This window comes from Lissotriton helveticus, chromosome 1_1 (assembly GCF_964261635.1).
Source record: "Lissotriton helveticus chromosome 1_1, aLisHel1.1, whole genome shotgun sequence".
Classification (NCBI taxonomy): Eukaryota; Metazoa; Chordata; class Amphibia; order Caudata; family Salamandridae; genus Lissotriton; species Lissotriton helveticus.
The window spans coordinates 1128969551-1129113729 of NC_136057.1; positions in this window are offsets into that span (position 1 = coordinate 1128969551).

Consider the following 144179-nt stretch of genomic DNA (forward strand, 5'->3'; position numbering starts at 1 on the left):
AACAAACGCCATTAAGGCTGCGTTGCCTGGACATCTGTGACCGGGTCTGGGAGCGAATTCCCTCTAGGGGTCATTCCGGAGTGAAGGCGCTTAGTTTGTTTCTGCACTCAGCGTCCGACCTCGCGCTGCAGGCCTCAGCTTGGCCGCTGCTGACAAAGCCAAGAAGATGTGAAACCCACCCACACCTTCCAGGTCAGGGTAGCCCAGCTCCGCGGTAGCTACGCATGGTGGAGTCCTGTGTGGTAATAGTGTGGGGCAGCAGAAATAACCCCTGGACGGGTAATTGTGAACAGAGATTCTGAAGGGTCTCTTGCAGCCCCCTAATTATACTACCCTGCATTACTGCACAAGTTATGAAAGGACAATAAAGGCATCCGACCTCGCGCTGCGGGCCTCAGCTCGGCCGCTGCTGACAAAGCCAAGATGTGAAACCCACCCACACCTTCATTCACGGCATTGACGCAGCAGTCAGTCACAGTCAGTGACACTGCTGCAGAATCAGAATCGACTACATTCAGATCTGCCCCCCACGCGCCAGGTGCGTTATACTATTACTTCACTTAGTTTACCTTATTCTGAGCTCAGCTTTAGGACCACCACCAGTGGCACCACCACACCACATAAATGGCTGCACTGCAGAGACTAGAGATAGAGACTCACATACGCCAAGGCACCACAACGCACGGGAAGCACTAGAGGTTAGGTTGAGTCTGTGCACTCTGCGCGCTGCCGCACAGATCACTCTATCCTTGGCTTCCGGCGCGTCTGTGCATGATTGAAACACCCCGGCGCCCCTGCTGCCGCCAATCAGGAACGGGGAACAGAGGTCGGTGCGGGGCCACTGCCAGAGGCCAGCAGGGAAGTGAAAAGGTGGAGGAGGGGAGTGGGGGGGGGTGACTCAGGCTTTGGTTGGAAGTTACTGGAATGGAAGTTAGTAAAAAGCCGGGGTCGGAGGCCGCCAAATCCTGCCAGGGGCCGCCAGTGCCACGAATATTGTATGATTGGTATCCGATGGATCCGATCCTCGTCGTCGTGGCGGCCCCTGGGGTTTGGCGGCCCTGTGCAGGTGCACACTTTGCACATGCATAAAGCCGGCCCTAGGAAGGAAATACACGTTGGGAACCCAAATGAATGAATGTATAAAAAACTGTTAAACATAATATTGCTAGGGGTTGTGAACGTCTTTAGGCACCATTAGTTTCTGGGTGCTAGTAAAAGCATTTTGTAATGGCAACACCAGGGATGGAACAAACCATTGGTGTGACAGCATGTGTCTCATTTCTATCCTCAGCAGCATGGGTTTCATCCCAACCCCACAGGAGCACTTGAACTGTTTTCACTGCTGCTCAAGGGATACACTGATGCAATTGAGGTGGAAAGACCACTAATTTGTAGGAAGCTGGCTCTGTATACACTATACCAAAGTGAGGTATAGTGTGCACAGAGTCCTGTGGAACCCCAAAGGTAGGCAGAAGTAACGTTAGATAGCACCTCACTCTCTATTTGTGGAACTGTGGTCGAGCAGTAAGGCAGTGTCAGAGGACAGTGTTAAGCATTTGTTGTACACACTCAGTCAGCGAATGAATTCACACACTCAAAGACTGAACTTCAGACCAATTGTTTTCGAATAAAAATATACCTTTAGTTGTTTTATTTTCTAGAACCAAGCAAGCCTGGCACAGGTAAGCAATAAGTACTTTACAGTAGTAAGGCAATTGAAATACAGTTTTTTTTTTTAAAAGACCTTTATTGTACACTTCCAGCATGACACAGCGTAAGGCCTACAACCCGTTCGGGCCGGCCGCAGCAGAAATAGAGGTCAGGCATTGTCAATAGGATAACACAGCCGCATGGCCGACAACCCAGGGGTCCGGCGGCAAATAGAAACTAGGTGTATCATGTATCGAGTATTTCAGGCATACGATATGGCTTAGGTCTATGATTTTACAATAACCAAATAACAAAACTTTTCCGTGAAACGTAAAGGCACGCGCAGCACAATCAATCCTTTGAAGATGAGAGAACAGACAGTCACACATTGCAGTATATTGTTAACCAGCCGTGTGGCCACCAACCCATCCCCACATCTCAATATCCATCCAGCAAAGGGCGGAAAGCAGCACACTAGGTGACACAACCACCAGTACATAAAGACCAGGCTCAATCCTCAATCTGAAGGGTCATCATCCAGGTCAACTCGCGGTGGCTCACATATATCCCCCCTAAATGCATTCCATGCCCCCCAGATCTGCCCCCATTTTGCCGGGCAACCTCGATGAACAAACACCGCCTTTTCGGCCACCATGGCGTCATCCATATCTTTGCACCAGTCTCTCAGCGTGGGCAGGACGTTGGAACCCCACAGTTTGGCTATATTGCGCTTCGCCACCATCATACCCAGCACAGCCCAGTCCAGCTGATGATGGGTTAGATCTTCTGCCTCCCAAATGTTTAGCAGACAGCGACGTGGGTTGGGCAGGAGGGAAACCTTTGTGGTTTGGGAAATGGTCCGCATAACCGCCGCCCAGTACGTGGCTACACATCTACAGTCCCAGATCGTGTGGTAAAATGTCCCCCTCTCCCCGCATCCATGGAGGCAAAATTCGTGAGAGGTTCTTCCTATTTTGTGAAGAACCGTTCTGGTATAGTATGTGCGGTGAACGATTTTCAACTGGACCAGTTTAAGTCTGGACGGAATCGCCGATTCCTTTGTCGAGGAGAGTGCCTCCTGCCATTCTGAGTCATCAAGGTCACCAATATCTCCCACCCAACAAAGGCGCAACTTGGATAGCATGTCAGGGAGGTTGTTGACCAGCTTCCGATATGTGAGGGATGTCGCTTTGTGGGGCATATGTTCCGTAAGCAGTCTGTCCTCTAGAGGGGTGGAGTCCTGTAATGTTGTTCCGGTCGGGATGGTTGAGAGAAGCGCGTGTCTTATTTGCATATATCTGTAATATTCTGATTGGGCCATATCATGTTTGGTTTGTAGAAAAGCGAAGTCTACTATGGTACGTTTTCTCCAGAGATCACCCACCACGGATATATTGTATTTTTTTTTTTATTGCTTATTGAGCGCATCTGTCACCCAAAGGGTATCCTGGCGCTGAGACCTAACCATGCATCTAATAAAAACTACATTACTCTGGGAAACAAGTAAGTTTTAAGATCCTTTTTAAAAGTAAGCAGATCAGGGCAACTCCTTAATGCTAGGGGGAGAGTATTCCACAGCGTGGCAGCCGTAAAACTGAAAGCGCGACCGCCCATTCTCATTCTATTGATTTTAGGGACTTTTACCAGGAACGCCGAAGATGATCTTAGAGGTCTAGCTGCCTGATACCAGAGAAAAAGAGTCTGAAGAGGTATTGGTCCCAGTCCATGCAGGGCCCTAAAAACAAGACAGAGAGCTTTAAACGCAATTCTCTGCTGGACTGGGAGCCAATGCAAATCGGCCAAAGCTGCCGATGAAGAGGCGGATCGGGGACGAGACAAGGCCAGTTTAGCGGCCATATTCTGTATCCTTTGGAGCTTTAGGACCAGAATCTTCGGGGCACCCAGAAGTAGTGCGTTGCAGTAGTCAATCCTACTGAGAATGGAACTACGCACTACCTCAACTCTGGAGCCCCGTGGGAGGAAGTGGCAAAATTTTCCGTAGAGCACGGAGCAAACCCATACACGTTGCTGCTGTTTTGTTTACGGAGGCATCAAGCTGCAAATTGGGTTCGAATAGAACTCCCAGGTTGCGAGCTAACTCTGCCGCTTCCACCGAGCCCGGGATGGACACTGGCCAGAAATCGGCCGGTAGTGTACGGGGAGTTCGGTCCAAGGAGCAGTGGAGTACCTCTGTTTTTGACCCATTGAATTGCAACGCATTGGCTCGCAACCATGCTGCTGTGGCTGCCATACAACGGTGAAAGGCATCCCTTGAGATGGACTCTGAACCCTCAAATGAAAAAATCAACTGAGTGTCATCGGCATAGTTGACAACAGATATGCCGAATGACTTTATCAGTGCTATCAAGGGACGGAGATATATATTAAATAGGATCGGACTAATTGCCGATCCTTGAGGGACTCCCTGTTTCACCTGCCTAGTGGCTGATCGAAATGGTGGTAACGCCACGGCTTGTTGTCGGTTATCCAAATAGGAAGTGAGCCAATCTAGGGCCAGACCGCTCACTCCTGCACTCCGAAGACGGCCAAGTAGTACTTCATGGTCCACCGTGTCGAACGCGGCCGACATGTCAAGTAGCACCAAGAATGCAGACTTGCCCTTGTCGACTCGCGTTCTCAGATCATCCAACACGGTGACCAAGGCCGTCTCGGTGCCGTGCGCTGGCCTGAAGCCGAATTGTGCAACATCCAGACAGAGATTTGTTTCCAGGAAGTTGGATAAGGCTCTTGTGACCCATCTCTCCAGAATTTTTATCGCAAATGGTAATAGCGAAATTGGCCTGTAGTTAGCCGAACAGAGAGGGTCCAGAGAAGCCTTTTTCAACAAAGGTGTTACAATAGCCAACTTCCAGCTGTCTGGGACTAACGCTGTGGTCAATGATTGACAGCAGATGGAATGCAGCGGAGGGAAAAGCTCATCTTGAAAGGCCTTCCAGATCTTATGAGGCATTGGATCCAGCGGTGACCCTGATGATACACTGCTTGCCAAGATAACAAATTCCTCTAACGAGGGAACGGGAAAGCTGGACAGCTGAGGCATATCTTCCTTGTCAGGTGCCCAATTGGAACCCAAGTTGTCAAGAGGGTCCAAAAAAGAGACTGCAGATGTTACAGATTGTTCAGTATTTTTTAGTCCAGTCAGGATGATCCTGATTTTCTCCTCAAATGCAAGGGCCAGCGAGTCGCACAATGCCTGCGAGGCCGGGATAGTAGATGCCATGCAAGGCGGGTCAGACAAAGTCTTAACCAGTCTGAACAGGGTCTGAGATTTGTTAGAGGCCTTCGCCAGAGTGTCTTCCAGAAACTTAGCTTTTGCGATTCTTAGCTGGGCCTTGTATTCGTGCAGGGCTGCTTTATAAGCCGCCTTATCCCGCTCCCTATATCCTCTCCTCCATGTGCGCTCCGCCTGTTTACAGCGAAGTTTGAAGTGCCCCAGCTCTTCACTGAACCAGGCATTTAGGCCTCTGGGCCTGTCTCTCACCTTACGCAAAGGGGCCAGGTCATCAAGAGATGATACAATATGCCGGCAGAGGGAAGCATAGCTCTTATCCACATTCTCCTCCATCTGAAAGGTTCCCGGTAGCAGTGTGGGTCGAATCGGCTCCCTAAGGAGACGACTCCATTGTCGATTCAACTTCCTGCCAGTCGGTTTATTGGGTCTCCATGGGACAGGCATAAGGAGGGACAAAACAATCAGGGAATGATCGGTCCAACCCTGGGCCTCGACCCTATCTACCACAACCAAGTTCTTATCAGCAAATACCAAGTCTAGTATGTGTCCCCTGTCATGGGTGGGTACCTGGATCAGTTGAGCAAGTTGGATATTGCTACATGCTTGGCACAGTTCTCGAAAGGCCGAGTCATGGGGGCCAGAGGGCCACAGGTTGAGATCACCCAGTACTAGAAAATTGGTATGCGAGTTGGAAAGGTCGTAGATCAGATCAATCAGAGATTGAAGGGCTGTCGTGGGCAGAGAGGGCGGTCTGTAGCATAAAAGACCTGCTACTAAAGTACCTCCTTGAGCCACGATGGAAAAGCCCTTAAGCTCAAACCCTGCTACCTCCGTAATCACCAATTCGGTCAAGGAGATAGAATCTCTAAAAATGTAGCCTACCCCACCACCCCTACCTGAGGTACGAGGAGTGTGCCTATGGAGTCCCATGCCTGGAACCCCTTACTATTACCCATGAACCCTAATCTGTGTGAGTCCCACAGGGGTGTCATTAGTGTAGTGTAATTACGTGTGCGCATTGAAGGTGTCTATGTGCCCTGTACCAGAGCTGGATTGTGTGACGGGTCGGGCCTATCAGATCAGATGGGACTCTACGACTATACAGGTTTCTCAGCAGTCCCCTGGGTTCAATACCATGCCTATCCGCCAAAAAGGCGGGTTCCGCTTGCGGGGCGTGGAGCCAGTAATTAATTTGCTTAAGGTGGGCAGCCCAGTAGTACAATTCAATATTGGGGAGCGCTATACCCCCATCGTACCAGTCCTTTACCAGCTTGCATTGCGCGATCCGGGCCGGTTTCCCGTCCCATAGTAAAGTAGATACAGCTGCCGCGATATTCTTAAAGTAGGAGGGGGAGACCAGGAACGGTGTGTTCTCGAGGAGGTACAGAAAGCGGGGCAACATCATCATTTTGAACAATGCGGCTTTGCCCAGAAGAGTGAGAGGGAGGGAACGCCACACCTTCACGTCCCTCTTGAACCGCTCCAGAGGGGGTCCCAGATTGAGGGCGTGAAATTCGTCCGGGTCGGAAGAAACTTGGATTCCCAGATACCTGAAGGGGCCGTCAGTATAGCGTAATGGACAGTCCGCCGGAAGCGGGAGTGGGGTTCCAGCAAGAACGTATAAGACTGATTTAGTCCAATTAATTGTATATCCTGAGACCCTTCCAAATTTCTCGCAGACGTTCAGTAGTTCTAGAATAGATTTTTTGGGGGAGCTGAGATACAAAAGGATATCGTCCGCGTAGAGAGATATCCGATCCTCCCATGTCGGCGACCATCTGATGCCTTTGATGGATGGCTCCCACCTGACCCAGATCGCCAGCGGCTCAAGAACTAGCGTAAACAGTAAGGGGGATAAAGGGCAACCCTGCCTCGTCCCACGACCAAGCGGGAAATCTCTGGAGATGTGACCATTCGCTGCTATCTGGGCTAGTGGCTTATTGAAATACAGTTTGAATGATAATTGTATATGTACTTTGGTTTGATTTACAGTATTGAAGCAGGGAAATGCAATACTTAGTAAATGCAGAACATAGACTGAATAGGCTTTTTAGTAAAATAGCAGGTAAGTAACTTTTGAGATTATGAGGCTAACACAGAGTAGTATACCTAGATACTATGCTGGGACATTTCCTGAAAACAGGTAAGTAAAATCGTTTTTGTTAGACTATGCAATTTTAAAGAATTACTTTAGTTTCTCAAACTCCACACTTAGAAACTTTTCACAGAAAATCAGTCAATGTTTTCCTATGGAGGAAAACAGTACTATCAGTTTTGATGTAAGTTTTTGGTAATGGGAGGTGAGGTTCTGGGGGTAGACTCAGGGTCCCCCAGGGTCAATGATGCACTCTAGTTACACCCTCAGCGGCACTAGGGCAACAGGGTGCAGAGTGCTGAGGCCCAATGTTCTCTAATGATGATAGGGGGCTTCCGGTTGGTGGCTGCTGACTAGCAGGCCACTTGGTTGTGGGAGCAAAGCTCCTGGACTTTAGCTCAGGGAAAATGGGGAAACAAAGTAGCACCAAAGGTGCACCCTGAGTGGCATTAGGGCGGCCAGGTGCAGAGTGCTGTTTCAACACCAGGCGGCCTGTTGTTTTCAATAGGGAACCTTCGGTTTGCAAAGGCATTGCAGGCTTGAGGACGAAGGTCTTCTGGGTGTGACCACCACTTCAAGAGGTAAGTTGGGAAGTTAGGGGTTGGTTAGGCACCATCGGTTTGGGCACACAGGGCTGTGGGGCGTTGGATGCAGGTGTGCCTTTTGGGGTCGGATCTTCTTACCAGCTCCTGGTCGCGGGTGGGGGGGGGCTTCTGGATTTAGACTGCAGGCATCGGCTGGAGGCCGGTTAGGGGTTGCCGGATCTCGGGTCAGGATTGCCAGGGTTACCTCCTCGTGGTGTTTGCCCACTCGAGCTCGGGCCGTAGACGGCGGGTGCAGAGTGCTGCGGATTCACGGTTTCCGGCCATGGTCGCATATAAACAAGTCCAGTTTTCACTGGAGTCAAAGTCTTTGTGGTTGAAGGCAGGCAGGTCCTCTGGGGTTTTCGAGGTTGCTGACTGCAGGACAAACCAGGATTCCACAGGAGCAGGTTCGAAGGGGGGACAGGCCGGTAGGGCTGGGGCCAAGTCAGTGGGTGTCTTCTTCTTGTTAGCTGCTGCACGGCTGTTCAGTCCTTCTTCTTGTAGTTTTTTCTTGTCTGAGGAAGCAAGGTAAACTTTCGACTCATTACAGATTTTCATCTTGTAGTAGTATAGCATGTAGTATGACTTGCCCCACAGGTCAGTAAATGTAAGACCCTTAAAGCTTCTAGAGGAACACTGTTTTAAGTCCCTTAATGGTAACTAATGTATCCATGATTATTAGTAATAAAGCATTTGCAATGTCTTGTATTTGACACTATTACTATGATGCTGATTATTTCTGAAATGTATGCTGTGGAATTAGTCATCTATAAATGTTAATGATGAAGCTGTGCATGAATCAGGAGAATATACAACATGGACTATTCTGTAAATAGGTATAAATACTGCAATGACTTGGACTTTAATATTACAATTATGATGTTGACTGTTTGTTAACCATACACTGTGAAAAATAGGGAGAGGTGTAGCGCCGCAGCCAGGGCGACTGCCGCTGGAATCTGGGGATCACGGTTCGATCGCTTGCTTAAACTTCCTGACGGCCCCCAGCGCCTAGAGACTCTTACGGGTGATTGTTCACGCTTTACAAATGTGGATTATTATTATAGTCATTTACAACTGTTTATGAGATAGAAGAATGTAAAATAATTTTAAGATGGATATTGTATAATTTTTTGATCCTGTGGGAATACATCTTTCTTTATCTTTAATTTATTTATAAGAAACTTTCTTCCTCCAGTGAGGCTGAAATTGTTAAGGCATAAGGGGAAATAGATCTAAATTCAGATGCCTCGGTCGACACCTTACAGGAGTTACAGAACAAATTAATGCGAGTAAAGGGGCAGTTGCATTCAGTGTTGAAAATACTTGTTTTACAAAGGTGGGAAGCGAGTAAATTCGCTCATTTTCAATATGGAGAGGCAGCAGGTAGACTTTTATCTTGGAAATCCAAGACAGACCAGGTACGAAATAATATTGGTTCAATTACCCAGGATAATTTGGTATATACATCGTAGGAAGATATTCAGAGGATTTTTCGGCTGTTTATTCAAGACATCTATAAGGAGGATAAATGTATTGAGGCGGATAGTATTGCAGATTGGTTGAAGGAGATACCATTGCCTTCGCTGACCTTGGAACAACGTGCCTGTCTAGATCGGGTGATTACGCAGGATGAGGTCAAAGCGGCTATTGTGAGTAGTAAAAAGGGAAAGGCGGCAGGCCCGGATGGCCTTCCCGCTGAGATCTATAGGGTTTTGGAGCCGGCAATTGTTCATTCCTTAACTACCCTATTCAACCAGATCCTCCAGGAAGGGGTGTCACCCCCAGCCTTGTTGGATAATGTATCCATAACCCTGATCTTAAAACCTGGTAAACCGGCATCAAACTGTGGGTCTTATAGACTGATTTCCATTCTCAATGTTGATTATAAAATTTATGACTCTATTATGGCCAATAGATTGGGGTCGGTTGCAGGAGACATTTTGCACCAAGACCAGAGGGGCTTTGTTAAGGGTCGACAACTTTTTTAACTGACCCATGACCTGATAAGGCTGTTGATATTGAATCCAGTGATTCTCTTCCTTTGGCTGTTCTTATGCTCAACGCCACTAAGGCCTTCGACAGGATGAATTGGTCATACCTGGCGGGGGTCTTAGGTAAGTTTAACATTGGAGACAAATTTCGTCGAGCGGTGAGATTGCTATATCAGAATCCTTCAGCCTGCCTTTTGGTGAATGGAGCATTGTCTGACCCTTTTAACATCATAAGGGGAACACAGCAGGGCTGCCCACTCTCTTCTCTCCTGTTTGACCTATATATTGAACCCTTCACCCAACGGCTGAGGGATGACCTTAACATCAAGTTTTTTAGGTACAGGGAGTGGGAGAAGAAGGTGTCCCTGTAGGCGGATGACATCTTGTTCTTTTCTTCAGAACTGTGTACAGCCCTTCCGTCGGTGATTAAATTAGCTCAGGATTTTGGTGAAATCTCCGGTTATGAGATTAATGCCTCTAAAACAGAGATCATGGTCTGGAACAACGAGGAGTCAGTGGTAGGGGTGCAGCCCAGTTTAATTTTGAGGTATCTCAGTATTAATATTGTCCAGGATGTCAATAAACTAGCTGATACTAATTTTTCCGTAGTAGCGAAAGACTCTCGGAAACTCATGAGATCATGGTCTTCACTATCTTTGTCCATTTTGGGAAGGGTAAATCTTATAAAAATGCCCATTTTACCCCAAATCACTTTTCTGTTTAATACGATTCCTCTTCATTTGAACCTTCTTCTTTATCTAAGTTGCAGAGAGGTATTAATTCATTTATTGGGCTCACCAAATACCCAGGATTGCCAGCAAAAATGTTTATCGCCGAAGAGAAAAGGGAGGACTAGCAGCTCCGGATCTTCAATTATATGCATGGGCATTCCAACTTACCCACTTCCGCATGCTATTGAAAATGCCTAATAACATCGGGATTGGCTGTATGTTCAGGGCTATGCTCAGTGGGTCAAGCCTATCACAGGAGGGGTTTCTGTTCAAATTTGGGGATCCCAAATAAAAAAATAAAAAAATAAAGGTTTTACAGGGCATGGCTAGAACGTGGGACAAATTGCGTAGCTCTGTAATGCTAGGGTATTTCTCTAGTAAGGCACCTCTGTGGGATTCACCTGGGGGCCCGGGTTGGCTTAAGGCCAGTCTTGTTTTGCCCTTGAGAGAGGCAGGTCTGGAGGTTTGGGGCGATTTGCTTGTAGAGGGGGTTCTTGTATCATGGGAATCCCTCAGAGATAGACTCGGTTTGAACCTTTCTAGGTTTAAATACCTACAGATAGCTAGCTGGGCTCAGTCACAGTCTGCCACTAAGGGTAGATTCCCAGCAGGGAGAGGTAACCATCTTGAGTTCCAACTTCTTAATAAAATCCCGGGTAAAAAGGAAATCTCTTTTTGGTACCATGCAATCCTAGAGGAGATTGACGGTGAATTTCAACTGGCCGATAAGCTTTAGAGGAGCTCCTTCTTGGACCAGGATGTGGGAAGCCTCTGGCTAAATTCCTTTAAGCTACTGTGGGATATTGTCAAACCAGCATGGCTCTGAAGGGATCACCTCTTCACCCTGCATAGGGCCTATTACTCACCACAGAGGCTCTCAAAAATCACAAAGACTCACTAGTATCTTGTATGAGGTGTGGGGCAATAGCTGCCTCGGACTTACACATGTTTTTTGATTGCCCATCTTTGTCTCCCTTTTGGGACTCCATAAGTAGTCTACTGTCAACTTCTCTTGGCCGCCCCATCACAATAAATCTCGTACTTGCAATATTTGGTGTGATGGATGGTGTCATGGGTCCTTCCAAACATCTTCTTTTCTATACCATCCTACTGGCCAGGAGAGAAATCTGCAAAAAGTGGAAAGACTCTATACCACCCTCCTTTCCTGATTGGCGGGCATCAGTATTGCAGGTTTTTAGGCTTGCCTAATGAGATTGGGCAACCAAAATAAAAGAGCCTTTTGGTACCTTTTGAAGTGGGATCAACAGTGAGATTTTGGATGTTGTTTTTCCCCTGTCCAATGATTATGCTGCCCTTGCTTCCTCTTCCTTTTCAGGCATATCCAGACATATCAGGTAGTGCCCTGATTGCTGGGACACATGCCCAGCAATGTGGCTCCTCTATGGTCTCTGTATGAAGGTCTTGGAGGCTTTGACATCACTGATTGGCGAAGGTTACCTGATCAATAGCCTTGCTATCCAGTCTACTGAGGCAGTGTGTCACTCTCTTCAGACTTTAACGGAAAGACCAGGGTGAAAAATAAGGACAAAAAAAAAACAAAGAAAGAAACTTTCTTTGAAATTTCAGGTGATGGGGGTCTTTCCTTTCCTTTGTTCTGAAATCGCTACCATTTCAAAATGGCCACCGTGATCTCCCTGATAGTTTCTTTGGCTTGAGCGATTGCAAATACTTTAAATGAATTTTTTATTGTCCCAGTAAGTATAGAACGGAACTTTTTGACATTGAGAAGAATAAATGTCCAAGATTGCCTGATTAGTTATCGTCTTTGAAGTTCAGAAGGTCGGATTTATTGTATCAGACATGTCCGATTTCTAGCTTTTTCAACGGCACACTATAAGATCAGCGTGCCGTCGCTTTTCTCTTCCGACTTCTGGCGTGATTTTCTTCTGAGCCGCTATGCCGCTGAGACGAGGCGCATTCAAGATTTTGAGTTAAAGTGAGTTGGACTTCATAATTGCTGTTATTTTGTAAATGCCTCTTCCACATGCCTAAGCGCTATCTAGAGTTAAGCGTCAGGCAACTAACTATGGATACAATGTGTAATTGATCCCTTCATATAGATGTTTTGAAATACGGCACTGTGCCGGGGGCCGATAGTAACACGCATATTTCTCTTTTACTCCACTGTTGCTGATTAACTTTTACAATAGCGACTAGGGAGCAATATGGATATGCCATTTTGCTAATGACATATTCAGAAGTTCGGTAGGGGTATATATGACTAATTCCCCCCCTCCCACCTGTCTATTATGAATCTTATTTGTGTTACTGACCGATGGTGATATAGAATAGTTTTTTTTGCACCTACCTATAAGCGAATGTTTAGCGCTTTGAGGTTTTTCTTTACTGCGGATATACTGCCGGGCTAATGTTATGTTTGGTAATTTATTTTGCCTGTTTTTATTTTTAACAGCATAAATGCTGGTATCGACCTTGGTCCCCTGAATTAATTGCCGCATGGGACTTGCAACAGTTGGTTACTGATTTGGGTATGACAGCCATCTTTGGTATATATCCTCACAAATTTTAAATTAAGGATACCCTTGTGAATATTCATTTCAGATATACCGACAGGTATGTGTCTGTGATGAATCTCTTCTATATATTAAGGGCGAGATAAATGAGTGTAGTTGTTTATTGTTGGTTTAATTACTTACATTTTTTTCGACATATTTTATCTCAAAATTCAAGTGCCTGATGCACAGCTTATGTTGAATTATTGTTCGTGCTCATTGAGGTGATTATCATTTACATTATTGATTCATTTAATCTTTCCCTTTGCCTTCTTTTTCCAATTTTTACTTTGGGCATTTTTTTAAATATCCCTATTTAGCTGGGATCTCTGTTTGTTTGGGTCACTGTCTTCCTACTCTTTCACATCTTCGCTGTCAAACAAAAATTCTAGATTTTTTTCGGAACCTATGTACATATATTTTATTCACAAAGTGGAGGCTCCCTGATATGATGTTTTTGTCCTGATGTTGACCCTTAAAGTACCCTTGAGTCGAAACGCAGTCGACCCCAGTAGTGTGGCCTAAATGAAAGAGGACACAATTGTTGTATTGTGTATTTTTGTTTTTTCTTGAAACCTGTTGTTTGTGTTTTTCCTCAGCCACTACCCACTTGTTTACACTTGTTATAATTATAACACTGTCTGTGTAACTGTATGAGCGCCACTATTAATGTATGTAATATGTGTTTTTTGTTTAAATAATATTAAATATGAGTTTTTTAAATATAATTATTAGTATATGAGTCATGTGGAATAAAGTTAGCTTTTGTTCCTGTCAGGCTCCGTCTTCTCTACTTCTTCGGGGCTGTGCTGAATGACCTATAACCTCCCCTACACAACTCCCCCAGAGCCTGAAGTATAAACACAGGCGACTAGGACAGTCCTGCAGGGGAGGGAAAGGAAGGGGACAGCGGGGAGGGAGATCTGAAACGAGAACGACAGACAGTTAGAAGGTACCCTCCCGCACCCCTAGAAACATTCCTAATCTCTTCCTTTTCCTTCTGTACACAGTATGGTGTCACCCCTACCTGTAAAGGAAAATAGGTTAGACCTAAATGCTAGGAGAAGAGACTCGGGCGTTGTTAGAGTGTTGTCACCAACGTCTAAGGAATACACAATATCAAACATATAATTCACATTCCCCAATGGGTGAAAGATGTATACACACAGTACTCATGCATACCCAACACTGTTTGGTTTCAATCCTGTTGATACAACACTCGCCCAGGCTTGAGCCCCCCTGTCTCGTTTCTCCTGTGTAGGGAAGAAAATAAGGTATGCACAAAATGGAAGACTTCACATCAGTCTCTGGGTTCACAAGGAATATAGACACAATGGAACCGATAGATCCCTCGGTCCACAAACGGCTAATACCTCCTAGGCGTTCCTGTCATTGTCATTGCAATTTACCATAGTGAAAATGTTCAGAGGCCCGACTTCATGGTTAAAGAAGTTTGACACCCGTTAGTGAATCCGCTCAGGTACCTCCCTGCAATGAGACGTTCGTAATGCGTCTCCTCCAACAGGGAGCATACAATGCCGTAGCCGTAGCGCAAAAAAATGCCCCAAGACTCGTTACCGCTGAAACTCAGCTCAGCATAAGTGCGGAAAGTGTCCAACCCAGAACGAGACACTAGGATTCCAAATACTTATAGGAACGTAGCAGAAGCTTACCAGACCGGCTCAATACCAACCGTCTTCGTCTTCTCTCTGGAATAATCGGCGATGTCGACGTCTTTGGTATGCCCTTTACTACCGCGTCTTGCGTGACGTATGCCATACGCACAACGTGATCCCGGGCATGCCGGGAAATGTACTTTTCAGCACCGTTGTTGTTGTTTTCGGGACGTGCAGAGCCTGCTGAAAGCCGCTGACACAGGAAGAGCCGCGGACACAGAAAACATGACAGTTCCTTTCCTTTCTTTAGGTTCTTTCCTAAATTTTAATATAACAAACTTTATTTTTAAGTTTGGTTCATGAACCATTGTTTTGATTATACAGGTAGGTAAAAGGCAGGGACCAGTGGGTCACTTCCCTGGAGTGGGTACACTCTCTATTATGCCACCCTCCAGTGGAAGGGCCTCTACGGGTGGCTCAATAAGTTCTGCATCCCTTAGAGGTCTTCCCTGGTCACAGTGCACTGGGTAAGAGTGGTACCATTTACCAGGGGTTGACCTGTGGCCAGAGATGCCAACTGGGTTTGGGAAAAGAACACAGGCCTTGGGCACCTGATTAGCTTGGACCCAGGGCACATCAAGTCAAGAGTGCATCAGAAGTCTGGCAAAAAGGGTGGGGGTTACTGCAACAAAAACCCAGCTTCTCACAGTAGCTTCTTCATGGGTGAATGTGGGGTGTTGGGGGGAAGTTCTGTGAAACATTTTGATGTTTCTTTATCACTTTCTACCCAATGGTGGCACATAGTCCAGAACCTTGATGCTTACTGTTTGATTGTGGGTACTGAAATGGAATGGTGATGTACTAAATAGCAAGATCAAGTGTGGTTCAAAGTTCCATTTCTTAGGCAAATATGGCAATTCAAAAGTCCTCAGGTAGACTTAACATAGTGCTGGAATGGGTGGCTATTCTCAAGAAAGCATTCCCCTTTTTAGTCAACAAATCTCTTCTTGACAGTCAGGTATGGGATATTGTTGTTTTAAAAACCTTTTAGTGACTCCCATTGACACTGATTAATATTTACACTCAGCACACCTGGTAAACATGGTAAACATGAACCTGCATTTACTGTCAGGGCTGATGGCCCAGGTCTCCTTGGCTGCCATGATGTGGGCTGGTTGAGTGACATTAATACAACAAGCTCCTTTACTTAGCTGGCTTACTTTTTTCCTCAATGATTGATTTGCAAGATGTGTCAAGAGTGCAGATTCTATCCTGTGGTGTAAAAAATCCTTCTTTCCAGCATGGTCACTGACTGACACCCCTCCTGTTTGCTGATTTTTTTTATTTGTTGGCTTTAGGACTCTGTGCACTTGCCAGAGCTACTGTGCTTGTGCTCTCTCCCTAAAATATGGTAAATATGGCCAAGACCAAATAGGCACATTTAATATACATGTAAGTCCTTAGTAGATGGTAATACATGTGCCCAGGGCCTGTAAATTGAAAACCACTAGGGGCCTGAAGCAATCATCGTGCCACCCACTGAAGTAGCCCTTTAAAACATATCTCAAGCCTGCCACTGCAGCTTTTAGTGCACTTTCAAACTGCTATTTCGACCTGGCAAAATAAACCTTTTGCCAGGTTTAATCCTTCCTTTTTAATACTTATAAGTCACCCTTAAGGTAGACAATAAAGGCTACCAGTGCAGTTAATGTTATTTAAAAAGTACATTCTGTGGGGTTACACTATATATGTCGTAACACGAAAAACTCCTAATGCAAATTTTGACTGTTGTAGGGATATCTCTCCCTTAAATGTAATAAGCAAGCACTGAGTTACCTTATTACATTTAATAAAGTGCTAGTTTCATATTGAGAGCAGATAGCGAAATATTTCTTGGACTAATTTTTATTATAATCTAAGACCTGCTCTAATGGGAATATAGAATGTTACTAAGCATGCGATTTTATTGATGCGATGCCAATGAAGGAATGTGCTGTCATGATATTGCTGGTGCTACAAGGGCCACCAGAACAATCAGTATTAGAGGAGGATATGCGTCTGCACTCTGCAGCACATATTATTGTGCCCTGGGGGTGCACAAAGCATGCGTATATGCCTGGTGTGTTCCAGGGACACAATGTATAACATTTCACCATGTAAGGTGCCTGACAAATCTAAGTAGGAAATGTACAAAATTAAAGTTGGCTTGTTCTTGTAGTGTCTAGCCTCCAAAAGCTATTCTGACTGGCAGGGAGAGCAATTGTTTGAGAGCTGCTGTGCTGGCTGCTGGCGTGATCACTGCTCCTTTTGTGAAGAAGCGCTCCTGAACTAACTCTTGGCGTCGTCACTTGGCAAGCGCTATCTGGCAGCGCTGGTGACTTACTGCTCGCGTTTCCCGACTCGTTTTTGTGAGGCTGCAGGCGGCTGGGGCACAAGGAAAACAACACTGCCCACAAGCCATCGGGGTCAGGAACAACTCCCCGCCACGCCCCCCTCACCTGCCTTCATTACCGCTGGAAGACCGCGCATCGCGGGACGCGCGCGGGCGACGCCGGGCTAAGCCCGGGCAAAGGGCGGGCCCTCTGTGGCCCTCAGTGGCCGAGGTAGGCCGGGCTGGGCCCCGGTATTAACATTTCTCATCTTGTTTTAGCTTTTTATTGTCTATGTTTGTATGAAAACACGCAGATTGGTTTTCTGCTACGAAATACGTTATCTATATATACGAGCGTCACCCTCTCGCCCTGTGGATTCATATTTTACTAATTGTGTGTATATTTCCGGGACTGTGAATCCTGCTGTAGGGCTAGAGTTTTCTCAGGCATTATGACGGCAAACAAATTACGTTCTGGGAAAGTCTTAGGGGAGAAGTCATGTATAACACCAGGATCTATGCCCCTGAGAAAAAAGCATGAAAATAGCGTACAATTGAAAGGTCAGATGCAGTTGGTACAAATTTGGGAAAAAACTGGAAATAAATCCTTAGAAGTCCCAACAATAACTGATGTAGATACATTACCACAATCGCAACTGCAATCTAATGTGGAGAATGATCTCAATCTAGTCCCAACGACGGAAACAAATAAGCCTTTTCAGAGTCAGTCAAATGAAGTAATCCTCCCAATATATACATTAAATGAAGATGTTTCTGATCCCATGATAATAAATTCGCAAGTACTTCATCACAACACTCCTAAGGGAAGAGAAAACGTGGAGGAAGACATGGGTGATGCATCTATTTCTACCAGTATTGATCTTGAACTCTGTGGTCGCTATATGGACAAGAGATCCTTGACTCATCTTGCGGATAGTAAAACACCAATTAGAGCAACGCCATCAGGACTGCTGCTATATAGCAGCACTCCTTCCATCAAATCCAATGACAATCTTTCAATGCAGAGTGATTTGAAATCTCCACAATTTAATCTATCGGGGATTTGCTCTTTTACTCCATCTATCTACCCAAAAAATGAGAAAACAATTTCTGAGTCTCTTATAGCACTTGAGCAAATTCTGTCTTCTATATTACTCCTACTTGGTAAATTTGCTGTGAGTTCCGACTGTATTCTGACTTCAGTTACCGAGATTTTGAAGGCACTGTTGGCTAAAAATGTTGAGAATGTGATTACTCCTCCTACTGAACCTGTTGTTCAAAAAGTCGTAGATAACACTAATGTTCTGGGGGAAAATACACAGTTGGGAAGGTCTATAAAGGTTGATATTCATAAGCCCCTTGCGACCCCTACCCCATCTTCCTTTTTACAGAGAAAAGATTTAGAGCCCACTGTGAAGGAAGAAAGCCAGGTAGAGGTATTACAAATGGTTGGAAACGAACTCTTTCCTATCTTTATCCAGGAAAAAAAAAGAACCGGAAGGAACTTTGACGACTAATAAAACTACAAAAGTAAAATCTAAAGGGAAAAACAGGAAGTTGTTACGCAAATACAAAAAGAAAAGACCGAGGCAAATAATTTTCTAAAAACATATAATACCTGAATTGCCTGATGCTATAGAAAGTGGAGATAATTCACTATCGGATACTTCCGTTAAAGAGGTAGTGGAGTGTATCACTAACAATGTATTGGTGGGTACCCCGGCTGAAGCTACTATGAATGGGGTAGTTCCATGCTCTGTGGTAAATGCTCTTGAACCCCTAGCATTAATTGTTGAAGATATTGGAAACACGCCGATAGTAGCAACGGTACTTAATCCATCTGCACCCACTTTTCGGCCTCAACCTGATGTAGCTAGGAGCTCAATTACTCAGCCAGTAAAAAGTTCTATTGTAAGTGTGGATACTTTGTCATTGGATTTTCTCCCGCTATTTGATCTAGACCTAAAATTGAACAGATCTTGGTTGCTTAACTGCTTTAAAGAGATTGAAAGCTTAAAACTAATTTTATCAAATGATATTGATTTAGTTCTCCCAATAAGATCAGTAAATGGGCAACGAACAAGGGTAAAATTTTACTCTAAAATAATTGCTAATCTTGTTTTTCAACAAGCGGAAGTTTTTCAATGTAGAGGAATTGACGTGTTACCTTATGTTAATAGCGATCTGTGGATTCCCTCTAGAGAAAGAAATACAACGGTGGTTTCTAGGCAGGATGATTCCTCTACCTGCAATAAAGACCTAAAAATCTGGGTCTCTAGAGGCAAACGAATGGTCTCTCAGGTACTTCCATTACCTGACAACATAGATATTCCTCTAACAGAAGACAATCAGATGTGGAACTGGTTACCAGGAGTTTTATCAAATAACACATCGAATAACCCACGACTATTTCAACATCTTTAACACTCAATTAAAAATTGTCTCTTGGAATGCTGCTGGCCTATATAATTGCCCAGAGAAATTTGATTTTTTACTTTCTTTAAATGCAGATGTGCTATGTATCCAGGAAACATGGTGTAAAAATCTCCCATATGGAGGGAAAGATTATTTTGTCCTGGAGGCCCCTGCAACTCCTTCTAAAAAAGGCCACGCAAAAGGTGGAATTGCCTGTTTGTTATCTAACTCTTTACAATGGCAATTCTCCCACTATACGGACACCAGTAATCTTTTCCAATCTATAACTATTACTAATTTAGCCTCAGTGGGTAGACGGTCTTCGTTTATAATTTTAAATGCATATATTCCCCCCGAAGATATTTTTAATACAGTTCTAAAGCGAATGTTTTCCTATGTCAAACAATTACTAGAGGTTGATCACCCCCCCTATATATTATTGGTGGGTGACTTAAATAGCAAAGTGTCTAATTTAACTCTAGACATGTTTAGAAATAAACCTAAGGAAGAAGTATACAATATACCTCAAGCACTCTTGCCCACTAAAATAAAAACTAATAAAAGAGGTAAGATTCTCCTTGAGGAACTTAGTCACTTAGAGGGGCTTATCGTAAACGGTAGGATGCCCTTTGATACTCCCGCTAACTATACACATGGATCATTTAGGGGTGAATCTATTTTGGATTACGTAATTACGGACTACGATACTTTCTCTTTTATTAAAGATATGGTGATCTCTCACTCTTCCTTGAGTGACCATAAAATGATTAACATAACTGTCTCACTAATTCCCCCAGAAACTATTTCCTGGTCCTTAAAGAATAGAGGCCTTTCTATTAAGTGTAAGTCAGGTAGATGTTTTTGGGGATCTACCAATATGAAGGATGTACAAAATATTCTTGCCCAAACTTTATTAGAACTAGATCATTGGCAAGGTATGGAATTTCTACATCTCGAAAATTTTATCAAACAAGTCATCAAGATAGCTAAGAAAACGGGTAATCCTAAAAAGTTACATTTCTCTCCTAGCTCATTACTAATATTAAATAAGGAGATAAATAAACTCGTTAGAAAACAATACCTTAATAGATCTGGGGAAAATGAGCATCAGTTAGCCTTATTAAAAAGAAGGAGGGTTAGATTGAGATCTAAGCTAAAAAGAGAAAAAGAAGATTCTCTTTGGATCAAGTTAAGAGAGGCTTCAACCCACAATAAATCTAGAGACTTCTGGTCCATAATAAGGAAAGGATGTGGTTCAATAACAACTCCCACTCCAATCTCTATTGCGGAAGATGTCTGGACTCTATTTGTGACTACCTTATATGCACCCAACGGTGCAGTGGGGGATACATGGGATCCAGGCCCAAATAGAGAGTATAAAATAGAACTCCCTACCGAGAAATCCATAGCTACCATGATAAAGAGTATGCGCTCTTCCGGAGCTATGGGACCAGACGAACTGCCCATGTCAATAATTAAGTAAGATGTTACCACCTGGAGTAGGATTCTTCTTCCAGTATTTCAAGCATGTTTTAGATCAGGAACAGTCCCCGACTCTTGGAGGGGAAGTATACTAATCCCCATATTTAAAAAGGGTGATCGGGATAAGCCTTCTAACTATCGACTAATAGCTTTGTTGGACTCAATAGGAAAAATTTTCGCTAAATGTCTTTTAATGTTAATAACGGAATGGGCAGAATTAAATAGTATTTTACCCATGGAACAAACAGGATTTCGCAAAGAGCATGGAACTCTAGATAACTTGACATTATTACAGGTGATTATGGACAAATATGCACGTGTTCGAGGTGGTGGCATATACGCAGCATTTATAGATTTCTCCACGGCGTTTGACAAGGTGGACCGTCCAACGCTGTGGAGAAAGCTGGCTGTACTGGGTATGCCAGGACATTTACTCGAACTAGTCAGGTCTCTACACTCGAACACATGGTGTAAGGTGCTACAAGGTGGAGAAAGGGGTCTCTCTCAATCTATCCCCTCTCTGAATGGGCTAAAACAAGGGTGTATACTGGCGCCCATATTGTTTTCTTTATATACGGCCGACCTACCATCCTCCATTGCAGCTTGTGAGGGACTAGCTCCGACAATTGGAGGGTCAGCTATATCGATCCTTATGTATGCGGATGATATACTTGTTTTAGATTTGACCCCGAAGGGTTTATCTAATCGTCTACATGCATTGAACCAATTTGCTGAAGCACATTACATGAAAATTAATATATCGAAAAGTAAAATCATGTGCATTTTCGGTAAGAAAAAATGTAGGTCTGGAAGTTATAATTGGGCTATTGGCGGACAAAAACTCGAGGTGGTTAAAACCTATACCTTTTTAGGCAAAATAATATCAGCTAATCTTAGTGAGAATCCCCATATCGAACATAACTCACGTAAAGCGCTGGCCCATGGTACGGGGTTAAGTTCTTTGTACAACGCTACCGGGAAGAGACACTTCTCCCTCTTTCTGGATGTATTTAGAGCGAAAATACCTGCAACTCTACTATATGGAATTGAATTAGTGGAGTTGAAACAATGGGGATTCATGCAAAAAATGGAAGGAAAGGTATTAAGAAAAATCTCTTCTTTTAACACAGCATGCTCTATATCCTCATGCAGGCTGGAATTCGGACTCCGAAGTTGTTGGGCACAGGGGTTGGTTGCCCTCGTAAGATGGGTAGCCTGTTTGGCCAGAGGTAAACCGGGTACCTTAAGAGAAGCTATCAAAAAGGAACTCCTGGGCAATTTTAACGAGTTCTCGCTGTTAGTAAAAAACTTTAGAATAGCGGTATCTCTGCTAGAACTGGATGAAAGTACGTTATTCCTACTTTCACCCTCTGAGCTAAAGTTTAAACTAAAATGTACATCTTGGGAACTCTGCTATAAGTTGGATATACTTGCCCAACCTAGACAAAAAGAAAGGGAAGCCCTGGTAAAAACATATATCCCAAAGTTGGCCCAACAATACCTCATTTGGAATATTCCTCATAGAGTCCGTAGATTATGGTACCTTTTAAGACATGACTTGCTTCCACTCAATATTCTTTTAGCAAAATGGTATGGGGTATCTCCAATATGTAATTTCTGTAATGATGCTGTACAGGATCGTAATCACGTCTTGTTTATTTGTCCTGCATTGCGCCCATTGCGCCATAAATGGTTAAAACCAATTTGTTTACAATTGGGAATTGTAAATGTAAAAATGTTCTTCCATGCACTTTACTGCCCTCCAAATGAAATGTTTTGTTCCAGAATTTTTAAATTTTTTAAAGGGTTTTTAGATATTTATTAATGAAGTACAGGGCGATGTTGATGATTGCTTTACTCGCAGATAAGTCGTGTTTTCTTTTCGTTTTGTGTTGTTATTTGTACTATTCATATTGTATAATTGTGTGCTTATTTTTATGTGGCCCTCATTGAGAGCCAAAAACATAATAAACTTTTGACTTTGACTTTGGCAGGGCTGTAGCTGAGTCCTAGAAAATGTCAAATACAGATTATAAACTTACAACTGTAATTTTTTACAGGAAACAGCTACAAAAGTCCTTCATAGACTATTTTTAATATTAACAAACATTTAATTTAATGGTAATGTTCAATTTTTAGTAGGAAAATTAACTTTTAAAAGGTTACCCTATACATGCTCGAACCTCCAGTAATCTAATTAGCATTAGCTTACTTATAGCTGGTCACCCATTGCTTGACCTTAATAAGGTGTGAAAAATGCTTCCAGAACAGACAAAAGAGTCTAGGCAGTTGAGGGTTTTACCTTCTCCCTTGCAGGAAGAATAGTTAGGGTGGACCCAGGAACATAATTAACTTGTAAAGGTTCTGCCCTTTCAAAAGTGAATGTAAGGTGCCACCTGGAAAAGACAAACCTTTGTCCCCTAGCTGGGAGGGAGGCTACTCTCGGAACCAGTTTTGGGTTTTCCACAAAGGAGAGGGCTACTCATGTCCCTAGACACACTTCTGTGCAGGCACATAGACTCTGCACATGAGAGAAAGGCTTTTCCCATCTTGGATTCTAGGAGTAAAGTGCAGTATGGTATTTTTGCAGTACGAAAAATGGAAACTGCTGATAAAATAGTTAAAATTGCTCCTGGGAATTTTTATCTCTTTGGTGATGGCGGAACCTGGAGTCACTCCCACCCACAAGATGGTGCTAGCCATAAATAAGGCTCCACAAGGAACCCTCCTCAGAAGAATTCCTAGACTTGTGGAAGATCTGAAGAGTAGTGAACCATGGGCCACGTTATCAGGAAAGGGCAATTCATTATCACCGCTTTTATGGGCAGGAAACTGCCGCTAAAGCGGCAATAATGGGCTTGATAATATGCACTTGTGAATTCCTATAGCAGCCCAGGTTAACACCAGAACCTGGCCTGCTATGGGAATTCACAAGAGCATATTATCAAGCCCAGTTTCCTGCCGATAAAAGCGGCGATAATATATCGCCCTTTCTTGATAATATGGCCCCATGTTTGCTGTAACTTAGGAGGACCATTACACAATGGGGTAACCCAATGGCCAATGAACCTGGGTGTAGTTTAGAGAGGTCCTGGCGATAAAACAATCTCAGCTAGAAAAACTTAAGTGAAAAAACATGCAAGACATAAATCAACACAAAACAATTCCTGTGGAAAAAAGAAGAAAATGAAATACAACAGCAGAACAAAATGTGGAATATATTGTATATATGGAAGTACTTGTATAACACAAGGAATATTTAGATCATGATAGCAGGACTTAACATGGTGAAGAACCTTTTGTTCCTGTAAGACAAGTTGTTCATTCATAACTGGATCTGCACTGAGGTGGAATATACTTATCCTTGTGTGGCTAGGTCACCGACGATGAAGCACTCCACAATATGGGGATGAGGTGACCTATCCATTTCTGTTGGGTACCTGCAGCTGACTTAATTCTCTATTAAGTGTCCTTCTTGACCACCTTAGTACCTTTAGTGTGAATTATTCTTAGGTGACGGGCCGAGATACAAGGGGCTTATCACTATAAAGTTTTGGGACTCATAAAAATTCTGACTGGACATCGGACTAGGACTAACCAACGAAGCTGGTCCTGTGGCAGCGTGACCCAGCCTAGCTGCAGAAACAGGTTCTTCCCACTTGGAGCATCTCTGCAGTAGCAAATCCTTTTCTGTGGTCCAATAGACCCCAGGGAGTACTCTTCAGATGTAGCTTGCCGCCTTGCTCTGTTTGGGAAATCTGACCTCCGTTTTAGGATCCAAGTCCTAAGGTAGAAATGTTGATCTTGTAGAGGTGCTGAAAGTATCTGACTAACGCAACAATAGCCCTTGGCTCCAAATCTGACTTTTTCCATTCTGAGGTGTTTCACCGAAATCAACGGTTTCAGAAACCCTCGCTCAAAGCCCGCCCAATTTCAGAGAGAACTTCCCAGATATAGCCTGCTGCCTTGCCCCACTCAATCGGTCTCAAAGTGTGCCTAGGTTGCATTTTATTTTGATCACAGACCCTCGTTGGCACTTTGGCCATATTTATGACCCGGTGTGCATTGCTCTTGCACCCTGCAATGTGGTGCAAGAACGATGCAAGCCATAAGTCAGATTTTTGAAGCCATGCAAATCCACTTTGCATAGCTTTCAATGGCTTTAAAAATCTGAAGTACTGAAATGCAGCGAAAATTGCTGTGTTGCATTGCTCAGTGCAAGGGAGGCATTCCAAGGGCATTGCATGGGTGTTAACCCGCAAATCCCATGGGTTTTGAACAAACCTGGTAAATTTCAGAGTGCACCAAAAAGATACGCCTCTCCAGGAAAGGTGTACGAGGAGAAATATCTTTATTTCCTCTTGTTTTTCCTCTTTCTATGTGTGCCATATTCGTCAGCACACATAGAAAGAGGAAACAGGCTCGGAGGATTGTTTTTGTGCAGGAAGGTGCCCCTTCCTGCACAAAAACAATCCTGCCTGCCACAGAGTCACAATTGCACCATGGCATAAGGGTGGCTGCGTTGGTGCTAGGCTGCCAAAACTGCGCCAGTGCAAGGGAAAAGGAATGCACCATATTGGATAAATACGGCGCATTCTAGCCCTTTCCCTGTGATGCAGGGCAGCGCAGCAAGGTGTCTTGCTGCACGGCACTGCCCAGTTTTTCCTCGAACAATTGCTCAAGGCACTGGATGGTGCTAGGCAAAGAAACTGCCCTCGAAGAAGTTAAACATCTGATGAAAGTGATTGCTGATTTAAAGAAAGAGATCATAGATGACAAGGCGCTCATTAATTCCAAAGAGGCATTAGAACGTCTTGAAAGAACCCTTAAGGATTTCCATACTTTCACACAAACAACCAAACTTGACAAATTAGCTTGTGATATTCAGCTTTACGACAAAAAAGCAACATATCCTTACACACAGGAAGGTTATCACAAACCGGACTCACAAGGCAGATTCTCCAGTAGAGGGCGGGAAGGGTACGGTAGATACGCCACCTTCTCAGACTCCTCGATAAGCAACAACTTTGATTGTGATAACAAATGACACGTACAACCACCGCCAACCCAATGTTTTAGTGGAGGAACAATGGTCAGAGCACAGGGGGAGAGGACGTCCCCAGGGATGACCCCGGGGATTGAGAGAGCCAACCTGGAACAGAGGCAGGGGCAGGGCAAAGAAGCAGGTACATTCCCCCCCCAAAACACACAGCAACATTCAAACTCACTACCAACATTACCGTTGGTAAATAACCTTCCACTGATAAAGAAAACCCGGTGGTCAATCTATCAGGGCACACTCTGAGCTCTGATGAAGAAAAAGTATTTCAAAAGGGGTTATCTTTTGTCCTTACCAACCTACCTGACAATTTCAACCTGAAATTGGAACTACACCAATTCTTTAGGAAGGTGAGGCTGAATTACTAATTCAACAAAATCCCTTTCAACCGCGCTTTCACCAACACAGGCCTACAACCTCCCTCTACCTTTAATCCACCATCCCAAATGATGTCACACAAAATCTTGACCTTTAAGCAGGTAGTCATGAGGGACGTCATGCACTCTCTGAATCATAAAGAATATGTCAAATTTAACATCTCTAAGACGGAACATTTAGCCCTAGAACCACTCAAAAACAATCCTGACATTCTCATTAGGCCAGCAGACGAAGGTGGGGCTATAGTCATTCAAAACACCTCAGACTATAAACAAGAGATCCTAAACCAACCAAGGATACAGAATAACCACCAAAGATATAACTAAGGAGGGTTTCGAAGAAGGGTACCTGAGCAAACATTAACACGATTATCTGAATAACTCACAGCCTCGCATGCCTACAATATATACATTACCAAAAATTCACAAACACATGCCTGATCCACCAGGAAGGCCGAATATTTCACGAAGTGGCTCTATGTTGGAACCCTTGTGCAAGTATATTGACATCTTCTTGAAGCCCATTGCCACCAACAGTACCGCATATCTCAGAGATACTATGGAAACCATTAAACTAGTGGACGATCTCCCTTTTAACTACGGGGAAGAAATACTTGCCACCATGGACATAACCTCGTTATATACAAGTATCCCCGTGGGGGCAGCTTTAGATTTCATCAGAGCAGCCTTAGACAAAAGGCCCAGACCTACCCAGGTTCCCACTGAATTAATTCTTAGATTACTGGAAATAGCAATGACAAATAACTTTTTCATCTTCCAAAATGACTACTGCTTCCAAACAAAGGGAGTGGCTATGGGAACCATCTGCCAGAGAGGGCAGTTTTTATTCATTTGTTATAGTTTTTTGGTCCAGGCTAGATTTGTGGCTGCTGACAACGGATGTGGTCCCTTTGGGTGGGGCAGGTGAGCCATCTGGCTTCCATGCTTTCCAATAATGCACCAGGGAGTCTGATTCCCTTGGGTGCGGCCCCATTCAGCATCAAGTGGAGACAGGGAGTGGAGAAACTGAAGGATGAATCCTTTCATGAAGAACTGTGGTAAAAAATAATAGATTTTTGTCCCTCAGAAATATAGGGTCGGTGGGGAGAATTGGTATGGTTTGGGAGAGTTGTAAAGTGAAAGTGAGAGCCATTAGTATATATAGCCATACGCAGAGGTCTTCCCGAAAAATTATGGAACAGGTTGAGGTTTGTCAGAACCCCAGTGCCCCGGGGTATGAAATTATAGGGGCCTTTGAGTCAATCTGTGGGCAGGTATCGCAGGATCGCCTGGTTAAACCAAAGAAAGGGGCACCAAACAAGAAGCGTTGGTTTGACACCGCATGCTCAAATGCACACAGGTCTCTGATGGTAGCCCTGAAAAAAACACCTAGGGTAAGGGGTGAGATTGTTAGATTGAGGAAAATTTACAAGTCAGCTATAAAAACCAGACAAGAAAGTATTAAACGGGAAGCTTGGGAAAATCTCCTTTCCGTGGCTGTCCTGAAGGACAGTCACAAATTCTGGGAAATAATTAAACAGCCATTCTTCTCCGACCAAAATAATGAGGCCATGGACTGTGTCATCCCAGATGACAAGTGGTTAACTCACTTTAAAAATGTGTACGGGGATAATGATGTGGCAACTAAAGGCATGTCGTTGGCCACCTTAGACGCCACTCCAATACAGTTCTACAGTTCAGAAGTGGAGAAAGCTATTGTGGCCCAACTAAGCACAAGGCCCCGGGCCCCGATGGGGTGGCAGCCGATTTTTTCATACACTCCCCAAAGCTGTGGTCAAAGGTACTGGCTAATGTATTTACCGCTGTCAACAGCAACCCAACACCATCCTCCTGGGACATTTCTACCATCGTCCCCATTTTTAAAAAGGGCCAACGGAAGGACCCCGGGTGCTACAGGCCCATATCCCTTTTGGACTCGTCGGTGAAGATCTTAGGCAGAGTCCTTTTGTCCAGGTTGAGGGATAATGTTGAGAGCTGTGGAGGGTTGTCAGAGATTCAGTACGGGTTCAGAGAAAGGAAAGGCACAATCGAACAATGCTCTAACCTACACCTGCTCAAATACACGGTGGCCAAGGAGGGGTCCCTGTTTCTAGCATTCATGGACCTCTCCTCGGCCTTCGATTTGGTTAACATGGCTAAGTTATGGACGACTTTGTTGGAGATGGGAATTGATGAGGCACTAGTGAGATTCATGGCCTCCCTACACCAGGAGCTTTTTGCGGCCGTACGGGTCACAAACGAGGGTAGGTGTACGTCTCTTTTCAAATCCCTGAAGGGGATAAGGCAGGGCTGTATATTGGCACCACTGCTCTTCACCATTTATATTAACGGTTTGGGTGCACATTTGGAGGAGAAGGAAGTCGACATCCCGCGTGCAGGAGCAGTTAAGATCCCAGCGCTCCTGTACGCGGATGACGCTGTGCTAATTGCGCGTACGGGTTGTCGGCCTTAAACGCCTCTTAAATGCCTTTGGCATATTCATGGAACAGCTTGATTTAAAAATAAATGCCAGTAAGTCTCATACCATGGTGGTGGGCCGAGAAAGCTGCAAAAGGAGAACAAAAACCTTCATGTGTAGAGGGGATACGGTATCTAGGGTCTCCACTTTTCCCTACCTGGGGGTCCTATTTGATCAAAGAGGAACTTGGGGTCCTCAGGTGAGGGCGAAGAAGCTGGCGGTCACTAGATCATCGTCTGCCCTCATGGGCTTTGCGGGTAGGTTAGGTGCGAGGCCCATGAAAGCATTGTTAAAAATTTATAGGAGTAAATCTGTTGCTCTCGCGTCATATGGTGCACCACTTTGGGGCTATGTAAATGTGGAACCAATTCAGAGAGCGGAGAACAGATTCATAAGGACACTCCTCTCTGTGCCGCAGTCCACACCAACCTACTCTATACATATGGAGGTGGGCTTAGATTTCCTTACTGATGGGTTGAACATGGCTCCCCTGATCTTTTGGTTAAAGACGTGGCTCAATGAAGACCTCCCACTAAACCATAGGATCATGTCCGACGCTCTGTCCCTAGACCATTTTAAAAAGATCCCTTGGTTGGCTTATCTGTTGAAGGCATTTTCAGAACTGGGACGACCTGAGCTCTTTACTTCCCCTCAAGATATCAAGGTCCAAGACATCGATCTTGTAAAAAAGAATTTTATGGGGAGGGCAAGAGCATTCCGTGAGGAAAGGGAATTAATGAAACCATCAGTGAGGGGTCATTATTTACTTGGTAATTCATTTTCCTTAGCACCTTACCTTGGCTTTGTTACAATCCCGTTCCACAGGTTCCTTTTAACTAAATTTAGGTTTAATTTGTTACATTTTTATTTAGGCACTTTTAAAACATGGGAAAAACCGGAATTAGCCTTACCATGCAGCTGTGATCATTCTTCACCCCAAGATACTATGCATTTTGTTATGTTTTGCCGGTTTTATGTAGAGCCAAGGAAAAAATATCTGGTACCAGTTCTGAAGGAGGCTGGTATTACACAAGTGAGACCGGCTCTGCTTTTTTTACAATCATTGACCAACATACACACTACTTTTTGTATAGCGAATTTCTTGGTAGCAGCAGCTAGGATGAAAAAACATTCCCATTAGATCCATTGTTACTCCTTTTTTAACTTTTGTATGCCTAGATCTATTGGAATGTAAATGGTTTTTATCGTCATATGTTAATATGTATGAAATCTTTTAATTCCTTGTATGAAATGTTTTTTAAATTCTTTGTATGACTTGTAATTGAGTCGAATAAAGATATTCTGACTGACTGACTGACATAATGGTATCTTTAGAGCCCTTCAAGCACATTTCTGTGCTCTCAAGAGTGAAATTAGCACCCTTGAACATATGCTGATTTGGGGAAAGTCGGACATTAGTTTAGCACAAATCAGAAGTAAAATCATGGACTATGCAGAGGTGGCAGAGAGAAACAAAAGTTCCACGGAAAATATGCCAATGTGCAGACATTTGGGGTGGGTGCCTGACCAGGGAGATCTTTAGCCTCACAGATCAAACAACCCTGGACCACTAACAACATACTTATTACAGCAGGTGAAGCCAATTGTCATGTTATACTTCACCAACCCTTTGTTCCACTAAAACTACTAACTGGACACAAATGATTGCGGAATACTTAGAAGATACCGCCCTAATTTTGTTGGATGATGGACACCAATTTTTTCTCTCCCAGCCATTCACAATTATTGAGAGGTAATGAGTATATTCCCTACAAAAAATGCACCTGGCCTGCCATCAGAAAGGTATACATTTTAGAAATGTTATATAAATGTTATGTGGACATTCTTGCCTCGCACCTACTAGAGGTATATGAGGTGACCAGAGAGTATAAACCCCTTCGACAAGAGATGCACTTCTATTTGGTTCTCTTGAGACAGGGGAAGCAAGCATACAAATACTCGTCCTATAGGCCCCTTTCACTCATTCATTGTGATGTAAAGATCCTTGTGAAAGTACTCACTAATTAACTGTCCTTGCTGGTGCTACAGGTCAGATCAATCTGGTTTTGTTCTAGGCAGATCCACAGCACACAAAGTACGAACATCCTCTGCTATACTCCACAATATAAATCCTGCCCTAGGTGCCGCTGCATATTTTTAGATGACACAATGGCGTTGAACTCTATAGAATAATACTCCTTCTTAGCTTTATCAAAATACATGGCAGTATCTCAGGTATTTATCAACTGGATCAAACTTTTATATACCTCTCCTGTGGCCCAGTTGGGGATTAACGGGGTCAAATCACCGGGCATGCTTGTACACCGTGTTTTTGTACAGTGTTTGCACACATGAGTAACAGGCCTGGGCAAGTGCTGATTCTTGGAAGACCTTCAAAACAGCTTGTTCAAAGCAATTATTGTAAAGGGTAAACAAAAAGGGGCTAAGATACTCCCATGTCTTACCCTCCTCTACATGAAAAGATTTTGTGCAGTCTCCTCCTGTGGTAAATGTGACACTAGCCTTAGCATTGTGGTACAGATAATTAAAAAAGAAATATGATTTTAGCATTTGCTCCCAACAATCTCAAAATGTGCCATAATTTGTCATGATTGACACAGTTGAATGCACTACTAAGGTCCATAAAGCCAAGACAGAGGAAACCCTTCCTTGTCTTATTATATACAAGTGAGTGGACTCCTTGTACAGAACTAGGTTTGGTAAAAATTGGTACATCCATATTGATTCAACTTGTGAAGTGCAGGTTATCATAAGATGGCGAATTCGACATAGCTTGGCCCTTTCTTAGGAGTATATGCGTGTCTCCACAAAAAGACTATTAATATCTTGCACTCCTCAATTTTGTTTTGTGTACCTGTACAGTTCTTAAGATCGAGACACTTGACATTCGAATTAAGAATATTTAGAAGTGCTGTAAAGAATATGTAGGACATAGAATCCTAATAACCCTCTTGTTACTTTTTATGAAATGTAGATATCTCAACCCAGTCTACTTTCTCAATGGTTTTCCCTACAATCACCTGGGTCTTCCTCCTGTTCTCTACAAATATACTCCACACCTTTGTGATTACTAAACAATAATCTACCACACAGATGAGCAGGGGACTATCCATTCTGCCATTCTTACTTGATTCAATGCTGAGCATATTTAAAGTACTATAGCTATTACACATTTAAGTCTGTGTGGGTCATTTGCCAAGCTGTTTTCAAAATCTGTAACACAACAACAGGATTCTATTGCAATATGCTAATAAGTTAATTATTTGTAAACTGATATCATGAATAGATGCCTGTGCTACTTTTAGGTCTTGCACAAACTTAAATTTTCCTTTTCATAAAACCCTTTGTGAGAAATTGTGTTACTGGTTAACTGGGTTGTGAGCCCTGCAACCACAATCCTAATCAAGATAAGGCCAAGCAACACCCAAATTAACTTACCTAAAAGCATTAAATGTTAACCAAAGCTGCCAGGTCGTTCTGGACAAGGTAAAAGTCAAGACCGGTTTTTGACTGTGGGTCAGACACAGCCCTAGATTAGTCCAGCTGAAGGTTCACCTTCTCAAGTTTTGTGCCAAGACTCCCGCCTGCACTGTGGAGGGCCACTGTGAGCAAGGGCAGCATCGAAGGCGGTGTTTGGCATTGTGCAAAGAGCAGGCCAGGCATGGCAGATGAGCAGACTGTAGCTTCATGGTGGCGGCCCTACATGACGGTAATGCTTGCTTTACAAAGGATTTCAATGCAAGTAGTGCAGTTCTGCTGGAAATAGGCCAGTTTGCAGTCGTGAAGATGCCAAAAGCTTGATTTTAAGAGCACAAGAGTCACACCAAGGGTCCAGGACCTGAGAGAAAGCACTTTGGGGTCAGGAATTCGCTGATGAGTGGTTCAGGAGCTGTTGGGCGCCTGTTATATCACTGAGGCGCAGATGAGGAGGCCAGTAGATTAGCCCATTGAGTCACTGTCAGGTCCTGGTTTCAAAATGAAGTTGCAGGTCCAATTCTTCTTCCCCAGGCAAGAAGGAGGCAGATCAGCATTGGTCAGCAGGTCATGTAGAGCAGCAGTCCAGGGAAGTGGCAGTCCTTGCAGCAGCACAGAAGTCCTTTTCCTGGCAGAGTATCCACAGGTCCAGAAGTGGTGGTGTCTGAAGCCTTTCCTTTATACATTGGTTCTGGAAGGTGGAAGAAGCTTATAGGCAGTGACTTTGAAGCGCATGAAATTCCCTGCCTCTCCTTCCGTGGCTCCAGCCTGACTGATATGACAATGGGGGTTGTTAGGTCCTTTAGGTGGAGACAGGACACAGCCCATCCAGGTATAATTGAGGCTTAGAACCGATTCTCCATCCCAACCTGCCAGTGATGGTCCACCCAGTCACACTTAAACTCCTATTTGTGTGGCTGTCTTGAAGGAATACACAAATCCCAACTGTACCCAGTCATGTGACCAGAGGCAGTCTACAGGCACCAAAAGGCTAAGGCAAGAAAATGGCAACTTTCTTCATGTTGTATTTTCAGATTTGTAAGTTAAAATCTGACTTCACCATATGTTAGAATTTTTTAAGTTAGGGTTTCAGAGACACCAAACATGATACAGTCATTTCTCCCCATTTGGAAGTTACACTTATAAAATGTAATAAGGCAACTCCAATATTATCCTATTGGAGACTTAGGCCTTGCAGTAGTGAAAAACAAATTGAAGAGTTTTTTACTAACAGGGCATGTAAATACTAAAAGCACATGTTCAACTTTCTAAATACACTGCACTCCGACCACTGGGCTATCATAGCCTACCTTAGGGTGACCTATGTGTATTAAAAAGAACTTGTGCCTGGAAAAGGTATATTTTGCCAGGTAGGCATGGCAGGCTAACACTACACACACAGAGTTTGCAATAGCACCCTGAGACATGTTTAAAGGGCTACTTAAGTGGACAGCACAATCAATGCTGCAGGCCCACTGGCAGCAATTAATTTATAGGCGCTGGGTAACTAGAATCACTTTACTAGGAGCTTATAAGTAAATAAAATATGCCTGTTGGGGATTCTCCAATATTGCCAGGCATAGAGGGGAGTGCACATGCACTTTAGCACTAGTTAGTAGTGGTAACGTGCTCAGAGTTCTAAGGCCAGCAAAAATGAGGTCAGGAAAATAGAGGAAGGCAAAAACTTGGGTTGAGGAACACCCGAAGGTTGACAGGTCAACACCCTGGATCAGTATTGCTAAATGATGTGTGCCTGCCCACCTTTTATCTCGGGGATTAAAATTCATATTGTCAGACGCCACTATGCGGACTTAAAGGCAATATTATAGCCTTAGAGCCTGACCTAGCAGGCTCTACCGTCCGTTGAAGACCTGCTCCAGAGTTAAAGGCCCCAGACGAAGGCGAGGGTCCTTAACAAGGGAGTGGGCCTTTAATGGCTGGTAGATCCTGCCCATAGGGCTCTAATGCTATTAGAACATTCTAGCCCCAACAGTGCAGAATGTTCTAATTACTAAAAACAAAGGCCTCTCAGAGCCCGAGTGATTTAACCCTTTGCACGCTGGGCTGATTTTTGCCCAGTGCGGGCGATTTAGAGAGTGAGAGAGATTCGGATGGCCCCCGGCCGTCCTCCACATACGCCCACCCTGACGTATGATGGCCGGGGGCCGTCCGAAGCACTGAAGGCATTAAATCCCCTTGCGCTACGAGAGGCCTTTGGTCACAGCAGCAGCTATGAACAATAACAACATTGTAATGTTGCTCTGCTGGCTTCTACCAGCCCGTAGAAGCCCAGAGCACTCCATTGTATTCAATGGAGTGCACCAGATTCCAATGTTCTAATAGGGAATTCACTAAACGGGAAGACATTTTGGTATTTAAATACTCATTAAGCTCTTGTCTTAGCTAGAATGTCCTTCTTTATTAAGTAGTTGAAGAAGCAAACAAATATTGTACATGGTTGTTTGGCTATTTATAGTTTTTTTAAAAGAGATCTGATCAGCTCTAATAATAGACCTATGCTGCCTCTATGAATGGGATCTTTACTCAACGTATTCAGTACTTGCCCTAATTGGGTCTGCTTGTCAAAATCCTGGAGAATACATGCAAAATGTGAATTGCTTGTTCAAGACCACTTTTCAAAGTCTTCACTCTCTCGCTTCAGACTGTTAAAGTCATTTGTCTCGTACTGTGTTTCTAATTTTGCAAATATCACCAGCTATTCCCAATTTTCCTTCTCCCTCTACTAATTGTGTAACAGTTTTCATTAGCAATCTCTTTCCTCTAATTTATTATGTATCTGGCATACCTTTCGTATTAGTTGCTTGAACTGTCATGAATATATGATGAAGGAACAGTGTTGTGCTAGATTACCTTGTGGAGAATTGACGCTTAGTATACAGATGCTGTATTGCCACTTTTTGACTACCTTTTAACTGTGTGCCAGCTACGAATTTTGTAAGGGTTTCTAAGTCTAGAGTACTGGTATGCAGTTGGTTAGTGTTTGTAGCAAGCACCTCTTCTCCTGGATGATCAAGTTCTTCTAGATATTCTACACTGTCAAAAAAGTCTGTAGACTTCCCTTCACTTGTAAATTTAAAAGAGAAGCGAAATCCTTCTATTGAATCAGACTGACTAGCATTATAGGCGATGGTGATCATTTTCAGTCTGTCTGATGTGCTGTTTTCTTAAATGTAATGATTACCATATGTATCCCCTCTACAGGTGCATAATAATTTTGCAACTCTACTTCCGGTGCAATAGTGAAATGTCGTGATTTCTGTTATCTCTGCTCAGTCACATCTTTAGCTCTTTGAATTGTATTAGTGACTTTAGTAACTATAGGTAAAGTCCTTGTTTGTGAGGTGTTTGTCCAATGGCAGGCCATCTCTTTGTTGAATTGCTTTAGTGCTACTCAGACTTTAGTTCTGACAAGCGTAGTTTTTCCTCATGAAGCAATAGTTCCTGTCTACGTTCACAGTGCACAACTATTCCAGAAAATTCACCTGTCAGCACTAATATAGAGAAATTATATGCAGGCTTACGGTCACATGCAAACTATCTCATCTTTCACCCAGAACAATATGCCAACTGATCTATCACATCCTCTTCACACAGAGACTAAGCATTCTCTATGAGGCAAAAACGTGCCTTGGTTCCTTTGGACAGATTTACGTTTTTTGACCATGCGCTTATTTGGCAGTAAGTGGGGCAGTGTGTTCTTATTGCTTGCCTACTCATCAAAAACCTAATTTGAAATCTCTTATGTCACGAAAACTTTATTCCTCCTGGGTCATAAAGGTTTGCACTACAGAATTTTTTAAAACCAAAACTTGGACATGATTGTTTTACCTTCATTGCTTGCACTGCACCTGGGTTAGTGCCTCAATGAAGAGACTACGTATAACTTAAATAATCCTTGCATGCGCCTCATCTAACTTCTGTGATAGAACAGTTTATTACAGTTATGGATATATTCATACAGACATTAGTGTTAACCTTATACACACACCAATTTTTAAATGCCACATATGCCAGCCTAGAATTGTCAACATTGCATGCTCTGCTAAAGAAGGCCACCATTTATGCATTTATGCCTACACATACTCAGATATGAAACATACTGGAAGTAGTTGGTGGATACAAAATTCACAATATAAAGTAATGCTTTCAACCACGACCAGGTAGTATTTTACTGTATTTGTTTTAAATGATAAATTCCGTAATAGGTCAGATTGACAGCCATTCCAACACCTACAAATTACTTAGACTTTGTAAATGTTGTTTATATTGTTTTTTGTTTACACATTTCTTTCATTTTTTAACAACTTGAATCAAATTTTGTTTTGTTTGTAACAAAAAGTAAATTGTATCTAGATGAAGCCCTAATACCTAAGGGGCCCATTAGGATGGCGGGCAGATTGCCCCCGCCGGGCCGGGGCAATCCGCCCGCCATCCTCAACAAAATGACCCCCCACCACATTCCTAGCGTATAATCCCCATGTGCAAGAGTAATAGATCCTTGTTGGTATGCCTTCCTCTTGCAGTTACAGCTGACTGTCTCTTCCGACCTATCTCTGAGAGCCTGGATGCCCGCAGGGTTACAGTGCGCTCTACAAATGTCAAATAAATATTAATAAGGATGTCTGGGGGGTCCGCAGTGGACGGAAAGTCCATCCGCCGCATTTCCGCCGGTCGCGAAGACAACCGGCGGAAAAAGTGCTTTCCTAGGGCGGTGTCTGCGAGACACCGCCAACCATATTAGGATGAGGGTGGGAGGGTTTCTTTCCGTGGCCGCCACTAAAAGGCATGCAGTCTTTCTGTTTGGGGGCCCATTGCAGGCCCCCAGGATGATGGGGGGTGGGGGAGGCACATGGGGGGTACATATGGTACCCCCCTACATATGCATGCACAATATGGCAGGCACCGCGCAGTGCCTGCCACGTTGTGCATGCAGATGCATGACAAGCATTTTTAGCATTGTGGGGGGGCGGTGCTGAGACCACCGCCCGCCACAATGTTAAAAATGCAGGATGCGCCCGCCACTGTGGCGGGCGAATCCTAATACCCCCCACGGGACCCCCGCCCTTATGGCGGGCGGTCCCGTTATCCTATAGGATGGCGGGCGGACAAAGTCCGCCCGTCATCTAATGTCCCCCAAAGTGTTTGAAAAATGTTTATCTCTTAAAAAATGACGAGGGAGAACTCTTTGCAGCCTTTTAATGTTCATTTAAAAAATGAATGTCAAAATACATAATCATTTTTTTAGAAAATCACCCACATTTCATTAAGGTAAAAATTAATGGGGAGTACTTGCTACAAGGCAGTAACATTATTTTTGTTCTCATGTTTTCTCTCTCTTACTGACTGTCACCATGTGGATCTAATAAACAACTTGTCTTTAGGTTTATTAATGTCTTATGTACATTGCACTTGTTTTTGTTATTGATGATTTTCTCATCTGTTGCTGCATTGTTAAAATAAGTTTGGCAGTTTTTTTTACCACTGCCTTGTTTTCATATAGTACTTGCTAGTATTTTGATATTTGATATTTATGGGTTTTTATAAAGCGCGGACTATCGCTCCGGAAGGAGCATCTTGGCGCTGTGCAAGCAAGAAGTAGATAAGTGATAGATGATAAGTGGTGAGGGTCTGGAACTAAATGGCTGCTAGTACAGAGGTGTCAGGTTGTTGATATACCCAAGTCTTGAGGAGTTTTCTGAATTTACTCTCTTTTTCAATTAATCTAAAGTTGACGGGTAAGTTGTTCCATGCCCTTGCTGCCAGAAAGGTAAAGGTTTTCCCACCCCTAGTCTTGTACTTGAACCTGGGAATCATTATGAGATTTGTTCCAGAGGATCTCAAACATCGTGAGGGGTTGTAAAAGGTGAAGCGTTTTGCAAGGTAATGAGGCCCTGTGCCTTTCAGAGCTTTAAAAACGGTAAGTAAAAGTTTAAAGAGAATTCTTTTATGGAGTGGTAACCAGTGTAGGGAATTTAATGCAGCTGAGGCAGATGACCTTCTAGGGAGTTTCAGGACCAATCTGGCGACTGCGTGTTGTATACTCTGAAGCTTCCTCAGGGTGGACTTTTTCACTCCCACCATTAGCCCGTTGCAGTAATCAAGTCGGGAGAGGATTAAGGCTACCGCGACTGATTTTCTAGCTGCAATGGGGAGGAAGTCAAACAATTTCTTTAAAGATTTGATAAGTCCGAAGCATCGACCAGCAGTGATCCTGACATGATCGTCGAAGGAAAGGGAAGAATCAAATTGCACGCCCAGGTTCCGCGCAGAAGATGCTGCACTAGGTGGGTCCTCTGATCCTATGGGCCACCAGTCCTTCGGGCAGAAGGATAGATTTTTTCCTAACGGTATGATTTCAGTCTTTGCACTGTTACACCTCAAGTGGTTAGTATTCAACCATTGAAATACATCAGAAAGACAGGTCCGGAAACGCAAAGCTGCGTCCGAGCACTTTTTATCAATGGTGACGACAAGTTGTGTGTCGTCAGCATATGACGTGACGAGGATCCCATGAGATTCTATCACAGTGAGGAGGGGGGCCATATAGATGTTAAAGAAAAGGGGGCTTAATATGGACCCTTGGGGAACTCCTGATGTAGTGGGTTTTTCGCTGGATAGATAGGGACCCAAAGACACAGTCTGGGACCTGTTGGACAGGAAAGATTTAACCCATGACAGGGCTGTATCAGTCACGCCAATCTCTCGCATTCTATTAATCAGAATAGTATGAGAGATAGTGTCGAAAGCTGCTGTTAAATCGAGCAGGATGAGGACGGCTTGCCTTCCTTCATCCTGCAAGAACTTGATGGAATCAGATAGTTCTATCAAGGCTGTTTCTGTGGAATGACCGGGGCGAAACCCTGACTGTTGAGGGTGCAGGATGTTATGAGTCTCTACAAATATTTTTAGCTGTTCATATACTAACTGTTCCGTGATCTTGCCAAGGACAGGCAGTAATGAAATGGGGCGCATGTTCGTGAGGTCAGTGGGAGATTTGTTCAGCTTCTTCATCAGGGGCTTCACAATAGCCTTCTTCCAATCGTTGGGCACTATCCCTTGCTCAAGGGATTCATTGATGATTAAATTAATACAAGGATTTACTGCCTCGGTAAGGTGATGAAGAATGCCAGGAGGGCAAGAATCACTGGGAGCTCCTGATTTACATGCCAACATTGCCTTGCTTGTTTGTTGGAGGGAAACAGGTTTGAAACTGCAAAGCGGGGGGTAGTTATCCATTACCTCATAAGAGTTGGTCGGGGGAGAAGGAAAGTCTTTCTGGATGATGACGATTTTATCCACAAAGAAGTCTGCTATTTGATTGCACAGGGTTTCAGACGGTGGAATTTCAGGCGTGAGAGCTTTGGGGTGGGTAAAAGACTTGACAATTGTAGTAGAGTAGTAAAGTTTTGTTGTTTCACAGATCTACAAAAACCATCAAATAGCAGATTTTACTACTGCACATCTCAATGGTAATGGTTTCCAAAAGAATAGAAGCTGAGTGGACAATGTCAGGATTTGAAGATGTAAACTTCTGGTTACCTTCTGAAAATGGTGAGCAGTCAAATATCGAAAATTAAATATCGACCTACACTAATATCGAGGTTACAATATCGAAGTGACAGAATATCGATGTTAAGAATATCGATGGAGAGAATAATGAACCTAAGGTAAGTAATATAATTTTTTATATATCGATGTAAGTAATATCGAAGTAAGTAATATCGATATCAAATTTATCGATGTTACTAATATTGATATTTATATTATTGTTATGTATTTTATAATGTATTTCATATGTATGTGTTATATGTGTTTTGTTAAGTGTTCTACTTGTTTTAAAATATATGTATACAATTTTTACATGTTAATAATGTTTTCTTAAGTTATTTTTGTGTTTTTAGTACTGTAGTGGGTTGTTTATGGGGGAATAGGGTGGAAAGTCATTTAATTATACTAAATTAATTATTAATTTTTAGGAATTATAAATGAATTTAAATTATTTTTTAATTTAAATTCTGTAGCTGGTTGTGGGTTTATAGGGGAATAGGGTGGGAAGTAATTTAATTGTAATTAAGTAATAATTTATTTTAATTGATTAGTATTGATAATTATATTATTGTTAATTATTATTAATTTGTAATTCATGTTTATTAATTGGAAATACATTTTTATTAATTGATTAATTGATAATTATGTTAAGTGTATTGTTTTAATATTAAAGTGTGTTGTGCGTTTATAGGGGAATGGTGTTGGAAGTAATTGAAACTAACTAAGTAATTATTACATTTATTGTTGGGTATTGACATCAATTTTTAATTGGTAATTGTTTTAATTTATACGTTTTTGCGTTATGAAAATTAATGTATTGTTGTTTTATCATTAATTGGTCATTACATATTAGTAAATCTAATTTATTGATGAATGTAATTAATATATTAATAAGTAATTATTAATTAGTAATTCATGTTTAATCATTATTTGTTTTGGTATAAAAAATCATTTAATTGTTCAATATATGTTAATTGGTAGTTATTTTTTAATATTTAATATGTTTCTTGTTATTAACACTATGTTATTGTTCAATATGTATTATTTGGTAATTAATATGTATTAGTTATTATTTATTGGTATTTATTATTATTATTATTTTTTACTAATTATGTATTGGTATTTGTAAATAGTTCAGAGTTATTTAATAATTCATTCATTAATTATTTTAAAAAATAGTTGTATTTATAGTATGTTATTTTGAACTTCAATGCTATCCAACACTTTCCCGACTGTTGCCCTCTCTGGAGTGGGAATAGTAATGTTTACCCCTATGCTGTCCAAAACATTCCCTACTGTTGCATTCACTTGAGTGGGAATAGTAATTTTTACCCCTACGCTATCCAACACTTTCCTTACTGTTGCCCTCACTGGAGTGGGAATAGTAATTTTTACCCCTACACTATCCAACACTTTCCCTACTGTTGCACTCACTGAAGTGGGAATAGTAATTTTTACCCTCCCGCTATCCAACGCTTTCCCTACTGTTGCACTCTCTGGAGTTGGAATAGTAATGTTTACCCCTATGCTATCCAACACTTTCCCTAGTGTTGCACTCTCTGGACTGGGAAAAAGAATGTATACCCCCACGCTATCCAACGCTTTCCCTACTGTTGCACTCCCTGGAGTGGGAATAGTAATCTTTACCCCTTCGCTATACAACACTTTCCCTACTGTTGCACTCTCAGGAGTGGGAATAGTAATTTTTACCCCTACTCTATCCAACACTTTCCCTACTGTTGCACTCACTAGAGTGTGAATAGTAATTTTTACCGCTATGCTATCCAACACTTTCCTTACTGTTGCGCTCACTGGAGTGGGAATAGTAATTTTTACCCCTACACTATCCAACACTTTCCCTACTGTTGCACTCACTGAAGTGGGAATAGTAATTTTTACCCTCCCGCTATCCAACGCTTTCCCTACTGTTGCACTCTCTGGAATTGGAATTGTAATTTTTACCCCTACGCTATCCAACGCTTTCCCTACTGTTGCACTCATTGGAGTGGGAATAGTAATGTTTACCCCTATGCTATCCAACATGTTCCCTACTGTTCCACTCTCTGGAGTGGGAAAAGTAATTTTTACCCTCCCGCTATCCAATGCTTTCCCTACTGTTGAACTCTCTGGGGTGGAAATAGTAATGTTTACCCCTATGCTATCCAACTCTTTCCCTAGTGTTGCACTCTCTGGACTGGGAATAATAATGTGTACCCCTACGCTACCCAACGCTTTCCCTACTGTTGCACTCCCTGGAATGGGAATGGGAATTTTTACCCCTACGCTGTCCAACGCTTTCCCTACTGTTGCACTCCCTGGAGTGGGAATAGTAATTTTTACCTCTACGCTATCCAACACTTTCTCTACTGATGCACTCTCTGGAGAGGGAATAGTAATTTTAAGCCCTACGCTATCCAACATTTTCCTTACTGTTGTTTTTTTTTGAGTTGGTATAGTAGTTTTATTCTCTGTGCTATTTAATATTTATTGTATTATTTTAGTTAATGTAGTATATAATGAATGTTAAAAATATTAAAAGTAAAAAAAAAACTTTTGTTATGCATAATTATTTCATTTTTATTTATGTGTATAGATGTATTTGTAATTCATAATATTTATAAATAATTTATAAGTTATTAAAATAATTATTAAAACTGAATATTAAGTAAGTATATTTATTATATATTTTAAACATAATAACATATTTTATTTAAAAGTATTATTCATTTTATTTTACATATTATTTTAACAAAAAAAACGATATTCTTACTAACGATATTTTTGACATTGATATATTGTTTTCAATATTTTTGTACTTACTATGTTGTAGATAGGATATTGAAATTGCTCCGATATTTTTGTAGGTCGATTTTTTGACCTTTGATATTTTGTCAGTGATCCTCTGAAAATACAAGGTGCATGGGACCAGCCCATCTCCAAATGTCATTGAAGACTTTTTTTAAAGAAAAATAATATGCTTCTCTCTCATTCAGATTTACAGAAATATAAGTCTTGAAATTGTTTCTTTCTGCTCAAAGAGACCTATGCCACCAACCACAACAAGTTTTATCACGTGATTTCAATTTCCTGGGTTTCGTGAATAAAATTTGTGGTGATGCTGGCAGAGAATGAGTTAAGTTCCTACAATGACTATCTTACAAAACGCAAAACAGAAAAACTCAAAAAAGACTTTAGAAAATTTAACAAAGAGAACGTGTATCCCTATCTTTCAGATGGCTATTATATGCAATCCAAATCCTTGGGACAAGACAATTTTTCTTACCAGCAGAGTTTCAGACAGTTTTAGAAGAAGTTAACTACTTTCTCTGATACCTCTGATTCAGATAGCGATGGCACAATGACCACATTTGAAAATAGAGGTAATAGGTACACTCCGCGCCATAATCAAGGATATCATCCTTTTTTAGGGAGGCGCAGCCAGAACAATGGAAACTGTCGACCGCAATATCAGCCACAATAGCAACCTCAATATCAACCTCGAGAAAAGTATCAGCCCGACCCCAATAACAGACTCAGTAACAGGGCCATCAACCGTTGACCGTTATCAGTATCTGGAAACCCGGAATGCTCGATATTGGGGACAATGAAGGTCATACCCATTTTTAATTTAAGTACACCAAGAACAAATAAATCAATCTATTCTCTCCTTTCTAACGGGCTATCTTATGTACCCCATTCGGGACTAAACAAGTTTTAATTTTTCAATGACTTAATGTCATTTTTTCGTAAAATCCGGCTAAAATTTTATTTTGCCAAAATAGAGAATGTCTGTTCAGAGATGAATAGATCTGGGTTGGCACCTAAATCAATTTTTACGCCAACATTAGAGCAAGTTGCACTAATGCATTTTTAATTTTACACTTAAATAACTAGAAACCCTACTGAAAAGATTAAAAATAAGATACATAAACTCACTACTAAAGCCTTACGATATGGATTCATTTGTAACAAAGAATTTGAATATATGAACGTAGAGTTTCCAAGGCTAGCTAGCCTATACGGTATACCTAAGGTTCATAAAAACGAAACTGACCCCCCCTTTCAGACCAATAGTCACCACCATAGGTTCCGTTACGGAACCAATATCCAATTATCTTGGCGCCATTCTACGTCCATACGTAAAAAAATTCAAGGTTATGTTCAAGATTCACGGCATATCATTAATCTATTGGAAGGGATACCATTCAATGCTAACAGGCAATAGCTGGTTACGCTCGATGTTGAAAGTTTATATCAAACATACCATGTGATGGAGCCATTGCAGCAGTAGAATGGTTCATAGACTTGTACAACATTGAATGCAATACCACCTTTATTATTGAATGTCTACGAATCATCCTTGAGGAAAATGTTTTTGAATTTCAAGGAGTACTGTACAGACAAATCAGAGGGGTCAGTATTGGCGCATCTTGCGCCCCAACCATAGCTAACATCTATGTGGCCTATTTTGAGCAACAATTCATTTTTAATGAGGTGGCCCCATTTTTTGAGTCCATATTCCACTGGTCACAATATATAGATGACATTGTGTTTATAAGGGACGATAATGAAGACAATTTGATTGAGTTCATCACGTGGCTTAATTTGTGTGACATCAATTTAAAATTCACATCTCATGTTAGCAAAACTGAGATGGAGTTTCTGGACATCTCAATTAAGTATGAATTTGGTCAACTATTTGTAGACCTTTTCATCAAACCCATCGCCCATAATACTCTCTCGCATTACAATAGGCTTCCCCCTACTTCCCAAAAAAATAACATACCCTTTAGTCAGTTTTTATGCCTGAGGTGCAATTCTACAAAACTGGAGGATTATGACAACAGGGCAGTAGAAATGAAGAAAAAGTTTGAATACCAAGGTTATCCTCATAGACTAATCAGAGAGTCATTTAAGCACGGTAGGTTTTTTGATCGGCAACATCTTTTACAAGGTACACAACAAAAGCAAGAAGCCAAACTAGTTTTTGAGACACAACATTCTCTCATGAATGAACAAATTAGGCAAATTATTTGTTCTAATTGGCATCTGCTCAATGTGAATAGACCGAAACATGAGCAAATAATGAAACCACTTTTTGCGAATCGTAAAAACAACATTTTTAAAGATTTGATTGTCAGATCGCATATGCCTCAGCAAAAAGAGCCAATACAGCAAAGTATTGATGGCATCAACCCAATAGAAGGCAACTTTAAATGTGGTACTTGTAAGGTTTGCCCCTAGCGATATAGACTAAAGAACTGCAGTTTAATGGACACACTATTATACCAAAGAGTATGAGCAATTGCAAGACCTAGAGTATTATCTATTTGATTATTTGTCCCTGCAATAAGGGCTTTGCGAGCGAAACATCCCATCCACCTAACGTTAGACTGACGGAACATAAATCAGCCATTAGGACGAAAACATTGGCTGCACCTATGGTTTCCCACTTTCTAGAGAATAACCACACTCCTGAAGATATTCAGTAGTTTATCCTAGTAACAGTTCTAACTAGAGATGGTCAGTGTCCAGAAAAGATTAGGAAAAAACGTGAAGTTTTCTGGATTTTTTCATTGGATACGGTAAATAAGGGTCTAAATTTAGAGATACCGTGGGAACAGGCTATCATATAATTTATACGAAACCTATGTACTATTATCTGGTTCCCCTACGTATATTGGAACACTGATATAGCAGCAGAAAAATATATACCCGGATGGTTATATGTCTAGCACTGTCAGTTTATTACATTAAAGATTATTGTTGATGACATTTAATATTCTTGTCTCATAGTATATATATGTACATATGGTAAACAGACATAATATCGACTACAAAATATCGAATGGACATAATATCGAGTAGAAAATATAGGCTGGACAAAATATCGAATGGACAGAATATAGACATCAAAAATATAGTTTTGAAGGTAAGTAATGTGATATCGAATGTTAAAAATATAGAAAGTTAAAATATCTAAGTATATAATATAGGTTATTAAAATTATCGAATTTTTAATAATATCTATTTTTTAGTGTTTGTTATGTTATTATATGTGTGAAAAGTGTGTATTTATGTTATAATTAATTTTAATTAATGAATTTTGTTTTTTAAATTTTTGCGTAATTTAATTCTGCAGCGGGTTGTGGATTTATAGGGGAATAGGGTGGGAAGCAATTTAATTATAATTAATTAAATATGTACATTATTTATTGGTATTCATTTTTAATGAATTGTTAATTAATTTATGTTTGGTAATTAATTACATTTTAATTGGCAATTAATTTTAATTAATTGATTAATTGCTAATTATGTTAATTTTACTAATTTATTTTCTGTAACGGGTTGTGGGTTTATAGGGGAATTGGGTGGGAAGTAATTTATTTATAATTAATTAAATATGTAAAAATATGTATTGCTATTTTTTTAGAATTAATTGTTAATTCATTTTTTATGGGTAATTAATTAAATTTTAATTGCCAATTAATTTATTTTAATTGATTAATTGCTAATTATTTTAATTTTACTAATTTATTTTCTGTATCGGGTTGTGAGTTTATAGGGGAATAGGGTGGGAAGTAATTTATTCATAATTAAGTAAATCATTCAATTTATTTAATTGTTTTTAATTTCAATTAATTGTTAATTAATTTTTAATTGTTAATTAAATAATTGTTAATTTGTAATTAATTTGAATAGGTAACTAATAGTACAAAATATTTGTCATTTGTAATTTTAATTGATGAATTATTAAATTATATTAAATTGGCAATTAATTTTAATTTAATTTTTTATAGATATTAATTGATACTGTTTTTAAATAATATAAGAAGTATTTACTTTCCCTACTGTTGCACTCTCTGGAGTGGGAATAGTAATTTTTACCCCTACGCTATCCAACACTTTCCCTATTGTTGCACCCACTGGAGTGGGAATAGTAACTTTTACCTCTACGCTATCCAACGCTTTCCCTACTGTTGCTCTCTTTGGAGTGGGAATAGTAATTTTTACCACTACGCTATCCAACGCTTTCCCTACTGTTGCACCCACTGGAGTGGGAATAGTAATTTTTACCCCTATGCTATCCAACGCTTTCCCTACTGTTGCACTCACTGGAGTTGGAATAGTAATTTTTACCCCTACGCTATCCAACGCTTTCCCTACTGTTGCACCCACTGGAGTGGGAATAGTCATTTTTACCCCTACGCTATCCAACGCTTTCCCTACTGTTGCACTCACTGGAGTGGGAATAGTAATTTTAACACCTACGCTATCCAATGCTTTCCCTTCTGTTGCACTCTCTGGAGTGGGAATAGTAATTTTTACCCGTACGCTATCCAACGCTTTCCCTACTGTTGCACCCACTGGAGTGGGAATAGTAATTTTTACCTCTACGCTATCCAACGCTTTGCCTACTGCTGCACTCTTTGGAGTTGGAATAGTAATTTTTACTCCTACGCTATCCAACGCTTTCCCTACTGTTGCACCCACTGGAGTGGGAATAGTAATTTTTACCCCTACGCTATCCAACGCTTTCTCTACTGTTGCATTCACCGGAGTGGGAATAGTAATTCTTACCCCTACGCTATCCAATGCTTTCCCTACGGTTGCACTCTCTGGAGTGGGAATAGTAATTTTTACCCCTACGCTATCCAACGCTTTCCCTACTGTTGCACTCTTTGGAGTGGGAATAGTATTTTTTACCCCTACGCTATCCAACGCTTTCCCTACTGTTGCACCCACTGGAGTGGGAATAGGAATTTTTTACCCCTACGCTATCCAACGCTTTCCCTACTGTTGCACTCTCTGGAGTAGGAATAGTAATGTTTACACTTCCGCTATCCTACGGTAATAATATTGTATATTATTTAATTATATTATGTTACTATATATATATGTTTTAACAAATATGATTGTAAATTTTTTTTATAACTTTCATTAATTATTTAATTATTATAAGGTAAATTAAGTATTTTTAAGTATATATTAGTAATTAATTTTTAATATTAATTTTATTTAACATTGTTTTTAATTTAGTCGATATTTTTATAAACTATATTTTTGTAAACGATATTTTTTACTTGATATTTTTGTACTTACCTGTTTGTAGATACAAAGTCGATATTCTGTCTGTTGATATTTTGTCACCGATATTTTTGATAGTCGATATTATGTCCCTAGATATTATGTCAGTGATCCGTACATATACAGTAATCCCTTTTCTTCATTTTGGTTTTGATAGTGGTATAATAATTTAATTCTTTATGTGCCAATAATAATAAGGATGTACTGTGTCTAAAATAGTACATCTATATGGAAACACTATCTACATTATAACCTTTGCTTATTTACCGGTTCTGTGTTTTAACATATTGGTCTGCCTGTTTGATATATGGAGAAAACAAAATTATCAAAAATGATATCTAAAGCTAACAATATATCCTGCTTTGGATGATATCTAAACGAATGTAGTCCTTCATATAAATTTCTTCCTTCTCCAAGATGGCGCCCATCTCTAAAAACTATTGGGCGCCTTCTAATTTAACAATCGACGAGGGTGCAGGTATCGAGGATCAGGAGGTAATCCGTCCTCTCTGCTCTCAATGGCTTGTCTGCCCTATCTAAGATGGCACCTATGGAAAGCACTATTGGGTGCCTTCTGATTTAACCAGTGACGAGGGTGCAGGTGTTGAGGATCAGGAGGTAGTCCGTCCTCTTTGCTCTCATTTCTGTGTCTGCCTTACCTAAGATGGCGCCTATGGAAAAAACTACCAGCAGCCACTTAAGTCTCAATTAATTAGCGCTCGCGCACGAAAAAATTTAACATAAAAAGAGGGCCTTTTGAAACGGAGCGTTCCCAGTATGGCTGAATGCTGTTAGACGACATCGGAAGCTCCGCTGAGGTCTCCTTTTCCAATAATTAAGGTACGGTCATCCACATATGATAGACATCATTACTATTGAGTCTGTTAGACATCGAGAGGTATGAAGACTTTGAGTGTATAATAGTTAATTATATATTCTTTAAACCCTTCCTCAATGGAGACCAAGAATGTATCGAGGAATCTCTTAAAACAAGAAGTTAATATTTGTTGATTCAAGCAGCACACGTTCGAGCCACGTCTATAACTTTCCAAGTAACTGGTCTTTACACTATTGGCTCATCTAATTACATGGACTGTTTATGTTGAGATTTTAAACGCTTCTCACGTATATAAGGAGTGATCGATTTCATTCTATTAATAGCGTGCCTGCATTGAACAGCAACAAGTGCTCGTCTGACATATGACTACTTTCATACTTTTAAGTAAGTGTTTGCCTTCCAATATGCATTGCTAATTTTAGGGTAGGACATGCTAAGTAGGACATCCCGAGTTACACTTTTGTTACAGTTACGTATATTGTTTGTCCACAGAGAAGAATCTATTATCTACGTGGCATTTTCACATTAAGAATTATCTACAGATATCGATAGTTGGTGACTACATTCGTACCTTTTAGTAAGTTTATGCCTTCCAACATGCATTACCAAACGTTAGGGTAGTACATGTTAAGTAGGACATTCTGAGGCACTTTTCTGTTATAGTTACTCATATTGTTTGTCCACAGAAAAGAATCCATTATCTATGTGGCACCCAATCGAGTGAAAGTTGTGGCCATACTGCTAGTCTTTTGGTATCACGCACATTATAGGAATCTTTATGTCCTGTATCTCTGTAGTAAGTATAGCAATATATACTAGTAACCTTATAATGGTTTAACTTAATAATATGGAGCCAAGAGAATATTTTCTAAAAAGGTTTTGGGTTTATCATTTTTTGCAGCTGTCCTATAATTTGTCAGATAATTTGACAGCCGTAATCAAGCCGAGTGAAGCTCTGCACGTAGATGTAAGTTAGACCCACAAACTGTAGCATAGTGTCTAATTCTAAATTCCTTTAGAAATTAGAGGGGCCATTATTGACATGGAGTCTATGATGAAGAATGAGAATATGTACGCATATTGTTAGAAACAAATTCTGTATGGGCCATATGTATCAAACACTAATGCGTTCGCAAACGCCAAAATTCACAGAATTTCGGCATTTGCGAACGCATTAGTGTTAAATGGTATGTATCAAAGAAATCTGCATGCAAAATAAGGACACGCAAAATTTGCGATTCCTTAAATGCAATGTAAGAAGCATAAAAAAATGCAAAGTGGCCTTAAGGAATCGCAAATTACCACCAACTTCAAGTTGGTGGTAATTTGCGAATTCCTTGAAAAATTCACTATTTTGCCTTTTTCGAAGTGCAATGTGAAGCACATACATGTGCAACCATGCTTATTTCGGGCGTGCAACAGGGTGTCCTTTGGATACCCCTGCACCCTTGAAATTATTCTCATTTTGCGATTCTCAAATTGCGAATCGTAAATTGAGAATAACATCCCATTCATTCCTATGGGCCTCCTGGCCCATTGAAATGAATAGGAAAGTATTCCATAATTGCGATTCGCAATTTGCTAATCGCAATTAAGGAATACTAAGAAATCGCTAAAAAATTGCGATTTTGTACACACATCCCTATTTGCGATTCTCAAATAGCAATTTCTAAAAAAATCGCTATTTGAAAATTGCAAATCAGGTTGTTGATACATATGGACCTAAATGATCATATTTAGTACTGAGCCGTTTGATCACTATCGTTATCTATTCTATTAATCATATGTATTGTTTCCTATTATCATTTTTATCTTTCTTTTTCTTCTTTTTATCATTTTATCTTGCTTTATATATTTTTTGACACTGAGCATTAAGATGTCAATATGTTTGAAGTCTCTTCATTAGTAAAGTGTATATAGATCTGAGTGTGTATGGGTTCTTGCTTTTTTTATTTTATGTATTATATATATTTTTTTCAATGTTATCATACTGTCTTCTTCTCTCTAATGTGTTGATAATATATGAAATGTACTATAGCGGATATAATCATGTTTTTTTTCTGACATTGAAATTTGCCGTTATTATCTACAATTATGTAAAATTACTAAAAATTCAATTGTTGACCAATATTCTCTCTCTCTCTCTCTCTCTCTCTCTCTCTATCTCTATATATATATATACATATTACCTACTGGCGGTCGCCAGTAGGTATATATAGTTAGGATTTTTTCTCTATGGGATTTTTGAAAATTCTATGTCTAATAACTTTGGCGTTTGTGGACGGAATTGGCTGAAATTTTCAGGAAAATGGCACATTTTGTTTCTGAGCAGCCCCTGAAAATTTTGGGGGGGTTCGTCAAGGGGGGGCCGAGAAAAAAGGGGGGTCCCAAAACGCGTTTTTCCCATGTTAATTTCCATAGGGCGGTTGGCCTCACTTTTAGCCCGAACGGCTAAATGGATTTGCACGAAACTTGGCAAAATTGTAGGGACTGGTAGCCCGATGTGCCTTTTGTAGGTCTCAATATATGTGCTCCAGTGGATTTTGAGAAATTAACGTTTAAAAAAAGATATATATCTGTAACAGCGGACTGGGCAGCGGCCCAGGACGCGTACTTTTCGCGCAACGGAGCTTTGTGAAGCGAAGCTGATTGGTTCTCCGGCGTCTGTCAACATTCCAAACAGTCCGTAGCGGCCGCCATCTTGTCTCTCGGTAGGATCGAGAGACAAGAGGAGGTCAAAACAAAGGGGGAAATAACTATAAGGGGGCATAGTAGATCCTCGCTGACCCCCTAGGTTTGATGTGGAGGTTTTAAAAGGGCCCCGCGGGGCAAAAAAAAAAATAATAATAATAATCGAACGGCTGAATGGATTTGCACGAAACTTGGCAAAATATTAGGGACTGGTAGCCCGATGTGCCTTTGCTAGGTCTCAATATATGTGCTCCAGTGGATTTTGAGAAATTAACGTTCAAAAAAAGATATATATCTGTAACAGCGCTCCGCTTCGCGTAACGGAGGTTTGCGAAGCTGATTGGTCATTCTGTCACTGGGCTATAGTTGGGCTACATCTGGCTGATATTTGGGCTACATTTGTTTTTTTGTGTGTCTGGCGGCCATCTTTGGGCTACATTGGGCTACATTGGGCTTCATTGGGCTACATTCGGCTAATTAGCAAATAGCTCATCGCAAACTAGGAATGGTAAAGAATCGCTATTTATTCCTTAAAGTTCGCTATTTAGGAAATGCAAAAAACTTTGATGATACATATGGCGGTTCATCTCTAACAAGATAAGAAGCATAGGGATACATTTATGATGACTGGCGCATCACCAGGGATGTGTTAGTCATTCTGTGCCGCTGTTCCGTCACCTATGGTGTGCTGCATTTACAATGCGGCGCATCATGGGGCAAAAACAGCACAGATGCGTGATGTATCTGTGCCGTAAAGGTGGCGCATTGCTGGAGTTGTATCGCAAGTGTGATGAAGCTCCAGCAAGGGTCGGGGGTGCCCCTGTCGCAGGGTTTCTGTTCTCACACAGAACTGTGGACAGAGGATTGGAACCTCGGCGAATGCATTGCTGGAGTTGTATCGCAAGTGTGATGAAGCTCCAGCAAGGGTCGGGGGTGCCCCTGTGGCAGGGTTTCTGTTCTCACACAGAACTGTGGACAGAGGATTGGAACCTCGGCGAATTAGGGTGTCCCAAAACTCACGTTAGTAATCAAAAACTCCTTAGCAAGCTAGGTACAGTGTCACATTGGATATAACAAACTCTCAATGTTTAGACAATCCAGAATATGAACTTATAGTACCTCAGGATACGTGGAACTCATGAACAGTCGGTCGTTATAGATTTCTTAGAAACCAGAACATGGAGTTAAGAAGAACAGATGTGTATTTGAAATGTTTATTTACTAATGCCGTCTTCTCAGGCGTAGTACCTTAGATAATAAAAGTACACATATTATCAGTAGCAAAATTACCAGCATAGTTACTAGTACATAAAAAGTGAATGCTGATAGTATGTTAACATGCTGTAAATGAATAAGAGTTAGCAACACTTATAAGCAGCCGCGGGCCGTGGAGGGAGTTACGGTGAGGCAGGGAGGCGGGGAGGGGGAGAAGCAGGGTGGAGAATACAAGTACACATATTATCAGTAGCAAAATTACCAGCATAGTTACTAGTACATAAAAAGCGAATGGTGACAGTATGTTAACATGCTGTAAATGAATAAGAGTTAGCAACACTTATAAGCAGCCGCGGGCCGTGGAGGGAGTTACGGTGGGGCAGGGAGGCGGGGAGGGGGAGGGGCAAGGTAGAGAGGGCTCCACCCTGCTTCTCCCCCTCCCCGCCTCCCTGCCCCATCGTAACTCCCTCCACGGCCCGCGGCTGCTTATATCTCACCCTCCCTAATACACATATTATATTATTTGCTAAGAAGGTCTCTTTGTGTTGGTTTAGGGCGTGCCCATACTTTAGTGTCTTAGATTTGAAGGAATCACATCAGCATACACCAGCTCTCTCTTCATGTGAACCGCATCAACTGTTGTGTATGTGTGTTCGGCAAAGCAATATAAAACCCGCCTCATGCCCAGAATTGGCAGAAGTTGCACTTATGTTATGAGTATGAAGTCGTGGAGATCAGACCTCATAACAATTCTGTATCGTGTTGTTCTTGAAACTTTAGCACTCGCTGTACAGATATAGTTTAACAAGTAAAGCAGATAGTAGACCAATAACATATTATTCTCATGTAAACCACGATGAACTACTAGGTGGAAAGCTAAAGCAACAACTAAGTGTCGTGTGCAGAAGTTGCAAAAAAGGAAAAATGGCGTTTAAACCGGTAATGAGCCCATGCTAACTTAACACGGTGTAAAGATATCCAGGACCTAGATGACACCTCCCCATGATCCGGAAACGAACTGAATAAGATAATAGAAGTGCCATCTCATGAGAGCAGATTGCAAGTTTATATGTGGACGGTCCGCAAGGTAAAGCATTAAAAACTAGGAAAATTTAATGCTAAAGAAAAATAAAACAGCCAAGTACTTTATCGAGTCTTAAGCCAATAGGCAAGGTAAATAATAAAAACTTGACAAATAAGTCAATGAATTGTCAATGAAATGCTAGTACTCAGCATATCAAACATGAAAAAGGTCTATGACATAACTGTGTATGCAAAATAAGCTGCAACAGCCTCCAATAGGAAGTCACCGTCTTCATCCGAAAACAGTTCAGCCATCCAATTTAAAAGCGGAAAAGAACATACGTGCTCTCCCAGCACCGGATCCTCTATCACCATCAGAGGACAGCTCGGTGGGTTTTCAAGAAAGCTCTGTTCCAAGAAAGACTGTGCTGCCGCCAGTAAATTCCAGGGACCAAGTAGTCCATGCATCAATGCCACAGCCATAATCCTTTCGCCAGGACAAACCAACTCGTGAGTAATGATAGGAGTCATCAGCTGATTAAAGTCGACGTCAGGAGAAACCGGTCCGCAGAGACACAAATCAATGGCCGAATCGAAATCACAGGTCAGGCAGTGAAATACAGGCTGGACACAGGTGAAGTAGGAGAATCGAAAAGATAATCCATATGCCGTGCTTAATATCGCCAACGGCATTGTGCCATAATATTCTAGCATGCGATTGCGGAACAGTGTCAGCAGCTGCAGGGTGGGAGGTTGCATAGGAGGGACATCCATATTTAAAAATGTAAAAAAGCACAAGAGCGTCCGCTGGTAATGCAAGTAAAAATGCCAATCCACGAACCAGAGTGGAGAAAATAGAATGAAAGGAAGCAGGGATGACTCCAAAGATTTTCTCAAATGAAGTCACGAGACCACTGGTAACAACTTTAAAAAAGTGCGCCAGGGACTTTGTGGAGGATGCGTTAAAGATAGTCGGAAACATGTTGCTGAAATTGAAAGGCAAATCTTAATTGAAAAGGGTGTGCACCTCTGTACGGGTGTTCGCTATGTGAAGTACGAAAGTTTCACGGGCCGAACTCAAGGCCACCTCTCTCTGAGACAAAAGAGCTCTTATTCTTGCCATGCCGTTGAAACGTGTCCCAAGGTTGGTATTTGTGGCCAGATTGAAAACTCCCTATGTTCATGTGTGGGAGGAAATAGAACATTTCTGCAGCAAATAACCCGTTCACTTACTGTTACGATAAAAGGAATACTTTTAATTAACTCAGAACAATCTTCATTATTGAGCATCAAATAACTACCATTTTCCAACAACTTGAACGTGGGGATGATAGCAGGAACTGGCGTGCCTTGCAACACGCAAGCCATATTTGGTCGGTGTTTGTTGCATGAACCGTGTAACTGTATGTGCCTACACATTAGTGAATGATCTGGCGTCTCAGTGCATTCCTCTCCATTCAGATACACTTCTTGATCATCTTTGAAACATCTGTATGTGTATGGAAGCGACCAGACCTCATGAAGAAAAGCACTACCTAAAGGTTCATAACGACCTATTGGTATATATTTCATACAATTTGAAAACTTATATAAAGCAAAAGGCAGCGTTATTAAACCGTGGATAAGGCATGTTGCCAAAAAACCCGCAATCCTCTGCTGATGATGTCACTGAGCATGTCATGAATGATGTAATATGTGACATCATCAGCAGTGGATTACGGGTAATAGTATCTCTAGTTTACTCCCCTATAGCTGTCTTTCTTTTAACATAAGTGTCTGTTTCCTTCCCTTATACTTACTGTTTTTGGTTCGCTTCCGGTTCGCGTACCGGCGAGCGAACTGGGAAGCGAACTAAGAGAAATAGAGGTTGGCACAGTTCCAAATATTGTACCAATTTTTTAATAACGGGGAGGTAGTTCTGAAAAGAACTTTTTTTTTTATTTTTCTGAACATTTTTTTACTGTTTTTGAATTTTTCGGAACAGTTTTATATTTTTGGGGGTTTTTCTTGGAGGGGGCAATGAAAACGATTCATTGTAAAGGGCTCAACAGGAGCAACAAAACAAAAAAAAGGAAGTATTTATTATTTTGGGCGTTTCGTACAAACTTGCATATGATAGTCAATAGCTCTGTTGATCAGAGTGATGCTTTTTTCTCCGTAGGAAATGAATCCATCGCAAAATACGCAGATGTGTTTTACATCACCAAATCTCATTTGTATATTTGGCACCATCTCCCTGCCCTCTGGTCCCGTTACTTCCGGTACAACAGATCTTCTGGCCATAATAGGGAGATTATCTAGGTCGTTCCGAAACTGTGCAGCACTGTAGTTGTTAGGATGCCACCTAGTCATATGGCGATGCATTGTGTAGTTTCCGAAACTGTATTTTTTGTCGGTCCCTCTGGACAGTCTATCTTGACATATAAGGCAAGTTACGTATCTTGCATTTACTTTTTTCTGACCTTTGGGAATTTTAAAAAATTGCCAAATGAAGTTTTCTTTCCGGTGAGACGTCCTGGGCTGCTCAGGCAAAAACTGCCTCTCTTCGTGCTCGTCCTCCTGTTCCTCTTCTTCTTCTTCTTGTTGAATTATAACTTGAGCAGGTGGTCCACTCTTCCTTGGATGTGGTGGAGGTGGTGGGGAAGCACCAGCTGAAGCTACTAAAGAAGCCATTGCTCAGTGATCACAAAGGGTCTTTCTCTCACAATGATGAAAGTCAGAGTGAGGAAAGAAGGAGGGATTTTCATCATTTGGGAAAAACAAGAGTTCTCAACCAATCAAAAGTGTTCATTTTAGATTATATGACCTAGTCTTACATCATTAGGAAACCAAAAGTGAAATGAACCAATGAAAAGTGTTATTACCAAGTCACATGACTTGCTGTGTTTACGTTAAGCGCTTTGCAGGGCCTCCCGGTTTGCTTCCAGAAACCTGCGCTTTGCGACTCGCTTCGCGTACCAGTTCGCTAACGTAGTACGTCATATGACGTATCACGCGACAACGTGAAACGTCATGCGGACGGGAGGCGTCACGATGTTGTTTTGTAACGCGGCACTTGCGGTAAAGAAACGTTTACCGGCTCGCGGTCTATTTCGCGGCATCAAGGTCAGCTAACGGGAAGCTTCCCGATTTGCGAAGCGGGAACGAAGAAAAAAAAATATTTTAAAAAAAAATTATTCATAAACATATAAAATATATTTTTGGATTTAAAGAAGAATACATTTTACAGCTACAGATATTAGCTGTTAAAAAACCAATGAAATTCACAGAAAAAACCATAGGTTATAGACCATATATAGTTAGGAATTAGCATTTACAAAACCTTGAAAATTCACTGAAAAAACCATAGGTTATAGACCATATATAGTTAGGAATTAGCATTTACAAAACCTTGAAAATTCACTGAAAAAACCATAGGTTATAGACCATATATAGTTAGGAATTAGCATTTAAAAAACCTTATTTTACTCACACAAAACCATTGAAATTCCATATATAGTTAGTTGCACTAACTATATATCGCGCACCCGCAATCCACTGCTGATCATGTCACATATTACATCATTCATGACATGGTCAGTGACATCACTGATGACATCACTGATGACATCTCAAATGACATCACTGATGACATCACTGATGACATCTCAAATGACATCACTGATGACATCACTGATGACATCTCAAATGACATCACTGATGACATTACTGATGACATCTCATTTGACATTACTGATCACATCACTGATGACATCATTCATGTGATAATACGATAAACCTCTTCAGACTCTAATATAACCTTAGATACACTCAGTGTAAACAGACACTCATAGACTGTCACTCATCCATGGAGTTACTCAGACACTTAGTCAGTCATGCAAAGAATCAATCACACCTCCATTTCCTCAACTATACAGTTATACACACCTTACTTATTCAAACATATACTGAAACATATTTACTCACTTATACAATCCTGGATACAAGTTCACAATGATCCATACAGCCACTCACACATTCTCTGGCTCTTATGCACAGTTATTTATATATGGTAACTCTCACATGTACTGTGTTTTACATATGTACTTACTTTGACATGTAGCACTGAGATATCCATTCACTCACCAATACACTCATGCACACAGTCAACCGCCCATACAGCTGTTTCCACATGCACTTTTGAACCCATACATCCAGTCAATCAACTGCTCACACATCTATGCAGAGAGTCATACACCTCCCAGCCACCCACACACACACTCAGTCTCCCATACAAATGCTTGGGCAACCAATCAATAACCCATACAGTTAATCATATAGCTAATGATCAACACATGCAGCAGTTTACAGAACAACAGACATAATGATGCACAAATTAAGACAGTTTAGTCACTAACCCATGCACTCAGTGAGACACATTTAATCAGTCACTCATACAGTCAGCCATGCCCCTACTAAATCCTTCATCAAGACACTTATACATCCATTCATTCTTCAATATGTAAGACATATTTTAACTTTACAGAATTATACAGTCACTGGATGACGTCATCAGTGATGTCATCAGTGATGTCATTTGAGATGTCATCAGTGATGTCATCAGTGATGTCACTGACCATGTCATGAATGATGTAATATGTGACATGATCAGCAGTGGATTGCGGGTGCGCGATATATAGTTAGTGCAACTAACTATATATGGAATTTCAATGGTTTTGTGTGAGTAAAATAAGGTTTTTTAAATGCTAATTCCTAACTATATATGGTCTATAACCTATGGTTTTTTCAGTGAATTTTCAAGGTTTTGTAAATGCTAATTCCTAACTATATATGGTCTATAACCTATGGTTTTTTCAGTGAATATATATATATATAGATATATATATATATATATATATATATATATATATATATATATATATATATATATATATATAGATATATATATATATATATATATATATATCTATATATATATATATATATATATATATATATACGTTCCAAACTCCTGCTAATCAGATCTGGATTCCAACACCAAAACAGGTACAGACCACACAAAAGCGCTTCAGATAATTGCAGAGGTGGTTTATTGACCCCTTGTCTCCAGCATGACGCGTTTTGGCTACGTCACTGTAGCCTTGATCACATGACAGTAGGAACCAATAGTCGTGATTAAATACTGTGCACAATCAAATGGATGGGTGTTAACAGCAAATAGATATAGAAAACACACTCTTAAAAATACACTTCGAAGAAAATCCATTGAACTAAGACGTGGTGAGTAAAAAAATCACATTAATAGAATCATTGAGGGACATGACATATTGAATAAATAAGTCCTACCACGTCTATCGAACACGGACAGTATGTCAGATCTATAGTTTTAAAAATTATCTATATACACAGTGTTAACATTAGATGTATTGAAAACCCATACATGTTAAAAAAGTGCTAGTGCACATACTCTGTAATAAAGTGCAAAATCGTGCAAAGTGCAAAATATGAATAGACTTATCACATCATATTATTCAGTTTAAAATAATATCCTTATAGATGGGAAAGCATTGGAAGAAAACATGTTAAGAACCACTATTATGATGGTTTACATGTTATAATTAAACAAAATTACCTATACAGAATACGGGTATATGACATTTATACCTCACATGACAGCCCCATTTTGGTTGAAACATTGTGGCACTGTGCCCTACTTCCAATACAAAATGCTGCCAATGCAAGCACATATCCTCCACTATTGCCACTATCCATATACAATTACTAAGAGTAACCACGGAGTTGACGAGGTCCGCACTTAAGGGATGGGAAATCATAAAGTTAAGGCAGCCAATTAACAGAGCTATAAAGAACAAGTTGTAATCCGACAATCAACGATGGTAGCTAGTACAAGGAGATAATTGCACACAGGGATAATATCGATATGGATGACCTATGAGTCTATCCATATATATGGGTTCAATCAGAAGGCTAAAGCCTATCAAACTAATAATATCTTCTCATTTATAAGAAACAGTGCAAATCCTCCCCTGTGTTCATCCCATTAGGGATCCTAGTATCGAAAAGTAATATGTATTTACTGTCTAGTTGTCTTAAAGTTCTCTCTCTGTTGCCACCCCTAATGTTTTTAGGCACTGCATCAATGATAAAGTACTTGAGGTCATTCAGATTCTTCAAATTCAAAGTGGCGCGCTACTGGGTAACTTTCATCTGAATTGACGATCTCCCTCAGGTGCTCGAGGATACGATTAAAGGCCTGCAGTTTAGTGCTCCCAATGTACTTGAGCCCACAAGTACACTGGAGCACATAAACCACAAAGTCAGTGCGGCAGGTGTAATGACCCCTAATCTGGATTGGTTTAGGATCAAAAGCAGAGTGATGTTCCTTGGTGTTAATTACAAACTTACATGCTCTGCATGAGATACACTTAAAAAATCCAAATTTGTCTGATAACCAGTTTTTCTTTATTACCACCTCAGGGCTAGATTTAACTAGAGCATCCCTCATAGAGGGTGCTCTTCTGAAAACTATTGAGAGTTTGTCTGGTAACAGTGGAGCCAAACTGATATCGGTCTTAAGTAACGGCCAGTGTTTCTTAAGTATCCCCCTCACCTTCCTTTCTTCACCATTGAAGGTGGTGATAAGGCTAATCCTGTCATTAGATTCCTCTGTTTTGATTCTTATATTGTGGAAGGAATTCACATTTTCAGAAGTGAAATACTCCTCTCTACTGAACCTGTTCGCCTTCTCCTTAGCCTCCTGTAACAACGAGGCACTGTAGCCTCGAGCACAGAATCTCATGAATGCTGCATTCTGGCATCTCTGCAAATCTGACTCCGAACTACAAATCCTCCTCATCCTCAGAAATTCCCCATAGGGGATACTTCTGACGAGATGACTAGGATGCGAACTGCTAGCGTGCAGAATCGCATTGCCCGCTGTTGGTTTTCTATGGAGTCGAGTTTGCAATTTCCCCTCACAGATGTATATTTCTACATCTAAGAATTGAATCAGGTTAGTACTAATTTGGGAGGTAAATCGCAGATTGAGTTGACTGTCATTGATTTTATCGACAAACTCAGTGGCAGATTCCACTGAGCCCCTCCACACCATACAGATGTCATCAATGAATCGCCAAAAATAGGCTATGTTCTTGGAGAATGAACTGGCGAGTGAGCCCCTGAGGACATGCTCCTCCCACCACCCTACATGTAAACATGCATAGGTGGGGGAGAAGCATGCCCCTATAGCCACTCCCCTCAACTGCTGGTATATCTCTCTGTTAAACAAAAAATAATTGTTGTTCAAACAAAGTTATATCATTCTAAGCAGCATGATACTGTGCTGACTTTGCTCAATGCTGCGTTTCCCCCAAAAATATTTTACGGCGTTCAATCCATCCACATGTGAAATGCTGGTATAGAGTGAGCTAATGTCTAAAGCTATAAGTACAAACTCACTTTCCCACTCAATACCATTGATTTTAGAGAGGAAATGTCCAGTGTCTTTGATGAAAGAAGGTAGGGCTTCCACATACTCATGTAAAAAATGATCCACGTATCTAGAAATGGATTCCAATAAGCTACCCTGGGCTGAGATGATCGGTCGCCCAGGTACTGGTGAAGTTTGCTTATGGATCTTAGGAATTAGATAAAAGAAGGGTGTAACCGGGTAATCATTCTTCAGAAATGCATGTTCCTGCTTGCTTAATAACCCAACACGTTTCCACTGATTCAGTTCATTATGAATGGTGTCTTTAAGGCACTTGATGTCGTTAAAGCTGCCTTTCCTGTAGCAAGCCGTGTCACTCAGATGTCTTTCTGCTTCCTCCATGTAAAGGGTACGGGGCCAGATGACTGTATTGCCCCCCTTATCAGCTTTATTGATTATCAGGTTGGAGTTACTTCTCAGTTTTTTCATCAGATTACTGTATTGTTTTTCCATGTATCTGATTCGTTTCGCTCTTCGTGATATTGCATATTGTAGTCCTTTCAAATCCTCCACTACAATATCGCAAAATGCATCTATATTATCTTTAGGCATCATAGGATAAAAAGTTGAAGGTGGTTTGAATTTTGTAGCACAGGGACGATTCATTGTGATGCCCATGTTTGAAAGATTTTCTTGGGTGGTGCCTGTTTCAAACTCTTCATCAAGAGCCAATTCCTGAGCCACTCTTAAAGCTTTCACATCCGATACCTGAAACATACTGGAGGGTTGAGAGTTCCCAAAAATCTCAGATGCCCGAACCTGAGCATTAGTTAGTTTGAAATGCTTCTTCAGCTTGAGCTTGCGGATAAACGTAAAAACATCTACACGGGTTTGAACATAGTTAAAAGAATTTTTAGGACAGTATGAAAGACCTAAAGAGAGGAGCTGCAATTCGGCCTTTGTGAGGGTAGTGTCTGATAGATTTATCACTGTGTTCCCCTCAGATTCATTGGGCACACAGTCTTTAGCAGTGACATTTACACTCTCATTATCATTTGCAAACTGCAGAGCAGGTGGTGGAGCTATTACCACTTCTTTCCCCTGCCTCTCTTTGATGAACCTCTGCCTCCAGAGTTTCCTCCTTGCACTGCGCTTTTTGTTGTTTGCTCTTCGTTTATTTTCCACTGCTTTGGCGTTTGCGGTTGCAGTGTCTTGAATCTGTCCTCTACGAGAAAACCCAGCTCTTCTGAGGGGGTATATTTTGTGGGTATTATACCTTGATTCGACATACCCACAGCTCCATCCTCCGAGTCACAGCTGCTTGCCACTGAGCTTAACTCTGTTTCAGACAATTCTGCACTTTGATTTCCTTTAGATGTATGGTCAATGTTTTTGGGTGCCAGGGCTTGACACTTTGCATTATCAAATTTGCGAGCAAACGTGAATATTCTTCCATTTTCATAGTAATTTTATCGCGCGCAAACTTATATTGCTTCCTGGTGCTGATAGTTTCTTGATGTTTTACCAGTCTTACATATATTTCCTCTCTGTACTTCTTTATATAGTCCTTATTCTCCTCCTCATCCAGTTCTTTATTCAATTGCTCGATTTCTTTTAAAATTGCATTACGATCAATTTCCGCGTATTTTATCAAAAGACAGACCATATTCATGGAAGCATCCAGGTTCCCAGAGGCCCATTCTTTCAGCATGAGGGGATTGGGGTTCTCAAAAGATGGCACTATAAGAACCCTCAACCCCCTCGGCACACATCCTACTTCTTTGTACTTTTCCAGTGAGCGTTTTTCCCACCACTTAGTAGTTTCGGTCCTCAGCAATTTCTCCAATTGTTTCAATTTACTTTTCAAGTCAGTGGCAGCATCACCGGGCTTCATAGTGTCATTTCTAGTTTTTAATGCCGGTAAATTAACAAACATAGCGTCCGCCAATGCTTCCCGGTTCCTCAAAGTCTCTGCTGGTGTCGACATAATGTATGGGGGCAATAAACCAATTCCTCAGCCAAGAATTACTATAGAGAGATTCCTTGTCTAGTTAAACTTGGTAGCGCTCAATCCTTTCTCCCGCTCCAGTGGTAAAGTGCACAACTGACGGCAAACAACCTTTCATCGGCTTACCCCAGCGGTTATCGAGTGGTACCTCCTCGGCGTCCTCCGACTCCTACGAAATCCCAACACCGATACCGCCGAGTTCTCTGGTTGAAAGAGTAGCGTTTCACCTCTGCGGGGGGCTGTCAGCTCAATGACTCCTTCCGGGTCAATTGTCCATTCGCTTCTGCGTTCGACCGCATAGCTCGGCAGCCCAAAGTGAAAGGAGGGTCTGTAAAGGCGGCAACAGCCGTGCACCACCCAAATGAAATACGTACCAAACTCCTGCTAATCGGATCTGGATTCCGACACCAAAACAGGTACAGACCACACAAAAGCGCTTCAGATGATTGCAGAGGTGGTTTATTGACCCCTTGTCTCCAGCATGACGCGTTTCGGCTATGTCACTGTAGCCTTGATCGCATGACAGTAGGAACCAATAGTCGTGATTAAATACCGTGCACAATCAAATGGATGGGTGTTAACAGCAAATAGATATAGCAAACACACTCTTAAAAATACACTTCGAAGAAAATCCATTGAACTAAGACGTGGTGAGTAAAAAAATCACATTAATAGAATCATTGAGGGACATGACATATTGAATAATATGTATATATATATATATATATATATTATATAGGCGTAACCACTTATTTATGTTATTTTATGTTCCACATAGCTGTATTGCAATAGATGGTTCACTGATGAAGGCAGATTTGCAGAAATGCGCGTAGTCTCCATCTAACGCTTTGCTCTCATCGACTATACACCAACCCTATTTTCAACTTTATTACATCAAATTGCTGTATCAGTTTATTAATTCGTTGATCCTTTATTTCTCCCCTCCCTTTCTTTCAATGTACTTCTCTGATATATATGATTTATTTTTGTAAATATTTATTGGCACTGTATATCCTAATTGATGAACCAAAAAGAAGATATATCCATACTAATATTATAAAGAGAGAGCCCAAACCTTTGAGGTGGGTAATCTCAGTAACCACAGCATCAATCACAACACCCAATACAGCGTTGGAAAGGGCAGTTGCAGCAGAAGGACATAGGCTATGCAGACGGCCACCATATACATTAAAAAAAAATAACAATTAATACATTTAAAAATCATCATTTACAAAACCTTTGAAATTCACTGAAAAAACCATAGGTTTCAGCCACGTTATAGTTAGGAATTAGCATTTATAAAACCTTTGAAATTCAATGAAAAAATCATAGGTTTCAGCCACGATATAGTTAGGAATTAGCATTTAAAAAACCTTAGAAATGCACTGAAAAAACCATAGGTTTCACACATGTTATAGTTAGCTGGACATATCACTCATACAAAACCATTGAAATTCCCCCATTATAGTTAGTTCAGCTAACTGTAACTCGCGCGCCCGCAATGCACTGCTGATGACGTCACATATTACATCACTTATGACATGGTCAGTGACATCACTGATGACATCTCAAATGACATCACTGATGACATCATCCTTGTGAAAGAGTGGCAGACCTCCTCTCAGCGTATTATAACCTTTGATACACACCTTAAAAAATAGAAACTAAAATTTTCAAAAAAATTGAGATACCAATACGAGTTAGAACAACCTATTCAGTAATTACAAAATCTACATACACATCCACTCATTCACCAACAGTTCTATATAGTCACTCATACATGTACTCACTCATCATATGTACTTATACACCTATACATCCTGTTACACACCGATACTCATCCATATAGTTACTCACACACATGCTCACACATGCAAATAAACTATCAAACATCCATTTACTTGCATATACAGCTATACACACACCACTACACTTACTTTTACAGAAACGTACACATACTTACTCTCTTAAACAATCACTTATAGAAACACAGGAACTCTTCCAATCTCTCACACTCTCACGTATAATCACTTATATACATCAATACTCACATATAGTAAATTAAAACATATGTACTCCATAGTAATATTATAAAGAGAGAGCCCAAACCTTTGAGGTGGGTAATCTCAGTAACCACAGCACCAATCACAACACCCAATAAAACGTTGGAAAGGGCAGTTACAGCAGAAGGACATAGGCTATGCAGACGGCCACCATATACATTTAAAAGGTAAAAGTACCATGCCAGCAAAGTAGTCCCTTGTGGGAGTGTCTGCGTTGTGCTGTGGGCGTGGGCTGGGGGCGTGACTGACGCTGGGGGCGTGTGTCCGCCCTTCATGCCATGTGAGTTGTACATACAAGCGCCAATTACGTTGCTGCGCAGCATCAAGGGGTACGCTGGGGGCGTGACATGCTTGGGGCGTGAGAAACGCTGGGGGCGTGTGTTCGGCCTTCATGCCATGTGAACGCAATTGCGCAACATTAAGGGGCACGCTGGGGGCGTGAGAAACGCTGGGGGCATGTGCTACGTTCCACCCTTCATGCCATGTGGGTCGTACATTAATCAGAAGATCGTCTGCTGTGGCTGTGTGCTGGGGGCGTGACAAATGCGTTCACCTAGTGGCGTGATAAGTAACGCTACTGGAGCCTCTCCTGTGTGCTGTTACTGAACTCTCTCATTCAACGAAATTACACGCGCCTGCTACCATCAACCAGGGCTCTAGCCGGGCTCAGGCGGCGGATCAGTACACTAATTACACGCGCCTGATAACATCAACCAGGGCTGCCGCTGGGCCTCAAGCGGGGGAACATGCGCCTGCTAACATCAAAGAGGCCTGCATCTGGGCCTCAACGGGGGAACACGCAAATGAGCGTGTCTGCGGGGACAATTACTGCAGCCTCTCCTACTCACTGTCATTCAACTCTCTCATTAAACAAATTTACCCGCGGCTGATAACTCTCTCATTCAACAACATTACACCCACCTGCTAACATCAACCATGGCTGTAGCTGGGCTCAGGCGGCGGATCACTACACCAATTACACGCGCCTGCTACCATCAACCAGGGCTGCACCTGGGCCTTCTCCGTTCCGATTCTAATGAAACAACAAATGTTGTCTACCGCGAGATTTTAAAATAAATTGCCCTTGCCAAATACACACATTACACACATTCTATTTCATACCCGGACAACGTCGGGACGGGCTGATAGTATATATATAAAAAATGAATGATGAATACAAATAAAATTATACATATATTTTTCAAATAAAATTTGTTTTTTGATCTATATGTGGAGTATAGTTAGTGGTTACTTCCATCCATATACCCGGATTTTGGTGGCATATTTTGATTGTAGCTTGCTATAATTTCATTACCTGATGCTGGCAGAGCTGTGAATGTGAGGTTACCTGGAATGTTGACAGGTGTCTTCTGCCTTAAGTGTTCCTTTGCTGGCACTTGCTGCCTGTGCCTGGTATACTGCCAGTTTGGATGACTCTCTGTACCTACCAATAAACTTTAAGACAATCAACATGCTGTTGTGTCATTCATCTTCCCTTCAGTGGCGACAGAAGATGGGATATCACTCGAAACAGTGAAGCGAGCTACTGTTGTTGATGTCGGAAGACACTACTGAATTAATTTACAAAGTACTGGTTTGAACCTAGCTTGTGCTTCTAGGTAAATCGTAAGTACAATCTATTCTTTGATTTTCCCCAGACACATATATATTTTTCTTTGGGGAGGTACAAAGAGCGTTCATGTTTTTTTTATTTTCTTGGTACCGTGACAGCAAACTCCGATCTGTACTGTGGCCACTTGTACATGCTTCAATGAGCAAACATCTCTTTTGCAGTTTAAGGACTTAAGTGGACTCTCAATTTAATTAAATTTTTTTGGGTAGTCTCTTTGACCTTCCGAGTTGGTCAACTGCCAAGTTGCGCACCGTTTTAACTAGCGCGTGCCCTGCTTGCTATCAACGTTCTATACTGTGATCGCTGTGGCCATTATCCATGCCCACGCACCTATTTCTAGGAAGCCTGGTGACCCGCTCACAGCTGCTATTTTCTGGTGTAGTATTATGATTTGTGTACTGAGACTCCTAGATCCGGTGGTGCGCACAATCTCATCTCTTCGCAATTGTTTCCTTTCAGTCATGTGAATGTCAGCAGTAATAGAAAGAGGACTACAGTGTTAAAGTGATGGTAACAGAGAAAGGACTTATTTTTCTTCAGTGCTTCAAAATAGAACGAACAAGTGCCTACAGCCTCTTCATTTTTTTATTACTAAAAAAAGAGGGATATGACAACACCAAAAAAAAATAAGAAAGAAAAACCCAAAACAAGATACTTTGAGCACAGTATTTTCTCATTTTTCTCTTTCTCTTTTCACTTTCTTTCTTTCCTTTTTATTCTTTTCTTATGTTTCAGGATTTTTTATTCTTTCTATTTTCTGTCCTTTTTCTGGCACTAACCCCTGTATCTTTACAGGTATTTAATCATCATGCAGAGTGTTACGGCTACAGCTCCTTTTTTCAAGAACCAGAAGAACCCCCATTGGAATGGAAACTGTGGTTTAGGTCTTTTAAAGCATTTTTAGGTGCTATTGACAGTCAGGGATTCAGACCTGAAGGAAAGACAAATCTAATGTACTATCATCTAGGGGTTGAAGCATAACATGTTGTTGACCATTTACCACCTTATGACCCACCTGAGGGTGAAGATCCTGATGAATTTGAGATAGCTGTAGCTCAATTGGACAAGTACTTTTCTAAAAAGAAAAATATTATAGTTCACAGGTACAAATTATTTACTAGAGTGCAGACAACTTCGGAGAGTATTGATACTTTCATCACTGAAGGATCTTGTTTCCAAGTGTGAATTCGAGAATTTCACCTCACAATTGATAAAAGATCTGCTTGTAGCTAGATGTCACTGTAAAAAAAATAAAGAAAGGTTACTAACCTGTAAGGATCTTTCTCTAGACAAGGCAGTTGACATTGCCAAAAGCATTGCATGTTCTATGGAGGATGCAAAATAATTTGAAACTGCTTTATCTAATATCACTGTTTCTGGTGCTGTTTCTAGCAAATCCCCTGGTACCAAGAGTGATGATCTTCCAATAATCCAAGGGGACCCCTGAAAAGGATTGAGGTGGAGGTGCAGGGGAAAGGGAACAATACCATAAACCAAGAGTGATGATGCCAGGTAACTAAATGTGGTTAGAGGTGGAATAGGTTTAATGGAAAATAGATCTTATAGTCAGAAAATACGTTTTTTCAGATGTAGTTCACCTTTACATGTGTCATCTTTTGAGAATTGCCCTGACGTTAATCAGCAATGTGGTCAATATGGTAAAGTGGGACATTATGCAAAAGTTTGTAGAAGAGCTAAAAGAAGAAGTGTCAGGTTTGTTCTGAATGAGTCTGAAAGTAATGATGATGATGATGTTACCAATCAAGAATACATTGTGGTTGTCAAAGACACTGGGAAACAAAAGGCATCTTTTATTGTTGATCCTGAGGTTGATGTCACCATTGAAACAACTCAAATTCAACTTCTTGTTGATACAGGAGCATGCATTACCATTGTGTCACAAGAAAAATACTTTACATTTTGGTAAAACAAAAGTTTGTTACCACCTAATGTCCTTACAGTGGCTTTTGAAGGCAGAAGAATTTAATTATTAGGTTACTTCAGGGCCACTATCAGCGTTTTGGGAGAGATCATCAAAGGAAAAGTTATTGTGGCTAAGAAAGGTATCAATGTTCTTGGTTTTCTACATCAGGCTGAGTTTGGTTTAACTATTAAACCAGGTTTAGATAAACCTGTTTTCATTGATAAGAAGCAAATACAAAATCAGTCCAGAAAGGCTATCAATTCCCTGTCCAGTACTGACTTAACAAACAAATGGGAGCATGAATTTGAAAAAGTATTTCAAGAGCATCTTGGCAAAGTTTCTGGTTTTCAACACTTCATCAAGGTGAAAGTAAATGTTATCCCTGTAAAACATAAGTTGCGTAATGTTCCCCTTAATATTAGGGCAGCTTTATCACAACATTTAAATGTCTTTGTGATCAGGGCATAATTGAAAATGTTTATGCTACTCTCTGGCTTTCGCCTATAGTTCTTGCTAAAGGTCTGGGGACTTGAGGATGTGCGTTGACTTGAGGAGTGTGAACAATGCCATTTGGATCGACAGTTTTCCTTTACCACGAATTGAGGATTTGATTGCAAAAGTGGGATCTATTGTTGGTTTACAAAATTGGAGCTCAAGATCATCAGGTGGAATTGGATCCCCAATCTCGTCATCTCAAGGCTTTTGCTACCCCTGATGGCGTTTTTCAATTTGGCTACCTACCTTTTGGTTTGGCTTCGGCGGCTGCCATTTTTCAGAGGCCATGACTGAAATGATTCAAGACAATCCTTCGTGTTGTGGTGTTTCAGGATGATATTCTCATATTTTCCAAAACAGAGGCTGATAAAGTTTTTAGTATTTTAGAAAACAGAGGTGTAACCTTACAAAGAAACAAGTGTAGTTTTACAGTGTGTGAAATTTAGTACTTAGGCAATATTATTTCAGAGCATGGTATAAAGCCCAGACCAGGTTTAGGTAAAGGCATTGTGGAAGCCCCAGCATCTAAAAACAGAGAACAGCTCATGTCTTTTCTTGGCCTGTGTGACTTTTGCGCAAAATTCATGAAAGATTTTGCAAAGACGACTGGGTGTTGCAGAGCTCTTCTTGGAAAAGGTGCAACTTTTATTTGGTCACAGGAGAGTGAAAAAGGTTTTCAAACTATCAATGATTACATTATTAAAGCTCCTGCTTTGCAAACATTTATGGAGGGCAGACAAACTGTTGTCACTGTTGATGATGCTTGTGAATATGGTTTGGGGGCTGTACTCTCACAGTATGAGGAGATCAAAGAGCATACAGTGGCTTTTACTTCAAGGAATTTGCGTCCTGTTGAACGGAAGAATTCCATTTTAGAAAAAGAACTGCTTGCCTGTGTTTGGAGTATTGGAAAATGTAAACAGTACTTTTGGGGCAGATCCTTTGTTCTAAAGACTGATCATCGCCCCTTGTTGATATTCTGTCTGGTAAAAAAACTAAAACAGACTACTGCCCATTTGGCTAGGTTGAGGGTGGCAAGTAAGTATGAGCGCAAAATCCGTTACCCTTGCGGATTTTGCGAATTTTCGGTAAATCCTCTAACTCCCGCAAATTTACCGCGAATTCGCAAATCCGCGAGCGGCGGATTCCGGGGGCAAAAGTTCAAGCCTTGCCGGCCTGTTGTAACTAATTTACGATGGCGCCGGCAAGCTGCCAGCGCCATCCTAAAATAGTTACTAAATTAGCTTCAACAGGAAGCTCTAATCGATAAAATAAAGCAGGTGCTCGAGCGCCTGCTTTATTTTATCTATTAGAGCTTCCTGTTGAAGCTAATTTAGTAACTATTTTAGGATGGCGCTGGCAGCTTGCCGGCGCCATCGTAAAATAGTTACAACAGGCACAAAACGGTGGCGTCTTCTTGAATAAATATGAAGGGCAGGGTTCATTCTGGCACGACGGTCCTGGCACAAAAATTAAACCTCAACCGCAAGCACTTACAGATATCAATTAAGCATGTGCCCTAGTTGAAGCTTAAATTCAGTGACTCATTCCTCGGCCCAAAAAACAATCGTGAGCGTTGTCAAGGCTGGGCAGATGTGCCTTCTTCCCAAATGTACCATCGAAAATCAACTGTGATGCTGGACAGAGGCCTTTGCATCCTTGACTTTCACGAGCGCAATCCTCGTGCTGTTCCTGTGGCCAGGAGCTTCTGTATCTTCATCTGCTGCTCTGATCGGTCTCTGACCTTTTATACACACAAGAGGCATGTGCACTCGCATGGAAGCCCCGTCCGTTTGGCCCCGCCCACACACTCGTGGTGTGCACCGTCTTCCCGCCATTTACCCACTATGATAGCTCACTCAAGGGACCCCTGCGCCCTTCGGCGCGATTGCATAGTAACACACACCTGGTCGCTGTAGACAACTCTCTGGCACTTTAGGTAGCTGTAGTGTAGTAAAAGCACTATACATTTACCCAACGAGGTAGCACTTACTGATTATCCAGTAGAAAGTACTCCAGTTGAGTAGAGGTATGGCACAAAATGGTGGCGTCTTCTTGAATAAATATGAAGGGCAGGGTTCATTCTGGCACGATGGTCCTGGCATGGAAGCCCCGCCCCAAATCCGCCGATCCGCAAAATCCGCGGATTTTGCGGATCCACAATCCGTGAATACGCAAATCCGTGAATCGTGGATCCGCAAAATCCGCCCATGCTTAGTGGCAAGGTAGTTAGAGGTGACAAATTGGTTCCCCCGGATTGTTTCAGGAAAAAGATAATCTCGGCTGCACATCTGGGTCATTTAGGGGCAACCATCACTAAAAGAAAAGTTAGGGCTGCTTTTTGGTGGCCTTAAATGTATTTTCAAATTGATGAATCAGTCAGACAGTGTGAGAGGTGCAATACTAGTGACAAAGTCTTAGTTCTAGAGGGTGTGGTTGAATCTCCTGTGTCTCCGCCTGGAAGGGCACGGCAGAGATTAGGGATGGATTTTCTTGTTCCTTTCCACATTCTAACTTCTGAAATGAGATATTTTATGGTGCTTGTGGAGCATCTTTCTAGGTGTGTTGAAGTTGAGCCTATCAGCGTTCCTAATTCTAAGAGTGTTATTAATTGTTTCAATAAAATCTTTCTAAGAGAAGGTTATCCTGAAGAAATTCTAACAGATAATGGCGTCAGAATGGTTTTGCAAGAAATGAATTTGTATTTACACAACTGTGGCATTAAGCATATTAGAACTCCGATTTACCCCCCTTCAAAACAATGGCAGCTGTTAGGTCTAAATCTTGTGTTTCTCAAGCATTAAAAGACTTGATTGGGTCTTACCATACCTCACCTCAAGTTGACACCAATGTGACCCCTTATGAACTCATGAGGGGGAGAAAAGCTCCTCCTCAGGTTTACCTATTTTGGATGGTTAAGACTTTTCATCAAGGTTGTGATATGCAGTGTGCGTGGGAGGCAGCTAACAAGAAATCTGTTGAAGCTGGATCTCAGAACTGTGGGTCTACTGGTAAGAGAGAAAACTATAGACTTAATGTTGGGGACTGGGTCAGAATAAAAAATCCAATCTCAGCTAAAAAAGGTTTGTCCACGTTTTTGGAATCTCAACAAATTGTGAAGGTATGCAAGAATGCAGTGAAATTAGCCAATGGGAACTGGTGGAACACCTCTCGTGTTGCAGAGGATCCTACCAGGTTTATTAATGCAAACAAGTGTGTTTTCCAGAGGGATGGTCTTCCCTCTGTTCCAAGACCTTCTGCTCCCTTTAGTTCCTTTTCCAGCTTGAATGGGTGTGACAGGACTAAAAGGAAAAGCACTAGGGTTCGTGTCAGACACAGTATATTACATGATTATGTTTGATCGGTTTATTTCTATTGCTCTTTGTGTTTGCTAAAATGCCCAATGTATTCTCATTGGTTTTTGAGTTCTTCTTTCTTTTTTGCAGAGGAGTTTGTATTTTTAGAGTTGCTTTGATTAAAAAGGGGGAGGTGTGGTGATGCTGGCAGAACTGTGCCTGTGATGTCACCTGGAATATTGACAGGTACCTTCTGCCTTGAGTGTTCCCTTGTTGGCAGTTGCTGTCTGTGCCTGGGACGCTGCCAGTTTGGATGGCTCTCTGTACCTACCAATAAACCTGAAGACAATCAACTTGCTGTCATGTCTTCCCTTCAACATTTCTATGACACTGCTTCAGTCTTTTTGTTGCCTGGGAAACTAAACAAAGCCCAGGCCACCTGCTGCCTGAAGATTCTGCATCTATCGCAGGGAAGGCCTAGCTGTGATACTCAGAGTACGGCCCATGACTGCATACGACCCTCCTGACCTTTACGTGAGGCCCCCTCGCTGTTTACTCGACTCCAAGAAATAAACTAGAAATTATGTTAATTAAATGGGCAAGCATTTATTTAATTGAATCTTCCAGAAAATGTATAAAATATGATAAAGTAATCAAAAAGTATATTTCATTTCCCTGCAGAACTCTTTTACCTTAGTACATCAGGTTATATCAGTGCATTCAGGAATATTTTTTTAAAGCCACAGTTTTCAAACATGATTTTAGAAACATTTGTGCGTCCACCCACCCTGACAGCAATGCCAGTAGTGAACTAAGAGGCAAGCCAGTTGTTATGTGAACCCTTTGGGCAGTTTGGGCTGTAATTATACAAAAATATCATTATAGTTTTTTAAATCATGCACAGAGGATTTTGTACAGTGTACATCCTGAAGACTTGTATTTAGAGGTCCTCTTAAAGGTGATAATGAAGCAAAAAGAGGGAAAATTAAATAAAACAATTGCCTAGGATCACACAATTTGATTGGGTGGGGTAGCCTGGATTGATCCAGGTGTTCTGGGGTCACATTGTGTAATTCAGCCACTAGTTGTACATGCTCCCCCTCACCTATATCCACCCTACCTCCCACTGCACTTTTGGTAGCCACCCTGCTGGCTTTAATGCAGACCTCGGTCACTTACCAAACCAAACATTATGGCCCCAGGGAAAATGTTTGCGAAATCCCTTGGCCTAGTACATTTAGGGGCATATTTACAAGCCCCTAATGCCAATGGAGCGTCAATATTTATGATGCTGCATTGCGTTGCTCCATGCCCTTTATTTAAAAGGTAGTGTTAAGCCACTTGACGTGGCTTAAAGCCACCTTGTAACTTTTCCCCTTTCCGCAGCAGTCCACTGAGGCAAAGGGGCGAGCAATGGGTGTTGCAGTGGGCGTTCTCCCGCAACACTCATTGCCTTTTGAGGCTGCCATTATGTACAAGGCTGGGGTAGCGCCAAAAACCAATTTCAAGTAAAACCTGGTCTTAGGATGGTAATAAGAAGATAAATTATTAATTTCTCCTCATATTTTGTTCTTTCTATGTGTGCTGCATCTTGAAGCACGCATAGATACAGCAAATAGCCTTTAAAGATTGTTTATGTGCTGGAAGGTGTCCTTTATTGCTCATAAAAAATTGCCCCTGCAGCACAGGAACCCTTTCAACATGATGCAATGGTGCCTGTGCTGGCGCTAAGCAGCTTTGTATGGCAGTGCTAGGGAAAATGCAGGGGTGTGCGGTATTTTTGTAAATACAGCTCATCCCATCATTTTGAAAATGTTGGAGCGCTGCGTTGACAAATTTGGCGTTATACTGTGCTCCAACATTTTCTTGTATATATACCCCTTGGTTTGCTGCTGCCCAAACTTTGCTTGGCAACTTTCTCATCTTTAAGATCCTAGTAATACGAACACGTGAGGAGGCAGTTTTACATTATTTTAATACCACTGAAGGTCTTTTCATCAACATATTTTTCGGATATATGAATAGGATTCAAGATAAACTAGACAATTTGCAACATGCTGCTACCCAAACCATATATATTGGACAATCTGTAATCTGCTATTTGAATATTTGGTACTTTACAATTATATAAATAGTCGAGCTGCAACAATTGATTACCTAAAACATACAGCAGTTTAGTGGTTAATGTGCTATATGTTGCTATTATAAAACGTTCAGCACTTTATAACATCAACATGTACTTTTTTTGAACGATATCTTTTAAAATCATGTTTTCCTTTAAAAAATATATCTATATGAATACTCGTCTTTTTTATTATACTGGTTTTTTATTACACACATACAATAAAACGTATTAAGGGGCATATTATCAAGAACGGCGTTAAAAATTATCGGCGGTTTAGTGGCAGGAAACTGCGGCTAAAGCGGTGATAATGGGCTTGATAATATGCCCTTGAGAATTCCAATAGGAATCCGTGTTCTGGTGTGAACATGGGCTTCTATTGGAATTCTCAAGGGGATATTATCAAGCTCATTAGCGCCACTTTAGTGGCAGTTTTCTGCCGCTAAACTGGCGAAAATTTTAACTGCGTCTTTAATAATATGCCCTTTACTTTCTTACTTCTAGCTACCAACACGTTTAAATTCTCATACTCACTGAGCTATCATCCTGGCGTGATAAGTCTATTAGTCAATGATGACTTTTCTCAAAAATATCTTTCACTTATAGAATAGCGTTTCACATTATCTTCTACTGCTATGTATAAATAGAACTTCGAAAATACATTGGGAATAGGTAATGCAGCAGTAAAAAACAAATGTAGCCCTACAAGAGCATAGCAATAAGCTTGGTGCAACGTGTGTTTGCAGTATGGTTAAAGTATACTTCTGCAGAAGCTCAGACCTCAAGCATACTGTGTGAACTAACAAGGACTGCAGGAGTATGCTGTGGATTCGAATGTCTGTCCTGAATTGAGATAATCCTTAATATGACAAAACGCCAGCATGATTTGTGCCCGTTGTACTCCATCAAGTCAGTATTTTCAGTAATATCCCGCCAGCATCCTTAACATATCCTTAACGCATCCTCAATGCATAATGCAATATTTTTGTTTGAAATACTGAATGAGACTGTTACAGCTTTCCAGCACTCTTTCCCTCAACCCATTTGTCTTTTTGTAATGTAATGTGCCAGAAGGGAACCGTAATGTGATCATACTTCTTTTTTCTAATTACTGGGAGACCTTGCAAGAGTAGGTCATTGTTTATTACACGCTGGTAACGGATGGCAGCGGTGACGGTTTGCTGTGCATTGCATGTGCCCTGCTTTGCTTTCATACCATGCAAGCCTTAATATTTTCCTGCATGAGTCTTACAGGACCAATTTAATGGTTGGTTTTATTATTTAGTCATGATGAAATTATTGTTGCCAGTGAGATGTCACTGTCATTGCCTCCCCGTGCCTTCAATTTGTGTTAGTGTTGTCAGTCAGGCAGATATATTCTTAAGTTAATTTATTTTGAGCACTTAATGTACACGCCTAATTTTAGAATGATTTTCTGGGCTGAAAGGACATACAAAAGAGACTGGTTACTATGCTAAAATGAAATTATATTAGGTGCATAATAAGTTTATAACATGTCTAAAATTGATTCAAACAATTTCAGTTGGCATTTTAAAAGCAACCGTTCCATAATTAGTGGATATTTGCCGGTGCAAAACCAGCCCGAAGGTTCTTCCATGGCTACTCGTGGCCTCAGAATAATGCTAGAATTTGATGTGCCATGTAAAAAAGTCTACTGGAAAACAAGCAATGGCACGGCCAAAAGGCATTGCTTTGTTTTAGATGTATGTGTTCTTTGTCGTAATGGAACCATGTTTTTGTATTACATCTTTGGATGAAGAAACAAAAAACTCATAACCAGAGATCCACAAGCAGACAACTATAAACTACTATTACAGACGGGCATCCAAATAGACAACATACGTATACAAAAATGGATGTTGGTAAGATGTTTGGATGGAAAGATTGATGGTGGTGTGGTTGTATGCAAGAATGTTTGAATACATGGTTAGATGGCTGTGTGTGTATACAATAGTAGACTGATAGATGGATTGGTGCGGTTGCATAAGTGGATGGATACAAGTCAGATGGATCAATGTCTGTGGGTTGATATACAAATTCATGTGAGTGGGTAGATAGAGATGTGCTTGGGTGAAGGTGGATGATGATTGCATTGGAATGGGTTGACTGATGAACAGGTACTGGTATATGTGTGTCTTAATCAATTGATCAATAAATCAAACACTTATAAAGCATAGAAAATCACCCAATAGGGTCTCGAGGCACTGGAAAAGTTGGCTGCTGCGTGAGTTATGATCATTTGAACATTCAGGTCTTGAGTTGCTTCCTGATATGCTGGTGCAATGGTGCAGTTCTGAAGTGTAGGTGAAGGCCCTTTCATGCATTGGCTGGCAGGTGCGAGAAGGAGCCTTCTAAGTTTTTTGTTTGGCGTATCTGTGTGGTGTCTGCGAGGGAAAGGGGCATGGATCAAATGTGTCTTGTTGGTTGGTGGAAGTTCAGGCATTTGTTGATGTATGCCAGACCTTTGTTATGCAGGGCCTTGTAGGCGTAGGTCAGCATCTTGAACTGGCATCTCTTGTGAATCAGGAGGCAGTGTGGTTTCTTGATATTGAGTGTGATGTGGGTCCTTCTGGGGAGGTCGAGTATGAGCCTTGCCTCTGAGTTTTCTATTGTCTTGAGTCTCCTCATGAGGAGTGCCGTGATTACTATTTAGTGTGTGCTTCCATAGTCCTGCCTGCTGGTGATGAGGGCCTGTGGGACAGTTCTTATGATGTTGGCTGGGAGCCACTTGAAAATCTTACAGAGCATGTGAAGGGTGTAAAACAGGCAGAAGAAAATGCTTTGACTTGTTTCTTCATGGATAACTTGCTATGCAGGATGATGCCTAGGTTGTGGGCATTGTCTGTTGGGGCGGGGTGGACTGAGTTCTGCAGCCCACAATGGGTCGTACCATGGTGAGGTGTTGTTCTTAAAGATGAGGACTTCCATTTTGTCCCTGTTGAGACTGAGGCAGTTGTCCTTCATCCAGTCGCTAATGTTCAGCATGCAACTGTGGAAGTTGGCTCTGGTGTTGGAGGGTTCTTCGGACAGTGAGAGGATGAGCTGGGTAGAGGTAGATGAATGTCTGTATAGGAAATGGTAAATAGATAAACTCACTCATTTAAACTAAAAATATGTGAAACTAAGAACATTTCCTACAGTATCTCAAAAGACCCTAATGAAGAGCAGAAAACTCTCTGAGCCATAAATGCATCCAGTCCCAAAACTCCTCAATCAAGTACCTCTAAAATTTATGCAGCATAAACTATACAAAAAAACACATACAAAGTCAATCAATCAAAAAAGCTTTATTCAACCATGATAATAACAGTCATAAAAGCACAAAAATATACAATAACAATAAATATTTCATAATAATATTCAGAGATTGAAACAGCACTAGAATTTCAGGTTCACAAAACATTAATATTTTATGCGTTAAAAAAGTATGCACAGAGCTAATATCCCACCTCCCCTCATTAAAAAATACCCTACGAAACCTCAATTGTCATTCTTTTACTTTGCTGAAGGAACTTTTTCGAGAACTTTGCTACCCTCCAGGCCACATGCTCATTCTCTAATATTAGTAGGCGAATAAGGTCTGGGCAGCAATGCCCAAGACCTTTCTGTTTTAAAAGTGTCAGTACAGAGTCAAAGCTACTTTCTTCAGAACTGAAATAATCTCTGAAACAATAGATCAACAAAACTTATAAAAATGAACTGCAAATCCCCTGTTTCTCTCAATGTAAAGAACACTGCAACAAATTGTGAGGAGTTCTCAAATGTCATTGCTTAGTAAGTGAAAATCAGTAAACTCTATTTCATTTGCCACAGAAATCCCAGATAGGTTAGAGTAAGCAATAGACACTAGAAATCTTTAATCTTGACTTCCCCAATCTTTAATCTTGACTAAACCTGGGCAAAGTCTGTGTAGAGGTGCTCCACATAGTTCCATGGAGTAAAAAAACCTCTGTGGAACTACCGGGATCTCCGCTCTGCCCTGGGACCACAGTCACCACACAAAGCAATATAAAAAGAAAAATAAAAACACCACTTACCTTGTCTTCTGCCTGCCCTGCTCCTCACCGCGGTGTCTCCCTTCTTCCTGCGCCCTCCTCCTTGTGTCCCTGTAGGTATTACGTCTTTCGTGAACGGCGCAATATGTTGCTGGCCTCGTACTGTGCTCCGCATGGAGGCGCGGATTTGCCCAACTTCGTGTTCCCAGCGGATCGTGGAGTTGGTAAATCTCCACAAAATCCGCTGGTGGAGCAGAGTACGACGCCTGGGGTTAATCTTGGCTTCCCCACTCTGCTACCTTTTGTAACCCCGCAGATTATTTACCTTTCATCCAGTGCTTTGGGCCGACCCTTTGACCATTCGTCCTCCGATGGGCCTTTTTTTCCCACCTGAGAGGTGATGGGAGTTAACATTACATTCAGCAATTTCAATAAACAGTGTAACCCAATTGGCTACACAATAATGATCAGGAATCAGCAACTATAGTTATGAAGGTTTATTACAAATTAGCAATCAAGTTACGGTACATAAATCTTGGCTCCATGGTATAAAGGTACAGAATAATAGCTGGGAAAACCATCATCCTAAAGATGTTTAGGCATACCAGTATAAAACAGACATAAAGTTTAGTCACAGTAATTCAAAATATCGATAACAAGATCTGGTGCTCAGAGAAGAGTTTCTGGTCCTCTCTTCTATACATGGGTAAGATCTAGTATCATCTAAGTTAAAGTTCAAACTAAGAGGATAGTTCAATAGTCTAAGGAGTCTAAAAATTCAGGGAACTGCAAAAATTTGACAAATTGGTAAGTTCAGGATGTGAAGAAATAAGGAAGGTAAAGGAAAAAATGGAAGAAGTCAGCATCGTAGAAGCTCAGTCAAGAGTCTTCTTGGGCCAGGCAATTTTGATTGTTAGACTAAGGCACACTCAGTAAGAGTCAACGGGAATAATCATAGAGGTGTAAACCTCTCAAATTCTGAGGAAAAATGGCAGTAATCCTAAACAGTGTAGACTCCAGTTATTTGCACCAAACTCACTCAGGTAGAACCACTCTACTCGCATTATCAGGGGTTCAATTGTCACATTGTAAGCTGCAACATTTATGAAATGACCCACACTGAACATGAGAATGACATAATCCTTGTTCAACCAAGCCATTTACAAAAATGCTGAATAGGACTCTTCAGTAAATGTTCAGGCTCTTCGTGTTCCTTTGTCAAGGTCTTCTACTCAGGCTCTCTCTCTAGCGCTTGTAAAGTGTTGTATGTATTCTTAAACTAATAATCTATGTGACGGCACCTGCAAGGGAGAACATCACGCAAGCAGAAATGGCAAACAGTATTTTATTCAGAATGGAAAATAGACCTAGTAAGGGCAATTTTAGAACATTAAATCAAGGGTGCACATTTAATACGCATATTAAACACAAACATATATGTCAGTACATTAGATTCATATTGCATGTGGCATACAGTAAAATCTTTAATACACATGTGCAAATATATCTAAGAACTACATTTTACATGAAATATATGAAACATTTGTGCCCACATTACATAAATCCTTTGCCGTTTCTGAAGTAAACACATTCTAAAAAAGTGAGTATGGTTTATTCATTAAGTCTCCAAAGAATAGCTCATTTAATATGGCTAAGACACACAGTTTATGATGACTTCTCTAATTCTACAGTGAATGTGCTTCACTAATGATGTCAAGTGCAACACTATAGATTAATGTTGATTAATGTTTTTAGGCCACACAGGAAACCTGTGCTAAGTGCATGCTTATGTTTAGTATTTGTGATGTGTTAAGGTGGAGCCACCCTCACGTTATTTAATTTCATCTTTCATGCAAACTTTGTGTTGCCCAGAGAAGGCCTAAATGTTGATTTTCAAATATTTATGAACACTGTGCCTCAGTCTGTGTCTTTCTGAGGTGCATTTATGACGCGAAAGAAAGAATATGTAGCCTAGTGTATGTTTTCGTCTCTGTGATTGCTCCCTCCTTCACCCAAGCGACACCCAGCCTGGTAAACATGCATTGCATTCTCCCTTCTGCAGCACTTTGGCTTTGGCTGCTTTGATTGTGCTTCTCCCTGTCTGGCTCCCAGCCACATGTCTCCCAGGTTCGCACTGGGACAGAAAATATCCCAGGGCACCAAATTAAAAGTGGTCCACGTTAGCAAATCAGTTAACTAAAAATGTGTCCCACTTTTGCAAATCAAGGAAGTTTTAAACTTGCAAATACAAACTGTATAGGTGATGTTATGTTATGTTATGTTATGTTATGTTATGTTATGTTATGTTATGTTATGTTATGTTAGGGGTTTTTTGTAAAGCGCACGTACGCCCGTGGGCTTCATGGCGCTGTTGAAGGAAGGAACATAACATAACAAATCTACTGCGGATATGCTTGCTTATATAGCCAGGTCTTAAGAGAGAGCCTGAAAGTCAAAAGATCTGGGCTTTGCCTGAGAGTCAGCGGAAGAGAGTTCCACAAAACAGCAGCTAGGTGGTGAAAACAGCTACCACCCTGGCGTTTCCTGTTGTAAGAAGGAACAATCAAGAGGTCTTTATTGGAGGAGCGAAGATTCAAAATGGGCTTGTATCTGGTGACCAGCTGAGTGATGAACTGTGGCCCTGTCTCCTGTAAGCTCCTGAATATAATGCAGGTGGTCTTAAACATTATTCTTTGGGGGACAGGCAGCCAGTGTAGTTGTTCAAGGCCTGGCCTGATGGATTGCCACTTAGGCTGTTTAAGAAGCAGCCTAGCTGCCTGATTCTGCACTAACTGCAGTTGTTTATGGAGACCGAGAGGAAGGCCCAGATAGATGCTGTTGGAAAAGTCCAGCCTAGAGAGAACCAAGGCGATGGTGACTTGAATAAGAGCTGAGAAAGTTAAGAACTGCGCTATTTTTTTAATCTTTCTTATCTGATAAAAGCTGGAAGAGACAGCCGCGCCAACCTGGCCCCTCAGTGATAGGTCCGAGGTCAAAATGACTCCGAGACTTTTCACCGAAGAGGCGATGGGCGGCGGAGGTCCAAGACTAATAGGCCAAAAATGTGGGCCCCAACTGATACTACTGGTCCCGGGGACAATTAGCTCGGTTTTCCCCGGGTTGAGCTTAAGATGGTTAAGGCTCATCCAGCGTTGTATCAGTTGCATTGTTGCTTGGAATTCGATGACAGAATCTGGTGCATTCAGGGGAAAGATAAGCTGCAAATCATCAGCGTAGTTGTAAACTGTAACTTTAAATTGCTTTAGGAGATGCAGAAGGGGGCGCATGTAAAGATTAAAAAGCAAAGGGGAAAGTGAGGACCCCTGTGGGACCCCGCATGTGGAACCAGTTCTAGAGGCGGTAAAAGAGCCCAGTCTAACCAACTGAGTGCGGTCCGAGATGAAAGAGGTTATCCACTCAAGAGCTGTGCCCCTAAGGCCGGCCTGCTCGACACGGTTGATTAAGATGGAAAAATCAACCGTGTCGAACGCGGCCGACAAGTCAAGTAAGACCAGGGCCTGGTGGATGCCCTTGTCTGCATTAGATCTTAATGCATTTTGGACGGCTAGGTATGGAAGATGCCATGTATTGTGCATGCTGTTGACAATGTTTGTGTATTATCTGACATGTCAAAAGTAAAACTGGGCCACCAGACCATAAAACAGGCCACAAACAGCCAAAAAACAACCCATATATTGATCTGTCAGACAGCCCTTCAGGCACTGCATGACTGCACTATTGGCCAGTCTGACCCAGAGCCTGTCTCCCTGGATATAGTTTTTACTACCAATATGTACAGTGTGTGCCCATAGTTTGCATTTCATTCAGCCCATCCTTTTTTGATAAATTCGAACTGAAAAGGTATTTTGATTTGAACCTGGGGCCGTATTACAAAAGTGCCCCAGTGGTGCACTGGACATTTCTACTCACTTTGTGTGCCACCGGGGCACTTTGGTATTACAGACACTTGTGCAGCACCTTCTGTACTACAGATAGCGCTGGCCCACATGTATGGCCAGCGCTATCCCAAAAGGGTGTTCCCTCTTTTGATGGGATAGGAGGGCCCATGCAATTGAGGAAATCACTTTGCCTCTGCACCTACATCATATAACCAATGTAGACGCAGAGGTAAACATGCCCCTAGGAGGTGCACTGAAAGTGTGCACAAAATGGTTCCTCACTGTTGGTGCGCCCATTGAGGGCAGTCCTCTTAAGGGATGAAAGGGGGTCCCATGGCAAAGTAACAGCTGCCCTGATGTGGTAGCAAGCCTCAGTCAGGCCTACTAGTGCAAGGAATTCACCCTTCTCTGCTTAGAGTCCTTAGACCAATAATAAGAAGTTGGCACAGAAACTGGAATAGAAAAAGACAGAGTTTATTAAACCTCATGAGGTGGAACTACATTCACACAACACCCTTCGGTAGAGTATGAAGTAGCACACTGACTGGAAGGAGCTTGGTCCTTTTATACCCACACAGGGGCTGATATGAAGGTGGTACAAGGCACAGAGTGTTGATTTCAAATAAATATAAGGTCATACAGAGAGTGTGCGAGCAACAAGTGGGAAGGGCTGACAGTTAGCTAATTCTGGTGGACTTATCTTGACAGTTACAAGACGGAGACAGCTGCATCCTCAACTGAGCATGTGTAAAGCAGAAGAGGATAAATATATCTTGTCTCTAGGCAGATTTCAAGAGCAGTTGACAGGAAGGTAGGACAGAGCACATGGCAAACAAAATGACCAACAGAAATACAAAATGGATTCCGTAAAACAGACAAGATAGTCTTCTGCTATTGCTTAACCTAATCAGTGCTAAATTACCACACTGAGGGCAGCATATTATTTATGATAGGGCACACTTTCCTTGCACCCAGTGCCCCAACATCTGCTGTGTGGCATACAGGAAAAGTGCTCCTTCTCTGTAATAGAGCCCCCTTGTGCTTTTATGTGTCTGTGTGCTGGGTTCATAGTAAGTATTTTTCAGTGTGTGGTCATGACATACTCAAGAAGCTACAGCAGATACTATGCTGAACGGTTTTATTTTTCTGTACTCTTGTCATTAGGATGCAAGGAAACAAATATGTGGATCTCCACCCTCTTGCCATACGGATGTAGGCAATACATGCCCACTGATGGGTTATAGTTCACACCCTCATCTTATGCCTTGAAAAACCAGAGGTATACAAAATGAATCCCACTTAAGTTTTGCATTTAATTATGTGAGCAAAACTATAAGGGCATTTTCAGAATCTCCTATTTTTCACCCTATATATCCTCTCACATTTCTATGCTCATGAGATTTATATATACATCAACCACATCATAAAGCTCTTGATAGTTACCCATATATGCATCCGACAGTACTTTAAGCTTTCAACTTCTGATCAGCTTTCAGTGCTGAAGTAATGGCTTTTGGTAGCCTAACAGTGAGCAGACTATCCATCTGATTCTAGTGCCTATCAAAAGTACCTGACCTAGCACTATATCGCAAACAAATAATGTTGCATATTTCTACAGTTTTGCACCCTGAAATTGTATGTCATCTCATCGATCCTTTCCTTTTCATCCTCTACATGCCTCCTTTCTCAGGGCATAGCCTACTCTAAGACGTGTTTACCTTAAACTCTGTTATTGTTTTTCAACAATTTGCCTACACCTCATTTCAGAAATCACATCCTCTTCTTTGAATGTCAGTCTCCTGAAAACTAACAGTATTTAATCTCCTATAGCTGAACTATTTAATTGCATGAACTGTCTCCATAAGCTCACACATCCCACTAATATTCACACATAACTCCAGTTACAACTAATCTACCATAAAGAAACTTCATTAAATGCAAGTAATGGTTCCCCTGAGAGCAGGAGACTAAACACGATAAGCAATAATAAACAACAACTACAAGATTAAACACTAACCGTGGGTTCTGAATTAACGGCAGCCTAGTCTACAGTGCATCAATGCTGCATCAAGGTAGGTGCACTATGAGTACAATACATTACAATCCAATACAAAAGAATGTAATGATGTGGTTTTAGGTGTATGTGTAATGCCCAGTAAATCCAGAGAGGACAAGACATCTTTCAAAGAGGTTGCTGAAAGGAATCTCAGAATCGTACATGCAGATCTAAGACCATCAGCTGTGGTAAAGACACTGCCTGATAATAGTACATTTCCTCTCCAGAAAAACATCAGCTTCTCTCACTCCTTACGTGAAAAGGAGATCAACCCTTCGTTTGTACATGAAGGAACCTCAGACTGCCTGGAGGTCAGATACATTATCTCCTAAAAGCCTGGTGTGAATCCAGTAGTCTTAATCAAATGCTGTGCTGTGTCAAACTTTCTCTTCAACAATCCTAAAAGCTGCATGGAGAAAAATATGAAACAATTTGCATTGGAAATCAATATCTATAACAACTTTAATTTGGGCTTAAGATCTGGTTAAAGCACTGAAATCATTATGTTGCAAATATTGAATGATGCCTTGTGTGCATTTTAGACAAGGGAGAATTATCCTTCTCATTCTTCTTAACTTGTCTGCAGCATCCATGGAGACCAATCATGTGTCTTTGAAGACAGAGATAAAAAAAGGCAAAGTTCCGAGTTGGTACACATGTTATCTGGAAAACCAATTTTAGCACATTAAAACATTGCCCATACCTTTCTAAACCCTCTCTTCTTCTAACAGGCATGGCCCAAGGCATTATCTTTTCTGTGACACTGATAAAATGTAAATGGAACAACATATACTTCGATTTAATCAAACATCTCCTATCAATTGTATGTGAACGATACACAATTTTACTTGATTTGATTGATTGCATTATATTACCTCCTGGGAACGTTCAATCCTGGATTTTGCTTCATTATTTTAAAGTAAACGCACTCATAAAAAGGGTTCTTTCTAATCTCCTCTCCAAATTGCTCCTTACAAGTATTATATTTGAGGTTCCAAAAACAGCCCTACATTCCAATATCGCAATAGTATCTGTAAATAGAGAGTAGGAATGGAATACTGTTATCCAGATAATCCTCTGTTAGGTGCCTATTGAAGACAAAAGTCTTTTCAACTGTTGTTTATAAGATTCTTCATGCTGGAGGTACAAACCTGCTTTGCATGAAATTTGGTGATCCTGGGAGACTCCCGCTAATTGACAACACTCTTTGACTGGCAACTCAATTCTTCAAAATTTGTTATTGTTAAAGGCAATTATTCTTACCTACATGTTGTAATTCAATACAGTGATATCAGCTAAAGAAGATATGCTTCATGGATTGAATGAAACTAAATTGAACCCATGGCTTAATCTGAGCTGGTGTTTTCAGGTGCTCGGCACCAGCACTTTATTGTCAACAAAGGCGCTTGTGACAGTCTGTCACATGGTGGATCTCTCCGGCTAATTTAGAGATGACCACAACAACAGTTAATTAATTATTCAATATACATTAAAAATGACTTTCACCTGCTGCCCAAGTCATTCTGGTAGCTTTGGGGGCCTGAAAAGGTTCGAATTGTCACACTTGTAGGTGAAGGATGGTAAGTGGTTGTGTTTTACTATGATTGGCAGCATGGCAGGGACAATTTGTGGTGCAAGCTGCAATGGTCTCCTGATAAAAGCCATAGCACTGATTCTTTTACAAATTAAACAGTGTAAGAACCCTGAAAAATCTTGAGAAGAAGATAGTTATCAATATCATTGTTTTTCAAATATGCTAATTATTGTGCAAAATGATTACTGCTGAATCTTTTGAAATATCCTCTGCTGAACTAAATTTTCAATTTTAATTATACTAGATGATAATTTTGAAATTAGCTTACATCTAGCTTTGTAAAGATTTATGCTGCCCCAATAGATCATGTGCTTAATATAAAACCACAAATGAATATGTAAATACATAAATGAACAAAAAAGAAATGTAAGGGTGGATGGGTAGTAACACATTGGGTAGTTAGATCTGTGCATATGTGCAATTAGAAGAATAAACAAGCAATCACAAGTTGAAGGGTAAAGATTGTGCGTTTTAGGAACGTTTTTAAGCTGCAAATTGGATTGCAGATCATCATCTTTCTATCCTTAAAGGTATGAGCCTCTCCAAGTGAGCATAGAACAGACAAGGAGATCCAAAACAATAAGACGTGGTACTCCTCATTGTCTAAAATTATTCCCACTAAATAAAGCTGATAACATGTACCCTGTTCAACAATCCAAAGCAGGTAATGAAACCAAGTATGAAGAAATGTGTGCATAGATATTTCAAAATCCATATATTTCCAGCTTTCAGGGGGATACACAAAACTACCCACCCCAAAAGGTTCTTAAGTCCAGCCCCAGCTCCTTCTTCCAAAATAGAACCCAGGCACATAAGAAACATGCTCCTCAGTATCAAACAGAAGGTGGCTCACTCATGATAATGTAATGAAGGAAAAAACGTTAGATTAAGGAGAGGTTTTAGCTGGAATCTTGCATTTATAGCCATTTCTTTAGCTTGGAGATTAAGGCAGATTCATTCATCAAGTTTGAAGTTAAGACATGTAGCAGAACTGTTTTTTGTGTAAGCCCATGGCCTTAAGTAGGTTTTTCATTCATTTAGCAAATGAAATATCATAACATGGCATGGGAATGATACCAGACTATTGTTGTCCAAATATTTCCCAAATATTGATTCCTCTATATTGTCTACAAATGTTTTGGAGTTAATAATGAAAAATCTACACTCAAAGAGACAATATTTTTGTGAAGCTTATTTTGGACACATTGTTTATGCTAAACAAGATTTCAGGCTATTATATTCTTATATGCAACCAGGACACAATGTTTTCTGTGTCAGTTGGCCTTCTTATACTTCCCAGAGGTACTTATATTATATTAGGGTAAGTTTTATTTTCTTGATCCAAGTTGAAGTATTGTAAGAATGTGTATTGGCAGAGCGTGAGACATTTATCTATCCCATAATCAACAGATGAGGACATATTTTGATGTATATTACTTGATGTACTATATTCTTAGTTCCATTTGGTGACAGATTTAATCTATATATATATATATATATATATATATATATATATATATATATATATATTTAAAGTACACGGTAAAAGATTTAAACAAAAACATATATGTGAGTAGCAACTATAGTGAAATTGCTTAATATCATTAGACTTGTAATAGGCAATGTTACAAAAGGCATACCTATTCTTTGTAGAGGTTAATATGCTGTCTGTTTACCACATGCTGCACAATATATAAATCAATAATACCTATACATTTGAGGAGATTCTTACCATTGCTTATGAAGCCCAGCACACTGTAAAACATTTAAAGATACTCATCATGTTGCCAGGCACCTTCACATATCAGATTTTGATTTCTGAAAGCTTTCAATGGCTGCCTTGTCTGCAAGCCACTGTCTTAAGATATGAAGCACCTGTCATATTTATACTGTGGTACCCCAAAGTTGGCTGTCAATGTAGACATGCCTAAAACACTTCAACACTTCAACATGGTGCTATACCAAATATAGGGCAGAGAGGCCTACCTACTAAGCATGGGCGGATTTTGCGGATTCGCAATCCGCGAATTTGCGGATTTGCGTATTCGCGGATTGCGAAAATACGTGAAATCCGCGAATTCTCGCGGATTAGCGGATTTTTTGGGGGTGTGTATGTTCGCACGGGTTTCTGCAAGTTCGCGAGGGTTTTGTACTATTTCGCAAATTGCGAACTTACTTGTCGGGTCGCCAGTTTAGCGAACTTGTTGTTTCTACGTGCCCAGCCTGTTTGCTAAGCTTTCTTCATCACTGCCACCCTCTGTCACCACTGGCACTCTCTTTGGTCACCCATGCCACCCTCTGGCTCACCCATGTCACCCTCTGTGTCATCACATCACCCTCTAGTTCACCAGTGTACATTATTGGGGCAAAGCAAAGCACTGCCATCATCTGTCAACACTGGCACTCTGGTTCACCCATGCCACCCTCTGGCTGGCACACCCATGCCACCCTCAGTGTCATCACAACACCCTCTGATTGACCACTGAGTGAACAAACACCTGCTAAGTGCCTTAAGTTTTGCAAACAACAACACCTGCCCTGCCCCAACTGACATTAATGAAGGCTGGCACCTGCTTGTCTACTCCCTTTCCTTTTTGTTGCAAATGCAAAGTAAATAATTTTTTTTAACAGGATGCAATGGCATACTTGTAACTATTCTGTGACTGTCAGAGCAGGGTCACACAATAGTTGCAAGTAGGCAACCGGATTCTGGAGGGCCCCTTCAGGAAGCACTACAGGTAAATGGTTACAAATGATGAGCTCGAACTTTTGCACCTGCTCGTTCGTTTTGCTTTTGCAAAACTCGTTTTTCGGTAATTTCGCCCTATTCGCGGGGCGCGTCGTAGTGCGAACTGGCCCGTGGAGGCCGCGAACTCGTGCGAGTTACCTCAAGGTTGAGTATGGGCGCCGCCATTTTGTTTGCGTGACGTATTTCCGTTTCCGCCCGCTAAGTGTAATCTCCCCCGACTCGCGCCTTGCGAATACAAGTTCGCACGAGTTCGCGAGAGAAATCGCGTGCGAACTTACTTACGCGCACGTGATCGGGCCGCCATCTTGTTTTTCATTCATTCCTATGTGTCTGGGTATGGTGTTTCTATCCTCTCTATATCTCTGCCATCCTTTGCTTGTTTTACTATTTTTTTGATCTATTTAACTTATTTTCTATCACTGTATTTTTCTAGATCTATATTTTTGTGTTTTAGGCTATTTTTGTTTACTTTTGAACTACTTTTTTAAACTTTTACTTTCCTTCTTCTCTACTCTTATTCTTTTTCATTTTATCTCCTTACCTGCCCAGAACATGGTGAAGACAGCAGTCAAGCTGCCCAAGACGGGCACCGCAGCCCGTGCCCGGCTCCCGTGTGGTCGATTGAGGGTGGAAATGGTGGTGCCCCGGGAGATTTTCAGCCCTGAGGAGGTGGGCGCACTTGTTTTTTACGTGCAGCGCCGTCTCCCCAGGACCATCGCGGCAGGCGACAGGATTGCTGCTGGTTACACCAACAGCCAGGAGCGACGGAAGCGGTGGGGGCAGGTGTGCCGGGCCCTTTTTAAGATCACGGGGGTCCAGCGCACCTACAATCAGGTCACCCACCGCTGGACCGACATCCTTGACCGAGAGCGTGACCTGCTAGACGTGCTGGGAGTGGAGGTCCCCGGTCTTGGTGAGTAGTAGTAGCAATTTTTTCATTAATATTTCAAAATCTTCTGTGCATTTCAGGTGCACTGTTCTCCTTCTCTGTGCCGGTGCCACTGCTTATTTGTTATCTATTTTGTGTTCATTTAATTGGGCTGAGTATGAGTGTATTTTACAGAACTGCGTAATGCTAGACACAAAGGGGCAGATTTACAAGCCCCTTGTTCCACGTTTACACTGCCTTACCTGACGCACAGCGACGTAAACGTGGCGCATCCCTGCGAGTCATGTACAACGTGATGCATCTCTAAGGAGATGCGCCACGTGAATGCCTGGGCCTGCGCCTCAATGGGTGCGTTCCCACGCAGGGGGGGAGTGGGGGGTGGGTGGTGCCGGTCAGGCAGATGTGTGCCTCGCAAAAGTGCCTGCGTAAAATCTACAAGATTTAGCGCAGGCACTTCCGCGACGCTGCTATGTCAATTCTTTATGCCTGCTTGCTTGAAGCAGGCGTAAGGACTGATGCGGTATGTAGAGTATTGGGCAGCCCTGAGCACTGCTATAGTTGCATTGCGCCCACGAAGCGACTCTAGAGATGCGCCCCTATTTCGTCACGAGATGCGTTACGCATCTGCCTACCCTTGCGCCAGGGTTTGCCGCATTGTAATAGCGGCGCATCTGCCGTGACGCAAGGTTAGTTTTGCGTTACGTATTTGTTCTGGTGCACATCTGGAGGTGTCCAGCTCAGAACTCGTAAGTATGCCCGTAAGTGTCAGATTAGCAATTACCTGCGCATCCCTGCAAAGTGTGTGGCACGGCAGCACCACCCATGGTGCGCCGTATTTACAATGCGGCACACCATGGTCCCAAAACGTCACCGAAGCGTTACGCATCGGTGCCGTAAAGGCGGCTCTTTGATGGAGTTGCGTTGCAACGATGGCGCAGCTCCAGCAATGCTGCGTCAAGCCGTAAGTCTGCTTCATGCAGGCGCAGGGTTTCAGTGACGCATCATTGTCCTAAATGACTGATTGAAATTTTATATATTCCCCATAGCCACTTTTAGCATGCGTTCCTGCGCAGGAACGCCATCCCTTGCGATGGAATGCTCCCTAATGGCGCAGGGTTTTAGAATGGGATGCATCTCCCATATACGTCACGTTGTTAATATACGCCAGACCATGGCGCCTCTCTTGTGGCGCTGCGTCACAAAATTGACGCAAGAATGGAGCAGAAGAGCTGCAAGGGGCTTGTAAATCTGCCCCTAGAGTAGAGGCTCAGGTGCAGTCCTTCCATTGTAGCCCTCTTTTTGGCTGAAATAGTAGGTTCTTGTTCTTTCTAAATGTTTGATTTGGTTGACAAGGACATCGGCAAGCAGCAATCATCAATGTTTTCTGTTATTTCTTTCATGTTGTACGTCAGGTCCGCCCAGGGGCAAGCGGGCGGAAAAGGAGGATGCAGCAGTGGCTCCAAAGGAGGAGGATGCAGGCCAGGGCGGCGAGTGCTCCTTTGCTGGCCCCAGTAAGTTTTCATTTAAATATAGAGGACCTATTGTTGTCCAAGCATTCCTAATTTAATTGTTTCGAAATAGTGTTTAGATAGGAGCAAAATCCATAATACTACTGTTGCAGGGACACTTCTCCACAAACCGAACTATGGACACCAAAGACCAGAGTAATAATATTTCAGAGTGGCGTGTTTGGCACACTGTATAAATAAACCTGGTAGTGTCAGCAGCACAGATTCCTCCTTCCAAAAATTGCAAAACTTTTCGCTCAGTCACTCTAGTCTGGACTCTCTGGAGGAAAAACTACAGAGTCAATTCAAGTTTAAAAGCTTTATTAAAAGTTTAAGTAAACACATATATTAAAATAAAGTTAGTTGGAAATGGAAAAGTGCTTGGTGCAGAGTTGATGAGTACTGGATTGGTAGAAATTTCTTGTGGTCGAGCCGAGCTTTCACCTGGTTTCAAGTTGATGTTCCTCTTGTCCTTAGAAGTCCAGTTTCTGTCTGTTCAGAGAAAAATAATGTGTGTTAAAATTAAGCAAGCATTCAACAATTGTGACAAAAAAATTAAGCAAGACAACAGCTTTCCCTGGAAGGAGGGACATTTACTTTAGACTAGAGTAGACAGTCAATTACTTTTTCAGTTGTTTTCACATTTTTTCATTCATAGACCAAATACTAGTGGAGTGGTGTAATCTAACATTCTTAAATCTACTTTGTAGGTGGAACATCTGGTGGCGGGGCCAGCTCGGATGTGGTCATCATTGACTCGGAGTCCGAGGGTCAATCTGGGGAGGAGGCGGCGCTAGAGGAGTCGGACCAAGAAGAAGTACAGACTGTGAGGAAGGAGACAGTGGCGGTGGCGAGTACAGGTAAGCTGGATCATGGTACTATCTGACTCTTAGATAGGATATGATGTGTATCCAGTGGTGGCCCAGTGACAAATTACAATATGGTAATTACAGCAGGCTGGGACCGAAAGACAGATAGAGGCAGAGACAGAGAGAGAGGAAGACAGAAGGAGAGAGAGAGAGAGAGGGAGGGAGCCAGAGGGAGGGTGAGGGAGGGAGACAGAGAGAGAGAGACAGCGAGGTAGAGGGAGACAAAGGGAGACAGAAAGAGGGAGACAGAGAGAGAGAGAGAGAGAGAGAGAGAGAGAGAGGGAGGGAAACAGACATATCGCCTGGGCCTGGTGCAGATGATACGGTTGCTGGTGTGGTTAACGGCTCAGAGGAAAAATCACTCACTTCTGCCACATCTCTTTCATATGAAAGAGCACCAAACCAAGGATACAAGAGAGTTGTGGGAAGGGAAATGGTGATTCAAGCGCCCCTCCCTGCGGACGCCCATGATACTGGCCTGAATAGTTTTGTACTGCCCTGGCTAGTTGCTAGTTGTACTGTGACACAACTTCCTGCTGAATCATTTTGTGTTAATCATATTCCTAAAGAGCATTGCTTACAGATTATGTCTTTCTTTCTTCATATAGTTGGCAATACTAAAACCTCCAAACCAACGAGGAGTATGCTGGCTGTACTGGCCCGGCAACGGAGGCTGGAAGCAACTGTTGCGGAATATCGGCGACTGGTGGAACTCGAGGGGGACGACACGCACTCCAGTGCATCCAACTTAACATCGTCTACATCCTCCTCTGTTACCCCACGTTCTGCCGGTAAGCACAGTGCTCCAGCGAACCGGAGCCGTGCCGGAAGACGCCACCGCCGAGCAGCAAAAGCTGCACCTCGCAGCACTGTTAAAGGTCGCTTGCGCCGTGCACTCCGCAGAGTGTCAGACCTAGAGGCGGAGGTCCAGAAATGGCACAAATTTCAAAATGTGGTGGAGGGCCTCCGCCTAGAGCAAGCCATCCTCCAAGAAAAATATGATGCCCTGACCCTAAAGCATGATGCCCTGGAGGCCAAACTTACCAGCTTGCATCCCTAGAGTGTCCCTTGCCCCTTTTTTGGAGACTTTTGGGGGGTGGGAATTGGGAGTTGGGTTTTTTGGGGACTTTTGAGGACTATTTGTTGGGGTTAGGGAGGGTCTTGCGGGAGATTATTTTGTTAGGGATATAAATATACTTTTTCAAACTTTATCTGAGCATACCTGTTTTTTTACTACTTTTGAGCTGGGTGGGTGGTGGTTTTGCAGTAATTTCATTTAACTGAACACTGTCATCGTGTTGGTTCACGTGCAATAGGCCAAATGTTTTCCTAAGTAAATGCCTGTCACAGAGTTTGTTAATTCAAGAGCCCTAGGACTTTGCTGCTAGTACCACTGTCACTCTCTCGCCTCTCCGAATACTCCATTATACTACCTCCCATCCAAAAGCTTATCTTACCTGTAATTTGTGTTTGAGGGCTGGCTCCACCTGGAATTCACAGAGTCCTAACGCGTTCTGCAGCAGGGCCACAACTGGAGTTTCCCGGCGTGGATTTTCTGCAAAACAAAAACAATCAACATTAGAAATGTGGTAGCGGTGCTGACACAACCCTAAAACCTAGAAGCCCCAGAGACAGCACCCCTGAGACAGGCAAGCGAGCAATATAACGCCTACACGTTCACGTGCAATAGGCCAAATGTTTTCCTAAGTAAATGCCTGTCACAGAGTTTGTTAATTCAAGAGCCCTAGGACTTTGCTGCTAGTACCACTGTCACTCTCTCGCCTCTCCGAATACTCCATTATACTACCTCCCATCCAAAAGCTTATCTTACCTGTAATTTGTGTTTGAGGGCTGGCTCCACCTGGAATTCACAGAGTCCTAACGCGTTCTGCAGCAGGGCCACAACTGGAGTTTCCCGGCGTGGATTTTCTGCAAAACAAAAACAATCAACATTAGAAATGTGGTAGCGGTGCTGACACAACCCTAAAACCTAGAAGCCCCAGAGACAGCACCCCTGAGACAGGCAAGCGAGCAATATAACGCCTACACGTTCACGTGCAATAGGCCAAATGTTTTCCTAAGTAAATGCCTGTCACAGAGTTTGTTAATTCAAGAGCCCTAGGACTTTGCTGCTAGTACCACTGTCACTCTCTCGCCTCTCCGAATACTCCATTATACTACCTCCCATCCAAAAGCTTATCTTACCTGTAATTTGTGTTTGAGGGCTGGCTCCTTCATTTCTTCATTGTGCAGAATCCAGGCATCAGCATTATGGGTAATGGATAGGGTGAGTCTTGAGGAGGAGGACTCAGGATAGACGACCAGGACTGAGTTCTTGTCAACTAACTGTTGTGAACCTGAGGAATGCTGCGGCATCAAAATCAAGATAGTTCTGTTGATGGGCTTGTTGTTTTATTGGTTGATTACAGTTTTGTTGGGAATGTGATGAAGCACTTGCTAAAGAAAGGCAGACACACAGGAATAAAAGTGAATAAGGAGGACTATTTACAATTAATGAATGATTGAGTCATTTTCAGAACTCGCTGTCAGGGAAGCAGAACTCGTCCTCATACTCTGCTAACTCATCAGTCGGGGTTACTTCTGGTAACTGAGGAGAACTTTCCTCGGGTAGGGCGGTGTCCTCTTCTTCCTGCGTGCATTCTCGTACTCTGTAATCTGGTGGTATGAAGTGCTGGTTCATCTTTATCAAGGTGAGCCGCTCCACATTTGCGGGCAAAAGGCGGGACCTTTTGGAAGTCACAATGCCACCAGCAGAACTAAAAACACGTTCTGAAGACACGCTTGCGAGTGGGCAAGACAAGTAATTGATAGCCAGGTTGGTGAGCTCTCGCCATATTTTTCTTTTCCCATGCCAATACGCCAATGGGTCCTCAGTAATATTGACCTCTGTTGAGTCATCCAGATAGGCCTGCACCATTGAAAGAATGTCCTCCCGGATTCCTGTACTTTGCACTTCTGTGTCCTTTCTAGGACCAGGAAACCCTAGCTGAGTTAGCCAACTCGCTTCAGACATATCGCATGCGCCTGGTGGAGATGATACGGTTGCTGGTGTGGTTAACGGCTCAGAGGAAAAATCACTCACTTCTGCCACAGGCACAGATGGTGAAGTGCTTTTTTGGGACGCCTGATCGCCTGCTGATTCACTAGTAGTACTGTCTTCTCCTACAGTTTCCTTCCGTTCTATTTCAAAACGAATGGCTGACTGAGCTAGCCAACCTTTGTACTCTGTAACATCCGATGTTTCAAAAGGAATTATTACTTTGCCAAACAATGGCTTTTTGTAATGTGGATCCAGAATAGTAGCACAAATGTAGTGCTGTTGTTTCTTGATATTTACAAGCCGTTCATTGCTAACTAGGCGTTGTAATAATCTCTGCGCCAACTCATGTGCTTCGTTCTTTCCAACGTCCTTTAATTGTGAAGACACCACCTTGACTTGGTGCTCGAGCTTCAGCAACAGTGGGATAGCTTTGCTCAAAGAACAGTCCTCCCTGCTCACGTCACGCGTGAAGACCTCAAAAGGCCGAAGCATGTCTGTCAGGCTTTTAACTAGCTGCCATTGCTCCACCGCTAGTATCATTCCTGTCGTATCACCACCCAGGTTGTAGAAATACTCATTGACTACTGGAAACAGCTCATGCAGACGCTCAAGCATGTAGAAGGTTGAGTTCCAACGTGTTGCCACCTCCTGGATAAGTGCTTTCACTGGCATTCTACGTTCATTTTGCTTGCGCCTCAGCTCCTTCCGGGCCTTAAAAGAATGGTTGAAATGTGTGCATATTCTTCTGCAGATGGTCAGTGTTTTGTCGACTGCAAGTTCTTTTTTCAAAAAATTTTGCACAACAAGGTTGATACAGTGCGCCAAACACGGCACTCTGAAATAGAAACCGTCCTCCATGGCCTTAACTACATTCCTGCCATTATCTGTAGAAACATAACCAACCTTGCAATTTCTTGGGCGCAGCCATTGCAAGACCTTTTTGTTAAAGTCAGCCAAAATGTTGACTGCAGTATGACTTTTCTCCATGCCAAACATGGCTAATGTTGCATGTTTACGAGCACCCTTAAAAATCTCGACCAAGTCACCACCTGCATTTATCTGTTTAATAACCCCTGAAAAAGAGACCCAGTGTGCAGTGATGCACATGTAATCAGTGGCTGCGCAACTGGTCCACATGTCTGTTGTCAGGTGTATAGTGTGAACAGCACTCTTCTGCAAAGCTGCCCCCACCAACTCAAGCACCTCTTTGTGTAGTGCTGGAACAGCAACCCTGGCAAAATAGTACCGGCTAGGAACCTTCCATTTAGGGGCCAATGTTGCCACGAGTTCAAGGAAACCCACACCTTCGACAAACGAAAAAGGGAGAAGGTCCACCGCTAGCATTTTTGCCAGCTTAGTGTTATAGAGGCGTACAGTTGGGTGGTTGCGTTGAAATTGCGCATCTGAGGAGAACATGGCTGAAATGGTGCGCTGGACAAATTTACGGGATGATGCTGATGCCTTCTTCGACCCACTTCTGATCAGTGTTGACATTTTCCGCATTGGTGTGTCTCCCAGACTCTCAGTGTGCCTGCTATGTGTTACGGAGGGTGTGGTGCTGCAAGGGGTACTGGGTGCAACCGGACACATGTCTGACGCTTCTTCTACCTCCCCATCATCTTCAGATGAAACACCTACTATGGGTATATTTTGGCCACTTGCCCTTTGGGATCGCTTTCCCTTGACGTTTGCTAGGTGCGGAAACCATTCGACAGCGTGCTTTCTTTCAAGATGACCTATCTGGCCTCCGGTTCCATAGTTGGTACCAGTCTTACCACGGCTAACGCTAGTCTTACAAATGCAACAAACGGCTATGTTATCATATTTTTCATGGACACTAAAAAAGTTCCAAACTGGGGACTGGAAACTTCTGGTTTTGCCGCACGAGGTGATACTGCTGCCAATGCCAGATGAAGCAGTGGTGGATGAGCCTTGCAGACATCTACTGGGTTGTGCAATTATTGCAGCAACCTTACTTGAGGGAGTCGAGCTGGATGGAGTCCCCCTCCGGGGAGAAAATATGGGAGCTGTAGGTTTTGTTGAACTTGTGGTACTACTTGACTGCGTTGGTGGTGCTACCAGTGGCACGTCGCCAGGGTCACGCTCAGCATGACGTCGGGATAGGGTGTAAATGTCTGTCTGCTGCATGGCCGGTGTGGCTGGACTGACTTGTGTGATGACTAGGTCATTGCTGTCATCCTCTTCAACAACATCAGAATGCACCACTTCATCAAGTCCGACGTTCGGATCCATAAGTATGAGCTTTCCGGGGCTCTTCCTTTTAAGATTTGATACCATTCGCAGCTCATGGTGTGCCTCCCTCTCAGACGTCGGAGATGGTTGCCAATCCAGATCCAGATCATCATCTGATGGAGCGGGGCTTGAAGAGGAACTTCTACACACCCTCCTTGATCTTTTCCTTGCTGGGGAGCTGGGAGAAAATGAATCATCAGGAGGAGTGGCTTCGTCTTCCTGACATGATACCCCGGCTCCAAAGTCAATTTCCTCCTGTGCCCCTACTTCTGGAAGAACAACCATTGTGGGCACTTGCACCGCTCCATGGCCATCTTCACTGACCTCTACTTGCAAGTCTCCATGGACCTCTCCTTCTCGGCCTTCTCCTTCTCGGCCTTCTCCTTCTCGGACAGCTCCTTCTCGGCCTTCTCCTTCTCGGACAGCTCCTTCTCGGCCTTCTCCTTCTCGGCCTTCTCTTTCTCGGCCTTCTCCTTCTCGGCCTTCTCCTTCTCGGCCTTCTCCTTCTCGGACAGCTCCTTCTCGGCCTTCTCCTTCTCGGCCTTCTCCTTCTCGGCCTTCTCCTTCTCGGACAGCTCCTTCTCGGACAGCTCCTTCTCGGACAGCTCCTTCTCGGACAGCTCCTTCTCGGACAGCTCCTTCTCGGCCTTCTCCTTCTTGGACAGCTCCTTCTCGGACAGCTCCTTCTCGGACAGCTCCTTCTCGGACAGCTCCTTCTCGGACAGCTCCTTCTCGGACAGCTCCTTCTCGGACAGCTCCTTGCGCATGTACTTCTGCTTGTACTAGTAGCCCATGCAGTTGTTGTTGCGGCTTTGGTTGTTGAATAGTACTTGTGAGATGAGTTAAAACCTGTGTTGATGGCGTGCTGCTACTTTCTTGCGATGATCCAACATCACTGGTCGTTGGTGATTCAACAACTAAACAGGCTACCTGTGCAGCACTCATGGTGGGCCTTTGTTTTTTTGGTTGTTGTTGCCCAAAAAATGTCTTGGTTGAGCAACCAGTCGCCTTGGTAAGTGGTGCCACTTGCTTCTTCTTCTCCTTAGTAGAGACATCTTTCTTGGAAGAGGACCTACGGGCACCTCTTTTTGGAGCCATCTTCTTCAGATGTCGGAACAACAGGCCGCAGCAGCACTTCTTCCTGGCACTGATGCTCAACGATGATGATGCGTAGTTTTGTGCACCTAAACGCAAACGAAGACAGAGGAACATCAGTAAATATAAATGTTGCATATGTAGCGCTTGAATAAACAGTTAGCAAGTAGGCATTTATGAATACACACGTGCACACCACACAATATGGAATTTTCAAAATTAGGATTTGCTAAATTTTTGGGAAACAGGAATTTAACATTGATCCAAGAGAGCACACACACAGAGGGTTGTGCTTTCATGTACCCCTGACTCCGCCTGGGCACAATGGGTGAAAGCAAGGCACACCTATGTCTCAAAGCTCACTGCCTGCCTTCAAAATGGCCGCTTGACCCCCCCATCCACATGGCCAGGACCATGCCTCAAAATGGCCACCACCAACATAGCCAGCACCCAACCCCTACTCCAAAAAGTGAAAACACACAACACAAATCAAATCACCACAATCCAATGCCATCCATCCATTTTCAGAAGGCTTATGCTGCCTGCTGGTGGTTTTCCGGTGCAAAATTGCATTTTTTACAATTTCGCGAGTGCGAGATTGTTGCTTCACGGCGCGAACGTGGCAAAAACCCACAAAATCCGCGAACAGACCGATTCTGGGCCCCCCTGGGCATAATGGATGACATCAGAGCACAGTGGGTGCAGGCCTATGGCACAAAGCACACAACTTACAAATGGCCCCTAGACCCCCACCCACACGGGACCAGACAATAAAATGGCCCCCACCCCCATAGCAAGCCCCCAACACCACCCCAAAAAGTCCTAAAACACACAAAAATCAGCACAATCCAATGTCATCCATGCCCTGGCCAGAATCATGTTAACAAAAATAATTTCAACAAAACAGTTGTATCATCCATGCACCCATAAATAAGCCTGGTGGTTTTCAATTCATGTGCAGCAGAATTGTAATTTTTACAATTTCGCGAGTGCGAGATTGTTGCTGCGCGGGACACGAGCAGTGCGAACACAAGCAAAAACACATCCTCAGCTCGCGAACTTGCAGATTTTCCCCCCAAAAAAGTCGAAAAAAAACAACACACACAAAAATCACCACAAACAAACAACATCAACTTACTTCTTTGTGAAATCAAAATTCGAATCCAAAAGTAATCCAAAAAGCCTCAAATCCAAATATCCAGCAGCAACCACAAAAAGTAATCCTTCCCAGTCAAAAATGATCGAAAAGTGGCCAGGAAATGGAGGAGCTTGCTGGACAGGAACAGGAAGTTGGAGACTGGGGCACTTCCTTCACCCCACCCCTATGGGAGGAGCTTGCTGGACAGGAACAGGAAGTTGGAGACTGGGCCACTTCCTTTACTAAGTAATTTTTGTACTTTCGCTAGTGCGAGATTGTTCCTGCCCGCGCCGCGGACCGCGAGCAGCGCGAGCAGTGCGAACACAAACAAAAAATCCGCTTCGCGCGGATTTTGCGTATTCTCGCCGCATCCGCGAGAGTTCGCGGATTGCGGATTCTCCGAAAATACGAAAAATCCGCGAGCGTAACGGATTTTACGCCCATGCTTACTACCTACTACTTTGGAAAAAGAACAAATGGACATTTGACCCATGCTGAATAAACAGCTTGTCCAATTTCTTTCAGACGCAGATATCCTTGACCCTTCCCAGTACGGCTTCCCTGAGGGTCACGGTACAGCTATAAGACCGGGGAAGAAGGAGGAATAGGAGACTAGGTCGTCCTCCAAACATTAAGTGCACAAAATGGAATCCAAAAGTTGGTTTCCGAGACCTAGCTTGTGTCAAGGTAAATGACCTGATTGGTCACTGGTACCTTTCAAGAAAGAAAAATTTCTTTCCAGTGTCCCCTCACTCACCGGGGTTGCCCCACGGTGACATGCTTCATCATTGGGGTCCTCCCAATTCTCTACGAAAAGGGGCGTGCTGCGACTTACGGACTGCGCAGGAGCACTTTGAAGTGAAAAGACTATGTCTATTGCAAAGCAAGTGGTGGAGTGGGTGTAGGTGAGTTAAAAATACCATGCTTAGTGGGACTCAACAAATTTATCATGCTCCTAGGCAGGTATATTAAAAATGGGGTGGGATCACTGTTATTCAACCTGTAATGAGGATTGATTCAGTGAAAGGTCGACATGTTTCATGCTACCCCTAGCATTTCTTCAGGACCATGCAGGGACCAGCCCTGCATTTGCCACTCCTTCTGTCCATAGTTGTGGAGAATTATAGGTAATAATAAAAAACGTAGAAATTATAGCATGTGTTCGTTTTTAGAATACATACGGTTTAGTACTGAATTCAGATGTTTATGCTGTGCTCACTGGCACTTCATGGTCTCACTAGGGCTCGATTTCACCACTTGGACACACTGTTCCTGTTCGGTGAAAGGACTCGGGATTACCTACTGTCAGCCTCCCCGGGACCGCATATGCGGTATTCTAAAAACGAACGCATGCTATAATTTCTACATTTTTTATTATTACCTATAATTCTCCGCAACTATGGACAGAAGGAGTGGCAAATGCAGGGCTGGTCCCTGCATGGTCCTGAAGAAATTCTAGGGGTAGCATGAAACATGTCGACCTTTCACTGAATCAATCCTCATTACAGGTTGAATAACAGTGATCCCACCCCATTTTCAATATACCTGCCTAGGAGCATATTAAATTTGTTGAGGCCCACTAAGCATGGTATTTTTAACTCACCTACACCCACTCCACCACTTGCTTTGCAATACACATAGTCTTTTCACTTCAAAGTGCTCCTGCGTAGTCCATGAGTCGCAGCACGCCCCTTTTCGTAGAGAATTGGGAGGACCCCAATGATGAAGCATGTCACCGTGGGGCAACCCCGGTGAGTGAGGGGACACTAGAAAGACATTTTTCTTTCTTGAAAGGTACCAGGGACCAATCAGGTCATTTACCTTGACACGAGCTAGTTCTCGGAAACCAACTTTTGGATTCCTTTTTGGTCACGGTACAGAAACAGCTTTGCTGATGGCAGTGGAAGAACTCAGGAGTGTACTGGATGCCGGGGGGAAGGCCGCCTTGATCCTGCTGGATCGCTCGGCAGCCTTCGATACGGTAAACCATGCTACACTCCTGGGTCGACTTGCAACAGCTGGGGTCCACAGAGATGCAAGAAAACTGTTGGCATCATACTTGCATAATAGGACCTTCACAGTAGAGCTGGGGGAGGCAATATTTTAATCGTTCAGCTCCCCGTGCGGGGTCCCACAGGGGTCATCATTCAGCCCAACTCTTTTTAATTTATACGTAGCGCCTTTGGCAGGAATGATCAGGGCTTGTGGTTTCCTTCCTGTGTCGTACGCAGACGACACACAAATTGTGGTTTCAATCACAGATGACACTTCAGACACTGCAGACAAGTTTAAAAGTTGTATGAGGCAGGTCAGTCGGTGGATGGAGAGAAACTGTCTGAAACTAAATGGGGACAAAAGTGAAGTCATGATACTGGGAGCAAACAACAAAGTCTGGTCTCCTGAATGGTGGCCTGCCAATCTCAGTAATTGCCCAACACCTGTTAAAAAAAGTCAAAAATCTGGGTATGATGTTGGACAACAGACTAACGTTTGAAGCCCAAACCAACAAACTAGTAGCCACTATGTGGTTTATCCTGAAAATGATCAGGAAACTACTGCCCTACATCCCTATGGATTCCCGTAAAACCGTGGTCACGACACTGGCCCTGTCGAGACTTGATTATGGGAATGCGTTATATGCCGGAATGCAGGCCCAGCACCTAGCCAAACTGCAACACCTGCAAAATTCAGCAGCTTGGCTGATACTAGACATCCCCAGATCAGAACATATATCACATCACCTGGATACCTTACACTGGCTCCCCTTGGTAAAACAAATTAAATTGAAATCCTTATGTCTAACCTACAAAGCACTTCAGGGCTCGGGATCTCTGTTCCTTAGAACACGTCTCAAGCCATATGTTCCTCCAAGGGTACTGCGCTCTAGTCAGGCGAAACTGATCCAGATCCCCCGTTTCAAACAGGCAAGGTGGGGAGGAAGAAGCTTCCTATTGCATGCAGCCAAGGACTGGAATCGGCTCCCAATTGCAATCAAAAACAGTACCTCCCTGTTGTCTTTCAGGAAATCTGTAAAAGCCTGGCTGTTCACGTCCGTCTAAATTAGGTTTCCCATCGCCGCACTAGTCTTATGTTTCTCTAGCGCCAAGACGCCCACGGGCATATGCGCGCTTTACAAAACCATAAATCAAATCAAATAAAATCAAATGTAAGATGCACATATGCAACATGTTTTGGGGAATTCTGCTCTTTCCCTAGGTGATGGATGACAATTACAAGATCACTATCCGACGTATGTCATGGTTTTAGCAATCCAAGAGAACATGTAAAACAACTATAAGTCTAGTGGAAGCCCACTTCCAGGATCTGATGTAGTTGGACAGAAGCTGACACTAAGAAGGGGAAGAGGCAGTATGGGCATATTATTCATCATGCACCTATAACCCCGTATTCACACATCTCAGTGTTAGTTGGATAAACATTTTAGCACAAGGCTTGCACAGCTTTCTATAATTAAAGTTCCCATAGAGGTTAAATAGTTTAAAAATGGACTTACAAAGAATGCCCCAGTACCAGCAACCTTGGAAGACCCTTTACAATTGGAAGCCTTTTTAACAAAAAATCACTTAACTAACATTGAAGGAACATTTTATGTAAGCAATCATGGGCCATTAACACCAATATAATAGATGTTTCTAACATAACAGAGGTTATACCTCAAAGCATTATGATGCCTATTCACAAAAGTAAACTTACACTGGAGCTACATGTGTAAATGTACTCTTACACTTTGTAGTAAACTTACTGGTTTGGCTTTTCATCATTTCCGTGTGTAAATTGACTTCGAAATGTAGACTTGCATGTATCCGCACCCTCAGTGTATGGGTTGGAGTCAGAATAAACATAATTTAAGAACACAAAGAACCTTCAAGTAATTTTACGAACAGGTTCATGGTTCTCACACTGTGCATGACCACTACACCCAGGGCAGAGACTTCCAGAACCGGAGTGGAGAACTCCGCATGGAAGAAAATAGGAGGGTACTGTACACCTAAGACAAATCATACACAGTTGACAGCCATTACTTTTCAATGACATAAATATTGCCCTTAATATATTATCTACTTTTTTACAAATCAGCTTTCAGACCCAGCGGCCACAATATTCTGCCTGATAGATGCAAACCATGCTTCTGTAGTGGAAATTTCAGTCCCGATACAATAGCCATTATAGTCAAATTTATGGTAAAACATAAACAAAAACTACATTTGTTGCCCCCATTAACCTTCAATGGAAAACAGAAGGCAGACTTATGACAGGGGGTGAAAGGCTTTGTTAAATCATTCAGGGAGATAGCACAGACCATGGGGGTATTAAAATAACTCCTCAAAAACACCCTAACATAAGCTCTTTATGTTCATATATGTTGTATTGTCTTTTCCCAAAGCTACTCTTTTCAGGTATGTTGGTTGTTATCACTGGAGTAATTACAAGTGCAGCAATAAAAATACACCATGAAATGTCAAGGGTAGAAGTCTATATAAAAAGTGAAAAAACACTGTCAAAAGTCCATATATTGTTCAAAACAAGAGTCTGTTGTATAAAATGATAAGATAGCAGTTCCCCCAATCCACAATGTAGTTCACTGACATTATATCGACCCCAAAAATATCCCCAAACACAAATATCGAGATTTAATATCGATGTCAAAAATATCTACATCCTATACTTGTTATTGTAAGTACAACAATATCGAAAAAATAATATTGATGTAAAAAATATAGTTGTACAAAAATCGATTTTAATATATATAAAGAAATCATATTAAATATATAAAAAATTAAATTAACTTAAAAAAATAAATTCGATTTAATATACATTAATATACATTTTAATAAATATAACAATATGTATATAAAATGTAACATCCACCGGCCAAATGTCCCTTGTTCACCCCGCCATATTAGTATGGTGGGGGGCACTGCGGCAGGCGGAAAGACCACCCTCCGCTTTTCCACCGGTTGATTGCTGATTGGGTGGAAAAGGGACACAATATGGTAGCAGTGCTTTACAGGCACAGCCATCCATATTACTATTAGTATGGTACCTCCCTACATTGGCATGCACAAGGTGGCAGGCAGCGTGTGGTGCCTGTCACGCTGCGCAGGCCAATGCACAACATGCATATTTGGCATTGTGGCGGGTGCTGAACAAAGCACTGCCCACCACAATGTTGAATATATAGGATGCGACCGCCAGGGTGGCGGCCGCATCCTAATGGGCACAACAGGACCACCGCACCTCTGGCGGGCAGTACCGTTTACCGTTACAGTGGCAGGCGGACTCTGGCTGCCCGCCATTGTAATGGGCCCCAAATTGTTGGATAGCGGAGGGGGAAAATTACTATTCCCACTCCAGTTAGTGCAACAATAGGGAAAGTGCTGGATATTGGAGGGATAAAAATTACTATTCTCACTCCAGTGAGTGCAACAGTAGGGAAAGTGCTGGATAGCGGAGGGGTAGAATTTTTTATTCCCACTCCAGTGAGCGCAACAGTAGGGAAACTGCTGGATAGCGGAGGGGGTAAAAATTAATATTCCCACTCCAGTAAGTGCAACAGTATGGAAAGTGCTGGATAGCAGACTTGGAAAAAATACTAGTCCCACTCCAAAGAATGCAAAAGTAGGGAAAGTATTGGGTAGTAGAGGAGTACAAATTACTATTCCCACTCCAGTGAGTGCAACAGTAGGGAAAGAGTTTGATAGCAGAGGGGTAACATTTGCTAATTCCACTCCAGAGAGTGCAACATTATGGAAAGTATTGGATAGCTGAGGGGTTAAATTTACTATTCCCACTCCAGAGAGTGTAACAGTAGGGAAAGTGTTGGATAGCGGAGGGGTTAAAATGACTATTCCCACTCCATTGTGTGCAACAGTAGGGAAAGTGTTGGATTGCGGAGGGGAAAAAATTACTATTCCGCCGCCAGTGAGTGCAACAATTGGGAAAGTGTTTGATAGCAGAGGGGTAAAATTTACTATTCCCACTGCAGAGAGTGGAACAGTAGGGAAGGTTTTGGATAGCTGAGGGGTAAACATTACTATTCCCACTCCAGAGAGTGCAACAGTAGGGAAAGTGTTGGATAGCTGAGGGGTAAAACTTACTATTCCCACTCCAGAGAGTGCAACAGTAGGGAAAGTGTTGGATAGTGGAGGGGTAAAAATGACTATTCCATTCCAGTGTGTGCAACAGTAGTGAAAGTGCTGGAAGGCGGGTGAGTAAAAATTACTATTCCCAATCCAATGAGTGCAACAGTAGGAAAAGTGCTGGTTAGCGAAGAGGTAGAAATTAGTATTCCCCCTCCAAAGAATGCCAAAGTCGGAAAAGTGTTGGATAGCGCAGGGGTGAAAATGACTATTCCCACTCCAGTGAGTGCAACAGTAGGGAAAGTGTTTGATAGAAGAGGGGTAAAATTTACTGTTTCCACTCCAGAGATTGAAAAAATAGGGAAAGTGTTGGATAGTGGAGGGGTAAAAATTACTACTCCCACTCCAGTGTGTGCAACAGTAGGAAAAGTGCTGGTTAGCGGGTTAAAAATTACTATTCCCACTCCAGTGAATGCAACTGTAGGGAAAGTGTTGGACAGCGGAGGGGTGAAATTTACCATTCCCACTCCAGTGAGTACAACAGTAGGGAAAGTGGTGGATAGCGGAGGGGTACAAATGACTATTCCTACTCCAGCATGTGCAACAGTAGGGAAAGTTCTGGATAGTGGGGTAAAAATGACTACTCCTACTCCAGTGGGCGCAACGTAGGGAAAGTGCTGGATAGCGGAGGGGTAAAAATTACTATTCCCACTCCAAAGAATGCAACAGTAGGGAAAGTGTTGGATATCAGAGTGGTGAAAATTACTATTCCCACTCCAGTGAGTGCAACAGTAGGGAAAGTGCTGGATAGCAGAGGGAAAAAATTAGTATTCCCACTCCAATGAGGGCAACAGTAGGGAAAGTGCTGGAAACTGTAATACAAAAATACTATTCACATTGAAACACTTAAAATATATATATATATTAAAAAAACTAAAAGATAATAAACATTAATAATGAATATTTAAACATGTAAATCAACTTTTTAAAACATATAAAAAGAAAACATAGAACAATAGTAATACTTGACAAAAACTTTCAAATACTATATAAAATAAAACAATAAATACAAACATTTACAAAAAAAAAGACAAAATAAATGTATGCATTTAATTTCCTTCCCTTTAACACTACACAATTAATAAAACACGTCATATTTCTTAATTAAATGTACTTACATATTTTACATAATTTATAAACTGTTTTAAAATTCTTACTAATAAAGAAATTATAAATATTAATCTACTACACACACTGTAACACTATAATTTGCACAACACAAACTAAATTAAACTATCAAATAATAAAAACCCATTTAAAACGTATCTTAAAATTACAATAAATTACTATTAACAACTAGTAAATCAATTATTAAAATGTATTTAATACCCACCCTTCACCCCTTTTAAAAATAAATACAACAAATATATACTTACAAATTACTCAAAATATGTATCTAATAATTAACAGTAAGTAACAACTATATATTAATTAAACACAAATTACTTCCCACCATTTACATACGTGGTACTCATAGTACAGCCCGCAAGCCCCCAGCGGCCCAGTAGCCCTTCATTGGAGGTCTCATAGTGATACTCATGTCTATCTTTTTCCTTCATGGACATGCTACCTTTTTTTAATTTATTTTTTATCTTTTAGTCCTCATTTAAAGATAATATGCTTCCATAAAGAACAAGAGAGATGGTAACAAGAGAGATGGTTCTTTTCTGACCTCTTCTCAGTGTCTGAAGGATGAATATTTAATTACTGGTTCGGTTTTCACTTCCACAGAGGAGAAGGGATACTATGTATCTCCAGAGCCGCACCTTCGACTACTTCTTTAGGGTTTCAAAAACCTCAATCTTGAAAACGAAAGCGGCCTATATAATCTCACTTACCAGCGAGTGGCTCTTTTCAGACTAGTCCCCAGGACCATGTCTGAAGCATATTATTAATCATAGGACCCAGAAACACAAAGATTCACTTGAAAAATAAATAAATAAATAAATAAAATCAAACATCAAAGAGCTGTAAACCATAAACCAGAGTATTTAAAACCCATGATCCTCATTATATATGTCAAGCCCCTGTCTCAACCCAATTATCCCAGATTTCCCAATATTTGGTCTTTTTTGTGATATTGCCTGCTTGATCCAGACATGCTGCCCTCTGAATGGAATAAATCCATTCATCTCTGTGGGAGGGCATGCTAGTATCCATTTAATACATAATTCTCTATGGGCTAAGAGAATCAAGGTAAGGAACAAAGCTTTATGCTTCTTTGTTAATATTAAATCCCCCACTTCGCTAGGAGGTAGCCCAAAAATTACACATTTAGAGGTTAGTTTAATTTCCATCCCCATAACATCTGATATGGTCTTACCCACTTTGTTCCAAAACTTGAAAATTACCGGACAGCTCCAGAACATATGGACCTCATTAGCATTATCTTCTCCACATTTGGGGCATTTCTTGATCTCCCGATTTCCCATCTTTGAGATTCTCTACGGGGTCCAATATGCTTTATGAGCTGTGAAAAGGTGATTATTTTTTAATGATGCAGCGTTTATACATGACTAAAGATGTGACATTGATACTTGCCCAATAGATTCAAGATCTTCGTCTGGCAGGTCCTTCTTCCGAATTTTCATAAATGAGGTCTGCTCCTCTTCTCCATTTTGTACCAATAGCCAGTACCAATCTGCCACCTCCTTTCCCTTATTGCTTCTAGAACAAATCTTTAGTGGTAAATACGGGTTCCCTTTCAGTTCTTTTCCAACTGCTTTTGTCCAGCTTGTTAATTGGTAATATTTAAATTTTGAGATCAAGTTTCCAGTTATAGCTGATAGATGCGGCCAAGAAATAAGGTCTCCCTCAGTTAACAATTGACCTCAAGAGACAATTCCACAATTTCTCAGTGGTAACGCCAATGCGTCTGTCAAACATACTGTTATCCCAGGAGAGTTCCAAATCGGAGTAATATCATTGTAGTATGGAATTTTTAGGAGGCGGCTTACTTGTGACCAAAGTTTTACAGATGTCAGCAGAATCTTTAATTTAACTTTTTTTTTAATTTAGGGTTACCAAATTTTAGAAGAAAACCATCAGCTTGTGGAGATAGAGCCCATGTAAGTGCTTTAAAAAGGGGTGAAAATTCGCAATGTTCCAACATTTAGGGGTCGATTCCGATCCGGTAAAAAAAACGTCCGTACGAATCGTATCCGGAGCCCTCTCCGTACGACTCGAACACACGCCGTACGACCCAACGAGTACGATCCGAACCGGGGCATCAGAACGTGGTCTGTACGGACCACGTCAGGTAAGGGTGATTCTTATGGAACAGCGCACAATCACATACACACCATACGATGCGTACCCCCCATGATCGCAGGGGTACGCCCCGTACACCCAGCGTACATGGGGTACGGTGCGTACCCCTGCGATCATGGTGCATACCCGACACGTATCGTACTTGCTGGGTCGTATAAGCCAGCCGTGAGTCAAACAGGTGTCGCGTACAGCGGGTTCCGACAGAGACTTGTATGGTGATTCAAGTCGTACGGTCTCCTGGTACGAATCGTACTTCGACGTACGTACGCGGGACATTGCAGGGTACGATTTGTACTGGAAAAACGCTCCGAACGGCTATTCGGAGCGGTTTTTCCCGAATCGGAATCGACCCCTAATTGTCAGAGGTTTTTTAACTGAAATGCACACATATACAAATAAAGATCCGCGCTAGCATTCCCACCGTACTCCTTTTTCTTTGAGAGATCCTAGGGCACTTATTTCCCCATATAAACTTTGTAAAAAGTCTCTGCACCTTTTTAAACCAAATTTTTGGGAACACAAGGGGGATAGTACTAAATAAAAAAGTGTATTTAGGAAGGATCGACATTTTTATTAAATTGGATTTGCCCAGAAAAGAAAGAGATATAGCCCCCCAAGATTGTAGGAGTGAGCTTACTTCTTTTGTCACCTTATCAAAATTAACTTTCGCAATTTTATCTATATTATGGACTATTTGAATTCCCAGATAAATGTAATCTAGCTAACTATATAAAAGCTATTCTTAAAAAAAAATGGGATGCCAGTAAACTGGCACACCATGAGTATGGCGAAGGGTGTAGCAAGCTTCTCGCGTGGAAAGAAAAGACAGAACAAATGAGAAACTGGATAAAGGATATACGACTCCCTAATAATGGTAGGGTAGTCACAGAGAATGATGAAATTGAATAAGCTTTTGTCCGGTTTTTTAACAAATTGTATACAGAGGAGGAAATAATAGATGAAGCTTGCATGGAAGAATTTCTATTACAGATGGATCACCCTACTCTCCAACAAGAAGACAGAGAAGTTATAAATGGACCCTTCTCACTGGAGTAAATACGTCAAATAATTAACTCCTTAAAAAAGGGGAAAGCTGCTGGCCCAGATTCTATCCCTAATGAGATCTATAAGAGGGGGGACTGACCAGAGGAGGAAAGCTGTTTTTTGGACCTGACTGCCAAGGTTAGCGAGAGCGTTGCTGTGTCGCCGCTGGAGGCGGACCCCCTGTGGGTGTACCGCGCCGGTCTCTTAGCAGACCGAGAGGGTCAGTGAACTACCCTTCCCAGCTGCCCTGCAACCAGGAAGTGGAGGCGGGACCAGAGAGCGCGCTGACGGCGCTTAAATCCGACGAGAACCACCGGCAGAGCGGGGGACTGACCAGAGGAGGAAAGCTGTTTTTTGGACCTGACTGCCAAGGTTAGCGAGAGCGTTGCTGTGTCGCCGCTGGAGGCGGACCCCCTGTGGGTGTACCGCGCCGGTCTCTTAGCAGACCGAGAGGGTCAGTGAACTACCCTTCCCAGCTGCCCTGCAACCAGGAAGTGGAGGCGGGACCAGAGAGCGCGCTGACGGCGCTTAAATCCGACGAGAACCACCGGCAGAGCGGGGGACTGACCAGAGGAGGAAAGCTGTTTTTTGGACCTGACTGCCAAGGTTAGCGAGAGCGTTGCTGTGTCGCCGCTGGAGGCGGACCCCCTGTGGGTGTACCGCGCCGGTCTCTTAGCAGACCGAGAGGGTCAGTGAACTACCCTTCCCAGCTGCCCTGCAACCAGGAAGTGGAGGCGGGACCAGAGAGCGCGCTGACGGCGCTTAAATCCGACGAGAACCACCGGCAGAGCGGGGGACTGACCAGAGGAGGAAAGCTGTTTTTTGGACCTGACTGCCAAGGTTAGCGAGAGCGTTGCTGTGTCGCCGCTGGAGGCGGACCCCCTGTGGGTGTACCGCGCCGGTCTCTTAGCAGACCGAGAGGGTCAGTGAACTACCCTTCCCAGCTGCCCTGCAACCAGGAAGTGGAGGCGGGACCAGAGAGCGCGCTGACGGCGCTTAAATCCGACGAGAACCACCGGCAGAGCGGGGGACTGACCAGAGGAGGAAAGCTGTTTTTTGGACCTGACTGCCAAGGTTAGCGAGAGCGTTGCTGTGTCGCCGCTGGAGGCGGACCCCCTGTGGGTGTACCGCGCCGGTCTCTTAGCAGACCGAGAGGGTCAGTGAACTACCCTTCCCAGCTGCCCTGCAACCAGGAAGTGGAGGCGGGACCAGAGAGCGCGCTGACGGCGCTTAAATCCGACGAGAACCACCCGCGACGCGGGAGCGCGCGGGAGCGCCCGGGGCTAAGCCCGGGCAAAGGGCGGGCCCTCTGTGGCCCTCAGAGGCCTGAGGAGCCTGGGCCTGGGCTTGAACCCCTGCCCGATTTACCCCAGCCAAAAGGAATAAGGTGCTCACGGTAACCGTAAGTCGGTAGTCTATTCCCACACTATTTTTACTGACTAGGTTATTTCACCATCTATATAGGGGTGCCATGAACTGCCGGGAAACCAGAAGCATGGCCGCAGCAGGTACTAAAAAACTAACTGGGACACTAGACGATTTCATCGTCCGCACCAATGCACTAATCGACCAGGGAATAATATTAATGGATAGGAGAGTATCCCAGGATCTAGCTAATGCCAGGAGATCTTCGCTGGGTCTTATCGCCCAGGCATACACTCCCACCATCAACTCCCGGCATATTCATAACCCAGCTGATCACACTGAGGTCGATAAGGAACTAGACGTTGCTAATTCACAACTGGATTTAGAAGCTACCCCCAATCTCAACATTTTGACAGAGAGTGGATTAGACGCCACTGAGCTAGATAACTTTCCCGTGGTAACTAATATAGATCAAAGGGGTTTGATAGAAGGGGCAATCCCGAAACGAAAGGCAAATAATTCTACCACCCCCAAAGGGAAAGTAGCTAAAATAGCGCAAACTGTTCGATTTCAACAACCCTCTACTGCAGATCAGGGTATTGTTTGCAATAATTTGCTAGCTTCCTCCAATGATATAGGCGGGGTGAATCCCACAAATTTTGGCTTACCGATTAGTCTTCCAGACGACACCGTCTTAGACAGCAGCCTGGAGGAAATTTTGGAACTCACTGGGGAGGCCACCAACCTAGCTATACAGAATCAAGATGGCCATGGGCAGGACATGGTCAATAATATAATCTTTAACACGATTAAAAGCCTTCTGGAACCCATAGAAGTTAGACTTCGCGGCTTGGAGACTATCCTGATGAATATCCATAAGGAGATAAGTGCTCCATGCTTCTCTATGAATGCCAAGACATCCCATGCTGCGAGTATAGCTAACAAGTCATCCTTGGGCAATAATGTCACCGCGTCTAAAACTAATCCCCCTAAAGACTCTAGTAGTACTCCTAAACAGGGAGGTACGAAAGCAAAGACCCCTGTTCCCAATTTACAGGTGAATACATCCAATGCTAATCAAACCTCCAAAGCCACTAAAGAAATCCCTCAAGCTACTAAACAAACTACCCAAGTTACATCAAGTGTTTCCACTTCAGTAACCCCAAATCCTGATCAGGCCCCGCGAACTAAGGCTGCGATTCGCAGAAACATTCATCTTCCACCAGACGCTTGTCCCTTTGTAGTGATTCTTACTGGAGTCACTGAAATTCCCCCATCGGAAGTAGAATCTCATCAGGCACTTAAAAATAAGGTGTGTCATTGGCTCACTAAAAACCATCCCCTCCCGCCTAACATTCCTAGTAAAATTTTAATGGTAGAAAGAACTCCATGGGTGGGCGGGAATAGAAAAAATCTGCAAGGGGATTGTGTTGTGGTGACTTTCGAGAACACTCAGGTTGTAGAACACATATGTAGTAGAGCACCCAGACACCTAGCTAGCACTGTTATGGCTAGGCCACTTTCGTATTTCTATCTACCAGGGAATCACACAGATAAAAGATGGAGCTGGCTAAGAGGTCCACACGATCCAAAACCTAGACAGAGGTTTACCAACCCATGGGAGGAACAATCATACGGATGGGAGGAGGAGGGCGATGTGGGCTGGAATCTAGTGAGGAGAAGGAGAGGCAGACCACTCCAAGGGGGTTATGCGGTAGGGCCCCAAAATAGTTACTCACAACAGTATTTTCAGGCTGCAAATGGGCAAGATAGCTACTTTGATTTCCCAACTGTTAACCGTTATGAGTGCTTGTCAACCACGGACTGGGTTGACTGACATACACAGGGATCACTAAGTGGTCAGCGGCGCCATAACTCCCAGACTCCTATGTTGAGAGAAGATAGCCTTGTGGATCTGCAGAAGATTAATTCAACTCTCTCTCCTGATGATGGCTTGGAAGCTACTGAGGCTAGAGGAGTGCATAACAAGCATAAATCCAATAAGCCACTTTGTAAATTCCTCACATGGAACATAGCGGGTATTACTGCTAAGGCCTTAGATTCTAGTTGGCAAGGGTTTGTTAAACAATATGAGATAGTGGCACTTCAAGAAACGTGGGACACGTCAACCTGTTTTTCATTGGATGGTTTTCACAGTTTTTCAATCCCAGCCGTACCAGGCGTGAGAGGGAGACCCAAGGGTGGGCTTCTAACATTATTCTCACTGAATCTGGCTGGGTCTTTTAAAAAAATAGAACCTGCTCCCAGGAATACGCTGATAATTGAGTGGGCTATTTCGGACCATCAACCCTTTTTAATTATTAATTTTTATAATTCCAGGGATGGTTCTTTTGTAAACGAGCATTTGTCTGCTCTGTTAGATTTTTTGTCAGTCTATAGACACGATTGCACTTCCGTCCCAGAGATTGTTATCCTGGGTGATTTTAATATTCACCCCTGTGAGGGGGACTGTTACAATGACAGGTACGGAGGATCATTGGTTGAAGGGATCCCCCATTTTGAACACACTAAGGAGGGGGAGGGGCTTGAGAGCTTTCTGGCCACTTTAAATCTATTTGAATTGGGTTTTGGTACAAATGAAACCAGACCACCTACATTCATTGGGAGAGATGCTAATACCATCATTGATTATATTTTTGTATCACCAGGGGTGTTAGCTAGGGCTTGCGAATACTGTGTAGTGCCTGCGGTCTTTAGCGACCACAACCCTGTTTTGCTGACCTTGGACCTGGATTGTTCCATGACCGAGAGGGAAACAGGGGTGGTAGCCCCAAGGGATCTCACCTCTAAAGAGCAGGGGAGGAGGATTAAGTGGGAGAAGATTGTCCCTGAGAATTTCTTCCAAATACTAGCCCAGGAAACAGAGGCAAAGATGGCAGTTTGCCTTGATCCTACTTCCTTGGGGTCTGAGGTAGTGGCCGCTTACACTGAGATATGTTCAAGCATCTCTAAGAATTTGGAGTCCAGGAATGGCCCGCAAGGTAACAAGCATATACATAGATGGTTCGATAGGGAATGTTCAAAAAAACATAACGCCCTATTGAAAGCACTCCAACAGAGACCCAGAGACAGGACTCTAGTGGCAAGTCTTCGGCAGGGTTATAAAACTGCACTCGCCAATCGTAAGACTCAGATTAAGGAGGAGGCCTGGGAGAGTTTACTGTCCGTAAATATACTGAGAGACAGTAGGAAATTCTGGGCCATTATTAACCAGCCCTTCTTTACTGAGGATGGGAAATCAGACATGGATTGCGTGATCGAAGATGAAAGATGGCTTAATCATTTCAAACAAATCTATGAAAGTGAAGTTTCATTCCCGTCAGATAGTGTCCCTCCGTGGAATATTATGACCATGGATTTTAACATCTGTGAGGTTGAAAAGGCCATTAAAGACACAAGTAAACATAAGGCACCGGGACCTGATGGGGTACCTGCTGATCTCTACATGCAGTATCCCCAATTCTGGTCCAAAATATTGACCAATGTTTTTAATGCGATACCTTCGGCAGGCTTTCCCTCTTCTTGGTCCACCTCTATAATTGTTCCGATTTTTAAGAAGGGGAACAGGGGGGACCCGGCTTGCTACAGGCCAATCTCCTTGCTTGACTCTGCTGTTAAAATCTTGGGCAGAGTCATTCTACAAAGACTCGGGGATTGGCTTGAAGGGAGTGGGGTCCTCTCTGACCTTCAGTATGGTTTTAGGGCTCACAGGGGGACCATGAACCAATGCTTAAACCTCCACCTCATAATTAGTAAATACACCGTGGTGAAGGAGGGGCATTTATATCTAGGGTTTATGGACTTATCCTCCGCTTTTGATTTGGTTAATCGCTCTAAACTTTGGCTTATTTTGCGGGATTTGGGTTTGGACACTACTTTGGTGAATTTTTTACATGACCTCCACCAGAATTTGTTTGCCTCCGTTAGGGTTACAAGGGAAGGTAGATGTACTGAAAAATTTAGATCAGGGAGAGGGGTCAGACAGGGTTGCATCCTGGCCCCTCTCCTATTCACACTCTACATTAACTCCCTGGGTAAATCACTCAATCTAGCCACCATGGACGTCCCGCGTATGGGAGGATCCCCTATCCCGGTCCTCCTGTACGCGGATGACGCCGTCCTAATAGCCCGTACAGGCATTGGTCTGCAAAAATTGTTAGACCATTTCGGATCATTCATGGAATCTTTAGATTTAAAGATCAATACACTAAAATCCCATGTCATGGTCACGGGCACACGTAGGAAAAGCCTGAAGATTAAAACTTTTAGTTGTAACGGATTACAAATCTCTAGGGTACCTTTTTTTTGTTATCTAGGCGTCACTTTTGACGAAAAAGGATCCTGGGGACCTCAACTAAAATTGAAGGCCAACGTAGTTGCACGATCTACTACAGGTCTCATGAGCTTTTCTAAAAAATTAGGTTCTAGGCCCATGGTGGCCATGATCCGTATCTACAAATCAAAGTGCCTGGCTATTGCATCCTATGGGGCTGACATCTGGGGCTATGCTCCTTCTCAAGGCATTCAAATTGTAGAAAATAATTTTATTCGAACTTTGTTATCACTCCCAAAGTCATCGCCTACATATTCCATCCATAGTGAAGTCGGCCTGGGCCACATTACTGACCTTCTAAAAATGGCCCCCCTGCTATGCTGGGTGAAAACCTGGACAAACGAGGAGATCACGTTGAACCATCTCATACTCAAAGACTGCTTGGCCCTGGACAAGGCGGGCAGTATTCCCTGGCTAGCGTATGTTAGAGCGGCATGCGTGAAGCTAGGGCGCCCGGATATGTACTCTTCTCCACAGGGTCTCAAGAAAGAAGATGTAGGGTGGGTTAAGTTGCATCTCCGGAATTTGCTGGAGTTAGATAGGGAACAGGTTGAACTCAACAAACCCATGGTGAGAACCATATATCGAATTTCTACCTCCTCTGCCATGGAACCTTATCTAACATTTGTGACAAAACCATACCATCGTTTTCTTTTATTGAGATTTAGGTTCAATCTTATCCATCTAGTGCTGGGTTCCAACATAAAGTGGGGGACCCTTGAAATTACCCCACCTTGCACTTGTGATAGCTTCTCAAATCAGGACACAGTCCACTTTGTGATGTTTTGCGAACACTATCTGGAGCCCCGGAAAAAGTTTTTATATCCCATTTTGAAGGAACTTAATTTTGTCCAAGTAAGGCCTGCACTTTTACACCTGCAAATGTTGAACACTGTGCAGGTCACATATGGTGTAGCCAGTTTCTTGGTGGCGGCTGCCCGATTGAATAAGGCAAGACTTACCCAGACAAATATACATCCTGGTTGACATTTTATCAACTTTATTCTGGGACACCGGATAAGGATCATTGGGACATGGAGGCGCTTGTCTTTTTCTGGTCCTTTTCTTATAGTGAACCTGTTTTGTATTCATATTTTTAATAACAAAAAAACTTCTTTTAAAAAAAACCTCTTTTAATGAATCATTTTAGGAACTGCAACATGTGTATAGTTTGTCTAATTGCTAATTTTAATCTATTTGTATAGTTCTTATTTTTTAAAAATGAATTGTGTATTGCTTTTATGGTTTTAATTAACCGAATAAAGATATTTGACTGACTGACTGACTGAGATCTATAAGATCTTAAAAGATGAAATAACACCTTTCCTACTACAACTATGTAACTCCTCTTTCATAGAAGGAAACATTCCCCCAGTATCTTGGGAGGAAGCAACAATAATAATCCTTTTAAAACCTAATAAAAATCCGCGAGATTGTGAATCTTATCATCCAATCTCGCTCTTAAACTGCGACCATAAAATCTATAAGCAGGTTATAACAAAACGATTGAATAAAGTATTAGGGCCACTTATACATCCGGATCAGAAAGGATTTATGAAGGGGAGACAATTAAGTGAGTTGACCCAGGACCTTATTGGAGCTATAGATGTGTCACGGACGTATAAGTCCCCTTTGGCGGTAAAGGCATTCGATGCCGTCAAGGCTTTTGATCAAGTTAATTGGAACTTTTTATTTAAAGTAATACAGTGTTTCAATTTGGTGGAAAATTGCTTAGCAGCAATCAAAGACATCTACAAAAATCCCTCTGCTAAAATTCTGGTTAATGGGAATCTGACTCCAGCAATACAAATCAAAAGAGGGACTAGCCAGGGGTGCCCTCTTTCCCCGTTACTTTTTAACATGTATATTGAGCCCTTAGCTTTTAAATTAAGAACATCACAGAAAATTATCCCGTTTAGTTATAACGGATGGTAAAAAAAATAGGGCTGTATGCTGACGACCTTATTGTATACACAGGGAATATAGAAAAATCTTACCCAGAAAAAGGGTTGGAGATAGAGAAGTTCGGAAAGGTTTCAGGATACTTGTTAAATCAACAAAAAACAGAGTTAATGAAATGGAATACAGAGTTTGTAAACCCCTATGAAAAGAAAGAGATAAGATATCTGGTAATTCAAATGGACATGCTACCTTACTACAATGCACTTATGACACAGTCCTTTTAGACAACTGGTTTCTCACGTAATACTTGCCTTGTGTTTCACAAATCTCAATTACTAAACCCTCCCGGAGTTTGAAGGCTTGTATTTGTAACATGTAATCTTGTCTTTGTAACAGTCAACAAAGTTATTTCATTGTATATTTGTTCAATTGTAGATTTCCCCTGACGAAGGGTGGTATTTCACCTGAAATGCATTGGGAGAGTTGTTATCCACATTGGAATGCGACATTGAACATATGAACTAACCAGGGAGTTAGTTGAAGTTTTCAATTGTGAATTAAAACAAGTTAAAGACTCTCATCTTAATGAAAACAAGTTTATTTTGTCTTTTAAACATTGCAAATATTTGTTGGTGTATTTGAAAATTTTCCCCACAACTGCTGCGACTTGACTCTTAGTGGTTTCCTTTATTTTGTATGGCATTTTAATATCGTTTCTTGGGAGGGTATATTTATGCCTTACAGGACGTTGGGGTGTAGATATTAGATGGGGTTAACAGGAGATTATTGTACCCACTGAGTCTCCATCTGGGTGTTCAGACTGTTAATATACTTCCATTAATTAATTTGTCAACTTTGGGCAAACAGATGGCTGCCGATGTCATCCCTACCCTCAATAAACCCAATCAGTGGGCCAGGAAAACAAGCGATTTAAGTACTCTCAGCAAAATTAATGATTTGATTGTGGAGGTTGAGAGGAAATTGAACCCTCCTGCATCCCCCTTGACCTGGGGCCCCAAGAAGAGCGTGAAAATGATGTTACCCGATATCTTTTGGAAGGAGCCCAACAGGGTACAGACAAGCAAGACCAAGCCTCCTGTGAGTTTGGTGTCTGTGCAATCTGCAGCCATGGAGGAGGAATTTTCTAGTACTCCTCTGGTGCGATACCCCCCTTCACTTGAACCTGAAGTGATTTGCTCCAATAGGTTTACCCCTTTGATATGTGTGTCCTATTGTACCTCTATTGAGATAGCGTGGTTGGGCCTCTGTAGGGTTTATGTATTTTTTTAAAGGGCCAGTAAGCTACATTTCAATCAAAATATCTACAAACATGCAGTGGGTGTGAGAGTAATTGTTGTGTCTTGTGTTGTAGTGATTATTGAGTATGTTAGAGATGTCATCCCGAGATACACATGTAGCCACAAATGAAGTGCTTGTACTTACCAATGAGCCACGGGTCACCTAAAACCTCAGCAAACAGCAACATGCAAGATATGACTGTCAGAAGATGTTGCTGTCATGTCTTCTTCTAGGAAAGGCAGCATACATATCAGTGAAGGCTGACAGTGCGGAGAGCTTACAGGTGTTAATTTGAATAATGTGGCAAATATTTAAAACACCAGAATTACAGACTGAACTAGGGTGACCGATCGTCCGTAAATTTCATGGACTGTCCGTTATTTGAATCTCACGTCCATTGTCTGTGATGATCTCTTTTAGTCAGTAATTTTGGGGGCTCCAGCAAGTTGCACTGATCCCCTGCAAGAAGCCTCAGTGCTCTGCAGATCTCCCTGTTGGGCCCACCTTGCACACCTCTTATGTGATAAAGAGCCGTCCCATCCCAGCCTAGCACAGATTGCGATGGACCCATTGTCATTCTGTATGATGGCTGATTGTTCCATATAGAATGAAAATAGGCCAGTCTGAGCAGTTACAGTATGTAGTGGACCTCCTCGTTCCTCGGTCTAGACTGGGCATTCTGTTTTTCTCCAGGGGATTGTGCTGCCACACCAGAGGCCAAGATAGGTGGTTCTTAGTATGCCAGAATGATTTAAGGGGCTAATCAAAATGTAAACTGTGATGAATATTGTATCAGTTAGAAAGATCTGGATTTTGCCTAGGCACAGAGGGATAATACGGCTCTTGTAAAGCACAAGGTGTAACATGCAGATCAACTAATTGTTTTTTCTGTGGCTAGCTCAGTGGGTAACAGCTGCTGTCATAACATTCCTTTTGCTACCTGACTTTGTTTTTTCAGAATCTTTCATGATTCCAAGGTTGCTAATTAGGGTTCTTTATATATATATAATTAGACAAAGCAACCCCGACCAACATGTTAAGTTCAAAATCCTGATTTTCTATATTTCACCAGGCCATGCACTCTTAACATATAATGCCTACCAGCATGGATGACATTTGACTCTAACACCTTGTTGCCCTCATTGTTATAAGTAACATTTCCAATACAGTGACTTACACATTTATGAGACCTTGTCTCTGTATAACATGTGTGTGATGTAACACACTTCAACACCCTGCCCTACATAATTGGAATGAGAAGCATTATAACAGTGTTTTAATATGCATGAGAGAGTAAATATGTGAAGATGAAGGGCATCATTGAAGGGTGGTAGCAAGGCCAGAGGCGGGAAGGGCGGGGGCAGTTTTGCTAGTGTTGGGCTGTTTTGTAGGAGTGCAACAGTTTTAAAAGCACTGCAAAGTTTCTTGTATATCCAGCAGTTTTTGGGGCAACAATAAAAGTGTCATTATAACTCTGGTGTTTAATGTACCTGCTGGAGAGAGATGGGGATTTTGTCTAGTGGCAGTTTTGATTCATCTAAAGTAGCACAGAGGGTTTATATGCCTGCTGCAAAGAATGTGCACCATGCATATCAAAGAACAGTATTGTATGTGCAGAGTTCAGTGCATTAATGCTTTTGACACAGAGATTCTTTTGTTACTGTGCAGTTCCTAAGTTACATTCATAAGCTCGCATAGTGGGCTATAAATTACCATTAAAGAGCTGCATGCAAACTGCATGGCACAGGTTAGAAAGTTATGTTTTCTTCCCAGTCTTTCATTATCCCCATGTTGCTAAAACAGTCTGTTTGGCTACATATACATTCATTTAATGAAAGTTAACCCTAACCACAATGTTATGTTCTGAATCAATCTATCAGTCAAACAGCATTTGTAAAGTGCAACACTATCACCCCTAGGGGGATCTTGGTGCTGAATCTCTGTCAAAGGCCCTTGTCTTGAGCCTCTCGCTGAGGTCTGCCAGCAAGGGCACTGTACAGAGATGGAGGGGAAGGTCATTCCAGGTTTTGGCAGTGATGTAGGAGAAGGAGTGCCAACTGCTGTGGTTGCGACAGAATCAGTGTGGTGTGCAGAGTGAGTGAAGAGGGTTTGTGGTATGGTTGATGTAGGCAGGCCCTAGGTCACAAGGACTTTGTAGTCATGTGTGAGGATCTTGAACTGGCATCTCTTGTGGATGGTCAGCCAGTGGAGGTTTCTCAGGAGGGGGTGATGTGGGTTCGTTTGGGGAGGTCCAGGATGAGTCTGGCTGCAGCGTTGTGTATGGTCTGGGGCCTTCTGAGGAGCTGGGCGGAATGCCAGCATAGAGGGGGCTGCCATAGTCGAAGCGGCTGGTGACAAGAGCATGAGCGACGATCTAGCTGATGTTGGTTGGGATTTATCTGAAGATCCTGCTGAGCCTGTGAACTGTGTGGAAGCAGGAGGAAGAGACTGTATTCACTTTCATGGTCAGTTGGCTGTCAAGGATGATGTCAAGGTTGCGTGCTCGGTCGGTCGGTGTGTGGGTGCAGGTCTGAGTTCTGCATGCCACCAGTTGTGGTAAAATGCAGAGGTATTCTTCTCGAAGATCAGTACTTCAGTTTTTGTCAAAATTGCCTCTCATCCACTTCGCTATGTCAGTCATGACGTCATGGGAGTTGGTTTTGGCATTTGAGAGGTCCTCAGTGAGTGAGAGGATCAGTTGAGTGTTGTCTGCGAAGAAGATTATTTTGGATCCATGGGATCTGACAATGTCTGCAAGGGGGGTCATGCAGTTGTTGAACATGTTGGGGCTGAGGGGTGATCCTTGTTGTTCACAGCATATGATGCCCTTAGGTGCAGAGGTGAAGGGAGGTAGTCAGATGTTGTGTGTAAGTTCTGTAAGGAAGGAGGTGATCCACTTTAGGGCTTCTTTCTGTATGGCTATGTTGAAGAGTCTGTTGATGAGGGTGTTTTGGGAGACGATGTTGAACTCCGTAGAGAGGCAGAGGAGGGTCAGGGTCACAGTTTCTCCATAGTCGAGGAGTGCTCTGATGTCATCTGTGGCAGCGATCAGCGCGTCTCAGTGCTGTGGTTAGTGCAGAATACTATTTGTGATGCGTCCATTAGGGGGTTTTGTTCCAGGAATTTTGTGAGCAGATGGTTGATGGCTTTCTTGAGTACTTTGGCCGGGTAGGGGAGCAGTGAGATTGGATGACAATTTTTGAGATTGCTGGGTCAGCGCAGGCTTTCTTTGGGAGAGGTCTGACATCTGCATGTTTCCGCCTGTCTCTGAAGGTTGCTGTGGAGATGGAGGTGTTGAGGATGCTGGTGAGTTGTGTGCTGATTGGCTTAGTTGCAAGGTTGTAGAGGTGGTGAGTGCAGGATCAGTGGGCGCCCCGGAATGGATGGAAGACATTATGGTTGAGGTGGACAGAGCGGTGAGCAGAGACCAGGTGGTAAAGTTTTGGCAGGTTGGAGGTTGACAGATTGTAGATGTTGGTAATCTTGTTGTCAAAGTATTCTGAGAGTGTGTTGCAGACAGAGCTCTTGGGAGAGGTCGATGGTGTTCTCCATAGCTGTTGGATTAGAGAATTCTTTGACTATTTTGATGAGTTACTTTCTGTGGTTGGCCATAGTGTCGACGCAGCTAGTGGTGGCTGCTTTCTTGGCTTCTTTGATGGGCCGGTGATAGTTGCTGAGGGCTGCTTTGTGAGCTTCTCTGTCGGTGGAGTTTTTTGGTGGCTCACCATTGTTTCTCCAGTTGGTGGTAGTTGCGCTTGGTAGTCCTGAGCTCTGGGTTGTACCAGCTGGCATGTTTAGGGGTCTTGTTGGATTTTGTAGGTTTCAGTAAAGTGACTCTGTTTGCGCTGTCAGTAATCCAGAAATGGCAAAGTTCTGGATGGCCTGGTTGAGGTATATTGAGGACTTGGGTTGGGTGGGGGTGAGGGCTTGTGACCACTGAGTTTTGGTGAATGTGATCCAACTGCAATGGTAGGAGATCTGACCCCTGGTGATGATGTGCTGGGCATCAGTGATGGCGAGGTGTACAAGCGGTGATCAGCCCAGGTGAGTTCTGTGGTGCAGCTGAATTTGATTCTGTTGCTGAAGTGAAAATGTGGTTGAGTGTGTGTCTGGCTATGTGTGTGGGTTCAGAGACCAGTTAGGTGAGGCTGCTATTGTTCAGATTCTCCTGGAGAGTGATGGAGTTGGCATTGTTGGTGTCATTGAAGTGGAAGTTGATGTCACCGAATAGGATGTAGTGGTGAGAGTTGATTCCTAGGGAGGCGATGAGGTTGGGGATGGCATTGCAGAATGGTGCTATGGGTCCCAGGGGTGTGTAGGCGAGGGTGCTTCTTATTGTGGTATTTGCATCAGTTTGTAGTATAAAGTTGAGGTGTTCCATGAGAGGCATGAGGTTGTCATTGGTGATGGTGCATATGATGGTTTCCTTGAAGATGATGGCGATGCCTCCAACTTGTTTGTCGGTGCTCCCTTGTTGTATCATCTTGGAGCCTTTGGGAGCGGGGGTGGTGATGTTGGGGTTCGAGGAGGGGTTGATCCACGGTGATGAAGGCAACGTCTGTGTAGAGGGTGGTGATGGCATCCCATATTTCTGTGGTACATTTGCAGAGTGAATGGCCGTTGATCAGGATACAGTGGAGCGGTCGCAGGATGTTCTTGGTCTTGTGGGTAGGAGTGGTGAAGGATATTTTATAGGTTGTGTCCCAGGAGAAATGGCAGCGTTGGTAGGTGAATGCTCCTTTGGTGGACCATGGGGAGGAGGAGACAGAGCTGTTGTTTCAGCATCTGGGGGCCAGGTCCATAAGTTCCTTGATGGTGTATCGTTGGGTGGCAGGAGGGGCAGAGGTCCTGGTACTGGGCATTGTCCAACAGGCAGTGGCTTTGTGGCACACCAGCTGCATGCGTACGCTGTGTGGCCAAGTGGTGAACTAAATTGGTGTTCCTGGTAGGTGGTCCAGGTGGATCCGGGCACCGAACAGGGACTTGGTGTTGGAAGCACAGAGACAGGGACAGCAGGCAGCCCAGGGATTTGGACAACATGCCGTGCAGGTACAGCAGGCAGCGAAGGTAGGCACAGCAGGCAGTACAGGGACAGTAGGAATCTCAGGGCCACCAGGCAGATCAGGGACAGCAAGTCAGGCAGGGCGGGTACAGCTGGCAGCGCAGGAACACCAGGCAGCGCATGGATGGCAGGCAGTGCACGGATCAGAAAAGCAAGCAGTGCTGGGGCAGGGACAGCAGGCAACGAAGGTAGGCACAGCAGGCAGTACACAGACAGTAGGAATCTCAGGGCCAGCAGGCAGCTCAGGGACAGCAAGTCATGCAGGGTGGGTACAGCTGGCAGCGCAGGAACACCAGGCAGCGCATGGATGGCAGGCAGTGCACGGATCAGAAAAGCTAGCAGTGCTGGTGCAAGGACAGCAGGCAGTGCAGGGGCAGGTGCAGGGGCAGCAGGCAGCACAGGAACAGCTGACAGTACAGGGACAGGAACAGCAGGCAGTGCAGGGGTAGGGACAGCAGGCAGCATTGGGGCACCAGGCAGAGCAGGGGCAGGAACAGCAGGAAGCACAGGGGTATGGACAGCAGGCAGCGAAGGGGCAGCAGGCAGTGCAGGGCAAGGGACGGCAAGCAGTGAACGGCAGGGGCAGCATTCAGTGCCGGGGTAGGGACACCACAGGGCACAGGGACAGCAAGCAGTCATGGCTGGGACAGCAGGCAGTGCAGAGGTGACACAGGGACAGTAGGCAGTCCAGGGATTGGGACAGCAGGCAACACAGGGGCAGGGAGAGCATGCAGTGCAGGGGCAGCAGGCAGCACGGGGGCAGGGACAGCTGGCAGTGGAGGGGCAGCAGGCAGCACAATGGTCGGGACAGCAGGCAGTGCAGGGGCAGGAGACCATGCAGGGACAGCAGGCAATGCAGGGGCAGCAGACAGTGTAGGAACAGCAGGCAGTGCAGGAGCAGGTACAGCAGGTGCAGTACCTTAAGCTGGGGGTTAGGTAAAAGAGGGGTGAATCATGAGATTGTGCTTCGTCAGACCAAGCATTCTTAAAAAATGCCTACCAATATGGATGACATGTGCATCCTATACCTTATAGTTCCTTTTCCCTCAGGTAACATTTTATATACACTGATTTACACATGTATGATTCATTGTCTCTGTATGTATGTGCTCCAACTCCCTATACTGGTATGAGAAACAAATACATCAAAGAGAGTGGCTATGGGGAGATGAAAGACCCTATTGGAGGGAATCATTGAAGAGCCCCAATAAAGGTTACCTTATCCTGTTGCACAATGAAGTCAACATTGGCTATGCTTTAGAAGCTAATACAATTGAATATATATTGATAAATGTGTTGTAGAATGCGCCATGTTTTCCCAAATGTTCTTGGAGGTGCAAAAACAAAGGCTGTAAGCTGTCAGTTTGTTTATAGCACAAGGCAACTGTTACATACCGGTAAATGATCTGTGCAAATGTTTCAAAACATATCATCAGTTAGGAAACCACAAATGGACCACTTATTTATGATTCAAAAGTGTGCTGGAAATTCTAATAATAATAATAGGATCAAAACAATTAAGACATCTTACTTGCTGATGTTCAAATGATACATGTTTGCTGAAACTACATTTCCACACTTCATCATTTCAGCGCTATATACTTTTATCAGTAAAACTGCATGTTGGCATATTGCGTCCATTTAAATCGAACATGTTCTGAATATAAAAACAGTGCCTCCTTCTGACCTACAATAATGCATCAACAACTATACAGTTTCTAGTCTGTAGTACACTTCTGTGCATCAATGAGAATCTGCAGTTCACAGCTCACAGAAAGGAAACAGCCCAATCAGTATACAATTTCCCATATAGTGGTAAAATATGGAGGGCTTATATATGGCTAGCCAGTGCATTATATTGTAATGCCAACTCCTATCTAACCATTTTGGCCCACATTAATACCATAACACTCAGCAGTGTACAGCCACTTATAGCTCATGCAGGCTGGTTAATAGCTCCCTTTTCCTGCTTAATGCTCTTACACTCACATAATATATGTCCGCTATGGGTCTTATCCATCACTCAGTACTGTACTTGTACCTAAACCAGCCTTCACCAGCTGAACAGACATGGAATACCTGAAGCGATCTGACTCATAACACTGGCCACTCGGAGGACGGCACTCTAGTCTACCACTGCTGGTCCCAATAAGCGTCAAAGTATGATTGCTGCTTTACATCTCACAATGGCACTCAGATATGAGATGCTGTTAACAAAGTCCATCCGAGCAGATCTTCTGGAACACTTCTCTCACCAAACATGCCTGTTCAGGACCATGAACTGTAAAGAAAATATCAGACTGGACAACCCAGTGCAGTAACTATATAAATCGATTATGATCTTATGGAATTCCACAAAAAGACTTGCACAGTTACTCAAAGCTGCTCGCATACTGAAAAACGGTGAAGTGCATGATAGTCTCAACCAATATGAACTTATTTTGACTTGTACAGATGCTGGTTGTCTATTTACTTACTTATATACTATTGAAGGACCTCCTCTGATGTGTCTATAATTCTTAGATTTTGTCCCAAAGTTTAGTCCTGAACATTGACTTCAATCCTGAATTTTTGTCTGGAATGTTGACCCTTTGTCCTGAATTTTTACACTCACCGTCCTGATATTGCGCCCATGTCAGTTGGTCATCCGAGGCTGAAAGCAATTTAAATATATTAGACTAACCCCCGTAGCGACACATAAGTTTTTTCTTCGGAACTCCCTTACATCCAGAACTAGAAATACCAGGGGCAAGCACTGTTTCCATCGTGATATTTTGTCTGCTGCACAAGCAAATGAAACATTCTAAAACGGATTTATCCAGGACGTAGCTCCCAGGTATGATACACTCTGTGATTTAGGGTACCACTTTCGGTCTTTATCAAAACTCCTACTTCGATAGACACAGGCCTAGTGAGGTGTGTGTTGTGTTCGTCAAACTCCAAATATATATCCACGTGTAAGATGGACCTCAGAAAAGAACCATTTACTTATAGCTTTGCACTTGCTTAGTTGGTGTTGTGAAAAAGACGTCTGTTTAGCTTTCAGCAGTCGTTTGAAGACATGCAAGAAAAACAACATCAATATTGTAATTGTGTTACTAAGGAAACGGCATGACTTTTCGACTTACTGAGAGGATTTTGGCGGTATTTTTCCAGCTTCTACGTTGTTGATCTGATTGCAACGGGAGACTAATCAGGATGACTGATTTCTGAGACAACTGAGTGTCACGTCCCTTCAATTACATCCACTTCCAGTGGCCTCTAATTGGACCAGTGTTACTGGCTGCAGGTGCAAGCTTCCATGTACGTTCATGCTAAAGAAATGTAAAAAGGGAACTGTTCCCATATTTACCTTTCTACATTTTGCAATTAGACATTTTCTATAGCGGCAACATTCTTGGCTTCAACCTATTTTAACTCAATCGAACAACCTAATTCATCCAATTGTTTTTGACCTCGAAAAAGGAGACAGTTCCAAGCGACATATTTCTTTTTACTCCAGCACTGTGTAAATTGGCACTAAAATCACGTGCCCACATTTAATTTCAGATTAGAATGCATTTAGACACGTTTGATGTTTAATGGGCTGTGTACGTATACTTAAGTGTTAACGGTTGTTAATTATGATCTTCACAATTATGTCTGTGAGCTGCAATTGAAGGCCCATTATGAGGGGAGGATAATTAACAGCCATTATTGCCCTGGAGGTGAGGGCAATAAGGCTATTAGCACATCCCCGCTCTCCCCTAGCGGTGAATTCAAGGCACTGTAGGCAGGGGATACACAGCTGCTTCTTATAACATAAGCTGCTCTCTGTGGCACAGTGCCCCTGTCTCAGGGCTTACCTGAGGGAAATGCATCTAATTCTGCCTCCGTTCTCACATACATGGGAGCGAAAAATTGTAATGATTTTCAAATTATATTAATAGTTGAAATCAAACCTGTGATAAGAAAAAAGGCTTTTAATTTAGAAGAGGATTAACTGGCATTTTTACAGGCCTGATTCGCTTTTATTTGTAAAAGGTAGGTATGATTGACACCACACCACATGAGATAGTTTCAGGCTACTAGGAAAAAGTCATATACTTCACGGCGTCATAGAACAAGGGCACATGACCAGACAAGGTTGACATGTGGCTTTTTTTAGAGGCGCTAGCTATTAGTTAGCTAATAATATTAACAATTTTCCATTGAGGATCAGAAGTTGGTGAAAGTGTCAGTCCATACCATTGTTAACAAGGGAAGAGAATGCAATTTTATCACATCTCATCATTTTCAGTCCAAGGGCCGAACCCCTTCTACGAATATTTTTGAGTATCGTAAGAAGCTGTTTAAAAAGCTCAGATTATCAAACGTTTGTTGCTAACTGTTGTATTCTCTTGTTTCTTGTACATTTAAGAGATAGGCAGCGCTTGCCAAGAATGTTAGAGGAATCTGTAATGAGGATTCTATGTGGGGGCAGTTGGAGGACTGAACCGAGCTGGGGTGTTGCCAATGTTGGTGGTGTTGTGTTCCTGACAATCGACTACTCAAACTACATCAGAACTGGTGTTTTATTACTGTCGATGAGTTCCGATTGATGGGGGACAAGCGGTCTGCACATTCAACTCCCACCTCTGGACCCATGCAACGTTTGTAAAGGAAACCACTTTTGGCATCAATTGGAGCAAACATTCAACATTCTGGGTAAGGTAGCGTTGCGCGGAGCGTTACCTGCATCGATTTCTGGTACCTTGTGTTGCAATTTTTGTGGATTTTTGGCTGCGATTGAGCCCCTGTGGAAGGGATGCCAGCTCGACCTGTCTGTGGTTGTTAATCCTTGTGGACAACCTGTTGCCATGGAACCATGAGTGCATTGAGCTGAGGAAGTCATGGACAAGGCAGCTGATTCATCCTGCACGCTTGCGAAGTTGCAGCAACTTTCATCAGCCATCAGCGTGGTGAGGTCACACGCCCAGTCCCCTATTGGACACAAGTAATTGACATATTACTGTGACACGCACTCGAACCGCCATATTTGATTGAGCCATCCTGAACTGAACATATGCCAAAATCAAGTGGCAATAGCTCCCTTCAACATGTCAATGCAACACTTATCTGAGGCAAGTCACCTGCTTCAAGTATGAAAAGGGGGGGCCCTCGGCCCCCCCCGCACGCATGGCGGCGCGGCGACCGTCGCCCCCCTTTTCCCATTGTTGTCATTCGGCGGTGGGGGCGTGCTCTGGGGGGCGCGACCCACCGCCGATTGGCCGGCGGCCTCCCTGACCCGGATCCAAGGTAGAAGGTCCGGGTCAGGGGGGGCGGGCTAGAGGAGGGGCCGCCTGGCCCCTCGGGAATAAAGAGGTAGGGAGCGCCCAGGAGACCCCCTTGTCCCTGGACGCTCCCTCACTGAACGGTGTGCCCCGCGCTCGGGGCTTCTTTGTTTTTTAATGTTTTGTCTTTTTTGTTACAGGTTTTCGGAGTTCGCGCGTTTTTCTCTTGGTTGGCGGTTGTGGATTCCCCTTTACGGCCGAGGTGGCGTCGTGACTGCTCTGGGGATCACCGACGCGTGGAGCGGCCTCTTTGTCTCAGGCTCGCTCCTTGCCCCGCTGTGGGCACAGTAATTTTCGTTTTATTTCCCCTGCAGGCTGCAGGCGGGGGAGGCCAACAGAGGAATTTGCGCTGGTTCCCTGCCCGCTCGGGCCTCACCACAGGGCTCGGTGGATTCGGGATCGGTCCAGCGGCCGGGAGAGGCTGGCCGTCTGACGCAGTGGTTTGCTGGATTTGCCTTCTGCAGACCTGACATCGGCCCCGATACAGCTGTGAGTATTGTGTTGCACATGCATCGTCGAAATGCGAGGTCATGGATGCCAGTGTGCATCGTGTATGCAGTTGTGCATAATAAGAAACATTGCTGCTGGTGGCTGCATATATGTTGTTTCCTTGGGTCAGGAGGGATGTGAATGCGCAGTTGTGGGATCATGCGGATTCTGTAGACTGATTGGCGTGTATATTTTGCGCGGGAGCGCACACGTTCGGCTGAGGCATTTGTTGACAGTGAATACGAATTGTTCAGACCTGTGTTTTACAGTATGACGGGGGCTTTATTGTACTGTTTCAGCCCAGTCCTTCTTATTGCTCCGGTGCGGAAGCATCTTTCGCTATGCCCAGTATGGAATGGTCGCCCCCCCCCTCACATGTGGTGCACGGGTGGAACTCTCTCTGTCCCGGCACAGGAGGTTTATTGTGTGATCACTTCAAAGCATTACAAATTCCTACAGATCAAACTTAAAAATATCATGTTATAAAATACTAGGTTAATTTAAAGTCAGTGCAGAAATGTATGCAGTTGTAGTAGACTCATGAGATAAAATGTACACAAAGTTCGGTAGGCCTACGGCGGGCTTTTAATAAAGCGAAGGTGGCAATTGCAGTCTTTAGTGCAACATAATAAAATTAAACTGCATAACTTCTTTAGAATCTGTGCATTCATGAGTGACACGTGAATAAAGTGCAATTAGTAATTTTGGAGCAAAATGACAAACATTAAAGTGCAAGACACTTATTAGGGTCCGCTGGTTAGTGCAACTTGTTAGGCAGTAGGCCACTCTCGTTATTGGCCATTTATTTCTTTAACATGGCCATGTGTAATATATACATTTACCGAACTTGGCCATGCCTGCCACGGTTTCCAGAATGCATAGGAGGCGAACAACCTCTTTAGCCGAGCAGGTGCCTTGTTTTAGGGAAATTGGTCTCAGTAGAATTTGGCGGGAGTCTAAGAGTGCCGGACAGCAGAGTAATACATGTTCTAATGAATCCATTCGATATTTAAACAGTCTGTAGTGTATGATGGCTTCGAGGGTTTTCCAAGACTAGTAAAGTTCTCTGATATGGAGTGGCATTAATCTGCTGCTAAGATTTGATATATGGCACGCTTTCGCACTGCCTGGTGGAGTTGGAGCTTGGCAGTCTCAATTGTTTGAGGGGATGTTACAGATTCATATGGGGACTTTACCTGAAGACCTTCTATGTCCAGGTCACATGATTGTTGGGGTAGTTGCTTTTTTATTGCTGATTTAATGCTTGTATACTTGATAGTATTTATTGTGTCCCAATTCTCCGCTGTGATTTGCAGACTTTCCTTCGCGCCGTGAGATTTGTGGACCAGGGATTATTGTGTCTGTGAAAAAATAGTTTTATACGAGTGTCTTCATAGTGTTAATGGGACTGGCTGTGGTCTCGAAGAAGTACTTTGCCAATGCGGCCATGCCTTCTAGTTTTTGCAAATTCATTAGATTCAATTTTAATCTGGTGCAAACCCCGTTATGTAACATGGACTGACTGGGGCTAGGCTTGTTTGCTCCATGCTGTATCAAACTAACAAAATAGTGTAAAAGGTCAAATTATTTATTTGCTCGACTTATTACAGTGGAATATTTCTGCAATACACCTTCGGGGGACTAACCTCCTCAGAGCATAACAGTGTGGCCTCTTTTCGACAGGAAATGACGTAATGTGCAAAAAATGTTCCTAAGACAGCTCAGCTGGTTCAAACGAACACCTGCAGTACACACCGAATTCAAGTTGAGGTGAACTTCCATATTCACACACTGGGTCAAAGTAGGTGTAATGCTTAAACAAGTTGTGCACACACAATGCAATAGGACACCTGGTGTATTGGACATAAAATAATCACACACGTTTAGAGGCACATTTCTGTCACAATGGCAACATGCCACCCTTCCCTTTCAAAGGTGAAGCGTCAAACGTGTAGCAGTCAAAATGTCCGCAACTTACATTTATCGAAGCTTCTAGAGCAATCAGCTCCCTGTTGACTCATCAAACTGTATTCTTAGGCAAACCCGAGGCCACAAGCGACGTAGGCGCTGGACCGCAGCAAAGCCAGTCAAAATAGATTGCACATCTTCACACAGACACATTTGGCCCAGCCCTGCGGCTCGGTGGTGCTGTAGTGTAGTGGAGCAGGGGTGCCTGTGTTGGACGGAATGATTGTTTGTGTGCCGGGGGGGTGTCTCTTCTTGCGCATGGGCAATCAGTGGTGATGATTTGTTTACTTCTATGTGTGCTGCAGCGCGCATGGAGGGGGGAAAATCGTAATTATTTGGTGATTGTTTGTGTGCGGGTGGGGAGGCCTTTCTGCACATGGACAATTGCTAAGGGCGTGTTGCTCTTTCTGTCTGTGCCGCAGAATGCGGAGCACACAGAAAGAGCAAAAAATGAGGGGAAATAAAAGAATTTCTCCTTGTTTCGCTAATGACTTCAGGGTGGGGAAGGATGAGTTTTAAACACAGCGCAGTTTGCACTGCCTTTTTGCGAGATTCATGAACTACCCGTCTGCTCCATAGGACATTTTGGCATAGATATGGAGACAGGGCACTTTTATCAATGCATATTGGGGTTACAGCTTTATAAGTGGCGGTACAGGTATTTCAAGGATTTCGCCAATGCGTATGTATGGGATGCAGGTTTAGTAGTGGACTGTAGCTGAACGTGCTGAAGGATTCCCCGGCACAGCGAGCGTATAATGTATTCATATTGCATAGAATGTTTGGTGCTAGGGACATTTTCAAAATAATTCCCCCCCTTCTCAGACCTTGCCTGGAAATGCTTTTGTCCTTCGGGAAAAATAAGCGCTTTGGGTTCATTCCTGGGCTTCTTTACTGATGTCCTCCAGGCACTTGCAATATTTTATCCAAGCCATGATTGCTGCTTATTTATCTTGCCCAAGGAACAACCATTGACATAAGTTACATTTTTGACACTCTATAATTACTATTATTGGTGTCTGCTGAGGGGATAGGTAGAACAATCGTGGAACGATTCACGAATAGGGTATACCCCCCTTCTCTTGGGGTCCTCCTGGGGATTAACGCACATCTAAGGGTAGGGCGTGACGAGACTGTGGAAGCCAGTTTACCAGGGCCCACATTCCTTGGCGAGCTAAAGCAGAAAGCCAAACGAGGGACTTATTTCGTTGTGAAGGTAATAAACATCTGAGGTGCTGTTCACTATTCCAGGGGGGACATTACACCAGTCCAAACGGCCCTTCATGGATGATAGGTTAAAGTCAACATTATTAGTGAGCTATCCTAGTAGTAGCTGTATTGCGTGCAGCCTTCAGGCTAAGTCTTGAGAGAATGTGGAGCAGCGTGTTTTACCAGTCTATAATTTCATGAATGGGTAAATGAAAAAAGAACAGGTGTATAACAAATATATGTATTTGTTCCACACACATCCCTTTAGTTCCTTTCCGAGGCTAAAGGCACACAGTAATTTAGCACCATATACGTGGTACTCTAGGGGTGTACCACAGCCATATAGTAATAATGTGGTAGGGGTGCAACGAATGGCATAGAGATGGGGCCTAGAGCCTGTAGAAAGACTACTTGGGGTCCTGATAATCATACACACCCTCATGTCACACATAAAAAGGTGCCCATGAGCTTAGTTGCGGCATCACATAGTTCTGGGGATGCTTGTGATCATGTCCGGTTGGCTAGGATGATATTTCCCGGAAGCCAAAGTGGCGAGCCAAAAAGGCCCTTGGGCCAGCTTATGGCCTGGCGGAGTTAGGGCTGTGCTAATTGTTTTAGCTAAAGACTGTGATGCTGCACTGTTAAGTAGACTGTCTTGTGTCACACATAGATCCTATGCGGAAAATGGGTGGAAAACCAGGAACAGGAGGTGATGTCCTGGTTTACGGCAGAATTTTTACGAACCATAAATGTGCCGTGGCGCTGCCACTGGGTCACTGGACTGCACACGGGATAGTGTGACACTGCCGCTGGGTCACTGTACTGCACACGGGGTATTACACCTATTAGAGGTCGTTCTACAGGGCACTCTTGGTAGCACTAATTCAATCGCAATACATGGAGCACAAACTGAGGCTATGCTTAACATTTACTGTCAACGTGTTAATGAGTAGTCATCTGGCGCTAATATTATCTAAAACTTAGCAACTGAGGGTAATGTAAGACTAGCACGTGGACAGCAGTTATCGCCAGAAACACTAATGGTGTGTGTTTATCTTTCCATTTTATGTATGGCCGGGTCCATGGTGGATACCTGGAGTGCTCCACATCACAACAGCTGCAACAGGTGGACAGCCCAAAGGATGCTTACGTCAGTCACGGCTGGGTCCATGGCGGATACCGGAGGGGTTGCTCCACACCGCAACATCAGCAGCGGGTGGACGTCAAAAGGGAAGCATACGTCGAGAAAGAGGACACCAAGGGCCCAAGTATTGCTGGCAGGTGTAAGTGCTACCCATTCCCTAAGGTGGAAGTGTGAATTGTCCCCCAGGTTTTTCTTGGTCTTTTCCTGGTTATTGCAGTTTCCCAAACCTGTGACGCAGGGGAAGAACGCATCACCGGAAGGGGAGGAGCTACAACGTGCCAGCACAAGCAACAGGCTGGACACGGGACAGGGTAGATTTTGTTTGAGGGGTCTGTGCCTTGGTCACTTCAGGAACTTCTTTCAGGGACTCTTAGCGCAGCAGCCCGACCCCCCCGTCAGTGGTGATACTTCACCTAGGGGGGAATGTCTTGGCCAAACTTGGGAGGCGAATACTCAGTGATGAGCTCATCTCCACTGCGGGTGGGTCTCCTGGACATCTCATTCTTCTGGAGAGGGGGGTTATGTCTCAACCAGTTTAGGGATTACTTCCGAGGGCTGTTAGCGCGCCGGCACTTTCCCCCGTCAGTGGTGATACTTCACCTAGGGGAGAATGATTTGGCTAAACTGGGAAGGCGCATTCTGATTGAGGAGATTATCTCAACTGCAGGGTGGAGTGCCAGGATCTGCCCGGGTTGCATGGTAGTATGGTCGCAACTCATAACTCTGTCGTAGGGGTGGGCGGGGGATTCGGTCAGGGCGTTGAATCACTCGGTAAAGAGGATCGACACACAGTTGGACAAGCTGTTTCGAGCCCCCGCCTGTTGCAGACGATACCTCATGGGCGTGTCGGGGGGTGGACGGTATTACGTGGGGGATGGAGTTCACTTGAATGGAGCAGGTAACGTCTGGTGGTCTGACAGTAGCTGGGCCTGGTTGGAGGGATTGCCAGACGGAGGGGGGGAAGGTCCTGGGGTCTGATAATGTGAGGGCCTGGTTGGAAGGTTTTTTCCTAAAGTGAGAGTTTTCTAGGGTAGGTCAAGGCAGGGGGAGGCCAGATCGTCGGTTAACAATGCTGGCCTGTGGCGGTAAGGTCATTATCGGTGAGCACATATTTGAGGTCTGAGGGGGCGGGCATCATCCTATGGAGGTTCCCGCCCAGGGGGAGGGGCCTGCGGGCCACTCCTAGAACTCCAGGGGCAAGGTAATGGATGCTGCAAAGCAAAGGAGCGCGGGTAGGAGTAGTTCATGCTTTCCTTAGGCTGGTAGCCACCCCGCGCGCGTGGACTCATGACGCCACCGGCTCAGAGTAAGGGCCCTCCTTTAGTGGGTAAATGGAGTTCAGGGCGTAGACCGGGCAATTCCCGGGGTAACACTGCGCATGCGCACGTCTCAGGGGGAGGCGCAGCTTGTAGGACCTGACACCGGTAGTGACCCTGCCATATGGCCAGAAATGTACAAAAATCAAGATGAGGATGTTTAGTCTCGGTTAGGAAACAACATGTATTAGAGTTTGGTTAAGGTCAGGCTCTCAAACTTGTTGATAATAATTGTGTAACTAAATGTCCTGCTGATTTTTGTATAAATTGTTGATTATGCAATTAAAAACCTTTTTAATTTCATACTTTAATAAATACGGCCGGGCGACTAGCGCCCGCCTTCCAAAAAGTAAAGACGTCTCGTGTCCACGTTCCTGGGTGTTGGGTGCCGGATTGGGGGGGAGGCGGCAGCTAGTCGCGGACCATGTGAATAGGGGGGGCCCTCGGCCCCCCCGCACGCATGGCGGCGCGGCGACCGTCGCCCCCCCTTTTCCCATTGTTGTCATTCGGTGGTGGGGGCGTGCTCTGGGGGGCGCGACCCACCGCCGATTGGCCGGCGGCCTCCCTGACCCGGATCCAAGGTAGAAGGTCCGGGTCAGGGGGGGCGGGCTAGAGGAGGGGCCGCCTGGCCCCTCGGGAATAAAGAGGTAGGGAGCGCCCAGGAGACCCCCTTGTCCCTGGACGCTCCCTCACTGAATGGTGTGCCCCGCGCTCGGGGCTTCTTTGTTTTCCCACCCACCATCGCGGACCATGTTGCTCATCGGATATCCTCATTATTACGCTTGTGTTCCCGATCCTATTTTCAGTGAATGTGTTTCTCGGTCATTTCACTAGAAAAGCTGAAAAAGGATTTTGGTATGATTTTGCTAACTTCATTTTCAGTTCTGTGCACTATAAGTGAAATATAATAACATGACCAGTCCTAGCATGTCCCAACCCCCAGCTTTCCTTTCAGAGAAAGGGGAAACCCTCTGCTTTGAAAAAGATGGAGAAACGTATTTGACTCTTACTTGGTGGCAATTGTGGGGTAGAAGTTTTCTGCCCACAGGAAGCAAGCCGTTTTACTTCATAATCTTGGTATTGAGGGAGATAACATCCATAACAGTACTGACGAGTTGCCCATTTGTAACGGAGAAGGGGTGCTCTTGGACGTTTTTAAAATATCCATGAAGATGCTTGAGTAGTACTTTTAGCAAGGTATAAATGTAGTGTTAGAAGGCCACAGATTTTTAACCAGGGTGCAGGAACCTAATGAAAAGGAGGGCACTTGTGTGACATCCTTAAAAACCTTTGTTCCTTCGTGTGAATTCAGAGAATTAACAGAATCTCTTGTAAGAGACCAATTGGTGAGGTGCACCAATGGCAACAGAGTGCAAGAAAAACCTTTGTACAGGAATCCTACCCTTAAGAAAGCTAGTGCCACTGTGGAAGGCATGGAGAACACATTGGGTTTGGTGAAGGAGATGAGAAGCAATGTAATGACGTTGGAAAAAAGTGCTGTGCAGAGCAGTATTCAGAAAATTATTGAGGAGGAAACACAACAGGCTAATGGAGGAAATGTTTTGAAAATCTCCTCTGGTGCAAAATTCAAGGGTGCATCTGACTCACAGAAAGTTAAATGTTTTAGATGTGGCAATTTTGCCCATTATTCCAACAGCCCAAATTGTTATGCTAATGGATAAGTGTATTGTATGGGGGCATTATGCATGTGTGTGTGTAGGTCACAGTGAAGGTGAAAACTGTCGAAAATATGTGCGAAAATGTCCGAACTTTAATTCCAAAAGCGAGGACAGTAGAGAAGTGGATGTTGGTGCAGTGACCATGCCAGAGTGTGAGGTTTTTGTTGATGAAACGGGTTTGTGGTGCTTGCAGACTGAGGCTCACCCTTCACCATGATAGGAAACAAACAGTGGGGTGAAAAGTTTAAAAATGAAGGAATAACGTTGAAGTCTCTAAACATCAATCCAGTTAGCTGTGGAGGCTCGCGCATCAATGTGTGGGGTTACGTAGTGATGAAAGTTGAGTTTAAGAATAGACAAACTATTGGGAAGGCTTATGTGGTGGAGAGAGGTGACAATTTTTTTGGCTGGAGATACTAACGTGATTTGGGAATCATTTTAAATCCCAATGCTTGTAATCCAAGAGACCAATGCATGCTGATTGATAATTTAGGTGATGGAGAGAATTTTTTCAGGGACTTCCCAGAGGTATTTAGTGACAGGTTAGGTCTGCTCAAGGATTTTGGGCACCGCATCATTTTAAAAAGGGGAGCCAAGTCTTGTGTGCACAAGGTGAGGAGAGTACCAAAGATGCTGATCGAACCATTGAAGGAAGAACTGGGAAGGTTCCTGGACATGGGCGTTATGGAGGAGATTGAAGCCACCGAGAGGTTGACACCAGTAGTTTTCGCATCCAAAGATGGTGGTAAGGCTATTAGAATGTGTGTGGACATGCGTGGGCTGAACGAATGGATGTGGGTAGACCGTCAACCACTCCAAAACATTTCTGAGTCCGTTAGTATGCTAAAGGAGCTAATCCTTTTAGGGTCTCGGATCTCTCATCAGCATATCACCAAGTGAAACTACATCAGGATTCAACACATTTGACCTCCTTTGTGACTGCTTTGGGAGTTTAACATTTTATAAGGATGCCATTTTGTATGGCCTCAGTGGCAGCCTGTTTTCAGTGGATCATAAAGTTGGTGCTTGGAAATCTGGCTAATGTCTTCTTTTTCCAGGATGATATATTCGTTTATGGTAAGGATGAGTGTGAACATGAGGATGTCTTAAGGAGGGTGTTAAAGAGATTGAGAGAGAAGGGACTAACTATGAAGAAGCAGAAATGACGCATTGGGGTGATGTCTGTTACTTACCTTGGACATGTGATTTCAGGTGAGGGGATACAGCCTAAATTTGAATTGTCAGAGACATTGCTAAAGCTCCTACCCCTAGTGACAAAGAACAAGTCAGGTCATTTACGGGACTTGCTGAATTTAAAACTAAATTTGTGAAGGGATTTTCCAGTGTAGTATAACCCATTAGATCAATACTAAAAATGGAAATGCTTTTTATTTGGACAAAAGAGTGTGATGAAACCTTTGCTACAATAAAGTCAGAGATTGGGAAGATGCCTACATTAGGGCATTTTGATTCCAAATTCAAGACAATCCTGACTACAGATGCCAGCATCAGGGGCTTGGGAGCCATGTTATCCCACATAGTAGAAGGTGAAGAGAGAGTGGTTGCGTTCACTTCAAGAGCACTCAAAAGTGCAGAGGAGCATTATTCATATATCGAAAGAGAGGCTGTGAGCATATTTTGGGCCATTAGACATTTTAAGTTTTATTTGCGAGGTATGCCTTTCTTAGTGAGAACTGATCATAGACCCCTGGTACAAGTATTTTCATTCTGACAAAGTAAGTGTATTACTCCCAGACTCAAGAGATGGACTGAAGGTTTAGAAGAGTTCAACCTTAGAGTTCAATATCTGCGATGGTCTGCGGATAAATCAGCTGACTCTTTGTTACACTTACCCTTGGAATGTAAGGATGAAGAGACGGGAGCTGGGGGGTTGATTTGGGTGACGGAACCCACTCTCTCAGAGGAGGAGTGGTCCAAGAGTGTGGGGGAAGATATGCAATGTCCCACATGCAAATCTTTTGTGGTAAAGGGTTGGTTAGAATACAAATCATTAGATCAGGATTTAAGTTCATACTGGTCAGTGAAAGATGAGCTAACATTGTGCCATAGCCACCTCATGAGAGGAGACAGGGTTATTCAGGGGTGAGGAACAAAATGGTGAACCTTGGACATGAAGGGCATCTTGGGAGGAGTCTCACTAAAGCCCGAATGAGAGAGAGAGATATTGGTGGCTAGGAATGGACAGGATGGTGGAAGGGGTGGTTAAGGAGAGTTACCCCTGTGCTGCCAATAACAAAACACGTGTGACCAATTCTTCTCTACTATCACCAGTTGCAATACCAGAGAAATCTTGGTTTAAATTGGGTCTGGACATTATGGGTCCCTTCAGTTACTCAATGTAGCTTTATTCCAAACGAGAGTAACGTCCCCAAATGCACTCAGAAAACAATTTCCTTGCTTTTTTGTTGTTTTTAAATAAAGTTTTATTGAAATTTTCTTTGAAATTCTTTAGTATCCTCTGGATGTTATTTTCACATCTATTTATACATTGTAATAATCTTTTGTCATAGCCCAATGCATTTCGGACAATCAGCCCTTCATCGGGGGCATTTTCATGCTGTCAAAGAAGAATATACACAACTGTAAAACCATCAGGTATTTGATATAGTAAGTAAGCTGGTTAAAGCACTTGGGATACAGAACCTTATAACCCTGAATATATAACGTATTTAGAGAACCTGTGGTGGAGTTGACTGACTTAACAGTGTATTGAATCAAGAAACAAATCATACATAATAGTGGTAACCTGGTTATTCGTGGGTGATTAGATCCGAGTGTGTGAGATTTTTACAACACACGCATTTTGCGATTGTTTGAAAAGAAAAAGGTATGTTTTGTTAACTTGGTGCCGAAATTATAGTTTATCATGCGCAGCATGCAGAAACGATTCGGGACACATCATACCTTCTTTTACTCAGAAGGAAGTACTCAAATAGCACCAACATACTTACTAAAAAAGTGGAATACCTTTGTTTTCAGAAAGGAGTGCGACCGTTCTTCTTGTTTCCATTTCCCTTTCAGTTACTGCCATCCGCAGGGAGCTCTGTGCTTCTTTTAGTAGATTACACATCTAAATGGGTGGAGACTAGATGTGTGAGCTCAGCTAACACACAGACAGTGTAGGAATTTCTTAAGGATGTATTTGTAGGTGCAGGTGTGCCCAAGTATCTAGTTACTGATAATGGAGTACCCTTTCATTCACAAGAAACGCAAGATTTGTTCTAAAGAACTTGAAATTGTACAGCAAAGAACATATTTCTATACACCACAGGCCAATGGTTCGACTGAATGGATGAATATGTTGGTAAAGGCTTGTGCACAAAGAGCACTGGAAACCAGAGACTCTCTTAGAAGTGTATTGAGGGAGATGTGGTGGGTACACCATACCACTCCTAATTCCATAACAAGGATGTCCCTTTTTGAGGCATTAAGGGGTAAGGTAGCTAACTCCAAGTTGAATCCTGCCTGGTTTCCTGCAAGGAAGGTGAAGAGTTTGGATGAAAGAGACAGGAGAGACACTTTCAGGTCTTACCAGCAAAAATCTAAAAAAAGGTATGATGAAAAGAATTGAGTTAGGAATAAGAAGTGGAACAAGTGTGGCTTTGATTTGATGAAAAAACTAAGGCAGGAGAGGAAGGATATATCTAGATTCATGGGCCATTTCACCATCATTGCTATAAAGAAAAATGTGGTGACATTAAATACTGGTGGCATGTGGAGTATGTCCAGGCTAGTAATGTACTCCAAAGGTACACCAGAATCTATCATGCCCAGTGATCAGACATCTGGTGGTTCATCCTTAGGGGATATCACCAGGGATGTGTTGCAGAGACCTTTGTCAACAAGATAAAAAAAATTTACCTGTACTTTTATGTTTTCTTATTTTATTATTAGGTAAGGGGGTGTGTTGTATTCTCTTGTTTCTTTTACCTTTAAAAGATAGGCAGCACATGCCAAGAATGTCAGGGAAATCTGTAATGAGGATTCTATGTGGGGCAGTTGGAGAACTAATCAGAGCTGGCGTGTTGTCAATGTCAGTGGTGTAGTGTTCCTGGCAAAAAACGTTCTCACGCTACATTAGAACTAGCATTTTAATAGGAACATTCCTTTTAGCCAGACTAAACCAAAAAAAAACTTGATCATGCACACCAGCAATAGCCTCACTAAGATGCACCGATAGATGGTGAAGATAGAACTAAGACTGAATCTACAAATATACAGATTTCCTATTTGCTTTGACCCTAAGAAAAGCATGGCAATTTCTTGGCATGGCAATCTTCACAACTTTGGTATTTGCTCAGACATAAGACACAAAGCCAAATTCATACATTAGAACAATAATTTACACTTAGACCTGCACAACAAAGCTATTGTTAAAAGTACCTACCATTAGAAGAGATGGCTAAAATCTACTTCATTCATTCCTAAGGATGATCTAAAGTGGCATTTCATCCAAATGCCAGAAAGATATTTGGTTCAGAAAAGATGAGCCCCAGGAAGGCCTGCTGCAGGATCGTTTTAAGGCCTTGAAGTTCAATCTGCAGAAATATCTTACACTGAAATAAAACCTGCTTTCAAAACAGTTAAACAAATAATATTCATCGCTGTTTTTGCCATTTCACAAGGTTTTCTCCCTCCATTAACTTTTTGTTCTAGTACTGTTTAGCGCTTATTCTTTAAAGCTCTATAATGTTTCTTCGAGAACTCTCAAGCCTCTTTTAAATAATTCATACCACGGCATATATGTAATAAATCGGTCTCCTTTTCTGTCTCTGTTGAAGCTTTGAACAGAATTATACCATACTTTGTATAATGTAATAACATGTTTGTACTGTTACGTGCTTTGCTGTCTACAACATTTCCGAGAACATTATAAACTTAGCCTTATGTATGAAGTGCTCTATAAACCATTTGAACTATTTTTTTACTACATGTCACTGAATGGAATGTGAAATAAAGAAAATAAAGGTAAACAAATGGATATTTTAAACACGAATAAATTAATTCAATCACTTTTTCAACCACTTTTCTTTTTATTACAGTAGACACCCTAAGTACAACTGCTATGTAAAGACATGGGTCCTCAACTGATTCTGTTGTAAAACACAAGCAATACTAACCACCTAGGCCTGCAAAGGTAAAAGACTTAACCAGAATGTAATGTGTTCCCATGTGGAGGTGACCCTATACCAGTGTTATTCTATGCAGATGTGTTACTATCTAGGACCTGCAAACATTGATGAATGCTTTTGGGGACTTTATTGCATCTAAACAAACAGTGATCAATACAACTTAGACTTTTACCATGATTTGTGAGCACAAGCCAACTAAATGTAGATAATGTTATCTTGATAACACCGTCATCCCTAAAGTTAACTCTTTCTACTATACGGGAGTTTCATTTACGAGTACTGGTTCTTGAGCTCAACATATTTAACATGCCAAAGAAAAGATTAGTAGTTGGGTTGTTGACCTACTAAAGAAATGGTGGAGATATCAAGGCTAGAGGGGGGTGGCTGCAGTTACTCATGGAGCTGGTCTTTATGGGCTACACACCAAGTAAGCTATTGCAAGTAGGGAAAATATTTTTCTAAAACAATTATTGTGCTTACCAGCTTCAGACTTAACCCTGATCCTTCATTAATAGATGGATCTACAGTATCTGGAAGATTTGCTAGTTGTGAGACTGTTTTTACTCTTGCTTTCTATCTAGTCAAACGAAGAAACCAGTCTAGATCTATTATATTGGATTGTTGGCATAAAAAATGGATGTGTGTCCCTTGGCTAGCATACCCACACTCTTCTTTTAGCACTTTATTTAAACTATCAGTGTGGACTGACCCTCGCCAAGTGTTATCTTTTACTAAGAAATGTATTGTTTTACAACATAGAATCAAGTGGTGGATGGGTACGGAAAGGATGAAACTGACAGTAGTATCTTATCTAACGTTTGGACTTGAGGAGGGTCTTAAAGAATATCTAACTAGTGTTACTAATATCCAACACCGCTTTGTCTTAAACAGGCTTAGACTTAGAATTGTACATCATTTGGTTGCATTTCCTAATATGAAAGGTTACCCTCCTACCTTGACCCCATGTGATGGTGTTAGTAAAGAAAGCACAATGCACTTTATGTTTTTCTATATCTATATTCAAAGTACAAGTAATATTATATTAAACCGCAGAATATCACAACTTTGAAAGATGCTCTTGAGTGTTTGCTCACACTAAACGATCATCAAGCATGTTTTAATGTGGCTTTATTTATTTTGAAATTGATGAACTTGTGGAAAAGTGTAATGTAATAGCTGCAATCAGTACTATATATTTATGGATGGATGGCATTTTATTATGCATGTATTAGGTGCAGCCCCGGTCGGCAGTAGGAGTTCCTGCAGGGCGGTGACGTGGGGAGAGGGAGGGGCAGGGTGGGAGGTAGTAATGTATGAATCACGGAGTTTAACAGGTAAGTAAACATATAAATAAATAAAAACGAATTTCGTTGCGCGCACTGCATCGCATTTGGTGATGCAGTGCACGCAATGAAATGAGTTTTATTTATTTGTGGTTTAGCTTTTATTACAGTTTTATGTGATGTTTTGTGTACTTTTAGGGCTGCTTTAACTTACCAAATAACGTTTTTGAACCAAACCGAGTAAAACATTTTAATTAAGCAACCTTAAAAATAATTGAATTAAAAATATGTTAAATTATAAATAAATAACTACACCCTCTATTTTTTATGTTATAAACTCTGGAAATATACAGAAGAATTACTACAATATCAATAAACTACAACCCAATGGAGAAACTCCAGTAAATAAAATAAAGCTTTTGAACCAAACCGAATAAAACATTTTAATTAAGCAAACTTAAAAATAATTGAATTAAAAATATGTTAAACTAT